Here is a 121,896-nt window from a genome sequence, read left to right as displayed (position 1 = left end):
GAGTTAGCATGTTGTCCTCATGCCTGCGTAGGCTTTCTCTGGGTACCTCGGTTTCCGTCCACATTCCAAAAGCATCCGTGTCAGGTTTGTTCAGTGTAAATTGTCCACGGGTGTGGATGCAAATGTGAATGGTTGCTTGTCCGCATGTGGACTGCGACTGATTGGAGACTGGGTCGGTCAGGGTGTGCGCCGCCCCCTGCCCAAAGTCAAAAGGAAATCAGGATTAATGGATGGAATGTTACTCTTCCACCAAATAGGTGAGGGTTTGTTTTTTTTTGTGTGTGTGTCATCAAGCTGACAATTAAGCACAAAGTGATGCAAACGTCGCTTTTTGGATCCCCATTGACTGCCATGTTCAAAATAATGAAGTCATGAAATAATGAAGAAAAGACACGAGGGAACGTCTGATGCATTTTCCAATAAACTTTTATTTTTTAACAGGAAGTTGGAGGGTGAAGGCGGGAATCATCACAGACAGCTCCGAAGCGCCGAGCGCGCATCCTGAGGGAAGAGACGCAACAAGTGCTTTCCGGTGAAAAGATTTGGATTCGTGCACCTGTCGCCCTCAAGCCAGAATTGTTACGTTGGTTTTTTCAACTAAGAAAAGCGGCAACCTCACCACAAAAAGCGCAGAATGGAGGTGTGCAGAGCAGGTGATCGTCAACTCATTTTTTGACAAAAGCAGCCATGAAAGCGTGACCTTCTGAAAAGAACGCAACTCACAAACGTTGAATTGTTGTGGGTCATTTCATCAGAATTTTGGAACTACAAATGGTCATCAAGCATGACTAGCTGTTGCTCTTCTTTTTTTCCCCTGACATTGCTGTCAAATGTGCTTATATCTCTGTTAAAAATGACGATAGATGGTCATATGTGGGGTGTTTTATGCGCATAAAAGTCCTATTTTTCCATATACTGTGGCAGCATCACACAAAATCCACCCTTTAAAATCACTCAGGCTATCGTTCTTTAGAAAGTAATACAATATTTTTACCCTCAGAGCGATCCGATGTCGTTCGACCCTCGGAATAAAAGCGCTCCAATGGAACAATAAATAGAGAGAAAACACCCAATATTTTGAAATAAATAGTACAGTCTTATATTGTTACCTCCCATCACACACACTCACGGCAAATGTGATTGAAGTCAAACAAGATGGGAGCCATAAATCAATGCGACAGGCCGAGCCTCTTTGGGATGATGAGAGGAAGGCCGCCTTCTCAATATGCAATCAAATAAACAAACGCGCACTTGAAAACGGCTCTCCGTCCGTATGCCCAATCGCAAATAGAAAAGAAGCAGTCACATGACAAGAAAAAGTGTCTCATGCTTCACTCTTACAGATCAGTAGCGCGCGCACACACACACACACGGTCAGCGAAATGACACAACGTGTCGCCGACAGCCCTTGTCCCACTGAGTCAATACGTCAGGATTGGATGTGCTTTTTCAAACACACGAGTTCTGTCAAGGAAACGGCCGACCCGCCGACTCTTGGCGGGAAAGACGGCGACAGAGTGCAAGATAGATAAACGTGCGGTCCCAACAACAACAACAACAACAACAAAAGTCACCGAACCAGTGACCTCGGAATAATCCGAGTTGGGCGACGTGATACATCAACGTCACTGCGGTGTGCTTACTACGTCCTCTTCATCAGACGCTTACCTGACCCCGAACTGGTCGCATCGAGACTCACAATCACACCGGCGGGGCAATTTAGGAGCGTCCAATGAACGTCGCCTGTTTTTGGGAGGCGCGGGGGAGAACTATGCAAACTCCGCACGGGCGGGGCCGGGATTTGAACGCGGGTCCTCGGAACAGTGAGGCCGACGCTCTAAACTGTTCGGTTGCGCCGAGATGAAAAGTAATGCGCATAAATCAGCAAATGAACCTCCCGTGACACGGTGTGAATAATCTCGTTAGAGTTGTCTGGATGTCAGAGAGGTTGTTCCGCCCGCTCCAGTAAAGCATTCAAATCATTGCTTGAGCATTATGTATTTCTCTCTCTCTCTCTCAAAAAAAAAAAAAAAAACAGGGGAAAAAAACCCCACACAACCTGAGTGTCCACTTTGACCCGCAGGCATCCGACGCGTTTGACGCGTGGCTTTAATTGAAAAGGAACCTCCCGCGGGCGTTCCGGCATTTTGAATGGACAGAACGCCTCTCGGCGTTTCGCTCTTTCGGGTGGGAATCGGGGAGCACGCGTTTGGCCCGCAGCTCAACACATTAAGACTGCCAGAAATCACCGCTAACCTTGTGTGCTCCTTGTGCTCTGCGCTGGTGTACAAACGGGCCCGGGGGCTCGTTTGAATCGAAGCTGGCTTTCTTCCTCAAGAATCGATAAAGAAGCACATATATATATATATATATATATATATATTCATATGGTGTAGCGTGGTTTGAACTCGCGTGTCCTCCCAGCACACGGCCAATTTGAGCCGCGGTCGAGCCTGAACCTTACCCGATTGGGTCCAAATCCTGATTCAGAATTTCAAAGTCCAAAATGTCAAGTAACACATTCCACGGCAATTTTGGAATTGGATGTCCACGGCTCAAAATGTTGGTAATAGAGCCCTTAGAAGGAGTTGAGTATGATTTGCCCGACGGTGCTAAAAGAAAGTCCCCTTGGTGCTTCTGCACAGAATCTTTTTGAAAGCCTTCCTAAAGTCTTTGTTGAAGATGGTGTAGATGACCGGGTTGAGGCAGGAGTTGCAGTAACCGATCCAGAAGAAGAACTTAAAAAGCGGGTCGGGTATGGCGCAGGTTTGGGGGCACACTGCCTGGAGCGAGTAGGAGAAGAAGAAGGGGAACCAGCACACCACGAAGACGCCGATGACCACGGCGAGCACGAACGTAAAGCGTTTCTCCCTGTTGACCACGGCTTTGCGCCGAGCCGCCCCGGGGTTGTTGTCGATTTTGGACTTCCTGCCTGGCACCAGCCGCGCCCCCTTTGAAGTGGCGACCACGTTCCTGTAGCGCTCGACGGAACCCGGGGTGCGGGTGCCCCCGCCCGCGGGCGAGCCCGGCATGCTGGCGCTGCCCCGGCCCCCTCCGTTGCTGGCCTCGCTGTCCGTGCTGGAGCTGTCGCCGTTGTTGTTGTCGGATTTGCTTCGTTTTCGCCCCCTGAACTTCTCGCCGCCCCCTTTCGGCTGAGGTGCGGAGGGCGCGTGCAAACTGGCGACTGCCGCAGAAGGAGGAGGTGGGGGCTGCAGATTATTCGGGTTGGGGTCCCGGGAGGGTTCTGGCTGCCCTCCTGACGGGGACGGCGTGATGGCGAGGGTGGGGGGTCTGGCTTTGGACGTTTTCTCGTCCTCTTCCTTACCGTTGGCATGCAATTGCCGCTCGGGCTGACTCGGCGTGGCGGCGCCGACCCCGTCCTTGCGCGGCTCCCCCGGGGGGCACCGCGTTCGCTGCTTGGCGATTTGGTAGATTCTGACGTAGACCAGGATCATGATGAGGCACGGGGCGAAGAAGGAGCCGATGGTGGAGTAGAGGATGTACCAGCGCTCGTCGTTGAGCTCGCACTGAGGCCCCCGCTCGCCGGCGGGGTCGCCCGCCTCGCTCTTGTTGAGGGACAGCAGCGGGGGGAAGGAGATGACGGCGGAGATGAGCCACACGACCACGATGGCGGCTTTGATGCGTCTGGGAGTCCGCTGGCGGCCGTACGTGACCCTGGAGATGGACAGGTAGCGGTCCAGAGAGATAGCGCACAGGTGCACGATGGAGGAGGTGCAAAAGAGCACGTCCAGGGCCAGGTAGATCTCACACCACAGAGACTTGAAGTACCAGTAGCCCAGAAGTTCATTGGCCAGCGAGAAGGGGATAATGAGAGTGGCCACCAAGATGTCCGCCGCCGCCAGCGACACCAGGAAGAGGTTCTGCGGGCCTCGCAGCGAGTGGCTGGTCAGCACGGCGATGATCACCATGATGTTCCCCACGATGGTGAAGACCACCATCAGGGTAATGGCGGTGGCGAAGGCCGCCGTGGCTTCGGGGGAGTACGGCGCCAGCTTGACGACGCTCTGGTTGCAGGGGACCGAGGCGCCGCTCGCATTCCAGTTGCTCAGCTCCAGGGAGCAGCCGCCCTCCGGGACCGCCGCCATGCTCTCTACGGAATAAAAAAAAAAAAAATTGGGAATTCATGTCCGACGGGAACGTGTTGGAAACGCACGCGCTTTTGAGTCGATAGTAACTCGTCTTGCCTCTTCGTTGACTCTACAAACGATTTTTTTTCAATTATTTTCTATGGGGGCGAAGAAATAATACGCACGGAGATACATGCTGTTTATTGGACATTTCCTTTTCTTGATTCCTAAAATTCATCGATGCATGCTTTTCATTCCAATGAAATTAGATTTGCTTTCACCTCCCAAATCTTGAGACGCTCGCTTTCGACTGGACAGCGAATGCTTCTGGCTCTCTGACGCACACATTTAATTGCAATTTGTGATGTTTACCTCTGCTCTTGTCGTCTGCTGCTGCTGTTGTTGTTGTTGTTGTTTTCTCTAAATGTTAGCTCCCTCGCATCCTCCACGACGGGGCTTCCGAATCCATGATAAGCTCACAAAACGCGCGCGGGTCTTGTCGGGTCAGGACATGGAACAGCGCCTTTTAATTAGAAAAGCTCCAGCTCCATAAAACACTGATTTTCTCCTTGGCACATTTGACCGGTTTCTCTCCCACCCCCCCCCCTCACCCCCCCCCCCCCCCCCACACACACACACACCCCTCTCACTTGTCCAGCTCATAAAATACTTCACTCGGTTAATTAAAGGTGTAATGGTTTCTGAGGAAGTCACATTATATTCGTGCGTTGTTGCTCGCAGACACGCCTCAGTGGGGAGCGCAACAATTCACAGAGTCTATAAAGCTCATCATTCACACCGTTTACAATCGTTCATACCGACAAAATCGAAGACCGGAACGACAAGTTTCCAGTTGAGTCCACCAACTTGATTTCTACGAGTGGAGCTTGAAGCTGGAGCTTGAAGACGCGCAATCTTCACCGGTGACATGTCCCGCTACAAAATGGGACGTCAGTCGGTCGCTTGTCGCTCCTCTTATGATTTTTTTTGGTTCCGAGTTGACGAAGCGGCTCCCGTGGCGCGCATCCTCAGCTTCTGAGGCGAAGTGGACCTGAACAGGGTTGCCTCCCTCCCTCCCTCCCTCCCCCCACTTGCGCGTCTTTTTGAGCCGCTGACGTCACCGCGCAGCTGTGGGCGTCACGGGATCCTGACTCGCTCGCTGTCGTCGTTCCATCAAAACGGAACATCTCTCGCGGTGGTGGGCTGCCATTCGACTTCAATTCCGTTCTTTGTTTTCACCTGCCCCTTGTCATAGGCACGAGGCACGGGACCGGACCCAAATGCGGGACTCCCAGGCGAGGGCATGATGTTGAGTGTGGCTTTGCTCAAAACTGAGATCACACACGGGTAAGCGGTCCGAAAAGGCAGAGGCACGAAAAACGCAAGGCGAACGGCAAGGCGGCCATGCCCATGACAGCCCCCTCCAAAAGATGAACAATTGATGCACGAATACATCTGTTGAGTTGGACAAAATGATTCACCTTTGTCAAAATTCATGAACAACAAAAACAAAACAAAACTGGCATTTCAACAGGAAGGGGACGGGGGGGGGGGGGGCTATTATCCACCGAGTAGAAGCAATATAGTAGAAGAGTGATTCTTGGAGATGAATTTCCCTTACCTTGTGATTCTACAAAACAACATGAATATTTCAACTGTTTATTCATCTATCCATCCATCCATTTTCTTAACCGCTTATCCTCACAAGGGTCGTTGGAGTGCTGGAGCCTATTCCAGCTGTCATTGGGCAGGAGGCGGGCGCACCCTGGACGACCGGTCGCCAGACAACCGAAGGCCACATGGAGGCTCATGATCGCACCGATGGGGCAACGGAGAGCGTCCGATCAATGTTGCATGTTTTGGGCGTGTGGGAGGAAAGCGGACTGCCCACCAAAAGAAAACCCACGCAGGCACGGGGAACACATGCAAACTCCACACAGGCGAGGCCGGGATTTGAGCCCCGGTCCTCAGAACGGTGAGGCCAACGCTCTAACCGAGGGGTCGGGAACCTGCGACTCGCGGGCAATATCTGGCTCTTTTGATGTTGCACATGGCTCGCAGAGCCCTCATCACTACATACGCAACAGTGTCATATCCGTCACGTAGGCAACGCAAATGAGCGGAGGCAGTTTGTCCTAGTGGGCTTGCCGTAGTTCACAGTAGCAGTCGACGTGCGCAGGCGCAGAGCAGGTGGCAACAACTCGTGCAAACGATCGCTCAAGGGAAAAAAAAGATGGCGGAGTTGTGCAGTTTTCGGCCTGACTGGACAGACATCCACAGATGGAGGAGGAGGCCAAAGCATACGTGCCTGATCCCGCCAATCAACTTTTTGGACAACTTTTCGCATCAAGACAAGATCATCAAACCAATGGAAGTCATGCTATTGCTGGCAAGAACCGTTCACCATCAAATTGAATTCCGTTCACGATGAACGGATGGAAGTGTCAACGCCTGCGTGAAGCGAAATCTGACGACGTACGAAAGGCGAGAAAGCCATCAGCAAAACCACAAAATCACATTCACGGTAAGAAGTGCTTTTGGCGTCATTGGGTAGCAACGTCGTAGCAATGTCGTTTCAAACAATTCAGAGACTTAATTGTACTCCAAAAGTGTTGGTTCTACGTAAATGCTCAACTACGACTGTATTTAGTTTTTCAAATATTTGAAGTGACATTTTGCCATTTATGGCCGTCTCAGCCTAAAAGGTTCCCGCAGACCTTTTTGCCCCACCGTGCCACCGTAGTTAGTCAGTCGTTGAGAAGTTTTTTTTTTTTTTTACTACTTCCTACTTACGTTCTGTCACGTACTGTGAAGTCCTTATTTGGAGGACTACTTTTTACTTTTATTGAGCCACATCAGTTTTTTTTTTTTATCACTTGAGCAGAATATTTGGCTGCTCTCCCCACCTGTGATTGTATGTCTGTAAATATGATTTCATCCCTTGATGTGAATTTGTCTCCACTGATGACGGTTATTTATCGATGATGCTAATTTGACAGTCGAAGGGCCTTCATCCTGCGCGGCCCCGCAACAAAATGTTTTTTCCACTTCCATGCTTGAGTGTGCAGATGGTGTTTTTTGGGTCATGCTCAGATTTTTGAGATCAAATTGAATTGAATGAAATTCCAAAGATGGCGGCTGGAGTTGGAGCCCGATGGCTCAGCTTTTTGGTTCTTCTTGCTGAGTAATTTTGACGTTCACCAGCCAGTAGTTTTGCCAAATTTGATTCCGTTGCCGCCGTTCCTGCTTCTGCTTCTCTCTTCCCTTTCTTGTGCTGATCCTCACTCCATCCTATCGCAGGCTACTGCAATTCTAGAGCAATTGATTGTTGTTTTCTTTGTTTTCCAAACTGTAATAATATTTACCTTCTCCCTAAGCCTTTTGCCGATGGTTTTGTAACCTCGTTCAGGTCTTACAAATCCTTTTTAGTCTTGTTCGCGGTGATAGAAAGATTGAAATAAAAAAAAAACCCAAAAACAAACAGATTCCTATCACAGATGTTCTTTATACGCGTTACAAATTGAGAATCGGTGTATTGGTAGTTGGTTGATGATGCACCATGCAGGCAATCTGTGGGAGCCACTGGGTTCCCCTCGCATACAGTATATGTACAGTATTTATACTTATCATTGAGTTAAAAGTAGGTAACAAGGCCATATTTATGTTAATAGAAGCAATATGGGGTTGCTCTTCATAAAAGTGGCAAAAGAGTAGATGTTGAAGCCTTGCGACGGGAACAGCCAGCGCAGGTCTTGGGAAAAACTCCTGGTCCCCATTTCGGTTTATCCTCTTGCCGTCCACATTCAGTTTTCACCCTTTTTTTTAATTTTTTTTTATTTTTCAAAACTACAGGATTCCAGCTTCATCGTGCTAATATGCTTATGAAAGCCTTGCATTGAAAAAAAAAACAAACAAACCGCAGTCTTTTCTTTTCTCCTCAACCATTGAAGGCCCATGCACATCTCCAGCCTGTATTTGCGCAGCGTTACTGTACATCCAAGATGACTCATTCATGTGATTTCTCGTGGCTCTTCTGAACAGACATTTTATTGAATTCTTGGGATGTAAAGTCAAGACCTCGCGATGAAAAGAAAGTTTCTTTTATGAGGAGTGAGCTACAGATGGATCTGCTGTCGCCGGGACCGCCTACTCGACGATTTTGTTCCGTTTTACGTGACTTTAGGTTACAACTCTGCAGCATTTGCACGCTTGTCGTTTTGTCAGGGTTAGCACCTTGAAAAAAAAAAAAAAAAAAATCTTCTTTTTCAAGTTTTATTTGTATGTGTTACACGTGTATTTTGTCACAGTGGCTGTTTGCTGAGTGCGATCCAAATTGGTGATCATTATAAGAGATTGTTAACTTGATCGCTTCCTCGACAAAGATGGATATCATTACAATACAAGGTCATTTGATCAAGAAGTGGAAGCTAGCTAGCTCGCATTCATCAAAAGCCAAGAAGTACTGTAGTTCTCAGTTTTCTAAAGGTTGGTGACCCCTTGGACGCTTCAGCTCCTTTCGGGGGTCTTCGATCAGCTCGAAGTCTGGAAAGTGACAAGTTGGACGGGAAGAAATGGAGAACGGCTGCGTTTTATCCACATAACGAGTCGACACCACGAGGATCCCGAATCGCTTGGCGGTATCGTACCAATCGTATGTGCCACGCGTGTGGGAGCCGAAATTCCGGCTGACTTGAAAGGGATCAAATACTCTCTTCGCTCAGTTTGAATTAAAAAAAAAAAAAAAAAAAAATGTTTCTTGAATTGATATTTTGTCTATTACTGTAATAATAATAAAAACAATAAAGTGAGTCTTTTAATTTATTTGTAAATGAGCAAACTTGTCAATTCAGAAGGGAATCACATCTAATTATTATTTCCCCCACTGAAGATGATTACAAAACCATCCAATCATCCGTTTTCTAGACCGCAGATGCTCGTTTGGGTCACGGCTGAGCTGGAGTGGGGTGAAAATCTCTCTCAACCATGTAAAAGAATTTACGAGTGCTCCTTGTGAAAAATTGTACGTAAATAAATAAATGGGATTGACTGACTATGGCCGACGCGGTCTTCAAGAAAGCCAGCATGCGTGTTTTTGGAATTCGGAAACAAGCCGGCATCGCTGCATGCGACCTCCAAAAATAATCCCGCAACTGTGAGTCAGAACTAAGAGCTATTATTCCACCACGCTGCCATTTAAACAAAAGTACTCCCCCCCCCCCCCCGCCCTAGAAATGTATTATGGCCGTGGGGGTGGGGGTGGGGGCAATACTTTATCTTGCCACTGTTTGAAAGGATTATTCGTGCTGTGATAACCTCGCAACGTACTCGCGAAGTCTCTAAAGTGCCCTTTTGACACTTGAAAAAGTGAAAGAGTCAACTTGGAGTTGAATAATGAAACCTCTGAGGGGAGAGTTGTTGTGGACTGTAACATGGCGGGGGGGTCACAAGTGGGACAAGCTCATTTATTTCAGTGTTCAACAATCTGTAAGTAATTGAAGCACGTTAGCGCCAAGCTCACATAAGGCCCTTGTAGCCGTTTTTGTGCTCATGCATTTTCATCGTGACTTGACTTCCGTTTGAATCCGTCCGCATTATGCATCCCCCCCCGATGTAAAAAGGCCTCACGACCCGACCCCCTCGCGGCATCCCTCGTGCTATACTGCTTTTGCAGAGGTCAAGTACCTGATTGCACAGTCTGCCTGCGTCGTGCCCCGAAAATGAAACGGCGCCGGGTTTTGTGCGCTGCTGTTCGGGGGTGGGTAGGTGGCCCCTGTGACACGCGCACGCACGCACGCACGCACGCACTCGGCAACCCACGCAATCAAACACATGGCCTCATGAATGGTCCGTGGGTAGGAGGTCCTGTTTGTTTGGTAATGCGCACATTATTCATTTAATTAAAGAGGAGTCCTCCTGCGGAATTGCAGCTTGCGGGCAGGAAGTAGGCACCATAACCATAACGCTGATACATTTTGCCCCCCCCCCACCCCGTCCGCGCTACACATTCGGAACATAAAGGGAAACAAAATAAAGCTTTTAAGCCCTGGAGTGCTCTCCAATCAAGTAGTGGGTCTGCTTCTCATGGGCGGATTTGCCTGGAGCAGCAAAATGTGTCATGCGCGGTGTCGCCGGCAAACATTGGCGTCCAGGTGGGGAAATTGTTGCCCCCGTCAACCATGCAAGGTGAAGCCGCCTCCTGCGCTCAAGAGTCTGAACGCCGACCCTTATTCGATACTCCATCATAAGAGGGATCCGGTACCAACCGATTACGCGGAAGAATGCAAAATACACAGAAGTAATACTTCTCCGGCGGGGAAACAAGCTGTAACATGACCTAAAATTGATGTATTTTCAGAAAAGACGTCAAGGTCTCAAATTAGATGAGACCTCAATGCCGTCGAGACTTCGTCAGAAATTGAAGGGAGGGCCGGGCAGTCCCCTAATCTGTCATGTGTCGGAACCATAAGTAAGCATTTCATTGTGTTTAGAAAAGACAGTTGTCGTCCAATCATTACAGTAACGTGTTTAGGGCGCCCTTTGGCAAGCTTTTGCTCAAAAAAAAAAAAAAAAAATCTGCGACATTTCGTTACATTTAGCTTCACAAAGTGCTTCAAAATAAAACTGGTCACTTTTATGCACACTTACAACCATGTTTGTCATGCAGACATTAAATGTTTCACCTAAATCATGAATCCATCCATCCATCCATTTTCTCATCTGCTTATCCTCACGAGGGGCCCGGGAGTGCCCGAGTCAAAATCCCAGCTGTCATCGGGCAGGAGGCGGGGCACACCCTCAACTGGTCGCCAGCCAATCGCAGGGCGCACAGAGACAGCCAACAGCACACCGACGGGGCAATTTGGAGTCTCCGATGAATGCAGGCACGTTTTTGGGACGCACCTGCACCTGCGTGGCTTTTCTCCGGGTGGGCACTCCAGATTTCCTCCCACATCCCCAAAACAAGCAACATTCATCGGACACTCGAAATTGCCCCCAAAAGTGTGATTGTGAGTGTAAATGGTTATCTGTCTGTCTCCATGTGCCCTGCGATTGGCTGGCGACCAGTTCAGGGTGTGCCCCGCCTCCTGCCCGATGACAGCTGGGGTAGGCTCCGCCACTCCCTTGACGCTCGTGAGGATAAGCGTCTCAGAAAACGGATGGGTGAATTTGGATCTATGGTGTAGGTGTAACATTTAACTCTAAAGTTGCCAAATATTGTTCTAGATGTTCAGAAAAGTGACTCGAATTTTTAGTTTTGGTCTTTTTTTTTTTTTTTTAACACTGAAGCTAACTGTGACAAAATGTTTGCTATTTTCAGGGCCAGCCGCTTTACAAACGGCTGTGTGCATGCATTAGGGCGTGCAGTGTTCTCTAGGATTTGCGTGGGCGTAGTAATAAACCGCTTGCAGTTGGATTCCATATGATGATGATGATGATGATGATGGCGCGGCTGACGCAGACGACATTAAATGGAGCCTCAAAGAACGGATGTGAGCGGAAGCTTTTTCTGACCAAATGAAGCGCGAAGCCAATTTTCATTTCACGTCATTCTGAAGTGCAGATCATCAACGCGGTTGCCATAAACGTCACTTCTCTTGGTTTTGATTTCAAGTAGGCGCCATATTTCATAAACAGTGCGACGGTGACATCTGCTGGATGACTGCAGAGGACTCTGGAAAAAGTATCACATCGTAAGAGGTCGCTGTTTACCTGTGAAATAATAAATCTGCTCCTCTCCCGTTTTGAACTCGTTATATTTTGCATTCCTCCGGAAATTTAAAAATGTGTCTCGTAAGTGTTCGGAGAGGACATTTTGCTTCGGAATGCCTGAACCCTTTTAGGATTTAGTTGCACCTGATTCAAGATTTCCCAAAGCGGCCCCAGAACACAACAAAACCCGCCGCCCGCTTGTTTCACACAAAGTCCACTACGGCGTTCTTTACGACAAAAATGGTCCAAAAATGAAAACTGAAATAACTTGAAAGTGACCAATATGCTTCACCGTGTATTGCTGAGCAACATTGCCTCAGGGACAATACTCGTGTGACTCTTGGGAATTTCTTTTTTCTTTTTTTAAACAAAACTATTTTTAAGTCGAGAACGAGCAGTCCTTTAAACTTCTGCCATCCACACTGATCCATATTTTTATGTACATTATACAGTAAAAACAAAGAGTGAATGGGTTCACAAAGCTTTTTTTTTTTTTTATTTGACACCCCCCCCCCCACCCCTTAAAAAACAAAAGATCAGCAGGAATTTTTCTCCAAGTATAAAGTTGATTTGCTGACGTGCCAACAAACTCGGCCGTCATCCACAATAGCAATAAATACAAAAGTGTTATTTACATGTTTGCTTTGTGCACAATATTGTGCAGCGACGGCAGCATCGCCGCACGTTCATTTGCGCTAATACCAAAATGTATGAGGCGTGTCTGAAACGTTGTGCGCCTGGCGTCCCAAAAGCACTTCCAAAGACATTGCGTGGCCGCTTCTCCGTGCGCTGAGCATCCCGCAGTTCCCCGGCCTCCCGAATCACTCCGCCCGTGACGCCGGTCCCGGGACTTTGGCGACACGCCTCGCGTCCACGCGATTTTTCTAGTGTCAGCCCCGACACATGACGTCCGTTTCAAACTGCAGCAGCTGCCCCGTGAACGCCAGGTTGGGGGACCAAGTCCGAGGCCTCGTCCAGCCGAACCCGCCGGGCGTGCATCGGGTAGGCCAGGCAGGTGGTGGCCGAGCGGGATGATCCCCGCTTGGCAGTGGACCAGCACTCGGGCCCCCGGGCAGCTTCGCGGCATCTGGGGGTGAAGGCACAGCGGAGTTGCTTTCTTTTTGCTCCGACTGAAATTCTGATGTCATGGAAACGGAAACTAAGGAACGTTGTTTTTTTAAATGACATTTTCCCATCTGTGACTGTCTGTCGCGTGAAGGAAAAATGAAGCAAGAGTTTTTGTTCAGGAAAATGCCGAAATCAATTGCTTGTTTTTATAATAATATTGCATTTGTGTATTTGAAAAAGGTTCTGTTCAATACACCCCTAAAAAAGGTCAAAGGTCCTTTTGTATCCAAATAAGTCATCTCACCCAGAACTATATTTATTTGATGATTCCAATCTTTTCCTCCTTAGTGACAGATTTTAACCGAGAAAGGAGCTCAAAATGCGCTGAAATGTACAAAAGGTGCCATTTCTCATGCTTGGCCAGGAGGTGAGCACCCTTTAACCTTTAACCTCTGATCCTGGAATCAGCCCCTATTTTGAACTACAGCAGGGATTCACAAAGTGTCCTTCCATCCATCCATCCATCCATTTTCTTAGCTGCTTATCCTCACAATCCCAGCTGTCAACCGGCCGCCAGCCAATCGCAGGGCACATCGAGGCAGACAAACCGCTCCACTCGCAATCACATCAACGGCGCAATTTTGAGTGTTAAATTAGTGTCGCGTGTTTTTGGGACGCGCGGGAGGAAAGTGCAGAAAAGCAACGCACCGACGGGGAGAACGTGGCAACTCCGCACAAGGGTGGCCGGGATTTGAACCCCGGCCCTCAGGACTGTGAGGCCAACACTTTCCAGGTGAGCCGCCGATTCACAAAGTAAACTACGTTTTCTCGTAATACTGAATGAAATGCTCAAACTGTGCTAAAAGTTACGGTGTCTGAAATGACTCCACGAGAGTATTGAGTTTTTTTTTTTTTTTTGAAAGCATATTTAGGCGCCATGTTGGAGGCCCCATAGCTCAGTGGTTAGAGCACTGGTTTGAAAACCAGGGGTTGTGGGTTCGTATCCCACTGGGGCCTCCACTCCCTGAGAAGGGTTGCGTCAGGAAGGGCATCCGGCGTAAAAATTGTGCCAAACATCTGAGATGACACGCTGTGGCGACCCCGAAAGGGACAAGCCGAAAGAAACTTCTATTTAGGCGCCACGTTGATGTTGAAACTTCACCCTGCTTGTTTAGCTAAGAGACTCTCTCTGCCCGTTTTGATTTGCGCTCACACTCGTGGTAACCCCCACCGACAAAGGCGATGGCCGCGGAGAAGCGGGCTCGGATGTCCGCGGCCAGGCTGTCCCCCCACGCTGAGGCGCGGGTACCGGAACTCCCCCTCGAAGACGTTGGGGCACGAGGAGGACACGTTGAGCACGGCCGACGTGAGGGTCTCGCCACGGCGCTGCCCAAAAACAGGAAAGGCAACAGTTCTACGGGGCCGTCCCGCAATTCAAAAAGGAAGAAGGCTGACGACTCGCTCGGGTATATTGATCCATTTTGGCCCGATTTGATGTTATTTAACCCGATCGTACGCCGGCGTCTTCCGGCCCGAGCTGACCGGTGGCTCCGATTCCGCTGCGGAGAACTTTTTCCTGAAGCAGAGCTCTGTGTAGGCCTCTGAGAAGCCCTCAAATCCACCTAAAACGGACGTCACAGTCTTACATCTTCCACCGTACGTCATGCGTAGATCACGGTGGGTGAAAATGATTTGTTTTCATGTGCGGGTGTGGAGGGGGCGGGGGCATGAAACTTGAGTTTCTTCTCATCCTTTTCTGTGTAAGGACCCCCAATGCAGGATGTGGGGTTTGTTTTGTTTTGTTTTTTTTTTTTTTTTACCCTCCTAATCCTAAACGTCACCGTGTTTATCAAGAGGCAAATATGTTTCCGGCGTGCAATGAAATTCTTACTCTGCTGGTCAGCATGGAAGTGATAAATACTATATTGAATACGGCCCTCATGTTGGGGGGGGGGGGACCTTTTCAAATTCATTTGCATTGAGTATAATACATTTGCACTTGGTCTTTTAAAAGTAATTGTTTTGTTTTTCCAAACTTTAATTTGATGACAATTTTATTTAACCTTTCCGAATCATATTTAATGGCCTAGTGTGTAGAAGACACAAAGAATTTTCCTCCAGAAGTCGGCGCTGCCCTGGTACGACATACGGAACTTTTACTCTCAACACATTTGATTTGAAAAACTAACTACAGTTTTTTCCCCTCCCCAAACTAAACCATGTTACAGCGATTTAGAATAATGTTCAACACGTCCTTTAGGAATGAAACTTCTGCTCCATTTTTGATGAACCGACTACTACTTTAATTGCGGTCGGTGTCAAAAAGATTGGAGAACCACGAGGCCCCGTCTGTTCTTGTAAACAAAAATGACTAAAAGACGTTCTCACCTTTCAGGAAGCAACTTTGCGCGCGGACTTCGTTTGGCAGGGCCGCGAGCAACATTTGGGCCACGCTGTCCGCCTTGAGGTCTCCGACCGAGCGGCCGCCCTGGTCGACCACGACCACGACCGTCGGCTCCGACCGCAGCCGGCCCAGCAGCGTCTTGTCCGGGATCAGCCAGTCCAGGGCCACCTCGGCGCCCTTGGACCTGCGCCGCAGCGCCGAGTTCCAGTTGACGTTCCGGGACTCGGTGATGTGCCCCAGCGAGAAGTCCGGGAAAGGTCTGCAGTCCAGGACCACGCAGCCGGCGGGGGTGCGCTCCCCGAGGAGGCGAACCAGCTCCGGGATGTTTATTTCTAAAGGCTCGCCGACTGACGTCATGATCGGAAAAGGTAAATAAAAAAACAAACACCTCCCAAATAATCTCAAAGAAAACAAAAATATATGTATATCATGCAGAAAAGGGCCAAATTAGACCGCGAGCTGTCCTTCAAGAAAGTTGAGTCCAGTACTTGTTCCCGTGAGTTGCAGCGACTGACTTGAAAGCGTTTCCACTTGCAACGTAACATAACTTAACAAACGGCAAGCAAGCCCCGCCTTGTTTACCATCCCACGCAGCACCACTTCCGGGCGGAAGTGCCATACATGGGTTTACCCGCCTCTCCTAATATGGACTATGACGTGATGTCATTTGTTTTTTCCATTCCGTATGAGGTTGGGCGGTGGTGACGTGACGCTAGAGACAAAAAAAGTTATTCAATAACCAGATTACGTCCTGCAACAGGCACCGAATTTGTGAAATATTGTTCTGCATTACTCGGGATTTGCAAAACATTTTTTTTTTTTGTCATTAAAATACAAATGACAACTAAGTGCAATACCGTTTCTTGCCTTTTCTTATAAATTTTTCTTTATCTTTGACAACCCACCCAAAACAAAGATCACGTTGGATGAAAATTACATTTGCAAAAATACACAAATTAAGAAAGCAAATAATGAAGTGTTCAACTGTATCCTGCGCACGCGACCCAATTTTATTTATCGGTGCCACGTGGATAAATGCGTACTGCAGTTCACCATGAAAATAATGAATCGGCACCGTGTCAGCACGAGCTCATTGAATTGTAATTAGCCGCGGGGGGGGGGGGGGGGCTATCACAACAAAATGAGGCGTCACAATATGTGATTAACATTTAAATAAAAATAACCACGAATTTGCACGTCAATGTCTGAACTCTTTAATATTTCTATTTGGCTCTCTCTCTCGTTCCATATTAGTCTGCCTCATCATGTATCTGACATTTCCCATCTGTTCCACACAAAAGCATATTTTCCTGCACTGTACTTTTGTCTCGTCTTTTTCCCCAAAGGCCACACACGAGGAGTGACTCCCACCGCCTCCTTGATCTTCCCACTTCCTTCCTGCGTCTCCTTCTCATCTTTTCGCCACGTGCCCCCCCACTGCTTAGGCTGCAATTTCAGGTCACGCAAACGCCGTCACCCGAGAAGCTGAGCGTGCACGCGATGCAACCGCAGCACAAACACACACACACGTGCAAAAAAAAAAAAAAAAAAAAAGGTCCTCCCCCAATCTCAGCAACCCCCAACCGGAAATGAAATGTTTTGCACATCCTGCCGTCCCCGCCTCACGACAAGTCCCCCTCCCGCGTGGACATCTCATCACCTGCTTAGTTCTCCCAATTACCCCGTTCATGGTTTACTGAACCCGGGTGACGAAACTTCCACAGCCCCTGAGCAAAGTGAGCAATCATTCCCAGACGTTAATGGATGGTTGCAATTTCCAACTTAATTACTCACATTTTCATTTCCATTTTTTTCCACCTTTGCGCGAGTGTGCCAAACCATAAACATCCAGGATGAGAAAAAGAGTAAGCATCTTTTAGGGATTTTCAAGTAATTCTACCCGATAATACCACAAAATCTTGCAATTTTGATTATTTTAACAAAAAAAAACAAAAACAACAGCACGTTTTCATTGGCACTTTTTCAAGTAATTCTACATGATAATACCACTAAATCTTGCAATTTTGATTATTTTAACAAACAAAAAAAAAAACAGCACGTTTTTATTGGCACTTTTTCAAGTAATTCTACATGATAATACCACTAAATCTTGCAATTTTGATTATTTTAACAAAAAAAAAACCGACACGTTTTTATTGGCACTTTTTCAAGTAATTCTACATAATACCACTAAATCTTGCAATTTTGATTATTTTAACAAAAAAAAAAAACAACAGCACGTTTTTATTGGCACTTTTTCAAGTAATTCCACATGATAATACCACTAAATCTTGCAATTTTGATTATTTTAACAAAAAAAAAAAATTTTATTCAACACAGCTTCACTCAGTTTTTTCAACGACCAAATAAGGAACAACACAAACTTTTTATTCAGCATGGCATCATTTTAACTTCAACAATAACCTCACCTTGATTTAAAAAAAAAAAAAAGAGAATCTTTCTGTTTATGTGATTGTGTAATTTGTGCATGATGAATCGTTAAAGTTTTGTATCGTGACACTGATGCCATCGGTTGCAGAAATTAAGCCACTTAAAAAAAAAAAAAGGCACATCCAAACTCTGGACCCGGATCCAATTGTGGGCTGCGACATGAAATAACATAACCCCGTAAGCTGTTAAGAAGGGGTGGGGGGCTCCAATTACTATAACGAATACGTTGGAGTTTTTGGGATATGAAAGAAACTACAACTAAAAAAAAAATTGAGAAGTCATTTGTTTCCTCCACTTTCTGCTCTGTATCGAGGTCTGGTTTGTGAATATATATTAATGATTATGATCCTCAAGTCAAGACATGTTGAAATGCAGTTTTTTATCACAGATTGGTAATGTTTTGGTTCGGGCTCCATTCCAGTGGGCCACCCCAAAATCATGAAAAATCCTCCACAACTCGTCCCCTGAAATGAAAAGAGAAAGATGTACCCCCCCAAAACCCCAAGCCCTTTCTAATTGCTTGACGAATTGGTTTGAGAGAATGTTTAATAAAGTCAAAGAATGTTGAAAGAGGCCTCGCCTCACCCCGGTGTGAAATAAAATGTGTGCAATACGTTGTGAGCTTCCAAGATGAATCCAAGAAAATGTTTTTTTTTTTTTTGGAATGTAAATCAATCATTGCAGAATCTTCGCAATTCTGCTTCTCACAAGGGAGACGCGGGATTATTTGCGTGACTGGGGTTGTTGATCTCGTCAGAATGGCTGCAATCCAGATGTTGACCTCATCCCAGATTGGTACCGGGAGCGGCCACGTGACCAGGCCAGCCCTTCGCCTCTGATACGGATGCGGGTTCCCTTTCTGGGAGGCTGAGTTGAGGATTTCACATGCGCGTGCGTGCGTGCGTGCTTTGTTATTGATGTTATTCTCCCCGTGCCTACGTCTGTGGCTTTTCTCCGGGTGGGCACTCCGCTTTGCTCCCACAGCCCCAAAACGTGCAACATTCATTGGACACGTTAAAAATTGCCCCCAGGCGGGATTGTGAATGCGGGCGTTTGTCTCGATGTGCCCTGCGATTGGCTGGCGACCAGTTCAAGGTGTGCCCCGCCTCCTGACCGTTGACAGCTGGGATAGGCTCCGGCACTCCCGTGACACTTGTGAGGATGGATGGATAAATATAATTTTTTGCCACTTTTTGACATTTTTTTTTGGTCCAAATAACCAAACAAACTTTCAAATCTTCATAAAATTCAGCACAGTCGGGAACATATTTGAGAATCAGTATCAGCGTTATTGGGCAAGTGCGTAACGAGACACACAAGGAATTTGTCTCCGGCCCCTTCTCCTTCCACTTCAAACTGTTCAGATCATTCGGACACGAATGCAAGATTATGTCTGAATGATTCAGATTCCCAAAAGTCATTTTGACCGTAAAATTGACAAAATGATCATTTTACGAGGCCTGAGCTTATTAGCTCGTGAGCCAGCACCTCTGGTCGCGACCCGTCGAGATAAACTGCGGCCAGCGGAGCCAAAACGTAACATTTGACACGGCTGGGCGTTGGCGTAACTTGACTGGATGCAAATTGGTAGTTTGGTGGTTCCTTAGCTGCTGGAATAGGATCGATTTCCACTCTTGCCGTCGGGTCCGTTGGAAGTTTTCAGCCCCCCTCAGAAATCGTTTGCTGTGCACGGCATCCGTCAGAAAAAGGTGGACGCGTTGTTTTCTTCCTCCACCCTTCTGCTCTCCCTCTGTGATGTGTTTTTTCGCAGAATCGTCACCCTCCTGCGGGAGAGATCACATGAAATCAAACTCACGTTTAAAAACAAAAATCACCTGTGTAGCTTCTTGTCTTTTGTCGGTCCTTATGAAGGGCACAAGTAACCTTTTCGAAAGGCAGATCCCGTCCTTTGTCCTTACAGACGGCGCCAAAAGTAGTCTCGCTCGTCATTTATCGCGACTTACACGATTACGGCGACGAAGACGAGGCTCCCTGCCAGACTTAGGGCGCTGACTACGGCCATGAGCGTCGCCAGGGCACCCCCGGAGGATTGAAAAAGTGACCCGTCGTCTTCGGGAGCCGGCGCAGGCCGTTTAACGGAAGCTCGGGGCCTCCGGGTTGGCCCTGGAGTGACTGGAAAGGACCATTAAATGCAGCATGAGAAGCACACATTGGAATCGCTATTTATGACCTTTTTTTTTTGGGTTTTTTTTTTTCCCCCAAGAAAACTTTTTCACACGGAGGGATCGAGCGTCCAAAACTTGATTAGATTGTGAAGCTCGGTCAAACACCCACACCCCCACCGACCCTCGAATGGGTGAAAATAATCGACCCCTTCTTTTCTTCAGAATGTTTTCGCTTTTACTTTTAGTCGAGTATTACAGTACACGTGATACTGCACAAGCTTTTTGTGTGCAGCGCTCTCGTATTTGATTCCTCCCACTGCTCGCGCACCCGCGACCGGTGCGCCGTTGTTTTTTTCCCCCCGCCGCGTACGGAGCCACGGCGACGAGTGACGTTTGTGTCCGGCTTGCGGGGCTCCGAGAAGCTCGTCTGCGTTTGCCAACGTTGATGCCGCGGCAGAACGCGAGGGCCGGAAATACGGATGACGTTTCTATTTCATTGTCTGCGAAAAAAAAGGAGCCGCTGATAAATGCGATGTTCGACTTTACCGGTGAGCGGGAATGCAACTCGGTAGAACACGGCGCCATCTTGGCCCTCCAGCGAGCACCGATACACGCCCTGATCGCTCACGTGGAGCTGGTTTAACACCAACGACGAGTCCTCCATCACGACCACGTTTCGAAAGTCACTCTCATTGAGCTGGGCGCACAAAAAAAAAGGGCGAGACGTGAGGAAAGCCAAGACACGTACAGTCATATACAATAAATTGAACGCTACTATTAAGTTTAAGGGCGGAAAGCCTCTGCCTCACAGTTTTGAGGACCCGGGTTCAATTCCAGCCCTCCCTGTGTGGAATTTGCATGTTCTCCGGGTGGGCTCTCTGCTTTCCTCCCACATCCCAAAAACGCGCAACATTATTTGGACACTCTAAATTGCCCCCAAAAGTGTGACTGTGAGTGCGACTGTTGTCCGTCTCGTTGTGCCCTGCAAATGGCTGGCAACCAATTGAGGGCGTAGCCCGCCTCCTGCCCGTTGACAGCTGGGATAGGCTCCAGCAGTCCCCGTCACCCTTGTGAGGATAAGCGGCAAAGATAACGGATGGATTGAAATTGAATTTGAGGAAAATGACCAAAAAAAAAAAAAAAAAAAAATGGAAAATTGCACGGGAAAAAAAACTGCAGATGCGGTACTTATGAGCGAAGACGAGAGGTTGTGAATATTTGAGGCTGGAAAGGCGGACCTTTGCGTCTCCGCTCACTGCAGGGGCCCAAGTGTAGTGGTACTCCGGGCTCCCGAGCAGAAGTGAATGCCAGGGTCGGAAGCAGTCCAGCACCGCCTGCCCGCCCTCTTCGGCCCTCATCGGGTGCTCTGCAGAAAGGGGAGCATAAAGAGAGGGATGCTCTCGGATGAACGTTTTCATAGAAGCCGGTAAAGGGTCCGCACTGGAGCACATACCACCGCAGTCCACTTTGCCGGACGGAGACGGGCAGCTGTACATCCTGTACTTGCACGACGTGCAATCCATGACGCGTCTTTTCAGGAGCCCTGAGAGCCATACCGTACGCAAAGATGAATTCTCTGCAAGGTTTGCTCTCGCAAGGAGAAAAATCCAACTCACCGCACTGGTTGGGACACAATCCTGAGGGGAAGACAAAACCAAATCCGTGGCCATGGCATTTAGAAGATGACGCGCATTCACTCGTGTTGAAGCGGCTTACTTTCACCGATGAACTTATCCAAGTGCTTTCCCAACATCCTGTCGCCGTCGTTCATGACACGGATCAATTTTGTGTGAGGAGGTCCTCGGGGTTGAATCAGATAGCTCAGTGTCAAAAATCAGAAATACATTGTTTATGTATGCAGCGGAACCGCTAGAAACAACATCCATCCCAGGATTCTGGCTGCCCTCCAGAAATAATCTGCTCCAGGTTCAAACTGTCGCCATCTTGAATATTAGCAGTATGGGAAAATGTGTAATTGTAGCACTTTATTGCAAACGCCTAAAAATATGTTCAAGACAGGGAATGCAGCTTTTTTTTTTTTCCCCCACGTTATTTTATTTGTTAAAGAAAAATACCGTGCCCGACTAAGCGCAAATTATTAGACTGACGAGGTGTCAATCATTTGTCGTGCACTCGTGCCAGCGTCGCTTGAGCTTCAGGAGCTTTGTTGAAACAATTTCGGAACAGCGGGGGTCGGGATTGCCGAAGTCAGGCTCCATTCAAATGGCGCAAGCAATTAGGAAATTTCCCCTTTAACTACTGTTCTCATGAAAACATTAAAATTGCCTCGTCGGTGTGATTGTGAGTCTCGATGTACCCTGCGATTGGCTGGCGACCAGTTCAGGGTGTACCCTGCCCGTTGACAGCCGGGATAGGCTCCAGCACTTCTACGACCCTTGTGAGGATAAGCGGCTATGAAAATGGATAGATAGATGGATGGATGGATGGATGGCTTGCTCAGCTATTATCGTCCCCCGCCCCCAAAAAGGCCCAAAAAAGATCGGGAATGATGGAAAAGCTAATGAGGAGGGTGCCGAGTTTCACAACACACAAGAATTGATAGATTTGTTCTCAGTTTTCATCACTCTAAATTTGTTAGTAATATGTGAAGGTAACAAACGATGTGGGTGCAAATCACAAGTAGGCTTGTGTGGGGGGAAAAAAAAAAAAAAAAAAAAAAAGAAATTGGCCATATTCCGACTTAGTATGGTGGTTCCACGTGACAGCAACAAGATACGCAGCCAACTAATCTATGAAAAATGTAATTTCACATCATAAGCCAAACCTCGATGTTTCCAGAAAGTGGGAGGAAGCTGAAGGAAATTCTTTTTCACCGTACGGGCCCACGCACGACGGCGTTCCTTTGGGAAATTCATATTTCCGGAAACCGTTGTTGGAATATGAAAGTGAACCCCGTCGGCGCGTTTCGAAGTTCGACTGAAAATGATCACGCACGGACGGGAACAAATGGCGTAGAAAAGCGCTCGTGAGAGTTCTCACCGGTATTTGCTTTCATGGAGCGCTCAAATTCACTCAGGTACTCAGTTTTGACTCTGTACAGCGTGGTTGGGTCTAAAGCAACGAAGACACAGGCCGTTAAGCACCACGGAATCCGATTTACCGGCAGCAACCGAAATAAAACAGTTCACGGGAAGACGTCATTCTTACCTATGACGCCCTTCCGTTCCTGACTCGTTTTCTTGTACCGATTATAAGATTCCTGAATGATCAATTTCAAGTTGATCTGTACTTCCATCGAAGGAGAGGACAGCGAAAAGTCTTCATTCGTGTTAACAATCTTGCGGTCACACTGCAGACAGGCCTCGGTCACCGCGGCGCCGCGCAGCATCAGCACCAGCGTCGTCAGCGCCAGCGTCGTCAGCGCCAGCATCCCGCCTACGTGCGAGGACGAGCAAGAACGGTTGTCAGTCGGAATGAAGGCACCTAGATACAGTATTTATTCTTTTTCACAGATTTGACAATGGGATTTTGGGACCTTGGGTCACAAAGTGAAATTTGCGTCAAAAGCAAAGGATGGGGGGACTCGGGTCATGATTTGCTTTCACGGGGCCACGTAGCATTATGGGGGGGGGGCTTGATCTGGCCCCCGACGCCACTCCAGGACTGAATTGCGTAGACCAGTGGCGAGGCTCGCCTCTTTTTTTGGGGTGGGCTCAAGTCCGCCCAAAGCTATCCTCAGCCCACTTTGTCCTCAAACGACCCCCGCCCCCCGCCCCAGCAGTGCGCAAGTTCGACGCCACCCGGTGTCCGGCCATGCCCGTGCCCCACATTTGGACGTGCCAACCTATCAAAAAGCTCGATGCCAATCATAGCGGAGTCAACCTTGTAAAGTGAATTTTCATTGAATAATAAATCATAGTCAAAGTACTATAGATGTAATACGGGTGCTGTCTCACCTGGAGGTCGAAACACGGTGACCGACGTGTGCCAAACGACAAAGCAAAGCAGGAATAATTCAAGGCTGGGATTTCCGCCCTTCCGGAATGGTGCAAAAAGCTGGCATTTTAGCCGCCTTTCTTTGATATTGTGACATTCTTGTCTTTCGTAGCTTTCTTCAGGCGACGATGACTTTGATCACTGCCGACGTGTTGTCATAAATGCGTGTCACTGTTTGATGAGGTTGTAGCGCCGGAGAAAAGGAACAGAACTTGCTTTATTGTTCGACATCAAAACACTACTCGCATAACGGCGGGAACTCTGTTAACCTTTTACTCCGGAAGCGCAACAACAAAAACAGTCCGTGCGGAACCCCGCACCCCAACTCGAGGTCCCGCGGGTGAATTCTATACGACGGCGGCGCAGTGGACGACCGGTTAGCGCTTCTGCCTCACAGTTCTGAGGACTGTGGTTCAAATGGTCTCCCTCTGCCTGGTTGAGTTTTCTCCGGGTACTGCGCTTTCTTTCCTCCCACATCTCCAAAAACGTGCACGGTCGGTTGGGTGAATACAGTACTGGACTCGAAATTGCCCATCGGTGTGAATGTGCTTGTGAATGGTCGATTGTTTCTGTGCGCTCCACGATTGGCTGGCCAACACTTCAGGGTCAAAAAGACCAAAAGAAGCCCAAAAGTCAACTGGGATAGACTCCTTTCGGGCCAGCTGACCCTACTGAGGATAAGCTGCACAGAAAATGGATGGACGGTTTCTATACGACACCCACTGAGAAAAAAATAACCAAATAAAAATAACAATAAAACCCTTCCCTGCTTACAAAAGTCTACTTGAGTTAAAGGTCAAATGTACAAAGTGTGAACTGTACTTCAGTACGGTAGACAAAATGAATGTTCCTGAACATTTCCTTCCATTGCCTGATCCGCTTATCCTCACAAGGGTCACGGGAGCGCCGAAGCTTGTCTTGGCGGGGCACAGCCTAAACTGGTTGCCGGCCAATCGGAGGGCACAAAGAAACAAACAACTAATTGCGCTCACAATCTGCACCTACGGGCAATTTAGAGTCTCCAATGAATGCCTGTTTTTGGAATGGCGGAGGAAACCCACGCAGGCACTGGGAGAACATGCAAAAGTCCACAACGGGATTTGAACCCTGGTCCTCAGAGAGACAACCCTGTTCAGCTGCGCTTGAGTGCCATATATATATTTAATACATCCATCCATTTCCTTTGCTGCTTATCCTCACGATGCAAAGGAGGATAATAGGAAAACGGTCGGACACTAAAAATAAAAAGATTCTCGCAGCTGCCGCAGATATTTGTAGCCTTTTTACAATATAAACATTGCTCCACAGAAGAAAACTGATCCATCCATCCATTTTCTTCACCGCTTATCCTCACGAGGGGCGCGGGGATCGCTGGAGCCTATCCCAGGTGTCAACGGGCAGGAGGCGGGTGGGGTACACCCTGAACCGGTTGCCAGCCAATCGCAGGGCCCATTGAGACCTCGGGGCAATTTAGAGTGTCCAAATCTCAAATTTCACAGTTTGGAGCGGTGCAGAAATGGACTGCATGATACAACATTTTAAATAAAGACGGATCAGCCGACATGCAGATTTATTGATCAACTATGAGAAACATATTTCCTCGGAAAAAAAGTGCATCCAAATATGTATTTTTTGATGCACCGTATTTAAAAAAAACATATATATATCTCATTTATTTCATTTGAACACAGTATTTTTATTTGAAGACAGTCGTTCGGAAATGACCCTCGGAACTCCACTTCCCAAAATGCCGTCACGTGTGATTGACGCGCATTTCGACGAATCAGCGTTGTAGACGTCATCGGTCGCTGCGGCGTTGCACCTGCGCAGCTCTCGGCGGGTGGGCTTCCTTCGAGAGACGATCGCACCAGGTAGGCGACTCCTCCTTTTTCTTTGACCTTTTCATCACAATTTCACGAAATGTCACGAGTAACGTATCTTCGTGGGCGGGCGGCACAACTAACTTTTCACTGCTACCCTTCCGGCGCGAAAGGAAATTCGTAAGCTGTGGCGTCGTAGATTTGATGTTACATCCGGGCCCATTAAAAAAAAAGAAAAAAAAAAGTCTTGTGAAAGACGAGTCGAGCGTTTGCCAAGCAAACCGCTCGATTTCGCCTCGAACAACAGATGTTACGTAACTACGACGACGTTCACCGGTCACGTGTGCGTTTAAAGTCGCAATTCGTCTTCCGCTTTTCGCCAAAAGACTGCAGGGCGTCCTCGGCTTACGACGTCGCTCCTTCCCAAGGGCAGCGACGTAACGTGAATTTTACGTAAAGCGGAACGCGCCGGAGTCAATCACGACGCAGTAGTTGAGTTGTGATTGCATAAATATGTGTATGGGAAAAACAAACAAAAAAAAATCTAAATCTAGCCATAAATGTATAACAGTCAAATGAAACGTGTCGGAAATGAGCGTTAATCACTCGGCAGAGAAATGTACATTTTTAGCACTGAGCTAACCCTAACCCAGGTAAGATATTTTTTCCTTTTAGCATCATAACACTACGTCATTCCCGCATATATGAAAGTTTCGTTTCATCATTTTAAGCTGTCAATTCTGATTAGGTGACGAATTTCCACGTTGAGCAGCTGAGCCACGGCAAAAGAGGACTAGGAGGAGTTATCAAAAAGACACAAAGCAACCGCACTTATTTATGAGCAAAGACAACTCATGAACATAAAGCAACATCGCCGCAGTATGTAAACCAGACCCATAATATAGTGAATACTAAAATACCCCCCCAAAAAAAGAAAGACGTGTATACGAAAAGCAAAGCACAGCACAGCATGTGCACGAACAGAAACGGAACTTTGATGCAAACGCATTTGATCCTCTCTCCGTGTCCTCGCGGAGCGATCGTGTTCGCGGGCATCCAGCCAGTTAGCTGGCAAATACATCGCACAGTTTGGCTTTAATATCAACGCATGCGGCTCGCTTCTCTCTCGTTCCAATTCAAACCGCGGCGGTGATGTCTGTGAGCGCCGTAAACGCTTTAAAAAAATGAAGGAAGGAAGCCAGCTCGGGGCGTTACCAAAAGAGCGCAGGAATACTTTGCTGTTATTTTGTAATATGACTGCAGTGCGGCTACTCCGATTTTTGTGTATGTTTCTGTACTAAAGGTCGGAGCAATTCAAAATGGAGGCGTTAACAAGGACGGGAAGGTAAAGCGTCCGTCCAGCGTTCTTCTTCCATTTGCACAATTGCTGCTCCATTTCAAACTGGCTTTTCTTTTCAGCTCCTCGCTCGAATAAACCTCAGCATGTACCAGATTGTGCCGCTCGCCCCCGGGGAGCAGCACCTGTCCGAGGGCTCGGGGGGCTCCCCGCTGAAAAAACGAGGAACGCAGGAAGCCCGCCCCACGGTCATTGCGAGCTTTCTGGGCTGCGTGTTGGTTCTGGCCGCCGTGGTGGCCTGGTGCTACTACTCGGCGTCCCTGCGCAAAGCGCAGCTCGTGAAGACGGAACTGCTGGACCTCAACAGAGACGGCTTCGTCATCCGGAATCAGGCCGGCGCCATTCTCTTCACCATGACTTTCAGGTGGGCTTCTCTTGCTTTGTCTTTGTTGACTGTCAGTCATCAGCAAAGGTTCAAAACAGCTTGCTTTGGCCCACTCTGCCTGCGGAACGAGACCTTGTGCTGGGAGACGTCTTAGCGCTTTTGTTTGTGGACAACGACTTCCAAATTCCGCATCGGGGGAAGCTATCCACGTCAAAACTGGAGAATCCATCTTCAAACACCAAAGGAGCTGTGAGGCGTCATTTATCGTCTCTTAATAACATTGTCCTAAACACTCCCTCCATTTTGTTTTGTTCCATGGGAAGAGTGGAATAACAATAACAGTTATGATGCGTAAACAAACCAAGATTTCATTAGATTGAGTAAAAAAAGAAAATACAAATAAAATAATTGTAAAATAGCTGATTTAATATTTAACTATTTTGAATGCAATTGTAAGCGAGCAACTTTTCATTCAGAAACAAATGTCAAGTCTGTGTCCATTTATTCTGATTACTATTTAACCAGCCAAGCTATTCTTATTTCATGAGTCACGAATACGCAAGCATTTAATTAACCCCCGAAATTGGCTAAGCGACTTTCACAAATATTTGTTCACGATGTCAATCCACGGCAGGGCAAATGAAATAATGGAGAAGGTCGACGTTCCGCCGCCTCATCGTGGCCGGAGCGGTGACGATGCTCCGCTCGCACGTGGTTCGCTTGATCTTAAGCGAAGAAGGGTTAGAGTCTCCTGTCGAAATGCACTGCCATCGTGTTTTGGTAGTCAAATAATTTCAAACAGCCTAATATTAATACTATTATGATTATTATATTAGTGTTATCGTGAGGAATTCAGATGAATTTCTAGACGCGCTGGCCTCCACGTTGCCAAATTCCACTTGGCCTACGCTGGGGATGGTGGAGGCCACTGGCACACCGCATTTAAAGGGAATGAGAGGAGTCGCTTTGATTGGCGGCGACTGAAGGGGGCTGTAAACAACCCCACAGCGGCGCAACCGCCCACTCAGGTCCGCCACGCAAGATTTATGGTTCCCAAAAATACAGCCTGTACTCTCCAATGCAAAAGTGAAATGTGGATGAAACTGCCCGAGATAATCATCATCATTGAATTGGTTCACGGTGGTTAATATCTGGCAGCCATCAAGGCAGAATTGAGTCGACTATGGTGAGCGAGACTCTATGAATGACATCATCAATGATGAGACGACCACGTTGAAGGCCTTCCTTGTTTGTAGCTTGCTGCAACGGGGACTCGCGCGTGTTTTTCAAGACGATTTATCAATGCTCTCAAATTTGTCGACGTCTAAATTCCCCAAAAAGCAATCTTGTCATTGTTTTGCGGAACAACTTTTATGCTCCGGTGTCAACTGGAGCATTAAAAGACTCCAATGGAAAAAGCATCGCGATCCTATGCAACAGAGATTCACATGACATCCAAATGTATCGCTTGAACAAAAGCCGCCTTTGTGTGTGTCTGAAATATGTCAGCTCCTGGATAATGCTAACTGGAGTGAACAAATGATCGGCGCCTGAGGGGAGGACACAGCTCGCCGACGTCCAAATTGACAGACGGAAATGGTGCATAAGGCACGCATGCATGCAGCTACAGTTATTGTCTTCAAACTATTCATCCACCTATCGTATTGTATTTTGTTTGATTATCGTTTACTTGATGAATTGTGAAACAGAGGAGACGCAATATAATATCAGCCGGATCAGGCAGCTGCACGCATCTCTATCGGCGTTCCAAAAAAATTATTCAGAGTGTTTCTCTTGGCATTAAAATGGTTTAGGAATCCAGATTTTCAGGTCACAGAGACAGACAAGCGACAAATCGCATTTACACCCAGGGGCCATTGTTCATTTCATATTTCCTTCCCGTCGATAACATTTGGTGCTTAACCACTTCTGTAGGTCGGCCACGTTAGATTTGGACTCGTGCTCCCACGAGGACAATATTCTCAGCTGCACTCAGTCGGATGCTGGCAAGATCAACTTTTTTATCCACGCGCTTCGACTGAAGGACACGGTGACGTGTTACCGCGTGCGCTGGGAGCCCCTCCAAGATAAACGCACGGTGGAGCACGCCATGGCCTGTAACGGATCTCACTGGTACGGAGGGGCGGAGTCGGCCACCCAGCGCTGGCCCATCGGCATCGAGGGCGAGCGCGAACCGCGGCCTTTCATCACCAGCGACGTCTACTCGGACCGCAACGCTTTCGGGGGGATTCTAGAACGCTACTGGCTCTCGTCCAAGGCGGTGGCCATCAAGATTAGTGATTCTGTGCCGTTTCATCTGGGCTGGTCCGAGAAGGGCGAGGTGCTTCGCTTCCAGGCGCGATACCAGGATTCTCCCTTCAGACCCCCCGAGGGGCAACTGGACCCGCCGGAACTCAGCTACAGAGTGTGCGTTGGCTCCGATGTCACCTCCATTCATAAATACATGGTAAACATGCACATCATCCAATTTTACTGTTGTCTGTCAACTTGTTTTTCTATAATTGCGATTAAGAGGTGCCAAACGTATGGCCCGCCACTCCTGTTCATTCATTTTTTTCCAAAGAAGCTTGATCGGAATGATCACGCTTTTGGGTTTTTGGTTTGGCAGGTGCGTCGCTATTTCCCAAAGCCCGTCAAGGTTCCTTCTGTGGAAGTGTTCAAGCACCCGGTGTGGTCCACTCGGGCTCTGTTCAAGACGTCCGTCACCCAAGAGAAGTTGCTGCAGTTTGCCTGGAACATCACCAAGCACGGCTTCGCCTGCTCCCACCTGGAGCTGGACGACCGCTACACGGCCGACTACGGCGAATTTGACTTCGATCCCCAGAAGTTCCCCAATGCCAGCGGCATGTTCGACGCACTCGGCGAGGCCGGTTTTCAAGTGACACTTTGGACTCACCCGTTCATCAACTATGACTCCATCAACTTTGGCGTTGGCGTGCAGAATGGACTGTTTGTGCGCGATCCCGGCGGTGAGCTGCCTGCTCTCGTCCGCTGGTGGAACGGTATCGGCGGAATCTTGGACTTCACCAACCCGGACGCCCGCGACTGGTATTTGGACCAACTGATCAAACTCAAAGCACACTACGGCGTGACCTCCTTTAGGTTTGACGCGGGGGAGGCGAGCTATCTCCCGCGGCAGTTTAGCACCGTCATCCCGCTGACGGACCCGTCCACCTTCACCCGACGCTACACGGAGATGGCCATGCCGTTCAGCGAGCGGGCCGAGCTGAGGGTGGGCTACCAGAGCCAGAACATCTCCTGTTTCTACAGGATCATAGACAGGGACTCCGTCTGGGGTTACGAGCTCGGCCTCAAGTCCATCATCCCCGCGGTTCTGACCATCGGCATCCTGGGTTACCAGTTTGTCCTGCCTGATATGATCGGAGGGAACGCGTACCCTGACCACGTGACGGGTATGGATCGCCATAACTTACGGCCCGTTGACGTTACCGGAATAATTCTGAAAATGACGCCTTCTGCTGAAAGGGCTGCTAATTGCGTAAAGACGGCACAAAATGCCACGAAAGCTGTTCAAATAAACCCATCAACTCTATGGTCATAAACCCAGTTTCCATAATCGGCTGCCGATAGTTAATTATTTAACACGCAAACCACCAAGTGATGAAGCTCATCACCTGAACGACGACGTGCTAACAAATATGTGCGCAAAGGGTATGAAGTCATTATATTTACTTTTTGCTATTCAAACGCTTTAATAAATAGGTAATCCGGGCAAATAAATGGAAAAAAAAAAAAAAAAAAAAAAAGCAAAGTCGACCACATGAGAGTGAAGGAGGAAGACGTTCCGTTTTACTTTTGAGTGTGCATGAGGTGCATTCAAGGACGGCGAAAAGAATACGACATCTAAAACGTAGGTGGGGGGGGGGGGGGGGATATCAATGAATTAACACCAAAACTTCACCACACGCCACTTGGCCCGGGCACAAACGCGGGGACCTCCAACAGCCTAAATTTTCGGTGAATATGAAACGATAAGAGTCCAAAACGAAATCTGCGACCACGCGAACTGCGATGGGATTGGTGGCTCCACCTTGTTTTGTTTTCCATTTTGCAACCTTTAATATTGAACCATCTGATGCGTTTGTTTTACCTGAGGAGGTCCAGACAACGGGAATGACCTGCCCGACAGAGAGCTCTACATCAGATGGCTGGAGCTGTCTGCATTCATGCCTGCTATGCAGTTTTCCATACCGCCATGGTACTATGATCATGAAGTGAGTGGAATAAGACTTTACTTCCTAATTCCTTGTTGTAGTTTATTTTTCTATATTTCTAGATTTAGCTGTCTAAATGCCCCTACATAGTGATTTTATTATTATTTGTTATTTATTACCATCACGTAGTAGTAGTAGTAGTAAGTGTATTTATTTACGCTGCTGTATAAGAAAACGGATGTCAAAACTTCAAAGAGGCGCCTGTAAGTTTGCCAACTTATCGTGTGACCAAGATGGCGCCTAGTGGCGTGGTAGCTTCGGAATGGCGCTCCCTCGTATTGTCCATGTTTTTTTGGTCGTCTTTGGACTCAAGTACGCAAGAGAAGACTTGCTAACCGTCAGGAAGTCTTCCCCGGACTCTTTTTCAACAACCCTTTTCTCCGAGTTACTCGCCAGAGCAGCGACAGCAACAATGTCTACGGGGGGGGCCGCCAGCCTGAATTCAAGCTCAGCTCAGCTCGGCATACACCGATGATCAGCTCGCTTTTAGAGTCGCTGTTCTTGAACTGTAAGCCATCTTACTCGCCGCGCCGGTTGTCTTTCATCCTTGTCAGGGTCTCCGTTGCGTCTCAAGCTAGCATGAACACAGAATCGCTAACGTTCGCCCAACAAGTCAAACCTTCTTCTCGATTTTCACAAAACTGAACCCATTTTTTTATGACCTGCACTTTGTTGCAACTGCTGTTTGTAAAAGTGCTGTATGAAAAAAATAATTGCTCACCCGAAGCGCCGAATCACGTGACCTGCTTTTAGTGAGCTATTTCCTGTTTGAGATTTTTGTTTCCCTTGTGTCCGGCGCAGGTGGTGGCCATAGCGCAAAAGTTCACAAAGCTCCACGAGACGCTAGTAGCCCCCAGAGTCCTGGAGTTGGCCCACGAGGTGCTCAACACGGGAGATCCCATCATCCGGCCCCTCTGGTGGATCGCCAACGACGACGAGGTCGCTTATAAGGTTGACTCCCAGTTCTTGATTGGGGATGACTTGATGGTCGCGCCCGTGTTAGAAGCAGGCAAGCAAGAAAGGGACATCTACTTGCCGGCGGGAAGGTGGAGAAGCTACAAGGGCCAACATTATGTTCAGGGCCCCAAGTACCTGACCGACTACCCTGTCGACCTGGACGAGATCGCCTACTTTACGTGGGTCCACTGAGCTCATTGGTGCATTACGACCCCCCCCACGTGGGTCCACTGAGCTCATTGGTGCATTACGACCCCCCACCCCCCCCCACCCCCGGTTCTAGATTGCCATGAACACGCATGCCAAATACAAGTACCTGTTTTTCTATCTAAAGGGAACGTGACTGCGCTGTCTGGACAATGATACTTTTTGCCATGTGTTGATATGTACGGTGTGAACAGATTTGTCAAAAGTCCTGGCAACATTACTTCCAAGTTCCCGATGCAGCGGTGCGGGTCGAGATCACTTGAGACTTGACTTGCTGGCGGAAGTAAACTCGGCTCACTTCACAACGAGCAGCAGATAGGGAATATTTCTTCATCAAAGAAGTTTCAAGCCTTTGAATGACACTCCCTCACACTTGAGGTTTACTGTCAGACTAACTAACCAGAAAAAGATTATAATTTGCATTCAAGTCGACCACATAATTATGCCACACACTGAGCGACGTCGCCCAAGCCGCCTGAACGGTCGCGCGGTTGGGCAACTTTTTATTTGTTTCCGATCAGTCTGGTTTGGGCGTGATTTCGAATTTGAATTGCAGTTGCACCATATAGCAACCAGCCAATCAAAATGCGCATACTATAAGCTGCTTCTTAGAAATGGTTGTGTCACCTCCAAACCATATGAATACAATAAGATATGAAATATTATATTTGACTTTTTTTTTTTTTAATGTGCTTGTGGAAGAAAAAGTCGAGCTTTTTACAAGCGTGAAATTGACCACGCTGGGCACGTTCAAATGAACGGGACCGAGCGCGTCTCTCTCATCCACACCCTCATTTTTATTCATGCTCATATTTTCTCTTTAGCAACCCACTTCTTCCTTCACTATCTTTTATGGTTTGATAAATGTAGTCACGTACAATATCCTGTGTGCAGCATCAAACGCTCATGGAGGACTTGTTTTTATTCAATCATTCCGTGTGCAGGAAAGTTTGTTGTCTTAATGCGAAGTAATGCAAAATAACATAGATGGAATAATGCATACGGTGGAGCAACATGTGAACAGATGATCATAGATCATACTGTGCTATTTTTCTTACTATTGTTGTTGTTACTTGGGAGGCTGGAACAGATTGCTGGCATTTCCTTTCATTTATATACGGAAGGATGATTTGGGATACCGTGGGGCTCGGTGGCGTGACTGGTTAGTGCGTTGGCCTCACGGTTCTGAGGACCGGGGTTCAACTCACGATCCCGCCTGTGCTTGATTTGCATGTTCTCCCCGTGCCCGCGTGGCTTTTTCCCCGGCTTTCCGGTTTCCTCCCGTGCAACGTTCATTGCACATTCTCAATTGATTGTGAGTGCGACTGTTGTGTGTCGCCATGTGCCTTGCGATTGGCTGGCAACCAGTTGAGGGCGTGCCCCACCCGCCTCCTGCCCGATGACAGCTGGGATGGGCTCCGGCGCTCGCGCGACCCTCGTGAGGATAAGCGGCACCGAAGACCGTCGTGTTTTGAGGTACGAGCGTGGTGATCCAATGAGCTCAACTTGTATCTTAAGGCACCGCTGCACAAATATTGCCATTTCGAGATTTAAAAAAAAAAAAAAAAAGAGATGCGATGCAGTTTCTCTTTTTGTATTAGTTGGTTGGCTTGCGGTTATCCATCTTCCTTTGAATCGCAGTCCCAAAGTTTTCAGTGGGGTTTAAGTCTGAGGACTGGGCCGGTTATAAAAGTCCTTTTCAAAGCCGAAGGAAGAAAGTTTTTGTTTGTGTCTTGATTCATCCTTGGTCGTGACTTATTTGCCTTATTCCTCGCCATCTGCCACTAAATTTCACAATAAGTGTGAAATGCTGACTTGGAATGGAATTTTACAGCTACTGGAACGGAACGGAATGGTTGTTCTATGTCTTTCGTGTGATTTAAATGAATGATTCTGAACCTTGACTGAGCCAAAGCACAAATTTTGGCACACCACCCCCAAAAAAGTTTTCTAGATAAACGAAGAAAGAGAGATTATTTGTTGTCAATAAATAACATTTTAAGCAAAGGAGAGCTCTCACGCCACACTGATTTCGATGCTAACCTGGCCCGCCCCTGCTGGCGGATCCCGGCCAAAGACCTGCCAGCCTAATTTTCTCCACCCACTTGTGAGCAATCTCCAGTTGCGTCCTTCCCGCAGTCGCCGTCTCCTTACGGATGCAAGTTAAGCTAACCGACCTGTGTCTTGATCATCAGTGTGAGCCACTGAACAAGTAATAAGTACACCACTTGACCTAAGCTACTGTTTGACCGCATCATTCCTGGGAGGGAAATTGTTTTGAAGATTGATTTGAGGGAAATATTTTTATGAAGTTTTGAAATGATGGATCAACGGTTGATTTGCATCCGTTTTTCTTTTCAGAATGTTCCATTCCCTACATGTGATCTTATTTATGGATCCGTTATGAACGTACAGCGTATGCACTAGACCAAGGATTCTGAAAGATTTTGGGTTCAGGGAGATTTTTCCAAGGATATCCAAATAACCTGGACACTAAATGCCCTGCATGCCATATGAAATTACAAAAAAAAAAAAAAAAAAAAAAGACACAATGTTGCAAGAACAAATTCATCGTTTTCAGATGACTTGTAAACTTTACAGAAAAAAAGGTGGGATGAAAAATCTCACTACTACGGGGGGAAAGTTGTATTTTTCTGTGATATGTCCTAATTCAGTGTTCCGTTGCTCCATTGCGGATTCCGTGCACTGCAGGTATTTTGTTCACGTTCATAGTGTATAATTCACTATATTGCAGAAAATGAAAAACTCAAAACGCATTACAAGAAATAACGTGTACGGTTTTACTCTGCCTTACTGTATGTTTAAGAGTTTCCAAGGTTGACGAAAGTGTCTATAATAACAGTTTGGTAGAGTTTAGTAGGATTGTGCGCAGAAAAAGTTGACCTCATTTGGACATGTACATCATTTGCGCGGTTTACCACATTTTAATCATGTGCGACCCAAACTTAAGTACTTTTCATTTTACTGCCTGGAAGATTAATATGAGTGTGGGGAGGTTCATACGGGATTAAAATATGTGTATGTATCGGGAAAAAAACGTGGTCGCTACTTGGCAGATTTAGCCGATTGTGGGGGTGGTCTGAAACAGAACCTTTGTGATGACTGTATTATGATATTAGACAAACGGGGTGAAAAAGAGTCATATTTGTAGGAAAAATACTTTTTTCTTTGGTAAAAACAGTATTTAAGATTGATGTGGTGACATTTTTTAATTGGCCCAATGCTATGTTGAGGAGGAAGAATTGGTTCAGTAGGTTAAGGGTTAGTACTAGTAAGTTTTTGTTTGGCAGTACTCGCTGATCGCTATCCTCTGCGAGTAATAACTAATATTATTGCAGCTGGGATGCAACAGTCTTCTGTTTCACCATCAACAGACATTCTGTTTTATCGCCCCCCCCCCCTTGGCCAAGGCACACACCCCAGACTGAGCGGCACGATGCCCATCGAATTTATTAGCGACGCACAAACTATTTACAGTCTCTATATTTGTCATCACTGTATGTTTTTGTGATATACAATACTGCAAAAAAATGACGTCGGTGTTTGAGCAGATAATTACATTTCCGTTTATTTAAGTCGGGACGCAGTTCACCTGACGGTTGGACTCCATTGCAGTTCTCAATACGAGCAGCCGGCGTGAGCACGTTTGGCTTACAGTCACCGAGTCGCGGGCTCAAATCCCGAATTCCTACGTGGAGGTGGGATGGTCTCCCCGGGAACTTCACGATTCCTCCCCATAAGCCGCCATTTAAGGCTTCATTACAAATAGGAATAAGCCCCCGACCCCCCACCCCCCACCCTCCCTCCAGAGGTGTGCAATGGCGTCTTCCTGGTGGGTTCTTTCCCAGCTCCAATTTTATTTCAAGCAAATAAGCAAAAATTCTGGGTCGATGGCTCTGGATGCCCCCCCCCCCCCCCCCAATTAGTCTTGGAACAAGAACGTCAACAAAGTGGTTAAAAAAAAACAAACAAACGCAACACCCCCTGATTTTAAATGAACAATACTTGAAACGTGTTTCTCTGACAGAAGTGTTTGCAAGATTTGAAGTTGATGTGAAAATGTAAACGTGCCAAAAGTTTCAAATGGTCTTGTTTCACCTCTGCCTGTAAGCATTTAGTGCCTGCAGGGGGAAATAAATGTTTGTTGGAAAAGGGAATGAGGAGGCTCGAAAATTCATTTTCCGATGTGCTTGGTCTTCTTTTTGCTTTGTTTTTGTAATCATCTATTCTCCCCTTTGCGCTCTGTAAATACTTGTACTGCGTATAGGAATAAACAATGTATTGCTCAATTGTATTTCTTTTCCACTTGACTTTTATTGGAATCAATCGCGGGACACTTTTTGGGCAACGTGAGGATGAGACACAGAGCGGTTTCCCGCCCAATGTGATGCGGGAAAGGTTTTATTTTTACACTTTCATGCAGCCTTTTGTCACTAAACTGGTGGTACGTTATGAGCGCGGACAACGACAGTCAACCACTTGACCAAATCAAACGCTACCCTGCTCAATTGCCTTACTTGGTGTCATAAAGGTTAGAAAAAATCAATACGGTTCTTTCCAAAAGTATTCACTCCTTTGGATTTGTAACTTCTTTTGTTAGATTTGTAATTGAAATGTGGGTGGCCTTGTAATGAAGGCCATGTTTGGAGCTCGGTGGTTGTTCAATGAAATATATTTTCTTTTATTGGCCATTATTTATTTTGTGTTGTCTGAATGTTCTTTATACAGTATTTGTACAATTATTTTATTACTACCATTTATTTTTAATAGTTATTGTCTTTTTTGTCTCATAGTAAATGAAAATAATCATTAATGAACAAGTGATGGGTAATTATTGGAAAATTCCCAAATCATACTGCGTCTTCAATTTTAGGCATTGGTGATCTCCTGTCACAGGGGTGTCAAACTCATTTTTTTGTCACGGGCCGCACTGTACGTTATGACTGAAATCATCAAAATCTTTAATCGCCTCATCATATTGACACACGAAATTTACGAATATTGGAATCAGAGATCAAAGGTAATGCATTTTCAACCCAATGTTCATTTTCGGTAATACAAACATGCTTATAATATCTCACCATTATCATTTATGATATATGATCAAATGTCATTTTGGTACAGATTTTCACAAGAATCAAGGAAGATGACAAATCCTTTGCAGGGCACATAAAATCACGTGGCGGGTGGGATTTGCCCCCCCCCCCAAGCCCTAAAGTTTGACACCCTTGTTAAATAAAGCCTTATGGCGAAACCGGATGCCAGTACTTCCTTTCAAAATTTAGCGAACATTTGGTATATATTTCCATCTATTCGAAGCGATTTCAGATCATTGTCAGTGAGACAAACCTTTAAATAAGCAAAAAATTAAAAAACCCAAAAAATGGATGGATATCACGACAAGTTGTACTGCAAGACACCTTTTCGTACATTGTGCAGTGGAAATCCTCAACAGGAAGTTTTACTATTATGGCCAACTTGATGCGGAAGTACGTCGTCAACGCGACTGTGAGCTCATCACAGGCGACGTTGTGTTTTGAAAAGTTGCCGGAGCGTTCCTGCAACCTTCTGACAGCGCCGCCCGTCTTCTCCATCCATATTTATGGATTTGTTCAAACTGACAGGCGGTATTTAGGATGCCGAAAGCGCCGAAAAAATCACGTGGCTCTCAGGCGTCAATTAGCAGGTACTTCGGAGCCTTGAGCGGCGGCGCGACTAAAACACCGACGGATTGTAATCCCCACAAAGTCAAGAAGCAGGTGAGGTCACCGTCATGTGCAAAATGTGAGTGATTTTATCCGGCTTGTTTAAGAGTGCCCTTCATGGGTGCTTATTTAATCCGCCACAGTCATGCTACGTAGTCTACATCTGGACCAGGTCAGAATAAGTAACATGAAAATAAAGTCAACTATTGGGTACTGCTGATACAAGGTATTGGTATCAGGTATTTCAAGTCATCTGTTTCTCGTGCAGTCTGCCGATACTAAAAGCTATCCAGCAATATGTAAATTCTATCGCTTCTTGGCTGCAATTCAGTATGACAACAACAGAAGACGTTGCTTCGGAGGGAGCTCCTTGAATGTGATGATTCGACACATTCTACAGTTTTACTCTGTTTTGAAGGACAGTCAGTGCTGAAAAAAGATGCAATAGATACAAATTCACAGTTTTGTCACTGCGTTGTGTACGAGCATTGTTAGGACTTTGCAGAACATTTATTTTTCATCAGGCACCTTGTTGGCCAGCTACTGGGTCGTCACAGTTGTTTTTATTCGTTTGTTGCAATTACTATTGTTTGCATTTACAGGATTATTATGGGATGATTATATTCGGTTAAAGAAATCCTTTTTTTCTCTTCAAAAGACAAGTCAGCAGTCCACCAACTGATACTAAAATGCGCGATATCAGGGTTGTCATTTCCGCTGCAGGTTCCCGTGCACCATCTCGTGGATAAACGTGGAATTGTCTCCGGTAGACACAAAATCTTAAAAAAAAAAAAAAAAAAAAACACCATACACTGTACTGAAAATACAGAAAGACGTTAATTGAGCTCATAGGCAAAATCAGGATTGTGGGATTTCTTCATGTCCAATTTATTTATTTATTTTTTCCCAAAATATTTACATAAAACTTCATATAAAAGTAAATTGTCTTTGCCAGTCGCTGGCATTACACTGCAGCGATTTGACACATTGGCCAATCATGTGCATCAGAAAAAGGACTTTGTTCACAATTATCAGTCGTTATGTTAATTGAAATGTTATTTATCACAGATACTACATGCTAGTGGTATTGGTGGCTACTTGTCATGGTATCACTCTGGGAAAAAAAAGTAATAAAATAAAGAATTTACCTGATGGCCCAACTGTGTTGTCAACCTGTCAGTACCCATCTCCAGTTGAGTCTTTGCTTTGGCCTCCATCCAGAAATGTTCCTCCCGACATCCCGTCACTGAGCGACCTTCCAAACAAGCCAAGCTCTCCCTGCAAGCGGATGATGAAGGCTTTGACACCGCATCCACAGACAGGCCTGCAGGTGACTCGAATGCATCTGTATAAGAGACAATGCTTACTGGAGGCATCATGCTCTCGTTATTATTATTATTAGTAGTAGTAGTATTTTTTTTTTTTTTTTTTACAAGTTCAACCAGTTTCCAGGTGTCTTAACATGCCTGCGATGTCTTGTCTCACATAACCCAAACAGATCAATTGCAGGCTATTCAATGCCCTGAGATTACGTTCACCTGCAAAAACAAGAATATGTTGACGGGCAGGTCCATGAAATGATTTTGTCAAAGTTTGGGAAACAAAGCGAATGGCTGTGCTGGTTTGTGACGATAATCTTTCTTCCGGGCGGCACGGTGGGGCAGCTGGTAAAGCGTCGGCCGCGCAGTTCTGAGGTCCCGGGTTCAATCCCGGACCCGCCTGTGTGGACTTTGCATGTTGTCCCCGTGCCTGCGTGGGTTTCCCCCGAATACTCCGGTTTCCTCCCGCATTTCAAAAACATGCAACATTAATTGGACACTGTAAATTTCCCCTAGGTGTGATTGTGAGTACGGATGTTTGTCTCCATACAATATGCCCCACCCGCCTCCTGCCCGTTGACAGCTGGGATAGGGTCCAGCACTCCCCGCGACCCTCGTGAGGATAAGCGTTGAAGAAAAGGGATGGATAGATGGATAATCTTTCTTCCGTGGAGCAATGTTTATATTGTAAAAAGGCTCTAAATATCTGCAGCGGCTGCGATAATCTTTTTATTTTTAGTGTACTACTGTTTTCCTATCATCCTCCATTGCATAATAGAGAGTTGAGAATGAATGAAAAGGCTTTCTCATCTGTTATTCCACTGCTTTTACTGATGTATGACATTTTTGCCAGTGTTTTGGTGCCGTGACAACACTAAGCGCGAGACTTTTTTTTTTTTTTTCCGTTTTTTTTTTTTTTTTTTTTTTTGTATTCAGAGCAAAAGTTGCAATTGAGCAGAGGACCAGTGGGCCCGTGTCCATCTACCTTGGAGAGGCTGAAAGGCTTCATCTGCACGAATGAGCCCAGTGGCGAGAGCTCTGATATCGTGAACGTTGTCAAGAAGGCGAGCAGCAGTAGCCGTGGATGCCCGACTGGTGTCAAAAGTCAATTCGACGATAATGGCCAGTTGAAAGAGGAAGAAGAAGAGCGTTCAAAGCAGGTACTGAATGGCAGATACCATCAGAAGTCGTGTTCGCGATTGCAGCGGTTTTCATTATTATACAAGTATAAATACATTTTCCTGTTAGAGCAAAGCAAATGTATTTATTTATTTGTTTGTTTGTGCATTTTGAACACAAGGTACCTCAATGTTCTTTACATGATTAAAAACTTTTAAAATGTGGGGGAAAAGGGCCTTGTGCAGACTTTTTGTTTTTGTTTTTTTTTGTGTCCCGTCAACATAATCACTGCATTTTTTTTTTTTTTTTTGTTAGGAGCCGTTCTGCATTTCTCCGTTTGCCAGGCCAGCAGGTGGCAAAAGAAGGGCAACGGAGGTCCCAGAGGCCAGCGCCCCCTGCAGACGCACAAAGAGTGCGTACACTCCCTTGGAGCAGCAGGTCGTCCATCTGAAAGGGCAGCACAAGGACGTCCTGTTGGCTGTGGAGTGCGGATACAAGTATAGGTTTTTTGGGGACGACGCGGAGGTGAGAAGTTGCTCTCAAATAGATTCAAACCAAGCCTGTAAAATCATTTTTGTGCATATCTGTGGGCTGTTAGATTGCAGCGAAGGAGCTGAATATAATCTGTCACCTGGACCACAACTTTATGACGTGCAGCATCCCCGCACACCGACTGTTTGTTCACGTCCGGCGCTTGGTGTCCCACGGCCACAAGGTATCACTGTGGACTACAAAGCATTTGGTATGGAAGGAAGGGAATCTAATTGGGCCTCCGGGGCTCGCTCTGCTCTTGTGGAGTGTACGGATTGACATCGTTAAATTATTCGGGCTAAAGCTTTCTGTTTGTTGTTGCCGACTTGAGCTACAGGTAATGTGCGGCGGCAATAAGAACCAGTTTGGTATATAAAGATGAATTAATTTTAAAAAAAAGACTCTTTTCCCAGTTTTATTTACCTTAGCCATTTAAAAGACGACCGCTGAAAAGCGGCCTGACATCTCACTGTGCTAACTGTTGCTAATGGCTACTACCGTCCATAGCCGTGATCTTCGAAGAAGCCCCCCGCTCGACGGCTCTTCCTACTTGTTGTTGTTTTCGAGATTTTCAGCTTGTCACTCAACAAATTGTTGCTGTTCATTAAAAAGTGCGTATCTACATTCAAATAGAAAATAATAACAAGAAAATACAAGTCATTTAATTGTTGTTCGGATTACAAAAATGTCTCGACTCAATGTGCAAAACATGTACATTGCTCCAAAGGGTTTCTTAAACATTCAAGAAAGTTTTGTGGTGCACCGCGTAGGTGGGCGTCGTCAAGCAGACGGAGACATCCGCCATCAAAGCGTCAGGGGCCACGAAGAATACTTTGTTTACGCGGCAACTCAGCGCTCTGTACACCAAGTCCACGCTGGTGGGAGAGGGTATCCTTTTGAAACAAAATGCGACATTATTTTTGAGGTGCGCTTCACTCTTCTCCGTCAGCGCACGCATATATGAAGTCAAGTCCGGTCAAGGATGACCATTTTCTATTTTCTTTGACTGGAAAAATGTGACGTTCATTCATGTTGGTTTGGCTCGAGCAGCGGTGGGCAAGGGATGGCGCGTTGAAGGGTTAATACCAGCGACTTTGCACTTTCTTTGGCTTTTTCCAACATTTTTTAGCCTCAATAAGAAGAACACGTGAGGAGAGGAACTATTGATACAAGACGTTACATTCAAAGTACTGCAGTAGACTCTAGCACCAGGGTTGACGTATTGAGCCCCCATTCTTCAAATTTCATCATTTTACATGATCAATAATCATGTAAAATTTCTTGCAATCATTTCACATTGCCACCTTGAATTCATAATTAAAATGTATGTATTCTTTTTTTTTTTCAAAATGCTTTACCAATTTTTTTTATGAAAGGATTGGCTCATTTACTGTAATTAAAATAGTTGATTAGTATTAGTAAAACTCAAAAAATGTACATATACCCTGTTTAATTTATTTTTACTGCCGGTAATCATAAAAATAAAAAGTTTTTATTAAAAATAAAAGATTCTTTTCTTTACATGAATCAGAGTCATGTAATCTTTATTTTTTGCATTATTTTAGCCCTTTGTTTTGAAAATTGGTTCATTAAAACGTATATATTTTTCCCATTAAATAATGGGTTAGTTGCTGTATAGCAACTAATACACAGCACAATCCATTTTTTTCCCATTGAATTCAACATTTGGTCAGGCAAATGATAAATGATGTAATTATATTATGATTCAAATGAATCATTTAACGTATGCATATTAATTTTTATAGTTTTGTTTGAAACCTCATGTTAGTTAGTTCTGTTGTTGTTCATGTTTTGATTGCGCCAGCGCATTTCTCCATCATGTCACCGTTGGCCTCAACAATCCAACGAGACGTCAACCCGCTGCGCAGTCCGGGCGACGCCAAGGAGGGCGGAAGTCACGACGCCGTGTCGGAGCCAACCGACAGCGTCCTGTTGTGTGTCAGCGAGAACTGGGACCGCTTGAAGAAGCAGCTGACTGTGGGGGTGGTGGTGAGTTTGAATCCTCATTACTGTCGCCCAACCTGCACCGTCACACTCTCAGTGGAATTTGGAAATGTTCATCTCCGTTAACACTGCCAGTGTCTGGAATCTAACCCGAGGAATTTGCGGCCGCAGGCAGTTCAGCCCAGCACGGGAGAGGTTCAGCTGGATTCTTTCCAGGACGGTCCTTCTCGCTCCGAGCTGGAGAGCCGCGTCTTGAAGATCAACCCTGTGGAGATCCTGGTGCCCTCTAACCTCTCAGCGGAGACCCAGAAACTGTTGCAGAGCATCGCGAATGCCAGGTAGCCACCAGGGGGCAGCATGCTGAGCTTTTCTTGTTTTTTTTTTTTTAAACTGCACCACAACCTGTTGTTCTACACGAGGTTTTTTCTTTTTTTTTTTTTTTTTTTTTTTTTTTACCTTTTTCTGCATCCATCGAACCATTTTCTATCGCACTAGTCCTCATCAGGGGGTTCTGGGGACCAGGTGGGAATATTTTGAAAGACAGACAGAGAGAGAGAGAGAGTACAATAAAAAAGGGCAAAAATACAGTACGAAGAATAAGGTGATTGAGACAACTTGTACTATCAGTTCACTGGTTAGAAACAAAAAGCATGAAAAAATATTGAACAATAATTACAACAAACTACGGGTAAGTGGGACCACGAAGCGTGAACTGCAATATAGCACGGGTTTACTGTATATTTGATCGAAATCACAACGGAAAAGCGTCAAGTCGGAGACGGTGCCCCCAACGGTTAAAGTATTCCGACCACTTGCCAATCATCTCGTACCAAAACGTCAATGTTAGCCGTCATATTACAAAAAGCAAATACGCGCGCCGCCCAGCATTGCGCTGACAGTCGAGCCCGACTCCCTTTTGGGGCTTTCTCTCCGACTCGCTGCATTATGCACAAATGAAAATCAAACGACGGAGTGGGAGGGAGCGAAGTGGATTAGATTAGATAAGGTTGATTGGATAAAGAGAAAGCTGCTGCCGCCGCCGCTGCTTCTGCTTTTTGCCCGTGTCGTCTCTTTCCCGGTGCACATTTGTCACTCTTCACTCTCATTTTTTGTTTTTTTTGGGTAGTTCATTTGTGTGCTCGCAACAGCGCCTGCGTCGTACAAGGAATGCCGCTCAGTTAGAGCATTTTTTTTTTGACAGATAATAATCATTTATTAATGACAAGTACATTTGTGGTTTTTTTTCATTGCCAGCGGCAGACGGAATAAACAAATGCCCTTCTGTTAGGTGTTAGAAGTTTAAAAAAAAAACAAACAAACATGGATCCACCCGTTGGCATTCAAACAACAGGATAGCCGTAAGTCATTTGTTTTTCATGAAACACTCACAAACTATTGGTGAGTGCATTGAGACAATATTACTTCAATAGCCAGACTTTTGAGGACATTTCTTCGGAGGGGGTGTACCGTGACATATTTCTCTCAAAATAGATGCCTTGGGACACATTGAATTGGAGCAGGGACAAGCATACGTATATAAATTTTTTTTAGAATTCATATGAAAAAAACCCCCAAAACAAACGAGTGAACTACTTGGTTGTAAACGGCAGAGATGCTCTAGATGAACTCTCAGATGGTTTTCTGTCGATTTATCCAGCTATTTTCTATACTTCTGATCCTCATTAGGGTTGCGGGGGAGTTGACTTCGGGTGGAAGGCGTGGTACCCGTAACTGGACCGGTCGGCCAGTCAGTCGCGGGGCGCATATCTTCAAACAACGATTCAGAGACTTATCGATGCACTTATGCACAATTTAGAATCAAACGAGTGAACTACTTGCACAATTTAGAATCTTCAGTGAACCCAACCTGCGTGTTTTTGGCATGCAGGAGGGAGCCGTAAAACCGCTCCAAAAGGAAGACCCAGCCTGGGATTCAAATCCACGGCCTCAAAAGTTGCCGTCCGATTCGCTCATCCTGTTAAAATGATGAAAGTATCTCAAAATAACTAAATATACTTTGGTCACTTAATTTTCCCACCGAGTAAAATGGAAGTAAAAATGCCATTAGTTGGTGGCTCAATCTGTCATTTGAAAGGATTAAAAATCATATCAACCTCGGTTCATCTTTTATCGAGTGGCAGGAGAGCCCCGACATCTCCGGGGCCGAGCGGTGGGCGGCGGGCCGCCTGGCAACCGGGCGTGCGAGTCTGCAGAGAGGCAGGTAATGAGCCCCCGGGAGATCGCTTGATAGCTTCGCGGCTGCGCTCGCGAGCCACCTTTCTGACGGGAATACGCTACAAGCCAGGGAAAGAGCTTTTCCATGCGATTTATTCTTTTTTTTTTTTTTTTTTCAAAAAGGTTTTTAAGGCGATAAGCGACTCCTGTGGAAGGTTAGGTGCCAATCGTGGATTGTAGTTGCAATCAAACTAATTTAACATTCAATAAACGTCATTTAAACAGTCATTCATCCAGCCTAGATTTTGATGGATCAATAAATCCATTTTTACAAACACCAAATATGAAGAATTTAGGACGTTTCGTAAAATATAACTAAAAACATAATACAATGATACACGTCTCTTTTTCAACCTATATTCAGTTGGATAATGAATACGATGTTTAATGTTCATACTGATAACTTTAGGTTTTTTTTTTCTCCAAATTGTCACTCATTTTGATTTTGATGAGAATTTGATAACACGAAGACCCCCAAAATAATATTTTGTGTTGTTGAGTGAAAGTGGACAGTCTTTATTGAATGAGTTAAGATCAAAAACGCCCAAAAAGCAAATGCAGACGTCATTCTTCGGAACGGCAGCCATCTGAATTCATTTCTGGGCTTGACATCTTGCTTGGCCATCGTCCATTGCATAGTACTTGTAAAAATAGTGACACCCCCTCGGCCCTGCTCATGCGTGATGTTTGCGAGCACTTACGAATCCAACCTTTCACATGAGAGACCCCCCCCCCCCCAAAAAAAAAAAAAAAAATTATATATATATATATATATATATTTTCTGCGATTTCCTGCGAGCCTCAAACTCTTGAGAGAGTTTCATGTTTGGTAGAAGCCCTGAAGTGCTTCACTGAGCCTGATTGATCGATCGATCGATCGAATCTTATCATATGCTTGAAGTGACTGCTGAAATGATTTATGAGGGTTATGGAACAATAACACCTTTACTGCCAGTTTGACCAGCGGCAGACGTGATCAACACTGGCTCGCGAGTGTGCGTGTGTGCGCGCGTTTATCAGGAAAGAAAACGGGATCCAATGCTACGTGTTTTTGTTGGTTGCCATGGAAACAGCAGATCTGACAAAGCTCGCGAGTCCTTGAAAGCAGCATTGCAGCATAAATGAATGAGATGTGATGAAGCTGCAGATATGCCGCGTGTGTGTGTGTGTGCGCGCGTGTTATCTCCCCCCCCCCCCTTTCAGTTAGGAGGAAAAATGACATATTTACTTTTATTCTTGTCATTTCCTTCCAGCGCGCAGGCCGACGACAAGGTGCGAATGGAGAAGAGGGACAGCGGCCACTTTGAGTTTGCCTCTGCAATGAACACAGTCACTGAATTCTATTGCCACAATCAGGTCGGAGGTGTGTTCATGTGTCTGCTGTTCTTCTGCCTCATTATAACATCTTTTGACCTGTTTTTCAAAAAAACGATATGTAGATTGAGGCAGAAACCAAAAAAAGTCCACCGTAATCCACTTCGGGATGCTTTTCAACCTCCACTTTTTTTCATGTAATTATTATGGTAGGAAGTAATTGAAATCCAAATCACATTTTTCTAGAGTCAAACTGTTGCTCTACAAAACCACAACAAAGTGTAAAAAGAGGTTAACGCCACTGTTATCGTAAAATGAAAGAAATGAAGGGTCGCAGGAGTGCTGGAGCCAATCCCAGCTGTCATCGGGCAGGAGGCGTGGCGCACCCTGGACTGGTCGCCAGCCAATCGCAGGGCACGTGGATACAAACAGCCGCGCTCACAATCACACCTATGGGCAATTTAGAGTGTCCAATTCATGTTGCATGTTTTGGGGATGTGGGAGGAGAGCCGAGTGCCCGCCCGGAGGAAACCCACACAGGCACGGGGAGAACGTGCAAACCCCACACAGGCGGTGCGAGGATTCAAATCTCGGTCGTCAGAACCGTAAGGGCTACACTCTAACCCACAAAATCATTATGGGATTAAAAATATCTCCGGTGCAAATGTGAAAGAATTTGGCTTATCATTATTTGTTCATCTTTTACTTCTCTTGTTCTTGACGACTCCCTTAACCTCACATTATTGTTTGGTGGCGGCTTCACAAAAAATCCAAAGAAAAAGAAAAACCGTTATGGAGGAGAGTGTCTCCGGCGGCTCCTCGCTGAGACGATGCGAGGTCGTTGTTGACATCTTCTTCATCTTATCGGCTGTGCGGTTTTCGGGGATTTTCATTCACTGGCAGCCTCCACAGCTTCCGTGGATATTTGACTTCGAAAGCCGTCAGTGGCAGTGGACGTGTTTGAAGTGGTTCATAGATAAAACTGCGTTTGTGTCGTCCAGGCTGTCGTTCTCTATTTAGTGTGGCGTCATTGGAGACGCCCGTCATCTGCTGTTTGGGTCCTCTCCTCCGGTACCTCCAAGAGTTCAACTTGGAGAGAGTGCTTCGAAGTGAAAGGTATACAATAGATGGACACGTTTTCTTTTCAGCCATCCGCTAGTCGTGCATATTCTGTAGGAACACTCTGGACTCGTTCGAGCTCAGGGGCCATCTATTTCCAAGAGGGCCGGACCGCAAAATCATGACCTTCGTACACCCAGTTATATCGTTCACAACTTCAAAACAAAAACAAAAACTTCATGACATCACCATATCAATCTATTTTTTCTGTGGGATCTTACCCAAGGGACTGTACACCAAGGAGAAAACTGTTCTACGATGGCTTTTTGGTCCCTCTTTGTGTTCAGATTTTGAAAAGAACCCCTGTTCTACCGTGATTTTGCCTTCCAATGTGAACGCTACTAAATCCGAATGTCGTTCGTTGCAGTTTGGCACAGGAAATCTGCATATTGTGCACGTTTTTGGTCTGTTCAGGATGCCAATTTGAACCAGGAACTACCAGTAATGCCATTTAAAGACACGTGAAAGACATTTTACGATCATGTCACAGAACCAAGTTAACGTGTGGGGGAAGAAAAAAGTTCAGTTTGTGTTTAAAAAAAAAAAAAAAAAAGGACTACACGCGAAGCAACCCTCAGACATTGGGCAATGTCGCGGGGTGAATGGATAGTCGGACGATTGAACGATTGTTCTTCCACGCAGCGCCTTCCAACGTCTGGCCAGTGAGGCACAGGGAATGATCCTCGGTGCAGCCACCCTCAGGAACCTGGAAATCCTCAACAATCAGGTGATTATTTCACCGCCGTTGTCGCGACCTAAAGCCCCTGCAAGTGATGTGAATTGGGCGATTTCTTTCCCGGTGCCATCTGCATGTTTGAAGATTATTGATGAATAATGAAAAGTCAGCTGTTTTTCACCATGTCAGGTTTTTGGCTGGAACAGTGGCCGGGGGATTCACTTGCTCCCCACCTCCACAACTCTTATCATTTCAGTCCCAAATATTGCAGAAGGACTTAATTGGACTCTGTTTTGCCAGATACTCAAAATCAAGTGTCTCTACTCAGACGTGGATGGAAAAAAATCAAACCAAAAAAAAAAATGTCATGGTGACATCAGTGGCCTGTAATGTTTTTGGAGGGCTGTCCGTTAAATTTTGGTGGAAATCCAGAAATTGCTCGCTGCGTGGAACAAATGAAAACATTACAGTATACTGATTGGGAAAAAAAAAAAAAAAAAAAAAGAATAAATAATATCAGTGATAAATTTAGCAAATGTAATTAATATCAAGACTCTTAAACGGCATTTGATATAACACAAACCCGGCCGGGACTTAAGTGCTTCAAGCGCAACTGCACGCCGTGAGCTTTTCCACAATTGGACGGCAGTTATTTCTGCTGAGGCGGGACCGAACCTGCGGCCTGGCAGTCGCGGACCTTGTTCCTTGACCACGTGCGTGTTCACTTTGTTCTATGCATGCAAGGACACTGAGTTTAATCTGGATCTGATTCAAATGAATGTAAATGCCACATATTCCTGTCTAATCAGATGAGGTTATAATTTGTTATGCTCGTGTAGGATTAGGATTCCGAAGGATTCGGAACCTCACCTCCTTTTAGCCACGGAGATTTCGATTTTAGTAATTAACTGATTTTACAAATGTTCCCGACCATCAAACGGCGCATCCAAAGTGGATGCACAACAAAATCCTCGCCCTCCCGTCGTCGCAAGGCGGCCTGGGGAGATTTACCGGCTTCTCGCTTCCCAGCAAATTGTTCGGTGACGAGTCGGGCTTGTGTGGGCGGCGGCTCAAAGGTTCTGCACGACTCCTGTGGGGCGGGCGGATGTCAGGCATCCTCTGTGTGTGTGTGTGTGTGTGTGCACCCGCAAAAAAACACACACACACACGGAATAGATTTTGGTCTTAGTTCAAGTCTTGTGTCCTCTTTTTTTTTTTTGTTTCTTTCTCTTGCCAAAGCCGTCACTTTCAATGATTCTCCGCGTGCATCACTTTGCCGTTGTGTCTTGTGTTCAATGACAGACGGATGGGAGTGTGAGGGGCAGTCTGCTGTGGGTCTTGGACCACACGCGCACTCGGTTCGGTAGGAGGCTCATGAGGAAGTGGGTGACCCGTCCTCTCACAGACCCCCAGTGAGTACGCAACCTGCCGAAGCCACAGGTGGCGCTATGACCTGCCACCTTCAGGCTAACTCACAAGTTATGCTAAAAATCTCCCGTGGCATCATTGGAGAGCCCCGTGATATGCGATATGCCCTGAAAAACTGTTTTTTTTCCCCGATTTTCTTTTTTTAATTGCCCTTTAGTGTTTGCCATTTGCACGTTTAACTCCGCGCATGTTGCTTCCAAGTGCAGCTCACAGAGATTCACTTTATTCAAATTCCCAATGTTTAATAATTTGACATTTACCCAACAAGTTTGTTTTTATTTTAATTTGCGATACATATTCTGTACTGCTGTCGTGTGTGCAGTCAGTTCATAAGAGGTAGTTTATCATTTGAATGACTTGACAGTTAACAGTTAAGTTGCAAAGAGTTCTGTTACTACAGCTTTTTTGAAATGTTGAAAAAGACCCTGTAAGCAGATGCAAACAGGACCACCGAGGATTCCAACCCCAACGTCAGAACTGTGAAGCAGATTTGCTCAACACTTACTCCGTTTAGCCAAAAGTCCTAGTAAAAAAAAAAATAAACCAAAGTGAAAATGCAATTTTCTTTATTGTAATGTAAAAAATCTCTACGTGACATTCCCCGGCTAAAAATAATCTCTTCATTTGTGGAAATGCACTGTAAATGTTTTGCCCACTTTGGAGCCCTTCTTCTGAATATCGCTCCTCAATAAAAAGTGAACCAAATGATGACGATTGCAAGGACCCGACTTGCGTACATTGGGCTATTTTCCCCTTTCGGGATTAGCGGTTCGGTAGGTAGGTCGGCAGAACCGAAATGAAACACATTGCTTTCTTGTAATGCGCCGATGCTTTTGCCGTTCCTTCGATTGGAACCGCGCGTGCGTGTTCCTGTCGCGCTCACAACGGGGGGATTAACGATGTGATGGAGCGCGACACGCCGATTATGTCGACAGCTCCTTTGCACAATTTCAATATCGGTACCGTCAATCCCAGATTACGTCCATTAATTCCATGATAATACGCGACGGACGCGCGCCCACACCAAATATGCATTGTGATTATTTGTGGTATCACTTTTATGACTTTGATTTGGATATTCTTCATCCGCTGTTCTTAGTGATACTTGACACGTGATGCAAGTGAATAGTGTCAAATGAGGTTGAATTGGAATCGTAAGCGGAAAAACTGCAGTCTGACGCCCTTTTCTGTTCGGATCTCAAGTTCCATCTTGGAACGGTTGGATGCCGTGCAAGAAGTCCTGGAGTCTGATTCCGTCACATTGAACTCGACAAGATCCCTCCTGGTGCATTTGCCTGATCTGGAGAGAGGAATTTGCAGCATATTCAACAAAAAGGTACCAATCTATCCAAAAAAATGAAGGCACTTTTTGAATATGAGATAGTTTTCAACTTTGGTCAAGTACCGCTTAGCGGTGTGCACCTCTGCCAAGGCTGTGATTGTTGTTTAAAATGGTAGAAATTATGCCTCCGAAACAATATCATTTCAAACTCATTTTACAATATTGCCCATAAAAATAAATGGCTTGGAGAGACCAACAATTTCATTTTTTTTCAACAAACAGCTGGGTAGGAGTCCGAGAAAACATAAGAGACACAAAAACAAAATGCAAATAGATTCATAGATTAATTGAAGGTGAATTCCTGTATGCTCCTCATTCTATAACTTTATTTTTGTAGTATTTTTTTTCCTTTCCAAATACAAGGGAAGAAATTGAGAGACATAATGAGAGACAAGAGAACCTTTTGGCACAGAAAGACTGAGAGAGACCGAAACTGACGCTGGAATGAAGAGACAGAAACGACTGAGGGACGACGAGAGAGAGAGAGAGAGAGAGAGAGAGAGAGAGAGAGAGAGAGAGCGCTTACCTGAAAATATCACACAATCTCGTTTCCCAAATTAAATGTCACAGGGTCTCGGCCACTCGTTTGCGCGGACCATGTTTAAATCCTTCATACGACAAAAACAACAGAAATGTCACACGCGCGCGCACACACACACACACACCTAACGTACGTAATATTCATGCGAGCTAAATGGGAGTGTGTGGAATGGTTTGTACTGTGTCTCTGTCTCTGCTTAATGGCGGGGGTCACACTAACTATTAGGATGCAGCGGCTCCAGCCAGAACCAATGGAGGGAACCTGTAAAACATTCGTGTGTGCGTGTGCGTGATTGATACCCGAAAGCATCGTCGCACCGTGACGCTCATTAAGCCTTAATGACGCAGGAGTCCGCCGTAATCCCACTAATGGGAGTCATCAAATGCAATCGCCAAGATGCCTCCCCGTCAACTGCATCGATAAATCAATACTTTTGACCAGAACTCATCACAAGTTTGGCCTTTGAAGATGCAACATAAAAAAAACATTGCATATCAGGTAGCATTCATATTTGATTAGCTCAGTAATACGCCGGTCGAGCTATTTACACAAGGCGCTTTTGTGTGTCTGTTGTAGAGAAATCGAAAGTCGGAGCACAATTTCTCTGCAAGGCAGCTCTGGTGCAAAATGACAAAGGAATACAAGAAGCGCACTTGTAGAGTGTCGATATTTTGGAGAAAACGTGTATCGAATGTTTGAGACAAAAGTGGGATATTTGGATGTATGGTGAGAAGAAGAGATCGGAATCTCCAAATCGTGCAAATCATTCTCACAGTTTCCTTTGAAAATGGAAAAGTTAACAAGGTGACCCGATGGACACGCAGCCAACGAAGTGGTCCTCCGTCATGCCGCGTAGAAGCTCGATTTTTCTTGTAGTCATCCCAAGAACGTTGTATTGCAAACCCGGAACAGTATACAGTACTCGGGAAAACTGGTCCGGGAAAGGCCAGCACCAGTGAAATGACCCAGACAGGAGCAAATGTTGTCACAGGTGAGCAGCTCCGAGTCGTTATGAAACTCGTGATTTGCAATACTTTTTGTTTCTGCCATTTAACGGAAGATTCCTTTCTTTTCGTCGCCTGCCCTCCTTGTCAAGGTTATTATTTTTTTTTTTTTTACTTTTTGTGTCTCAAGATGGATGTCAAGTTGTTCAATCACACTGCGTGCGCTCAATTCTATTTTAGTCTCCCCAACAATGTGCAAAATGAGCTGCATGGCTGTTTGGGGCGTTTGCTCGATGCAGTTCCAAGTACACACGCTTAGGAGGTCAGCCTTGACATCTGTTTGCATGCACTTGCATCAGGCCCGTCGCGTCGTCCTTTCTTTTTCCTTTGAAGTGTGGCAAATGCCGTATTATTTTTTATTTAAAGGGGAAATTACAGGCGCAAGAATAAAGACACCAGTAGAGGAAGGAAGTGGCACAAACGCCAACTCCAGTGAAGTTGGACATCGTATAAAATGTAAATAAAAAAACAAAATGGAATTATTTGCAAGTCCTTTTCAACATATATTCAATTGAATATGCTTCAAAAAACTACATTTAATATTTATTCAAGATGATGTTTTTGTAAATATTTGCTCATTTTGGATTTGATGCCCACAGTACGTTCCGAAAAAGGTGCCACAGTGGCAACAAAAGTCCTGTTTGCAATAATAGTTTAATTGGAGAGAGGTGGAGAGATCGACTCAATATTGCATGCAAAGGTGCAGCAAAGTTTACCACTTTTTGGGAACAACTGTGTGAGCAAATTGTCAAATTCGAGAACGTTTGGCAACACTAAATTGCAAGAAAATGAAGGATTTGACCACCTGGAGTCTGTAATATGAAAAAAAGTTTCATCGTCTCCGGAGAAATGTCTGGATCTAAGGCGGTGAAGGCTGAAAACCAGCACTGAATCCCTTCAATGAATCGTCACCATCAACGAATACCTTCAATCCCTGCATGAAAATCCAGAGGCGTTGCCATTTAGGCTCAGGAACACTTGAGAAAACTGCCACTGTCACTTGACACCGTTTGTAGCTAAAACTACAAATCCAAATGAAAACTGTGCCATGCAAGGCTAAATCCATATGGCAACAGCACGCAGAAATGCTGCTGGCTTCTCCGGGCCCGAACTGATGCAAAGCGGAAAAGTGTGGAAATCACGGATGTCGTACCTTCTGGCCCAAAGACGAACAGGACCAGCTGGATTCTTATCAGTGCAAAGTTTAAAAGGCCGCATCTATGACGGTGACGTGCACATCCCTGAAGGCTGAACGGCGTACATGCAGGCTAGTGAGCAACGTATGCTTCCGTCCAAGCAACGTCTGCTCCGGGCCGTCTTTGCTTATTTCAAGACGTCCAGCCACGTCTCCCATGAAAATGTCTGGTGGATTGGGAAGCGCAAAACATGCGCATGGGAGACCCCGGACTGTTGAGCAACTCTAGTAGTACATCAAGCAAGAATGGGAACGGACCCCCCCCCCCCCCCCCACAACTCAGCTTCAACATTGGTGTCGTCGTAGTCATTTGAATGTTTGTTGCAAGTCGTTTTTACCATTTTTATTTCTTGTACACAACTTTCCAACTTATTGGGCTTTGTACATACAGTTGAAAATCTTGTGATGGTGTTGAATTAATACGGGATCTTTTGTTGTTTTATGATGTTTCATCTGCTTTTGTTTATACGTTCCCCTGCTCGCGACACAGTTGAAATGCATGGCGGGGCTTAATATACACCAGGGGTCTCAAACTCAATTTACCTGGAGACAGAGTCTGGCGGAGGAACTTGCGCGTCGGCACAATCATCTCAAATGTCTTTTTTTTTTTTTTTTACGTACTGCATATATTTAGTTATTTTTTAACGCAAAAGAAGATCAACGAGGATACTGGTGTAAAAAGGTTTTGCGCACAACTACTATTAATACTCTCCATGGCAACGTTGCAGTTACTTTTACTCATTGAAAAATGTTTCTGTGCTTTCATCAAGCCCGGTCGATGTACACGTCCACCCCCGCCGTGATTTGTAGGTTCGTCAGCCCCTCGCACAGCACTGTAAAAGTGCCATTCATCTAAAACTGGAGGGCCGCACGAACATTAAACTTTCATGATAAAATGGCGGCCCCAAAATATGGTCTCGTCATTTGCGGCCCACCGGTTTGAGACCGCTGATATACACGCTCCGCCTGATACTACTTAATATCAAGCGTGAAACAAATTTTTCACACTAAATGTTTGCGTTGACAGATCAGATTTTCTCGAGTTTGCTAATCCGATTGTCAGCCCGACACCTGTGAAACGTAGAGGTCTAAATGTCTGTTTTTTTTTGTTTGTTTTTTTTTGCACGTTTCTGATTTGAAAATGTGCCGCAGTCCACCACGCAGGAGTTCTACCTCATCATCAGCAGTCTTTGTCGCCTGGCACTGGAACTGCATGCCCTGCTGCCGGCTATTCGAGCCCAGATCCGCTCTGGGCTCATTCGAGGACTCCTGGTGGACACTCCGGACCTGCTGGCCCCGGCCCACGCCTTCCTCGGCGTGCTTAACGAGAAGGCGGCCAAGTAAGTATTGTAGGTGTCATGAAAAAAGCAACAAGAAAAAAAAAAAAAAAAAAAAAAAACATGGAGGAAGGAATAACGTTGAGTATACGTTGAATGTGACGTTACAGGTGTGGGAATAAGACGGAGCTCTTCTCTGATCTGTCTGCCTTCCCAGTACTGCGGGAGCGAAAAGAGCAAATCCAGAAAGTTTTACAAGAGATTCAGGACCACCGTAAAAATGTCCGAATTGTCCTGAAAGCCCCCGCCCTCGACTACACCGCTGTGTCGGGACAGGAAGTATGTACCGATGGAACCCGAGCGGCGAGGGGTCGAACGAAAAACGAAGCGGCATCTTTTTCTCCTCTGCTGACAGTTTCTGATCGAGGTGAAGAACTCGCAGTCCTCCGTTGTTCCTCGCGATTGGGTCAAGATCAGCAGGTGAGCTGCGAAACACAAATGGAAAGGGAGGGAACTACTTTGTTCTCTTGAAAGACTTTTTTGGGAATTCTGACTTAGCTTTTTTGATGTTCCCATCGTCTGGTTTGCATGAAAATTTGTGTTAAAAATGCCTGTCAGGATATTCCTGTTTGAGATGGCTACATTTCTCGTATTTCTTGGAAAAGCTGTGCTCCTAATTGGTGTGAGACATTTCTACTTATCTACTATCGATAACAGCATCTCGGAGACGTTTCTTGGTGATCCCGCACCCATCCAGTCGCGGTGTACACATGCAACAGGAAACTGCAACAAAAAGGCCCAAATGCAGAGTTCTTGGTTTCTTTGCGTTCGATTTTAGCACACATTTGGAACTCGTGGTCCAAGCTGTAGAATATTTCTGCGCCTCTTTGAGAAATTCGTCCAGGCTGGAGCGGGCCAGTATCAACGCGTGCGTAGGCGGTGGCCTGACACAGTGGCAGACTGGTCCCCGTTCACGGTTAATGCCGCCGCGGCTGTCTGACCCCGGTCGATGAAGTGAACTCGGCCACCGGTCGACTCATCGGTCGAACTCCTACTCCATTTGTGATTTCTTTTTCTTTTTTTTTTTTTTTTTCTTCTTTGCAAGAGAGACTGCTTCGTTTCCACGGTGGCGTTCTTTTATTTGACAGCGGATGTGTCGGAACGCGAATCTCACGACGCAAAGTAATCTCCCTCTCCTTCTGCTGCGCAGCACCAAAGCGGTGGGCAGGTATCACTCTCCCTTTCTGGCGGAGCGCTACAAGAAGCTGCTGCGTCTCCGTGAGCAGCTGCTGCTGGACTGCCAGAGGGAGTGGACCACTTTCATGGAGTACGACGTGCACGCACGCAATCACTGCACACCTTCAAGCGCTCAGTCATCTAGTGAGAAAACAAAAATATACATTTCCAGTGATTTACACTTGAAAATCTCTTCCTTGCTCTCTTTGCAGTCAGTTTGGGGAGCACTATCACGCCATGAAAAGGGCTATTAGTCACCTAGCAACCATGGACTGTCTCTTCTCATTGGCTGAGGTCGCCAAACATGGGAACTACTGCAGGTGATGCTCTCATGTAATTGCACTCTGTGTCATTTTTGTGTGCGTCTGAATTGCTTTAGTCTGTATCAATGTTCCCTTTGTGTGTGTGTGTGTGTGCGCGTGTGTGTATAGTGTACATGTTTCCAGTGTCATGTCCTATAGTCTCGGGCAGGCGGTGCGTAGGCGTCTGCATCGGGCTCAGTGGCACGCTCAGCCAGAACGCCAACAGCATGCACGCACAAACCATATCTACGTATTACCCAAATAACAATGACATCATCTGAGGAAAACAAAAAACTTTGCTGCCGTTCCAAGTCAAAGAACAAAAAGATGACAGTACTGCGCAAATAATGACAATGCGTTTTTAATATTGCTGCGTACGTTATGACGGTAAAGTCTCAGTATTCGGACAAAAGCTTTTGAAGATTGTTTCGATATTTCCACAAAAAAAGTTTTGCTCAAATAAATTCATAGCATGACTACAAAAAGTTGCAATGCATTGCCTCTGGCCCACTGTTGTTCTTTTTCCCACTTTCGTTCTCCCTGATGCCTCCTAAATAAATCTCTGATCTCATTCATAAATCCACGCTTTATAGCTGTCAGCGTGTCCTCACCCGCTCCCCCTCATATCCATCAATATTCACTCATATCGCTCCACCAGTATGATCACATCATTATTCAAAATCACGTCCGGCCGCGCCGTGCAAAAGAAAAGAAAGAAACATGTATTTAAGTGGTGTGCAATTGATTGTGTCGGGTTGCTGTTTGCCGCTGACCGGTCTGCGTGTTCTTTTTCTGTCGCAGACCCGAGTTGTGTGACAATACGCGTGAGATTGTGATCAAGGATGGCAGACATCCTGCTATTGACCTGTTAATGGGCGAGCACAGCCAGTACGTGCCCAATAATGCACAACTCCAGGTACGCACGCATAAACACACGGGAACGTGCAAAGGCTTGGACACAAATCTTAAATGAATACACGCAGATGTTTGCATGCTCCCAGTTCTGAAGTAAAAAAAATGCCAACAGCACATATGCATCATAACAAATCTTTTCACACACAGCACACAGCACACAGCACAAAGACACTTGACCGGTCACTATTTGAGTGGGTTCCCGTTGCAACAAGCCAAAGCATCTCGTCCACCCACCTGCTCAGCATCCAAAATTTCTCATGACCGTATATGACTCCCCTCCCGAGCCATCTGTCTTTGTTTCAAGTGCCGTCTTGTCCCTCACTTCAGGCCGATGGAAAAAGAACAATGATCATCACCGGCCCCAACATGGGGGGGAAGAGCTCGTACATCCGCCAAGTGGCCCTGATCTGCGTTATGGCCCAGATAGGCTCCTACGTGCCCAGCTCTGAGGCCCGGCTGAGCGTTCTGGACGGTATTTACACCAGGTAGGACCCACCTCAGTGCAAACATGTTCACGTGCAATCCAAATGAGTAGCGATGATAACGTCGGGTTTGATTCCACGACATTGTCCACGTTGCGAGTCGGCGTTCCCTCCGGGGACGTCGCAAATGGGCAATGATGGACAGTTACCATGACAACATTGAAGGCCCGTTATTTTTCATTTGAGTAATTGCACGCGGCTCGTGTGTCTGACAACCTGAGGAGCAAAAATGGGGAAAAAAAAGAAGACTGTCAGCAAGTATCATTGTTCCGAGTATATATTTAGGCGCGACACTCCAGACTAATCCGCAGTAATCTTCTGGCACGCGACAATACAATACGTCTGTGTTCCGGGAGAGCTTTCTCTTCTATTCAGCTCTACGTGCACTTTCCGCTCCTGACTGTACAACGTCGAATATTTGCTCTGTATTTGTATTATTTGTGGCCTTGCTGGACTGATTGAGTGATTAGACGTAACGGCTTGCAGATGTGTGGAATTGTCTTTTTTTTTTTTTTTTTGAAGCGTCTGCTTCTGAATGAAACCCAGCGTGAGCCAAATCTTTGTCGGCTCTCGTGTGTGTTGTCGGAAAAAAAATACAGTTTGGGGGCGTCTGACTTCATCTTCCAGCAATGAGGTTATGTCGTGTGGTCCTTAGGCCAATGAAGCCACTTTTAAGGCTTCATCGGCCCCGAAGTGTCTTTTAGTGACAGAAAGCAATAAAAAGCCACCCCCAAAGTATATTGCCGATTGATACATATTGCAACATTGCGCTTTGAGTTGGCTTTGGGTCACATTGAGACAGATGTACGTGCAGTCGGTAAACGCACACAGTTTAACACGAGACTTCCTTTAAGACCTTAACCCAAAGTACCCTTTTGACTCCCGGTTGGCATCTTCTGTTTTGGTGTTTCATGCATACTGAACCAAGATGAGATTTGTGGGCTGGAGAGGGAAACACTCGTTGTGTTCCATATTTTGAAGACTACAGGATGGAAAGTGGGCAAAACTCCCAGGCTAAATGGACTCCGTTCTCTGACACGATCAGGATTTTTGGAGCCGATCAACGATGAAAAAAAAAAAAAAAAAAAAAAACCCCACAACTGATCACTGATGTGAACGTAAGATGGAGCAATGAATCTATTTACATGACCTGTTCATTGTTCAACTATTTATGCCAGTGAGGCATCGTGACAGACAGTAGAAATTAGTTTTTAGTTGTAAGTACATCAGAATCAGGAATTCACCTACTTTTTTTTGTTTGTTGGTGTGCCGTGAGATTTTTCAGTTGTAAAATATATGCCTTGGCTCCCAAAAAGTTGGTCAATATCACGTGTTTACACACAAGCACGAGCGCTAGCGCTGGCTTGCTAGCCGACATAGCGTTTTGTTGTCCGCTTGTATCGTATTAAAAGTACGTGAACAGACGTCAAGCAAGAACGTCCTCCCGTGTCCTGAGCACCGATGACAACCAACACACCCCCATTTTCTTCTTATCATACAGTCGACGGCATCTACTCTTGTTGTTATCCCCACAGTAACGACCGTATCCGCTCGCATTTGAGTTAACTAGATAAAGCCCAATGACGGTAAACAACGGGACGCGGTGTGAAAGAAATTCAAGAGTTTATTGCTGTGCTGTGATGACATAGTGCAATTGTGAAATTAAAAAAAAAAATTGTCTTGTTGTCCGACCCACGCACATAACCTGCCGTCTCTCTCTCTCCCGTGCGGCCGACGTTTTTTTTTTTTCTACAGAATAACTTTATTGGTCCTCAGATATTTACAGTTCTGCGTCAAAAAACTGCAGTACATAAATATTACTAAATAAAAATAAACTAGCTTTTAGATTTATTTATACTGTGCACAATGGCGAATCTGAGTAAATATCTTTCTTGGAGCTGATCAATGACATCGTTGATCAGATCCGTGAACCGGCCGACCAGCAAAAAAATGTCAATTATCGGCCGATCCGATCAGGCTGATGAAATTGGTGTGAGGACAAACGAAAACGAATCTTCCGCATCTCATGTCGGGTGTGTATGTGGCCGCACGAAGTGTACAATCTTTTCCAGATATTGCAGTCAATGTAAATACGGCCTCACACAGTCAACACGTGCGTAAAGACATCATGTTTCATGGGCTGATTCACACGCTGGAGAGAGAATTGTTATTTTTTTTTTGGATGGACATTTGGATGCCGACTGAGTGTGGAAAAAAATGTGATCTACCAGGTACCAGGTGAGCCGCTTATGCATTGTGCTCTTATCGAACACACAGTCGCTGCAATAGCTAGAACGTTTCTCGAAATATGATACTTGCAGTTTTTCAAAAACATTTCAAATGTGTCGAAAGCATGCGGGAGCAGTTGTGAGCTTCACGTCGGAGTCCTGTAACAGAGGCGGTTTGAGTGATTGGGGAGCTTCTGTGTTGTTGTTTCAGTCGAGGGATATGATTAGGGTGGAGGTTAATATTTGATTGATGTCTATTCGAAAAATGTATCCAATAGCTAATTAGCGTCCCCTGATAGAAGAGCGCGGTCCGGTGTTCACCTCCCACGTTGCCTTTCTCAACCTCTCATCTTTCCAATGGAGACAGAGGATGGTTTGTGAGTCCCTGTGCTGCATCTATTAGGTGTAACATTGTCATTTGATTTGGTGAGTTTTCTGCTCGAATAAGTGAAAGGCAGACGGGCAGGGTGGGAAGACACGATAGAACCGGATCGGAACGAGCAGCAGACTTGGTGGCTTTGCTGAGGGTAATGAAATGCTGCGTGGGTGCCTAATGGGCTCCCCTGTCTGAGATGATCCCGGTGATTGATTAGCGATGAGCTTTTAAAGCAAAATTTGACTTCGCCCTCCCTCCCTCCCTCCCACATGATTGTTTTTCCTTTTACTAGTACATATATCCAAATACGTTACTGGGCGTGAATACGTTTGTTTTTCAGCAGCAGACTCCATTCGGCTACCGCAGTGGTCTCCGTGCGTGCGTGTGCATGTGCGTTCTTGTCTGCATTAAGTCCTGAAGTTGCAAAGCACAGTCCCGCATCCCTCCACGGTCGTTATGGAAACAACCGAAAGGAGGAATCATTGTTTTGAAAAGGTCCTGTAGTCAAAACAGCAGAGATGGCCTGTGTGTGTGCCATTGTCACCCTCGCCGCTAAGTGTCGCAGTGATTTGTGGCGCAGCTCTGCCTGCATCCCAAATGGACTCGCACTTTTGACTACTTTTACAGCCAGCCTGTTCTTCCCTGTAGGCGGCACACGTCTGCTCGGGCCTTTCACAGCGTGCGCATTTCTAAAATGGGCCGTCAGGCAGGAAACCGCTCTCGCACCTCGGACTAGAGTCCAAAAAGCCGACAAAAGCGGTGCGAAGCTTCGTAGTAACGCACTGATTACTCGTAGCAGTGAATGCTCTTTCTGGGTCTACGTGCAGTGCTAATGTATATTAATAATGAATCTTTTGTGGGTTTGTTTTGGACCTACTAAGATTCCAATGTTTTACGGAGATCTAAATCGCGTGTTTACGCACTGCGACGATGCACACTGTTGACAGCCGGCGTGAGAGGTGGAGAACGCTGTATTGAAAAGAAGATTTTTGCAGCACCGTTTTCACGAGGAAGTCTTAGCCAAACAGATTTGTGTTCCGGGTGACAGAGGAATTCTGTTGGTCCAATAACTTGTAACTAGTGCAATAAAAGCCATCTTTTCCGTCATTAGTGCTGTTTAAATGCAGTATTGAAAGATGCAAAATTACCCATTGCAATTTCTGTCGTGTTTTACTCATCACCTTGCATTACACTAACTTAATCTATTTGCATATCTTGTTTTTCCCAGAGTGTAAAAAAAAAAAAAAAAAAAATGTGTGGCAATTGAGAATGTTTGATAGAAGCAATTCAACGGCTTCCGCATTTGATGACCCGAGCAATGAAGTTTGGGCCCGTTTTTTCCCTTATTTGATTTGAGTAAATCTTAAAGGTTGACATCTCAAGTGATGTCATCCCTGATTATAGTGCAACTTTTTTGGTTAAGAGCCTCTACCTTGTGGACATTTCTTACTGTATTCGTCATTCTTGCTGTCAGAGAGGCTTAATTGAACAAATATTGTCATGATCAGAGCTTTCGTGGTGTGTTTTGTAACTATTGATTTTAGCCCTCTCTTGTTGCTAAATAATAGAAACTTGATAACAAAAAAGTCTCTGAAAGTGTCAATCAAAACTGGCATGCTCATCTTCAAACTCTTGCATTGCATCTCTAGACTAATGAGGAAATATTTTATTGAGAATCAGAGTCGATCAGCTGAACAGAACAGACCAGAATTTCTCGAGGGGAGGGTGAGAGAAAAAGACAAAGCGCTAACTGTAAACAGAATGAGCAGAGTGAATCATTCTATATCCACAACAAAGAAACATTAAATATGGATGAGACTGCAGTGCTACACCCTGCGAAGGAAGGACAGGACAAGAGAGGACAGGACATGCAAGACAAGGATCGTGAGGCCAAGCCGGCGCTAACCTTTCTTCCTTTGTTAGAATGGGAGCATCGGACAACATCCACAGAGGCCGCAGCACCTTCATGGAGGAGTTAACGGAAGCCTCCGAGATTATTTCCCACGCGACCCAACGTTCCCTGGTCATCTTGGACGAGCTGGGCCGGGGCACCAGTACCCACGACGGCATCGCCATCGCCTATGCTACGCTTGAGCACTTCATCAGAAATGTGAGTTTGTGTGTTTGACGGTCATGTGACCCTTTCTTTGTCTTCTGTTGTGCACATTCATTGATAGTGTGATCTGGAAGCCACTTCAGTTGACCTTCAAGTTAAGGGCCTTCAATTGAATTTTAGTTTATTTGGATTGTGGCTTTGGCCACGCCCCCTTTATTGCTTGTTTTGAAGGAAGCGACACAAAGCAGAGGGGAAACCTCGTCACTCCGGGGTTGATCTATAATGTCAATAACCGTAACGGAAAATGAGGCAAAAGTGGTTGGCTGTGCTCCAGCGAGACTCGTTTTCGTCGAGCCCAAAAAAATCCATACTCGTCAAAACGGCTGTTGGCTAGCTCACTTTTGTGCTTCCGTGTCGCGTTTCCTGCGAGCTCCCATCAGCCCTTGCAGTCATTTACACTGTACACCTTTCTTTTGACAATACGCAGAATATACACGGTTGAAAAAAATGAGGTTTGAAGAAATTGTTGTTCCGTACCCAGAAAGGTTGGACTTGTAACAGTTAACCGCAAGGTCAAAATGGAACAAGTAAAAAAAAAAAAAAAAAAAAAAGTCGGGTAACCCATTCCCTAATTGATGAAGTCATTGATTAATTAGGTGTCTGACATTCTAGTACATGTGCCAAACATACCTTTTGGGATTACGGGCAATTTTTGAAAAAAAAAAAAAAAAAACGTTTTTTTTTTTTCACCCCACAAAAACCTGGCATTTGAAAAGGGGCGTATAGACTTTTGATATTCGCTGTAGCTGGAAAGCGCTTCAAGTACCCGGACAATCTCGGACAATCCTCGAAGAAGATCGATTGGAGCGCAGTGTGCGTTCTTTCGGGATTACGTGGCTTTTCCTCGCCTCGCCTCATTCACAATCCTTTGATTCTGTCGGAACACAAAGTAGCTGTACAAAGTCATTCCGGGGGCTCGTCTCGTGCAATCGTGGGGAGCAGATTTCCAATCAGTCTTCTGGTGAGGTCTGAAAAATCCTCAGCGAACAGGGGGGGGAGCCGGTGCGTGGCCTTGCGTGGTTCTGGTCACCGAGGACTGAAGACGATAGTCCTGTTGTGCGCATAGCGGGAAATGCCATAGACAGGCTAACTAGTAGCGCCGATAGTTGCGCTGTGTCCTCCGTGAACGAATGACGAATATTGAACTGTTTTTTGAGTTACGAGGGTGCTCGGAATTGCAATAAATCATAAACTCCTATCTCAAGGTACCAAAGTATCATGGAAAATTCAGTTTCCTGAAATGCAGGATTGGAATTCGCTTCAAAAAGCAAAACTCACCATACACTACGAGTGAAAAGTTTTGGATACACTTTCTAAGTTTTGAAACTTTTGACGTGTGTAGATTGACCCCAAGCAATAGCGAGTGAAATGATGTTGATGATTTTGTCTTAAAATGAATGAAAACCCTAAATTTACACTTTTAGTGCATTAAAATGTAAGTCACATTGATTTTTGATTTTCAATTAGTTGAGAATTGACCTCAAAAATATGTTGACATTTTGAATAAAGGGAAACCTTTTTTTTGTTTGTTTTTTTAAATGAGCTGGACACGGTCTTGTGCTTGATGTCATATAGCACAAAAAATATGTGGCGGCGCTCTCACCAGTTGTTGAATAACGGCATTGATTTGTTCCAGAGAAGGAAAAAAAAAACCCACGTCAAAAGAAGTCGGGCTTAGCGGCGATCTCCCTCCCCGGTACAAGAAGACCCTTCCTGTCTTTCATGCCCTCGTACTCCCACTCCTCTCCTCCTCCGCCGTGTCCTCTTCCTCCTCACCAGACGTGGCCGACTTGTCCTCTTTTGACTGAGTTGTTATAGAAACACGCCCCCCCCCCCCCCCCCCACCACCCCAGCATTCACCTGCAAGTTGGTTAAGAAAGCGCCGCCACTCGTGGACGAGACAGCCTTGATAATGAAAGCGAAAATGCAGAAAACTTGCAGGGAGCCAACAAGTTGCTGGTGTTCGTGTTGTGTTGTGCACCGGGGGTCGACTTTGGTGTCAAACTCAAGGCCCGCATCATTTTATTTAGCAAATGTGACAAATTGACAAATTGCAAGCATTTTCTTATTATCTTTCGGAACTCCTTTTTACAGTAAGTTGAACAAACTCATCCTTGACTGCTGATTACAGAAGTAGTTATACATTTATTTTTTTTTCCATGTAGGAGTATGCCTATATTCATGAGGAGACGATGAAACATTTATATGGTTTTCACAGTCATAACGAGCCTTTTTGGGAAAGCGTAACTGATTGTGGCCCCGGACATCAACCAGATTAAGATGTCTCAGGGAAAAGGCTTCGCGGTGGCCTCCTGTTCAGCCGTTAGTATCAGCGGGACTCACCAGGGCTTTTCACACCAGCAGCGGGTCCCGCTATTAGCTTCGCACCAGGCGTCGCGCCTCCCGTCACGGACGGACGCGCAACCGACGGCATCGGCTCGCTTTTTGCTCTCTTCAAACGGTTTTCCGGAGTTGACCCGGCGCGGTCGCAAACAGGTCGAAGTGCCGGTGGGAAGAGAGCGGACGGCGACGTTACAGTTGTTTGCTGGCGCTGTACATTCACGGGAGATATGGACTGGGTGGGGCGGACCGCCGATAGGGAAAATCTGTCGATACGTGCCGCTCATAATGATTGCATTGAGGGGAAAAAATCGTGGATAAGCTCCCGTTTTCGGATCCATTTACAAATGTTTTGATTTGCTTGGAAAGCGTTGAATGGCCTGGGCCCCGTCGTACTTTTCTCCATGTTCAGCCCAGCTCAGCTCAGCTCAGCTCAGCCCGACAGCGGCTCCCGCGTGAGTTCCCAGCCGATCTTACACTTTGAGGTTTTTCTGTTGCACGTCCCAAAATGTGGACTCCTTTGCCACCCCACATCAGATAAGCCTCATTTTGTTTCAATATGAATCCTAAATGTTAGCGTGTCTGATACGATGTTTTATGTTGAGCTTACCTACTTTTTGTACTTTTTTAAAAAATGTAAAAATTGTGCCAAACATATATGTGCGTTCATCTGAGATGACACGCTGTGGCGACCCCGAAAGGGACAAGCCGAAAGAAACTTACTTACTTTTTTTTTTTTTTATCGCATCGTACAGCACATTGGGGGGGACTGTGTATTTGTTTAAATTGTGCTGCATAAATCAAAGGGATCGGATTGAATTGGGTAATAAAAGAAATCATAATGGGGGAGGGGGGAGGGGGAAATGACTTTTTTTATTTAGTGTGTACAGCCGAGCGTAAATTTCCCGAGCGGAAACCCTCGAGTCCGCGATGGAGTCTCAAAGTGGCAGCTCTCGGTGTGAAGTGCTGCTGCTGCAAAACAAAACAAATCTGCTGGTCACCTTCCTTTCGACCTGCTATAAGATAACAGTAGTAGCAGGTTAACGACAACGTTTACACCCAATTTTTCGTCTCCATTCTTTGCAACTCACTAACGGGCCTCGGCGAGCGGCTCGTTAGCCGCGAAGTGACGACGACGGCGGCGGCGGCGGCGGAGCGGCGGGGGAAATGTACTTGAGTCTAATTGGATGGAAAAGCCCGACGGACGAGGTGCTGCGTTGACACCTCTCGCCTTTTGCTCGGGAACAAAAAAATCCAAATCCCAAAACCTCTTGGCACGTGCGCAAAGGTGCTCGAATCCCGCGGCTGTCGTTCGGAGAAAGCCTCAGCGCTCTTGTGAACTTGACAAATGATGCGTTCAGTGGACGAGCGGAAGGGGACGATGCAATTTGTGATTTCATTTTTAGGGTCGCGTCAAGCACGTACGCGATGGTCAAGGGTTAGAGACCAGCGTCTTCTGGTTGCCGTGGCCAAAGTGCTCGCATGTTGGCTTTCCCTCATCTCTGAGAATCTTGAATCTCTCTTTGAACCGCCGCCACCGTCAAGTGCCTCAAGATGCTTTTCGTTGTCGGTAGTTCTCCTCACGTCCTGTTTCAAGATGAACCAAAAATGCGCTCTCGGTCGAGGTAATGACGAGACTCTGATTCTCCACGAGCGTACTGCGCTGACTCAAAAGTCCTCGGTCGGACGGGAAGCCATCGCAATGAATCATTGGAGCTCCTGAACTTTCTTCCCAACTAATCGATGACTTCACTAATCGCTCCGACTCTACAATTGACCAGGCCGTCAGTGCACCCTGGGGGGCTCCGCATCTAACGAGCTGCCATTAAGCGTCCGATCAGAACATTATTCAGGCGCAAACTGCTGTCCGTTTGTTTGTATCTTTCAACGTCGGCTGGTGGACAGGAGTGATTTCAAGTCATGCGTGCGTTTGTTGTGGGCGTTCGTTTCTTCCGTTCGTGCGTCTCCCACTGCATGTGTTCCGGCGGGCGCCGGTCCCTCAGCCTCCGCCGGGAGAGCGTGGGCGCAGGCCCGCCGGTCTCGTTCGCAGGGCGACCTTTGTCACGCCGAGCGAGGTCGCGCGATCGTCCCGGAGTCATTCGGGGGAACATTCAGAGAACGTCTTGTTGTCATCCTCCAAATGTATCCTTTTTACTGCTGCTCCAATCCAACTTGAATTGTTTTTCATCTTTGCCATCTGCAATCCGAGCAATTAAGCTCGAAATAAAAATAAGCGGGGTAATTAATTGCATCTGTTGTTGTGAAAAGTCAGCCGGAAGCTGCTTGAGCGAAGCGCCCCGCGTTTCTTCCCCCTGTTTTTGAGAGGATGTCAAATGCATAAGTCCGCCAAGAATGTCGTAATAGCGATCCGCGATCGGCACAAATCCTCTTTGTTCTTCATCATCACAGACAGACTTACATAGTTACATAATTGTTAGCGCGGCTCCCATTTGTCATGTGTATTACATTTTCTAAATCATCCCTCTTGCATTTGGATAAAGACGTAACATTCAGTAACGTAACATAAATAAATGCAGGATGCGTGCAGTTATCTCTCCCAATGTTTCCATACTTTTACCTGCACTTTATATCAACTAAAGTCAAATCAATGAAATTATTAATCAATCGGGGGCTTGGTTACACCCATTGGTGCGCATGAATTGTAATTGTCTTGTCATTTTGGAGACTTCGGGGCTTTCGCTTTTGTGGGGATACTTTTTTTCCTTTTCTTCATGACTTGCAGTACTTGTTGTTTGGGTTTGAAATGTGAGCGAGCCCGGTCCTGGAACCGTTTCTGACGCACTTCAAAGAGCTGATGTTGGATGGGGGGGTGCAGGGGGTCCACACACACACACACACACACTTCCCAAAATCTTTCAGTGCCTGCAGATTTAATGGCCAAAATGTCCTGTCAATCATAAATGAATTGAAATGAATTTTACTGTCATGTGGTAAAATGCGGTCTGCTGCTCAGCGATTGGTTAGATGACAAATCAAATATGAATATCGGAGCATCCTCTTTGACATCTTCATATGTGATGTGCAATACTCTGATCTGAAAATCTTGTATTTTTTTTTTTTTTTGGCCATGGTTTACCAAAGCTGGTGAGTGGGTGGGCAGAGGTTGGTTGGCTCTCTCAGGGCAAGTGAATTATTCTCGCAGTCTCGGAGTTACTTTTGAGGCCTACTTTTTCGACAGCCTTTACGTAACATGCAAAACATTGCGTAAACAATATTATTGACCATTCGGCTGTTATTTAACACACGCAGCTCTTCCCGAACATAGTGTTCATACTGTGATTACATTTAGGAGAAAAAAAAAAGGACCTCATGAGAGATTAATTTTCAAGGAATAGGAATTCGTATTTTTTTGAACCGCTGAAGAAAAGGGTCATTGCATGCATATTAAATGTTGTCACTTTTTTGGAATTCACGCTTTCCTCAACATTTTGACCTTCCGACCAAAGGTCGTTACAAATATTTCTGACTTCTCGAATGAATAAATTGCACTTCATGCTGTACGTAGAGCAGCAAGAATGAAACCGGTACCCGAGAGATTAGGTTGGTGGTTTGAATCCGGGTTCCGGGCTTCCCGTGTGACGTTTGCGTGTTCTCCTTTGTGCTCGTGTGGGTTTTCTTTGGGTACTCTCCTGGTCCCAAGACAAGCATGCGAGCTTTGTAGGTATCGATGCTTGATGGTGTTTGTACTGTCCTGTATGTGCCACGTGACTAACACTCCGCCGTCGCGCTGGCCCCAACGCGTATCCTGGCAAGCGCTGTAGAAAACAAATTGATGTTGTACTTCTGTCCTTCCTGTGCTGCAGGTGAAGTCTTTCACCCTCTTTGTGACTCATTACCCGCCCTTGTGTGATCTGGAGCGGATGTTTCCGCAACATGTGTCCAACTACCACATGTCCTTTCTCCTCAATGACCCCGATGTGTCCGCTGAAACACAAGGTATACGTGAAGATTTTTTTTTTTTTTTTTTTTAAAGCATTTTAGAGCTCGCTTTCGAGCGACGTCGTTTGCGCTAACCTGGGCCACGTCTCAGCAGACGGGGAAGTTCGTCCCGAATTCATCACCTTCCTCTACCAGTTAAGCGAAGGAGCTGCCGAGCGGAGTTACGGCCTCAACGTGGCCCGCTTGGCCGACGTCCCGGAGTCGGTCCTGCGAACGGCGGCTCTCAAGGCCCGGGAGCTCGAGGACGCGGTGGACTCCCGGAGGTGAAGACGCGCACACGATCAGAAACGCAGTTGCTGAAAGCATACGTTCGTTTGCCATCTTCCTGAAAAACAATTAATGATGCATCGGCTAAAGGACATATTTTTGTGCTGATTAAATCATGAGCAATCGTTCAACCCTCACAAAAGGCGGATCTCACCGTGATCCAGACCTCATTTCCACTTCCGTAATTTCCGGCCTATAAGCCTCGACTTTTTTCACACGCTTTCAACCCTGCGGTTTATGCTCTGATGCGGCTAATTTGCGCATTTTTCTCACAGCCGCAAGGGGGCACGAGTGGAAAAGGTAAGAGTGAGACCTGTGGAATATATGTGCCGAGGAAGTGACTTTTACCGGTCCGGCCCTGTTAGCGCTGCGCTAATGTGTTACTGCCACGTCGCGGTGATTTTTACTGGTACGTTTTTTTTTTTTTTTTTTTTTTAACCAGCCCTTTTAGCGTGGCCCTAGCGTTAGCACAGCGGCACTAGCGTTAAACTCTCTGTGTACCGTCTTCGTGTTTCAGTGTGGGCACTTGCAGCTTTTACACGGCTGCGGCCTATTTATGTCCCAAATGGAATTTCCTTTCCAAATGTACTGGGTGAGGCTTATAACCAGGTGCGCTCTGTAGGCCGGGAATTACGGTATCTTCTTTCAATTAATATTTAGCCTTAATATGCTCTTGTTCAGTTAAAGGGACCATTGGCAACTTCGCTCCCTCCCACACACACACAAAAATAAAAACACAATTAAAAAATAGGAAGGTATGACACTCATACATTCACACATTCATCGGCAGTCACATGAACAGCCTCATGCGTGGGTTAGCTTGGGCTTCTGGCTTTGTTGAAACCGTTTTGAGAAATGCCGCCTCTGGAAAACTGTTTTAAAAAAAAAAAAAAAAAAAAAAAGGTGTCCCTCGTTTGCTCGCAACTGAACATAAAATTAGCATATACAGTACTAGCGTCATTGATTGTAAAGAAAAATAAAAGTTCAAAGCAATAAATATCGTGTTGTAGGAACCCTTTTCTACGACCAAGACCACAGCCATGGCAGACGCGAGCTTGTTTACGATGCTAGTGCTAGCATAATATTCTTTATTGAAGCCGGACAGCGTCCTCTGTGACTTTTTGTCCCAAGTCGCCTCTGTGCACATTATTGTGGGCCGTAGCTTTTGTCAGAATGGTGGCAAGTAGGAAAGTGAGGCTGCTTTCAAATCTGGCTCGCAGTTTTAAAATTGCCAAAGTCCGAGCAAAGTTGTAAACAGGCCGCACGGATGAAGGGTGGTTCGCTCGTTTGGGTTTAGCTTGGCTGCAGCTCAGGTAACAGATGGATGGATTTTCTTGATTTCAACCAACTTCTTCAGCTTTCATTTCTGCTACTTAGCGATTCTACAAAAGAGCTGTTTTAAAAATGTGTGTCGAAGACAGAGAGAAGCTCAAGCCGCCTACACGACCCGCGTTGGAAACGCTGACCAAATCATTTGTTGTGGACTGAACCGAACTGAAGCGCTTGGTTCGTCAATAGCTGGGGATCTCACCAAGGTTTTTTTTGCTGCGAGCGCCCCCCTTTCGGAAATGACATTTTAAAAAAACAGTGCTGCATGTAACTTCATAATGAAAAGTGTTTATGGTAGTTCGTGGTAGCTAGGAGACGCTCCCCCTCCCCCCACTTTGAATACCACTGGTTGATTGCAAAAGTTGATTACGTTTAGCTACCTTGTGGGAACATATTTTTTTCTTGAGCGAGGGAAGGGAGGAGGCAAGTGTCTGCTTGGGGAAACGATGACAATATTATCAATTTACAGACAAACGCTTTCATATGAAGTTGTTTTCATATTCAAGGTTAGCTTTATCTGTCAGCTAACCCAGACAGCGGGAGCCTTTTTGGAAACATTCCACAGACCAACACAAACCAAAAACCCCCAAAAAAGTGACCTCGTCAGCGCTTCCGTGGCGTCTGATGTGAGAGCGGCGAGTCTGCGCGTCGTCCGGTTGAGTTCACAGCAGCTCCAGTGACATCCGATGGAGTGTCGACACCCAAATGAAGCTCAGTTCGAGTCTTGCTCACCAATTTTCAACCACAAATTGGATGTCATATCCCTGGAATATCACACGAGAGATTACTCGAGCCTCTCGCGGCCGCTGTGTGCGCACGTTACCGGGGAGAAAGACAGCCTGATGGATTCAAAGCATAATTGCAGTAATTGTTTGTCCCGCTCACAAGAAAAGGAAACATTTTAATCGCACCTTTAAAAAATTGACTTTTTTAACTGCTTGGTTACATATCAGTCCCTCCGTGTAGTGTACAAAGTACAAAAGTGTTTGCATCTTTTCCCCCGCATTCCGCAAGCGCATCCTCGCTGGCAAGATGACCGCAGACAGACAAAAGTAGAAAAGTAAACCTAACCCTACTGCGCTGCTTCAGGAGGCCGCGGTGCTTTGCAATAAATGATGTGCGCACGAAGTTAAATGTCGGAAGTGCGGGGGAAAAAAAAAAATCTCCAAAAAGGTGGGCGTGCCCAAAAAAAAAATGACTTTAATTGATTCCGTAACCACGCTTGGAACTCAAAACGTTTGTAATCAGGAAAATGGAAAATTTCAGTGGATAAAAACATCTGGTGAAAACATTTGAATAGAATCTAATGTTAAGCAATATGTGCTAATCCATGACAATCAAGTCATCGTGGCGCTTTGTTTGTAAGTCGGCCACCAGGGGGCGGTAAAATGCGGTCCAGCGGACACAAACGAAGAAGAATTTCACCACTCTTGTCAGTGGTTCTGTCACCTGCCGGTATATCGTATGTCGTTATTCAGAGAGAATCAAGAATATATCCCTACAGATATTTTCATATTTTCTTGCTACGTGTTGAAGAATGATTTCACAATCAGCCAAAAACGCCAGTTGTGTTGAGTGTTCCGCCACCACGCAGTACTCGCAAGTCAAATCAGAAAAAGGTTTCCTGGATGACGGCTCGCTCGTATGTCAGGGCACCTCCGTGCCGAAAAAATATAAATGACGTCATGAGCGGCTAATTTACCGTTCATCTGATTTAGTTAAAAAAAATGGACTCAATCGAGGTCGGTCCTCCTGCAGGCTGCGGAACAGACGGCCTTCTGGGAGTTCAGCGCCGCAACGGTTCTGCCCGAGTAATCCTCACCATATGAAACGCTGGTACCTCCTCATCAGCGTAATCCTTCCTATATGAAATGTTTGTACTACAGTGATGACACGAGGCCCAGCGAGTGGGATAAAATGACAACCCACGACTTGTCAGCGTATGCGCGACTGGACGTACAGTATCTGTGAATATGTGCGTGTACGTGAGTTTCGTGGCGAGCTGTTGTTTGATGTCTTTTGTGTCTCCAGGAGGAAGAAGGAGAAGTTATTCTTGGGGCTTTGGAGCATTTCGGACAAATCCTCTCTGACCGAGTGGCTGCGATGCAACTCCTGACACTCGTGTGATGCAACAAGAAAGGCGAGATTCAAAATTTTGTTTTTGAAGATCCGCAGTTTGTGCTTTCTGTACTGTTGCAAGTCGTGACCATTTTTAAAAACCTTCCAAGCACATCCCAAGGATAACTTGTGCATTTTCACCTCACTGCAGCTTTGGACTGGCGAGGTGCTTCCCGCAAACGGACTGCGTTTGTACCCTCGACTTTGAACTTTTCTAGCTACGAAGTTTTCCCCCTTTGAGGTCGAGGTACGAGTCGCTACCTTAAGTCTGCGCTGCATCATCAATTGAGTGAACTTTGGCTCAGGGTGACCAAACGTACATCGAATGCTGGCCGTCGACAGAGAGGATTTCAGGATGGGGTTCTTGTCACCATGTTCAGTTCAAAATCTTTGCCGTATGGTGATTTTTTTTTTTTTTTTTGTCAAGAAAAGAATAAATGGAGCAAAAGTGTGGTCACAACTTTGGATGTCTGCCCGCTGGCGTAAACCGTAGCTTACCTCTGTTTGAGTCCCGCAAAGACATTTAATAACTCCTTTATCTTTGTGTTTGGCGCTGATGATCGTGGCTGTGAAGTTATTGTTATTATTATTATTTCTTTCAATCCACTTTAACCCAGGGTGGCAATTTTTTGCCTTATCGAGATAATCCGTGGCTGTTTTTTGCAGACACGAACCGGAACTTTCCGATTGCCAAAAGTTACCGAGTTTCAAAACGGAGAGCACAAAAGGCAAGAAGATGTTTTTGCATAGTACCTGTGAATTGCTCCAATTTACTGTGTGGTTGTTATTCTTTTTCTCCAATCACACTTCATAGTTGCGTGATTGCGCAACACATTCATCGCAATCAAAGGACAGAATGTGGCTTGATTGGGACGAGTTGGTGGGCTTCCCCCCCCCCCCCAAAACAAAAAAAAAAAAAAAACCAATTTGAACTCAGCATTTCTGAGGGGAGGGCATTGCAATATGAAGTTATGATCATCCCTCCCTTTGCTGTTTTGTTATCGCTCAACAGATTGGATGTCATCAAAGAACGAGATGCCGTTGGCCCCTCCGGGATTGCTGAGCAGTACTCGCTTCCTTTGTTGTAGTTATTATTATTATTATTATAATTTTTTTTTTTTTAGCAGTGCGACGGCGTCTCAAAAGATTACAACTGAAATTAAAAAAAAATGTGTTGCTCATTCAAGGTAGGTTCATTTTATTGTTTTTTTTTTTTTAAAGCCCGATAACCGCTTTACTACTCATGCGCAGCCTTTTTGGTGGACTATCGCGAGTGACCCATCTTCGGATATTTTTCAAGAGATGAGCCAATTTCTTGGGCGTGCAGGTCAGGAAAAAAAACCAAAGATAGAAGCGCTGGAAAAGCAGAGAACGCGAGTGAACTCACTTCACAAGGAGCGGCAGTTTGCCAGATAGAGAACAATTATTGAGAAGGATTCTTGACGTAGATGGAGAATTATGTATTTCAAATATCCAAACCACTTTCCCTTCTGCTAGTTTAATGCTAACACATTCCGACCTGACTTTGACATCAAATCAATTCCTAAAATTGCCTTTTACCGCGTGAAGAATGGATCCACAGTCAAGGCTCGCGTGAAACTCCTCCATGCTTTTATCTCAAGTAGACTTGACTATTGTAATGGTTTTCTGACTGGACTCCCCAAAAAGAGCTCAGAACGAAGAAGAGGTCAGAGCATAGAACTCCAATTGTCAAGTCTTTCCACCGGCTCCCAGTCAGCTTTAGAGTGGATTTTAAAGTCTATACATCACAATATGGTGTAAGTCCTGAAAACGTGAAAGAAATGCTTCTGGGATACAAACCCAGTCGGGCTCTGACATGGACTGACTCAGGTCCAATAGCGGAGCGCAGAGTCCACAGCAAACACGGTGAAGCGGCAGTTGGCTACTGTGCTGCCCACAAATGAAAGAAGTGGCCCTCGTGGGTGGCTCGGCCTTCATCGATGTGTGTACACCAGTCGACTAATATTTGTTTGTTCACTAATACCTTCTAGGTTTTAATTACTCGTGCTGGAGTTACTAACATTAACACGGGTTTTACTCACATAGCAACTCACAGGTACGGTCAAAAAGAATACCAGCGCAAAACTCGTCAATCGCACTCGCTCATTTTTCAAGAAGAGGGAGTTTTCCCCACACTCCCCAAAGCTGTTGCAGCACAAAGGGAAACAGATCGACATTCCTGCAAGGCCTTGCAGCTCAATGGAAAAGGTCGCCTCGTGAGGATAAGCAGCTCCGAAAATGGAGAGCCCGACACTTGAATGAATTTCATTTTGCCTCAAAGATTAAAGCACGAAAGTCTCAGTAAAACTGCAAAATCATGATGGAAACATTCTGCAGATCTTTTAGAGGTCTGGTCCCATCACAGTATATGACAAAAAAGTATATATATATATACATAGATACATATATATTTTTTTTTGTATCTGCATATTTTACCTTTACCTATGAATGCCTAATATTTTTAATACGAGTTTGTGGGGGTACTCATAATGTCGAGCAAAATTTCTGGACACTTGGACGTAGTTTTAGAGAACGTTATTCAAATAGTGACGTCAACAACGACGACAGCTGGGATTGGCTCAGGCACCCCCTTGACCCTCGTGAGGATAAGCGGCTCAGAAAACGGATGATCTCGCTTTTCCTCGCTTTTTGGAACGCGACCGAAGTGAGCACCTCGACAACAGGTTCACTTTCCAAAATAAATAATAATAATAATAATAATAATCGAATGTGCAAGAAATGGACGCTCCGCCTCGAAGCGGATCCGACGAGGGAGGGGCCGGAGCTCGCGGGTTACGTTGGCGCGGAAAAGCCGATTAAGCGCTTATCAGTCGAGTTGTGCGGTTCTGCCCTCGTCCGCTCGAGCGCGATGGATTCCTCGTCGGCGTCTCCGGGCTCGAGGAGCTCCGCGGGCGGGCGCTGCGCTTCCCACGGCGGGACGACTTTTACGCACGCCTCGGAGGTTCTGAGCCTCTGAGCTCGCCCCAAACCCGGCGGCGGCGGCGGCGGCGGCAGGGGAAAGTTCGCCCGCGGGTATGGCCGAGCGTTGAACCCCCCCCCCCCCCGCACACACAAAAAAAAAAAAGAAGAAGAAGAAGAAGAAGAGAAAGGCGAATCTGAGGCGCTTGCACGATGCAGAAGAGCGTCCGTTACAACGAGGGCCACGCGCTCTTCCTGTCGGCGGTGGCGCGTAAAGAGGGCACCAAGCGCGGCTACCTGAGCAAGAAGACGGCCGAGAACAGCCGTTGGCACGACAAGTTCTTCGCCCTCTACCAGAATGTCCTCTTCTACTTCGACAGCGAGCAGAGCGCCCGCCCCGCCGGGATTTACCTGTTGGAAGGGTGCACCTGCGAGCGCGCCTCCGCGCCCAAAATGTCCGCCGCCGGGAAGGAAGCGCTGGACAAGCAGGTGGGACATTTGCACGCTTGACGGTTCTGTCCACCATTACACTATATACAAACAAACAAACAAACAAACACCCGCCCGGGCATCTGATGAAAAGATCAAAACTATCGGAGTGAACTCTTAACGCTCAGTCCAATCGTTGCCGGGTTGCCGCGGCTTCAATCGAGCGAGCGAAAAGAACAACAACAACAACAAAAATCTATCCTCCATGTTTACTGATTAAGAAAGCCATTCAAACAAAACAAAAAGTAGGATTGTATACAAACAGCAGCTACAATATTAACCCCCCCCCCCCCCCAAAAAAAAAAAAAAAAAGCTGTGCCAGACACTTTTCCTTTAAAAACATCAATATTTATAAATAAATTGTACCCTCCTCTCACTGGGAGCTTTTTCTAATGTTTTAACGTGTATGACGTAACCAAAATACTCGAAACGTACTGCTGCGGAAGCGAACTGCAGTTTCTAATATTTGACCCCCCCCCCCCACCTCCATCCATGCATTGGAAGTCGAAATATTAGGAACAGCTCTCCCTGTCAGTATTGTGGATGTGAACTTTGTCAAAATGAGACCAGTTGCCAATACTGAGTCCAAATATTCACAAGTACTTTTGATGACCTCATATAAGTCGAAATATGAGAATCATCTCCCTGCAGGATCCAGTAGAGCGTTTGGTACCCTCTTGGCTTATCATTGTTTTTATGTCTGTCATGAGTGTGCCTAATGCTGTGGAAGGCTCGCGTGTCCTCCTGGATGTATAAAGTTGCATTAAAAAAAAAAAAAAAAGAAAACTGGATGGTTGGAAGATCTCTGCAGTATCCTCCGCCCTGCAGGTGATCCTCCTCCTCCTCCAAAGGAGTCAATAGCGCGACGCATCGACTTCCCTCCGCGTGCCGCAGTGTGGCGAGATCCGCTCGCTGGCTTCAACTTTGAATTGTGAAGCGTTTTCCATTTTGTTGCCGCTTCTTTTCCGTCAAGCGCAGAATGACGGCAGGCGACGGTGGCGACAAGTTTTACTTGAGTTTTGGAAAAGAAAAAAAAAAGTCGGCATCCATCTGAATCTCACCATTTGATGATCACATCAACAGTGAAGTCGCACTCGCGATGGACCGAGTGACTAAATGGGGATGTTCCACGAGTTTGAATGAACTTGTGAGGCTTGATGACATCACAAAGCGCTTACTCTCAGGAATATCCGGGAATCTTCTCTTACCGTTCCAATTTGCCGCCTCAGTCACGTTTGAATCCCTCACCGTCATCACCAGAGTAGATATTGCTTTGAAATGCGCATCTTCAGCTTCTGGTCGGATGCGTCGAGCTGCTGTCGGCCGCAGCTCACGCCCGGACGCTCGCACGCAGACTCGCTAATGTCAGACATCACCTCAAAATGCCCCGCCCCTTAAAGGCACATGCCTTTATTTATTTATTTATTTATTTTTTTATTTTTTTTACAGTGGCATTGATGTGTGGGGTATGTTTTTTTTTTTTTTTTAACAATCTCTATCATGGGAATAAACATGAATTCATACTGAATATATGACTCTGTTCAGCAACAATACACAGGATTACAATTACTTTCAACCCAAGTGTGCTACTATGTTACTTACACGGCCGCCGTGGGTCATTGACTTGAGTTTCCGTTGTAGTTTGTGGAAAGATCGCGCAAGTGGTGAAATTGCTCACGGGCGTTGAAATGTGCCGTGGGATCGGCCGGTGGACTTTTATCAGCGTTGTGAAATATACTCGAGAGAGGCGAATACTTTCCATTCTCATCAGTGGGCATGAGTACGGCATGTTGCGTATTGTGGCCCAAATTGTTTGCAGCGGTTTTTGCCGCAACTGCGCCGCCCAAATTGTTTTGGTTTACGTGCCGGAATTCGGGCTGCGGCGCTCGAATCGGATATCCCGGTGATTCATCAAGTAATTGGATTAAAAATTGATTCAAAGCCTGTGAGGTGCAGTTAGAATCATTTTTTTTGTTGTTGTTGCAAAAACAAAACGCATTGATATAACCCGATTGTGTTGCACTTTAGGCATGAGCATTGCTTTTCATTTTTTTGAATTGATGCGACTATTGTAGTACATTGTGCTGGTGCAGCTCGTGTTTTGGCCGCTGATTTGGGTTTTTTTTTTTTGGCGGGGGCGGGGGGGATTAAAAGACAAGTTCTTGCTGTTTTTTTTTTTTTTTTTAACCTACTAACCTGAAGGACATTTCCATTAAATCTGATCAAACAGATCTGCTTTAAATCTTGTGTTGCATAATGTTTTGTGAGGGTTAGCTGTCTCTCTCTCTCTCTCTCTCTCTCTCTCTCTCTCTCTCTCTCTCTCTCTCTCTCTCTCTTTCTCGCTGTCTTTCCCTCTGGCCAGTCTCCCTCTCACACTACAGCTGTGAAACTTAATTAGGGTTATTTTCAATCTGCCCCGAGCTGCATGCCCGCGTTGTGCCGCACGTATTGTACATGCATAGCCATGCACCCAGGAGCGATAATGCAGCTCATTATTGTCTTTTTGTTTTTTATGAGCGTCGGTGATTAGGCAACTTTTCGGGATTGCCCCCTGTACAGTGTGCGCGCGTGAACGTGAAAGAGTGCGGCAAGCTGCAGTATATGACACCCCCACACGAGCCAGAATGCAAGTCCACGCAGCCCGCTGCCTTCCCGGTTGTGCGACGTCCTCTCACAAAGACACAAACCCTTCAAATCATTTGGAGTGCATTCACACTGGTCTGAATGGTTTCCACAGCGACGGCGCCGCTGCTATTCCAACGCCAGTGTGTTACTTGTGTGCGTGTTTGGCATTGTGCACCATCTTCCTGGCGCGACGCGCTGACGACGGATCGCGCGGTTCACCGGATGACGTTTTCTGTGTCGGTCGACGACTCCCAAGCATTTTTTTTTTCATTTCCTTGAAAAAACACGTAGAAGGTGGGGTGACACACCCAGATTGGAATGTCAGAGACGTGGCTGCGAGCTGTGTCAGAAATATTCGACGACCGCTTTCACAGAAGATATATATAACCCAAAATTCACATTTGAACCAGTACGCTACCGATTCCAAATATATATGCAAAAGAAAAAAAAAAAAGACAGGAGAAAAACATCAACGAATGATGGATTCATTGACTTGGACTTGACATTGATCACATCCCAGTCGGCGACAAACAAAAAAAGAAATCGTCCAGCCCCCCCCAAGTGCAGTCGTGTACCCCTCCTGGGATCTCTCAAGTTTTGCGACGCTGTGGACGACTCATCGCACGGGAGCCGTACCGAACGCAATAACGAGGAGAGTTGTGCCTGCAATCTTCACGCAGCAGGTGGTAATGCTGCGGGGCGCCGAGCCTCTGTAGTGCGCGCTGATGTTATTGTTATCGCTGGCATCTGTGATAGCCCCACACGGAAGCGGTGGCAGAACCCGTGGGGTCTTCGTGTCGTGCATTGTCGCGTCCGCCATTAGCATCGGGAAAACATCTGTGCACGGCTAATAAGGCCGCGCAAAGGCAAAACAAACATCGTCGAGCAGATTTTACAGCGTGCGCTATTTCGCCGCCTCTAAGGAAAAACAAATCCTCGATTTGAAATTCACGGTTGCTGGACTGCATGCCTGCAACCGTCCTGGAAATGATGGACAAACGTTGCAAGAGTAAAACCTTTCGAGATGTGGGAAAATGCTTCATTCGACGCGGGGGCTTCATTAGCGCACACGGACAAGGAGCTCCAATACGCCGTCTGACTTTATGTGGTTGCTTAGCGTAGAAGGTGCGGGTGCACGGCGCCGTACTGAGCACCGCTTTGCATTTTGCCAGGCTCAAAATGTTAGCAACAGCTCTCAGATAGAGAGACTGTGGTGAGCCACAAGGGGGAGACATTCCCCAGAAGCGTGGATCATAAAGAGAGAAGCGGGAGATGAAAGGGCCAAAGGGAGTGGTTGGCTGTTTGACTTGAAAATACTTCATCAATGTGGAGAATAAAGTGACATGACTGGTTCCCGTCTGCTCGTCTTATTTACATTTTAGCGTCTTATTTACCTAGTGGGAATGTACGTTATCATTTTATTGCTGGACCTCAAATATGCGGGAGATTTGGTCCACAGGAGGCCACTTTTCCGAAATCAATTCACGACAACACAAATCATGAACACAAAATGGGTTAAAATATACTCATATTGATGTATGACAAGGTTGTAGTCGTAAGAGGAAGGGGGTCAAAGCTCGTTCGGCTCACGCAAAGAATGGAACACGCGTACGCAATACACGTACAGAAAGACTGTCTCCAACCTCCGGTCCATTCTGGTTCCGCTTCGGGCCGACGACGATCCTCGCTCGGCACGTTCGTCCGTATGCGGTTCCGTGAGAACTTTCCGCGAGGGGGAACACGGCGAGGTAGCTTTGAAGATGATCGTAAACTGTGACAAATATTCATTTCCAAAGGGGGCAAATCCTTTTTTTCACACCAACGTACGTCCGCGTGTGTATACAAAAAGAAAGTTGGAATTTGTTGGCCCTGCGGGGGGAGCCCAGTTGCCAGATTGGGAAAATCGACTTGAATTGTTTGCCTCATTGGTGCAACCCTGTTGGCGGTCGACGGGGGCTGTTTTGGAAATGAATCATACTGCGTGTCGCTCAGATGAGAATGGCGTCCAATAGTAGTAGTAGTAGTAGTAGTAGTAGTAGTAGTAGTATTTGTGTGGAAGAACCTCAACGGAACACCCATGAGGATTCATGAACGTTTGATTTTATTCATGCTTTTAGTGCATAAGGCAACACCATCTTTCCTATCGAAATGCTTTGTGGGAAATAACTGTTGAACATGAATTAAGACGTTCCGGTGATTTTTATTGTCGCGGTGCAGACCACCCAGTGACGGTTGGCGATGAAAATCCGGGGCGCCGTCTTCCTTTCGCCTGAGCCTCATCGGTGACGTCGAACTGCATTGCGACGTACGGGAAAAACTACTTTGACGCTCGTATTTTGCAAAACAGTCAACTATGACGCACGCAGTACGTACTGTAATAGAGCATACGGCCGGCGTGGCTTTTAAAGTACCTGCAGCACATCTGTAGCCACGTGTGACTTTCCTCCTCTGTACAAAAACAATTTTCACACTATGGATATATTCATGCATTATGTTATTTCAATATTCTGTGTATTAATTTAGGGGCCCCAAACACAAACCCCCAAAACTCACTCAGTAGCGTTCCTTTTAAAAACAAACAACAACAAAAAAAAAACATTGGTCCCCTTCACCACTTTCACCAATAAATAGATGGATTGAATTAAATATTAGAAAATAATCTCCTTTCTTTTTTTTTATGGAGCCCCAGACGTGACGTAAGGGGGGAAAACAATATTTCACGAGTACAATCAACTACTTTTGTGCTCACAAAAGAATTTGAGAGTGTGCGGGAAGTAGCAACAGCTCCATACTGGGCAGGAGGGTCAACAAATCAAGCGCACCTTCTTTCCGAAGTTGCAGGTCGAGGTGAGGCTGAAGCACGTAAGTGACACGAAGATAAGAAAAAAAAAAAGAAAACCTCGACGTGAAGGTATCGCACGTATCTTGCAGTTTGGCCTGCGTCTTGTGTGGCAAGTCCGTAAAAGTGCGCTCGATTTGATTACCCTCCAGTCCCGTGTGGAGCCACGACTTCTTTGTGCGGACGCAGTCACGACTTCACGCGCATGAACAATAACTTAGTGTGCATCCTGTCACTTTTTCATGCGTACAACTTAATATGTTGTACGCACAAACTACTACTTGTTGCGCACAAACATTTTTTTTTTGTTCACATCATGTCTGGGGATTCCATCATTTTTCTTGGAAGTTGGAGGCTCTCCTTCTCCTCCTTCTCCTTCTCCTTCTCTTTCGTCATTTGCCTTTCTGAGATTTTTCCAAAGTCAAATATTACCGTGGCGTCAAGTTCAAGGTGATGCTAGCACGACACCGATTCATGCGCAAACCGATCTGCTTTGACCGGATCCACAAAAGCACAAAGTACATTTCTCAAACAAAACGGGACAAAGTTAGCAAAGGAGACGGCGCGTTTGCGTCGTTGTTGCGTATTCCGGCAAACAGTTACTACTTCTTCAACATAAACACATCATCATCATCATTATCACACTTGCTCTTTAATCTTGACAAAAAAATTGGTGTTTCCTCCCGAAACTTGGAGCTGCGTCCCAGTTGCTTCCTACTCAATCACTCGGGAATATGACAAGTAGACACCCCCCCCCCCCCCCCCCCGTCATCGTGCAGTACTCGAACGTCTCCCCGGGACTTGGATTGAGGTGAGCGAGCGGGACCTTGAAATACTTCCTCGTCCTTCTTTGTTTCTCCTAGCGTTGCGCCCCCCCACCCCCCCCAGCCCCCCACCCACCCCGTGTCCGTATTTGTCTACATGGAAATTCTTCCGGTACAGCGGAAGCCCCGAGGCGTCAGGACGGATACGTTGGAGCCGACACGACGGGCGGGTGAGCACGTGAGTGATTCGGAAATGACGACTCTGTTGGGAAGACGAGTGTTTATGTGGGAAAAGGCCAGCGCGTGGGAAGGCTCGTTCTCGTATTAAAAATGATATGCCGCTAATGAGATTGAAAATACCGCAAAGTGCTGCCGGCGGCCAACAAATGAGCGTACAAACATTTTGATAAACGTAATGCATCACCTGCACTGTCAATCAGAACTGCGCCGTTGCATTGCTGGGTCTCCTGACCTTGATGAAAGTACGTACTTCTTTGGTACCAATGCGGAGAGGCGCCAGATTGAGATACGCTTGTGAAGCGACGCTTAGAATTAACGATGCACAGTCACAGAAATCATTAACATGATCTCTCACAGTAATTAGCAACAAGATAGGAAAGGTGAACATTAACAATTGACATTTTTAAATGATGGATTCTACCAGTGAGCGATTTTTCCAACCGGCTCACATGATCCTTGGGAGCTGCACCATGTTAGTAACTCCTGCACTAGATTGTGTACCCAATTATGATGATAATAATAATTTATGTGTATAAGTGATGTACATGTTACTGTATGTATGTACATTGGAACAGAAGTTCTTTTGTAGCCTTCTCCTGGCAGATACCAATAAAAATCGGATCCGATTGATGCCTTTTGTAAGCCACAATTTTAATTCCAGGATTTTATTTTTTTTCACTGTGCTAATAATAATAATAAAATCATTTTAAAAATATACCTGTAAATTATGTAAAGTCTGGAAAAATCAGGATTTGGAATTTAGATTTTATTTATGGGAATGTAATTATTCAGGATTATTTAAAAAATATCTATTTTTATTTACATGAGTAAATAATTTTTTCACAAGTTAAGAATTATAATTTATTTAATAAAACTGTTATTATGATCATTATTGCTATGACTTTTTTTTTTTTTTTTTTAGTTTTTTTCCCGACATTTTATAGGGAGATGTCAACTTCCATCTGCCCGTTTTCAATACCACTTATCCTCATCAGGCTCCTGGGTGTACTGGAGCCGAATCCCATCTGACTCTGAGTGTGGACCGGTCGCAAGCTAATGGCAGGGCAGTCGTCAATGTTCCACCGACTTTACAAAATTTTCTTTGCTGTAAACGCAAAGTTTTCTTTCCTTCTTGCTCCCGAACTTGTGAGAATGGATCAAATGAACTCATAACGATGAAGTTGAAAAGACAAAGAGGCCAAAACCCGGGCGGAAGAGTCCGATACGGCGTTGCCACGGAAACCCTCCCCTGTTAGACACAATTGCGAAAGATGTACTAAATATTACGTAAGAGCTCTTTCTTCACTCCATCTCCGGATCCGTCGCCGGCTCTCTCGTCAAAGGCCGTCACGGCCCAGATTAGCGTCGACGCGAGAATGTCCCGACGGCCGGCCGGCCGGCGAATCAAAAGTGACAGGTTCTTTGAAAACAATACAAATAAATAAAGCCAGGATATGAGGAAGGAGATGATGATGATGATGATGATGATGTTTTTTTTTTTTTGTCCCGATAACCTCGGTGACTCCGGCACCGGAGCCTGTCCATCTTGCCGGAGGGCAAATGTGTGCGCCTCCTCTGGACTCGGTGTGCTTCACTGAATCCCCGCTGAGACACAAAGGGATGAAAACGCGAGGGGATGCCGAGTTGGGAGGAGGAGGAGGGGGAGGCAGAGTGGGATGCGAGGTGAAGTGCAAAGGCGAGGCAAGGGAAGGGAAGAGAAGAGAAGAGAAGAGAAGAGAACCACTCCACGGGTCCACTCAGTCTTGTGTGTGTGTGTGTTTTTGCTCGGCCCAGCTAAGAATAGCAGCTCTCGTGCTAACCCGGTGCCCCGGGACGCGGCTATTTGAATAAAAGCTTCCATCACTTCACACAATGCTTGCGCTCTCCTCAAGGTGAGTGCACGTGTGGGTGTGCGTCTTTTCCGACCAGCAACACGAGGGAGAGGCGGCCAGTACGCGTACGGGCTGTCCGGTCTCCGGACAGTTTCAATCATTTATCACAATAAGTAGCGGTCACCGTAGAAGCCCAACTGCTCTTTGTACCGATCGTCATGAATGACTGTTCCAAAATAACAGTCCACCAAGTGTAAAATCCAATTTGATTGTTCAAAAACCGTCTATTGAACCTGTAAGCGAATATGCTAGCTCGTTTCGACTGACGCATTTTAGCTGCTGAAAAGTTTTCCCGTTTAGTTTCAAATGCCTTCCCTTGCAGTACTTTGGCCGTTCAATAAATGTCTCAAGCAAATTTGGGTATTTTTACATTATTTTTTATTTTTTGAGTACTTTTCCCACATGCAAGGGAATAACACTAAGTATTTTTATACATTTTTTTTTTTTTATCACTATAAACCACATATTTTCACAAAATACTGTAGCACGACAGACATACATACAGTACATGCCACAAAAGAAATCTGTCTGCAGGAAGTAGCCTGCTAACTTACTAACCAGCAACTAAACTCACACAACTGTCAGGTATACCTTACAGTTATTATTTTCATATTTTTAAGATGAATTTTTAGTTCTTGTGGAAGCACTGTCGTCATTTTTTTGGTCCCAAAGTTAAAAAACACACACCCGGTATTCATATATTTTTTTCATTTTCTTTAGTCCCGGTGTTTATTATATGCTGACTTATGTTCGACTATCAGGATGTTGCACTTGTTACCCTTATCCTGCAATTGCGCTTGGCTGTCTGTTCTTCTCGTTTCATATCTGTTGATGTCTTCACCCCGTCAGCCTTTCTGGTGCTTTTTTTTTGGGAGGGGGAGGATGAATATCAGCTGCGAGAGCGTGACTAGTGTCCGCGGGGAAAGGCAACGAGTCCACATGTTGGTCGCAGCACGCGCCGATTATCGTTAAAACAGAGGTGAGCATTTTTGGACTGCGGTGTTTTGACGAGCTCTTGTCGCGCCCTCGTTTGCGCCCGCAGCACTACTTCCTCGTGGTGTTCGGCCACGACGGACAGAAGCCGCTGGAGCTGAGGACGGAGGAGGAGGTGGAGTGCGACCGATGGGTGGAGGCCATTCAGCAGGCCAGGTACGCCGTCACACTGCAGCCCAATCTCCAAATGCAGAGTCACATTCATCTCAATCTTTATGGGTTAAAACAAAACAAAACAAAACATGTTCTAATTCAGATGATGAAAGCTGGGAAGTTCGAAATATCCAACATCGTCGCCACGCCTTGAAGGATGACACAAGAGCAATCTGTCAAACGATTACAATACGATTAACACAAATATGCATGAATTTTATATTGCGATATTATATGTTGAGTGTTATCAGATTTCTTAATGTCAGTGAATTCTGAATAGCATCTTTGCATTTTTTGGGGGGTTGAGAGGGGGCAGGGAATGGAGGACCCCCCCGGTGAGATTAGCATGGAATGCGCCACAGCAGCAGTTTTGCAGAGCAGGTCAAGATGTTTTCATGAAGAGAAGAGCAAAGAACAGGACAAAACACGTTTCGGCTATCGATGAAGTTGATGACGCTCTTCTGACTGACCTCAGCAGGAAAAAGCGATTGCTCGTCAAACAGCCACGAATGATGCGCCTCCCGGTGACATTCCACATTCTTTGCAATTTACTCGGGTTGAACGACGTCATTTCAGACTTTTACAGCGTCTACTTCGCCGGACCTTGGCGCTTCGCTCCGCCACTGCGGTGATGCGAGCTAGGCGAGAGTAACGATTGCTTGCGGTCGTGTCGCTCGGCGTGCGGTGGACCTGAATTGCTCGCGACTGTGCCGGGTCACCCCCGATACCAGTGGGGGGCGCTCAAGTTTTTCTGTATCGGAAGAAGGGAAGACTCGTGCTGGACACCCGAGTGCACCGCTGGCCAATTTGGCAACGCCCAAAAACCGAAGCGCTGCCGCGGTCATTGCAACATTTGCACAAGAGAGGACCGTGTTTGCCGCACTATAAAGGCGCACCGAAAAGCCTTTAATTTTCTCAAAGCCGACGGTGCGCCTTATAATCAGGTGCGCCTTATATATGGAAAACCTTTTGAAATAGGCCAGTCATTGGATTATAGTGCGGAGAATACGCCACTACATACTGTCGTCCTCAGACGTTGCACACAAAATTTTAAGTTAGCTTCACATATGGACGGAACAGTGTACACTATTTAGAAACAAATATGCAACTTCATGTTCTTCGAGAGACGTTTGAGCTAGGACTGGCTGACTCCAAAGAAGAAGACTTGTAAGGAAAAAATGGATATCCGCTGTGGGAAGGATAATAGCAGCGAAGAGTTGAGATGCGTCACAGTACGTGAACGGAATTACGGCAAACGCATCAAGGGCGAGTACTTCACAGGGGGGGTCGTGAGTGCTGTGACCCCTCAAGAACGCCTTTCATTACCTCAACAACATTCAACATCCACGTCTGATAAAGTGTAGACCCGATGCTGTTCTGACATTGTTTCAAATTAGAAACCACATGGTGCAAAATTCACTAATCAGAGGAACGGTATTTGGACATTTACAAACGTAGGTAGCTACAATAATTGTGTTTGGAAAAACAAATACTGCACCTGATGTTATGATGTTGCCGTGACGGCAACTGAAATATTGTTGATTTATCTTCAGATTATTTCATATATTTTTGCAGGCGCAACAATGGCTCGATTTAATGGACAAGTACCTTTTTTTTTTTTTTTTTTAACTTAAAATTGTCCAAAATGTGTTTTGTAGTCTCTTAACAAGAAACGTTCTTCGATTTCTTTAGACCTCCGTGAAAAAATGACCCAAAATTTGCAAGACATTTGCAAATCCCGGCATTTAACTTTGGAAAACAATAAACATTTTTTGCCGGTCTTCCGACAAGTTACGATGAGCCAAAAGCAGTAAGTGAATGCACGTTTTTGCATTTTCTGAATTGTCATTTTTAATAATCTGATCCATCAATTATCGACAAATGACTCAATTATTGAAATAATTGCGAGTTGCAGCCAGCCCCGATCGGCACGGTTTCCCATTTTGCTGCTCGGGCTGCCTTGTCTTGGACGTCATTTCTTAAAAGGACAACTTAAAAGCGGTCCCCTTTCAGCTATTCCGACATCATCATCGAGCGGGAGGTGCTGATGCAGAAGTACATCCACCTGGTGCAGATAGTGGAGACGGAGAAGGTGGCGGCCAATCAGCTGCGCACGCAACTGGAGGACCAGGACACCGAGATCGAGAGACTGAAAGCCGAGGTATCTGGCGACGCACCGGCAGACACTTCATTAGGGACACCGCAGATCATTTCTCCTCAAGTGATCAATCAGTCAATACGTACGCGATGGCGTCGTCGCGAATGCTGAGTTTCGCTAAAACCGCCGCTCCTGCTGCTGTTGCTTCGCAGAATTTGGGGCTTACGTTCATTTGTACCCACCAAACAAGTTACTCATATGCCACAAAGTATTACATTTACGTCTGAGCGCAAAAGCTGAATAACGGCAGATGTGAGCAACAGAGATGTGTTTGTCGTTGATAAATAGTCATTTCCAAACAAATCAATTGAAATGGATTCCTTTCCCGCAGCACGCCACACGTGTCTCGACTCTAAATTGTCCATCGGTGTGAATTTGCCTCACTTGGCCCGAACGGAACGCCACTGACTTGTCCAGCTGCCTCATGCAAGCGATGCTCGTCCGATATTCTTGAAAGGTTACGGCATCTTGCGCGTCCTAATGGGATGCGGAGGTGCTGTGTCAACGCGCTGGAAGTTGCGGGCCCCGAAGGGAAGCGGCAGCTCTCGTCTTCATCGCCGCCTCGATGAGAGCGCTTAGAAACAATGGGTCATTATTGTTATCTCGCCACCATCCCGTTGCGCGGTCATCAAAATGCGAAGGAAATACATTTATTTGATTTGATTTTTTGAAGGGAACATCTGCCCGTCTAATGGGCCCTCACATGAAAAAACATCATTTGAGAGCCAGCGTACAGCCGGCGATCCATCTCATTAAAAACACATCTTGCTTGTGTGTGTTTATGAATAATTAAACCAGCTCGCCTCTGTAACGATCAACAGTTGGCAGGCTCCTCTTCGCAGCCATTTGCGTGCTGCCACTGCGAATGTGTCAGCTTTTTAGTGTATCAAGTTCAGTTTCATGCAAAAAGGCTGCAAGGCAAAACAACCAACGTTACACGCAGGAGCAGGCGCTGAGAACAAGGAAAAAAAAAAAGCTTTTAGCAGCGCTGGAGGGGGGGGGGGGGGAATAATTTACAATTACCACACGAAATCTGTTCCTCTCGGTTCTTAGCTAGGTTTTGGATTTCAAATCTGGAAAGATAGGCGGCAATTTTCTTGGCCTCTGCTAGGAAATGTCACGTTTTTAAATGCCACCGACGGAAGGAAGAGGGCTTAAAACACGTCTCCAAAAAGCCTCTGACAAGTTGCTGCCGGACGAGGAGCAATTACTGAGACTGAACGTGATTTCCCTCGCTTTGCTTGGTCCCCAAAAAGAATTCATTCATCATTTTCCAAACGGCTTATCCTCACGAGGGTCACAGGCGTGCTGGAGCCTATCCCGGCTATCTTCGGGCAGTAATCACTCAATCGCAGGGCACGTAGAAACAAAGCTAGTTAATGAATATATATGTATTTGAGAGAGAGAGAGAGAGAGAAAATCTATTAATTATGACCCCCACCCTCCAGTCAGCGCTAGCTGTTGGCCGACCACACTAGAGTCTTTTAAGGATGGAAAAAAAAGTGAGATCAGCCACCACCCAAATCGTCAAAATAAACATTGAAGTGAATAAATACAATGAATAAAACTCAATTAAAAGAATAGATCATAATGACACCAGGTCAAATCCTGTCCCTGGCTTTGATTCACTTCTGATGATGCTTTCAACTGTCCCCCTTGCATTCTCACGCAATGGACTGTTCCGCCTTTGTCTTGTTGTGCTGACTTGATTCGGATCTCCCGTGAGGAAATTTTAATATATTGTCGGGCCACTAATTGAATGGCAAATGCGCACAAAAGTGGACATCTGACTGTTGGGTCAGTGCCTCTCCAGCCAAGAACCTCGCTTCCTGTCCCCGGTTCCAACCACGAGTACGCCGGGGTCCACGGTGTTCTTGTGCGATGTTACTCCTGTTCTACGATTTGTGTTCGCAGATCATCGCGCTTAACAAAACCAAGGAGCGCATGAGGCCTTACCACGTCAACCACGAGACGGAAGATCCGGACATCAAGAAGATCAAGAAGGCGAGCGTTTTCCTTTGACGTGTTCACCGTTGGAGCTGCGCCGAGTTGACGTCTTTGTGCGCTGGGGATTTTTTTCAGGTGCAGAGTTTCATGCGGGGCTGGCTGTGTCGCCGGAAGTGGAAGATCATCGTGCAGGACTACATCTGCTCTCCACACGCCGAGAGCATGCGAAAGAGGAACCAGATTGTCTTCAACATGGTGGAAGCGGAGACAGAGTAGGTCTCGGCGTGCTGGAAAAACCTTCAGCGAATTGAGAAAAAATCGGATTGTGCCGTGTATTTGCAGAGGCCGTGCTTCAATTCATTCCCTTTGCGTAATTCAACAAAGTACTCCCAAAAAGTCGTATGTAGTATTACGTACATGAAAAATTGTGCCTTGACATGCGAGTTCAAGTTGACAAAATGTGTTTTCCAGCGTGCTATCTTAATGATTACGTCCGATGCCAAACGCCAGAGACAGGCTATGCGAACGACAACGATTTAAATGGAAAAAATATGCCGCTGTTCCGAAATGAACGGACGTCGTCGTCTTTAAAACCGCACTGTAAACTGTAAATTCAGACTTCAGTGTGGTACATCCGAGCAGAAACGCGGTGTACAGAACATTGCACAAAGGTGCGCGCGTTGAACGTCTTTCCCTAACAAGCTTGCTTTTGTCCCCGCACCTTGACTGGACGGCAGGTACGTCCACCAGCTGTACATCCTGGTCAACTGCTTCCTCAGACCTCTGAGGATGGCCGCCAGTTCCAAGAAGCCCCCCATCAGCCACGACGACGTCAGCAGCGTATTCCTGAACAGGTGACAGATGATCAAATCTCATCAAACGTGTTCATTATGCAGGCCAAATGTGAGCGCTGTCTTGCGTTACAGTGAGACCATCATGTTCCTGCACGAGATTTTCCACCAAGGTTTGAAGGCCAGGATCGCCAACTGGCCCACTCTGGTGCTGGGTAAGCTGTTCCCTGACCTCACGCACACGCACGCACGCACGCACGCCCACGCATTGTGCTGACTGACAATAGGCGCCAAGGCCAGAAGACGTCGCTGCGTTTTCACCTCTTAAAACAGAAATCCGCTCAGAGGCGACACTCCGCCGCTATGCCAGAGACAAATCGATCAAAAGAAGCCAAGGCCATCGTTGTTGAAACATTTCATGTGATATCCCGCATGTATTGTAGCGTCGCAATTAGGAATTCGATCTATTTTGTCAGTCACGTTGCACGATTAAATCAGAAGCGCACCAAGTTCATTTAAATACGCGAATGCCGTGCCCGAAGTCCAGTAGGGAACTAAGTATTTAGTTGTTTTTTTTTTTTTTTTTTTTAAGAAATCAGAAAATATTGTGATATAGTTAGTTATGTTACCCTCATTTTGTCGTGACTAGGGATTATGTGCACACTATGTATTAAAATAATAATGAATGAGTTTTCTCCGAGTACTTCCTCCCGCTCTCCAAAAAGACACACGTTAGGTTCAATGAATCGCGGATTTTCCACACTTGTTTGTTGGGTTCCGGGTGCCCCGTGACTAACTTGGCTACCCCTCCTCTGACTTGAGGCAACTGGGATAAACTCCAGGTCATCATGTGCTCGTGGAATAGCCATTTTATTGAAAGACCCCGTAAAGCCAATTATAGGGATTTGTTTGTTCATTTGGAAATGCATCATTAAAGTTCTTTTTTTGGGGGGGGGGCAGGGGTAATAAAATGCTAGAAGTTGGCGTACTTCAGATCACCGACAGCACAGTCAACGCATAACTCCAGCGCTTCCGATAATTGCCTGATTTTGCTCAAACGAAATGTTCAAATTCGGCCCGATTACCGGTATGTGTGTACAATTTGGGACTTGATTCCCACGACGATTATGACTCCGCAATATAAGAACATTACGACGGGCAGTTCTAGTAGCTAGCTAAGCCTCCACCGCCAAATTGCGTATTTGGACAGGCCGCCGACGCGGCCGCTTCAGAGCGCCTCGTTGTCGGCCGGGAGTGCGCACGTTTACACGGGTGCAGGATTTTTTTGTGGACCGGGTCTTCAGGCTGTCGTGGCCGCTTTAGAGCGCACAATTGCATGCGCGTCATGGAGAGAAGGTGGTCGAACAAGGCAAAAAAAACTCTCCAATGTGACAGCAAGGCTGCGGACGGGGCTTTAACCCTGCGGTGGCCATTTTAGAGTGCCTCGTTGTCATAATGACGTGGAAACGTTTTAAGCTGTAAGTGGGTGTATTTTTGCAGCTCCAACATACAGTTTTGTGTGGGCATGAGAGGCTCCTTTTTTCCAGCGAGTACAACTGGTCTTTGATTGGCACTTGGCACATGCACTCGACATGGCCTGTCCGCAGAGTTGGATAGCGGAATTAATGTTGCGTGATTTTGAAGCCTCGTCGAATAGACGTGCATTCAAATTTGTCATGTGAGAGGTCAAATTGTAGAGGATGGTTTTAGATGTGTTTCTCCCATGAAAAGGAGCTCAAGTTGCGTATGGGCTGTCTACAGTACATTAGGAAAGTAGCTGCGCGAGTGAGCCTTTTATTGTTCACACATCTGCGCAGGCACCGCGCGTTCAGTTCCCACTTAGTCCCGACGGGGGAGTCAGTGCCGGAACGCTTGCCGGGTCCAGTGACTCACTGGTCCTGAAACAAGTGCTCAACCACTTCAGAAGGGATGTAACTGACACGATAACTTTGGTTCACGCCTACCTGCGCGGTCGGCAAACCTCAGACCGTGAACCCAATACATGAATACGCTCTGATGTACAGTAGTGCCGTAGCGAGGCGGCTTGAGGAATATGCAGAATCGATACTAGTAGATGGAGAGCCGCGGAGCCGATAAACATTGGGAAACTAGTGCAAGAAATCTTTTGATAGCAGACAAAGATCAAATGTGTACTGTTAAGCGGGTGGGACCACGCGAGCCACAATTATGATGGTCTGCGCCGTTTCCAGCCGACCTCTTTGACATCCTGCTGCCCATGCTGAACATCTACCAGGAGTTTGTCAGGAACCACCAGTACAGCCTGCAGGTTCTGGCCAACTGTAAGCAGAACAGGGACTTTGACAAGCTGCTCAAACAGTACGAGTCCAACGCCGCCTGCGAGGGGAGGATGCTGGAGACCTTCCTCACGTACCCCATGTTCCAGGTCGGTCCGGGAAAAAAAAGAAATAAACATTACAAAACATACAAACGTACATATCTTGGCATTTTTCAAATGGAACCACATGCAACATTTGCTGATAGATAGTATTAAGAAGGGAACGCTCTTCATCATGATCTTTCCCCGCGAACATTTCCCTTTGGCACAAGATTCCTCGCTACATCATCACCCTGCATGAGCTGCTGGCCCACACGCCTCACGAGCACGTTGAGCGCAAGAGCCTGGAGTTTGCAAAGTCCAAACTGGAGGAACTGTCCAGGTAAAGGTTCTGTTTTTCCCAAGAAAAACGACGCCGGGCGTATCCGATGTGCTGGCCTTTGTTTTGAACGCTATCCACGTGTGTTTGTGTCTGCGTGGGAAGAGTCATGCACGACGAAGTGAGCGACACTGAGAACATTCGGAAGAATCTGGCCATCGAGCGCATGATCGTGGAGGGTTGCGACATCCTGCTGGACACCAGCCAAACCTTCGTCAGGCAGGGTGAGTCTCCTCCGCTTCAGCCAATTTTCAGTAACTCGGGCAGAAAACGTCATAAATGGATCAAATGCGCACGGTCCGAGTGAAGGTTGGGACTGACTCTTCCTTCCTCTTCCTTCCCTGCGTTGATTTCAAGCAGGTTAACCTCCACACTCCGCTGGAAAGCGTTGGCCTCACAGCTCTGAGGTCCCGGGTTTGATCCCGCACCCGCCTGTGTGGAGTTTGCACGTTCTCCCCGTGCCCGCGTGGCTTTTCTCCGCGTGGGCACTCCGCTTTCCTCCCCAAATCCCCAAAACATGCAGCATTCATTGGACGCTCGAAATTGCCCCGTCAGTGTGATTGTTAGTGCTGCTGGTTGTCTCCGCGTAACCTGCGATTGGACGGCAGCCAGTTCAGGGTGTGCCCCGCCTCCTGCCCAATGACAGCCGGGATTGGCTCCAGGTCTCCTGCGACCCTCGTGAGGATAAGCGGCTCAGGAAATGGATGGGTGACGGATAACCTCCACATGACTCTAATGGCTGCCTTTAGAAATGATCTCTTTTTTTAAAAATGTTATTTTGTTACTTGAGGAGTGGCGGCACAGCGGAGCGACTCCCTCACCGTTCTCAGGACCAGGGTTTGAATCCCAGCCCCTGCCTGTGTGGAGTTTGCACGCTCTCCCCGTGCCCGCGCGGCTTTTCTCCGCGTGGGCACTCCGCTTTGCTCCCACATCCCAAAATTATGCTTGCATTCATCGGAGACTCTAAATCGCCCCTCCGCGTGGTTGTGAGTGGCCGATGACGTCCGGGCTAGGCTCCAGCACTCCCGAGACCCTCGTGAGGATAAGCGTCTCCGAAAGCGAACGGATGGCTTTGCTTGTCTCTTCAGGCTCGCTTATCCAGCTGCCATCGGTCGAGCGAGGCAAGCTCAGCAAGGTGCGTCTTGGCTCGCTCTCCCTGAGGAAGGAAGGGGAGAGGCAGTGCTTCCTGTTCACAAAACACTTCTTGGTGTGCACGCGCAGCTCCGGCGGGAAACTTCACCTCCTCAAGGTGACCTCGCCGTCGCTTTCTTTCCTCGAGTACTTTGAAATGTTTCCTCGCGACGCTTGAGCGCAGTACTTTTCCCGCAGCAAGGCGGCGTCTTGTCCCTCATCGACTGCACCCTGATCGAAGAGCCGGACGCCGGAGATGAAGAGGGTACGTTTACGGTTTGCGGTCTCGCCGTACGAGTGGAGGTTAATTGGCTGTCAGATGATGAGTGAACGCGAATGAGTTCCCTTTTAATATCAGCGGCTCTCCCTTTTAAAGGCCAGGTTAGGATCCCTTGACATTAACAGTCCATTAATTTGATCGCTTGTGAGGATGCAGAAAAACACTTCAGTCAGTATCCAAACTGGAAACTTGACTGATTTTAGCTGCCTAACCGATGGGGGGGGAGGGGGGGTAGTATGCTTACTACTCTTATAGTTTGTGGCGTACTTCAGATCACCGACAGCACAGTCAACGCATAACTCCAGCGCTTCCGATAATTGCCTGATTTTGCTCAAAGGAAATGTTCAAATTCGGCCCGATTACCGGTATGTGTGTACAATTTGAGACTTGATTCCCATATTTTGCATCTTATTAAACGTACAAATACGAGTATGTCTGAACTCCAGCAGTTGTCCAGAAAGCTCAGAGAAAACATTCACAGCAGCTGCAATGAAAAAAAAAAAAAAAAAAAGCACCCTGATCAGCAGTATGTGCTTGTTCGAGGGCTGCAGTATGGATTAGATTTAAAATGGATTATTTGACTGATTGTCTCAAGTCACTGGATGAAAATGATCATTCAACAAAAAATGTGCACGATGTTATTGTTGTCCAACAAGGGTCGCGATCCTCACGTTGCACACTTTACAGTAGTATGTGTAAATATTTGCGTGAGAGTCAGCAAATGAGAGCGCGAAGTTGGCCGTTGCGAGCTCAGTTTAGCGGCCAATCGCTCGCCGTGCTTATTACGTGTTTATTTTGTTAGCGTTGGTTTCAAAAAGCCATTGAGAATGCACCGGCAGCTCCGCCTTTACGTAGCGTATGTAGCTGGCGTACCCGCGCGGTCCATTTATTTAGTAGCCCTGGCGTCCCCCTTCATGCTTCAGCTAAAGCCGGAGGTCAGGTGTTCGGTCAGCTGGACTTCAAGCTGGTGGTAGAGCCGAGCGACTCGTCTTCCTTCACCGTGGTGTTGCTGGCGCCCTCGAGGCAGGAGAAGGCCGCGTGGACCAGCGATATTAGCCAGGTGATGCGCACACACACCCACGCCGAATAACAACAACCTCCAGATAGCGGCGGCGTGTCCCCGCTGGGCTTTGTTGAGGCTCGCCGATGCGTAAACACAGACGTGGGTGCGGCTCCCCGGTGGTGAGTTCAGCTTGGCGCCTTCAAAAACGCGCGCAAGCGCCACGCGGGGATGTCACAATTCATTGGCGTAAGATGAAAAACGTGGTTTCAATTTTTGGGGGTCTTTTCCTTTTCAGTGCATAGATAACATCCGCTGCAATGGCCTGATGACCAGCGTCTTTGAGGAGAGCTCCAAAGTTACCGTGCCTCACATGATCAAGTAAGTGGAGGAGAGTCAGAGGAGGCGGCCATGTCTTCATGCGCATGCTGCAAAAAACATCAAGCACATGTTGGTGTTGAGGTCTCAAGTGTGTTGATTATGATTAGAACACTTTCTTTCTTTATTTTGAGTGATGCTTCCTGTTGTTGATTATTTTGGTTTTGGAAATCTGATCCGGTTGTATATCCATTCTTTCTTTGCAATGCAGTGGAACCTCCAAGGTCAACTGATGCAGGACAATTTTCGTCGTTGCGCAAGATCTTTTTAACAGCATACGCAAGGGATTGAAGTGAAAATATAAATCAATGTAAATCACATATCACGTTCAATGCGGTTAAGTGTAAAATATTTGTATTAAGTCCCTGTAAGAGGAAAATACATTTCTTCTGGATATGACACACAAACAGACACAATGGAAATGTTAAAAAGAACCCTCACCAGATATATAAAATGAAGCTTTAAAATCGTGAAAATTCAACCAATTTTCTCCCCTCTCAGACGCTTTTTCCAATGGATGCTTTGAAAGCGCACCCCATTCAACTATAAAAAGCTAAAAAGAGCGCGACTAGTCCTGGAAAATGGACGCCACCACAGCTAGCATCTTTCCCATGCTTACACAAAAAAACAAATTGAAATATTAAGTATGTGGAAGTATTACAATCAATAAAATACTTGTCATATTTGTGCATAGAAGTATGGATATATTGTAATGTGGAAGGCGCCACGGGCCTCACAGTTCTGAGGACCGGGGTTGAAATCCCAGAAACCCGCCTTTGTGAAGTTTGCATGTTCTCCCCGTGCCCACATCCCAAAAACATGCAACATTCACTGGAGACTCTAAATTGCCCCAAGGTGTGATTGTTTTTTTTTTTTTTTTTTAAAAATGGAATTCATTTGATTTACATTTTTTTTTAAATTAAATAAATGTTTCAAAGTTTATAATTTAATTAAAAAAAAATGATGTCACCTGTGTGAGAATCCAAATAAATAAAACATAATTGTTTTGAAATTGTCATCTGATACATACGGTGTATATATATGAATATATATACAACTCAACTTTGATAAGTTAATCAGGAAAACGTTCTCCCTCGCTGAAGCTTGTAATATTGAACGCAGCTCCTCCAAATGTTGGTGAAATTCTGTCTGCCGCGTATGTTAACTTTCGAGGTTTCACTGTAGAGGATTTGCGAACAAATCCATTTTTTTTTTTTTTTTTTTTAAAATCCAGCTCTCCTCACGCTTGGCAGCAGCGGCAGCGGCAGTCACCCATGCTCGTGTGTTGTGTGTGTTTGTGTGTACCCTTGTGTACCTCGTCAGATCCGATGCGCGTCTCCATAAAGATGATGTTGACATTTGCTTCAGCAAGACCCTCAACTCCTGCAAGGTCCCGCAGATCCGCTACGCCAGCGTGGAGCGCCTGCTGGAGAGGCTGACCGACCTGCGCTTCCTCTCCATCGACTTCCTCAACACCTTCCTGCACACGTACCGGATCTTCACCGCGGCCGGCGTGGTCATGGACAAACTGGCCGACATCTACAAGAAGCCGTTCTCGTCCATTCCCGTCAGGTCACCCGCTGCACACGCGCTTAAACACCCAAATCATTCCGAGCGGAACCGGGTCGGCGAAAACCCAAAGATATTAGGCAGCTTTCGCGAAGGACTCGGGACTCGATCGGACAACATTTACTTTTGAGAGGCTGAAATTCCCAGGACTATTTGAACTCTTTGAAACAGAACAAGTCACTGATTTTATATATATATATATATATATCATGATGAAAATTTATCAATCAATGTGAATAATTGTCAAGTCATCAACATGTAGTCAAATTTGAGACAAGCGGTTGACGATAATCCCCAAGAACATCAAGGTGAATGCATGTTTGTTTTGTTTCCATGGCAACCTGCAGGACTTACCAAAATTGGTAGGGTGAGCCGCGCTCGCTTTTTTCCAAGTCAGCGTAGCATCCGCTTGGTTCTGAGGTGCTGATTTAAAGACGGACCGCCAAGTGATGATGTGTGCTCCCTCCCGTGTCTTTTGTTTGTAAGCACATCCCAAAAGTAGTGCTGCGGCAAGAAAACGCTTCTGTCAAGCTGCAGTTGCCCCCGTCGGACGTCCCCGTTCGATTCCCTTCTCCGGTTTAATTGGCTTTTCAATATACAGCACGTTGTGGTTCACAATTCTTTTGCTTCATTTCAATGCATTTATATTTATTTCAGCACAAAGTAAAGACTTATTTAATGACGTTTAGTTTTAAAGTCAGAACCGCCTTTAAATAGTTGGATTCATATTTTAGCCCCAGTTCCACAAATACGTTTCTTTTTTTTTTTGTAGTACAGTACTCTCAAAATCACTTCATACGCCACCCGTGTATAAAATGACGTGACTGCCGGAGAGTAGAATGATTTCAAAAAATGGAAAAAAATATTGTGACGTCGGCGTTCCAGGTGAGGAAACTGACATGGGAGTCGTGCGGCTTAAACGAGGCGTCGTCGGGGGCTTTCCGTTTCTCTTCTGCGCACGACTGCAACGCTCTCATGCACACGTGGAACACATCGTTGTAGAACGTGCACATGCGTTCGTAGCGTGAGCGGCAGCGTTTCAGCCGTGCGCGAGAGAGGGAAACCCAGAATTGGCCTGCGGGGGTCCCACAAAATTTGTCCGATTGGCAAGTTGAGCTGATTTTTGTGCGTTCGAGCCGCAACCCGGCCACACTTGTCACGCTTTTTTCCACCGCGCCGCCGTCCTCCATTGAACTGACGTTTGCTTGTCCTCCGCGGCCACGGCGTGTCCGCCGCGCTCCGTCCAAACTGCAGGGCGCGCTACCACTCATTTGAGCGTCTGTCCGTCTCATCCGTCTGTCCTGACTACAGTCTGAAGCTCAAGAAGATGGCCGCGGATCAGTCCAAGTAACCAAGCTCCTCTTCTTTGGCTTTGGCCTTCTCGTCAGTCTCCTCCCGACATTCTCTGACTTGTCCTCCTCCTTTTAGTTTTAGAATGTGAAATATCGTCGGTGCAGCATGTTCTGTTCATCCTGGCATCCGCTGTGATTCACTTCTGTCCCCTCTGCCGCCCGCAATAACCTCCTTTCCTTTCCTTTCCTTTCCTTTCCTTTCCTTTCCTTTCCTTTCCTTTCCTTTCCTTTCCTCTCCTCTCCTCTCCTTTCCCCGCATTTAATCTTGCAATGTAATTTCATCTTGTTTTTCTCGATGGCTGTGTTTATCTTTGATTACGGCTGTGCGGAGTGCAATCCTTTTGATTTATTTCCAATATTTTCGGAAGAGAGTCCGGTCCAAAGATAATAGTGGTTGCAAAATTTTTTTTTTTTTTTTTTTTTTGAGGATGTGAAGAAAATCAAAACAAGAAGATGTGGACGAGACAAGGGCAAGGGTTCCACTTCTGAATATTCTGCAGAATATTAAAATGGAAAGCTGAATATGGACAAAAGTATGGAGATACACCTAATATGAATGAATTTAGTTTAAAATATATCAACCGGAATTTAACAAAGCAATGAAAAATGATAAAAAGCTGTAATCGCACTCAAAATGGGATTTGTGAAAACCAAATACCTCATTTGAGTACACGCTAGGCATGTTTTTGTTGCACTGACGCCACTTCAACCTTTTGAAAGGCACGTAAAACACACCTAAAAACAATACAAGCGCACATAAACCCATAATATACCGAGAGAGAGAGCAAGTGCAATGGCGGGGCCGGGATTTGAACCCCCATCGTCAGAACTGTGATGCAGACGCTCTGACCACCGACCGGCGTGCCGCCTAACGCAAAAATATTGTATACAAATATCATAAAAGACAGTAAAAGTACCAAGTGAAAGAAAAATCTGCAATAGAGCGGGATCGCAAAGCACAAATTGTGATATTTCAGCGTTTATTACGTGACGATAAATTGCAAGGACTCGTTGTTCCAGGGCTGGGACTCGTTGTTTCCATGACGCGTGAATCCCGATCGAGACTGGCACACTCTCAAGTGTAACATGATCGAAGCCCCTGAAGACACGCTTGTACGACGTTGATGTACAAACGCAGAACTGGAGTGGACAAGCATTTTTGCTCAAGTCTACCTTTATTTTTTAGTTCTAAATGTTTACCAGGATGTGGAATAATACATTTGAGTTATAGCGTAGTATCCAATATCATTGTAATCATGAGTAAACTAATGCAAGAACTGTTGGTGGACTCATTATAATGTAAATTCTCAGTGGGCAGCATCCCGGCCGCTGTTCCCTCAGCATGAACTGACAAGTCAGGCCGCCTTCAGTGACCTCACAGTGACCTTTCACGAAAGGAGAACAATTCCCAGTAAAGCTCTCTGGCAAAGCATCGTGTTTTCTGCACGATGTCGCCGCAGGGGCCGCGTGTCCCAATACTTTTGTCCATGTTGTTTGGCATAGTTGAAACATCGATTGCGTGCACATTATTTGCTAGCGGTGGAAAAACTGTACGTTCAGATTACGGGAGCCGAAAACAATCATTGCCGCATTGTTCCCGGGTCCACTTGATGACTTCCTGTTCCTCCTGCAGGTCCTTGGAGCTGTTCTTCGCCACCAACCCGAACAACCGAGGCGGCGAGCACGCCAACGAGAAATCTCCTCGCCTCTGCCGCAAGTTCTCCTCTCCCCCTCCTCTCTCCATCTCCTCGCGCACGTCCTCGCCCGTGCACGCCCGGAAGCTCTCCCTACACTCGCCCGTCAGCGGCAGGGCGGGCGGCCTGGACCTCGGCGGTCCTCCCCCCGGCGTGAACCACGTCGCGCCCCAGTCGGCCGCCGGCAGCCCCACGTCGGCCCAGGCCCCGCAGACCCCGACGCCGACCGGCTCCTCGCCCCCCCCCTCCTCCCTCTCCCCCTCCTCCTCCTCCTCCTCCTCCTCCCTCCACCCTTCCTCCGCAAGACCAAGTGCCTCCGATCCCCTCGTCTCCCGACCAGAGTCCGAGCCAGAGCACGGAAGGCGACGACGTGCCCAAGTTTGACCCTTTTTGTGGTAAACTGAGAAGGAGCATACGCAGAGGTCAGCAGTCGTTTCATATTTCTCCTATTCAAGTTTATTACATTTTGAGCTGAAAAGTGCCCGGCACAAGCTTTAGTGTTCACATGAACAGATATGGCGTCTGCCAAATTGCCAGGCAGTTCATTTTGTGTGTTCTGGGACGAGAGTGGACGAATTTATCGCGCGCGTTGTGGTTCAGCAAAGAATTTACAGTCTGAAAATCAGTTGCAAACAAGAAGCGCTGTGCAGAGCAACGATTGCCTTCCTGTGCTGAGGAATTGAAGGATTTTGAATGATCCGAGAACTGACTTGGAACCAGTCACAAGTGGGACTCATGCCATCACGCCGATGGCCAAACTGTGCATCTGGGTCATTTCGGCAAACCGCGACAAGTGCCGGCCTCTCCCAGAGCAATTTTTCGGCAGTGCTGCGCAGGACGTGCAGAAACATTCAATTCTGACACACTCGGAGCCAGTGAGATCAAATAAAAGCTGGCTTGCCTTCCGGTATTTCTGATGATTTTCTTTTCTGTAAGGCAATAATCGGTTTGCTTTTTCCCATTCCGCTTCCGATCCCATCACTCTAACTCAATTTTGCGCCTGCGGCGTTTTCGCACGCGGTGAAATGACACACGAGGCGGTCAAAGGATTTCGTGATCACAGACGTCAGGGTGACAGGCCAGTCAGTCGTTCGGACCCGAGAGTGCTGGTTTCACGGGGACTGGGACGATGGCGAAGCGTTTGCCAGACTATGGATCTTTTCGAAAACTGGAACGGGCTGGTTGGCGCAGACCTTGAGCCAGGATTTTCATTGCTCCTCGACTTATGCCGGAACTGTAGCCAGCCGTCGATTTTTTTTTTCCACGCCGCTTATCCTCAACCTGAACCTGCTCGATCTGCACCAAGGTCAGGCGAGTGACGGCTGCTGGAACTGTATGAACTCAAATCATCCGAAAACGATCTCGAATGAGATTGAGATTAAACAAGGCAACTAAAACAAAACTACACTCAAATGTGAGCAAGATGACACCAAATGTTCTCGGTCAATTTCCAAAAACGATTTTGCAGAGCAGCACAACTTGGGTCCAAACAAAAGAATGCATTAAGTCTTCTTTTTGGCTCTTTCACATTTCTTTCGTTGTTTTCTTTGAATTCATTGGCAGTGCCAAATGCACATGCCATATTTTAGAGACAAAATTCCGGCGGCAGCTGGAGCTGCACACCAAGTCCAGATTGCAGTAGCATTGTCTGGCCTTGGTCTGAGCCAAGGGTCCACTTCCACTCCAGAGTCCACCTTGTCAAGTTTCATAGGCACGTTGATCAAAAAGGAGGAAGGCGGACGCTGTGACGACATCATCTCCTTTCATTTGCGCGCTGAGTCAGCTAAAGAAGACCTTTGAGCCCCACACGCTCTCCGCCTCTGATTGTCGCGGTTCGCGGTCGAGGCGGCGACTGCGTTACGAGCGAGAGTCGGCGTCACCTCTTCCGCCAATTTGCCTCATCGCTACTCTTGACTATTCGTGTGTGTCTGTGAAAGGGTTCCCCAACCTCGAGTGAGACGAGGAAAGAACAAAACAAACAAACAAAAATGTCACCAAAAATATATGACTCAATACGAAAATCACGAGTATTTCTACTCACTTTGTGTGGATGTGAAAAAAGCCATTTTGGACCAGTGTGCAGTAGCTGGAACTGGTAGCCCAAAAAACATTTGGACACATCCAGTTAGTCATCGTTCCTGCGTTGTCGTCCAGCTGTGTTGGAGTCGGTGTCGCTGGAGAAAATCATTCCCGAGTCTCCTCAAGGCAGCGACGCGGGAGAGATGTCGCCGTGTCGCTCGCCGTCCACGCCGCGACACCTCCGCTTCAGGCCGCCGGGAGGTGAGCTTTTACTTGCAAACAAACAAAGAAATGACATCGGAATTCATGTGAATTTGCCATTTCGATGTTAGGGAGCTGCAATGTGTTGGATTTAAAAGTATCTTGGAAAAGGGAATGAAAAGTGCATTTTACTGGTAAAAAAAAAAAAAAATTATTTGAAATCCTTGTGTAAAGAACAGTTCATGACAATGTTGTGGGTTCTCATTTTGTTGGTATTTTCTGAACATTTTCGTTGTTACCTAACTCCCCGCTGTATTGATTTTGCTGTTGTTATTTTTATATGCGGGCGAGTTAGATTTCTGTTTTTCGGGCCGGTGTTTTTGCGCTCATTTCATAATGGGGACCACCCAGGACGACGATAAATCAGTTGAATGTCAAGAAAGCAACCGTGATTCTTGAAATTGGATTGAAGTCAAATGAACTTTCTGTAATTTACAAAATCTCCAACGTAGACTCGTGACTGATGTGATGGGGCTGATGTCCGCAAGGAGCACAGGTCACGCGTGACTAACTGTCGTCTTTTGCTTTCTTTGCCTTTTGTCATCATTTTGCTGTTCCTGCAGTCCAGTCGGGCGAGAACTCCCGCTGCGCAGTTTCTCCTGCCTCAGCTTTTGCCATCGCCACGGCAGCAGCGGGGCACAGCACACCGCCAGGTACACGGGCAAAAACATTTTTCTCTGCTGTGGTTTGTTTGCAGTTGCTATGATATGCAGCGGACCCCTGCTATTCAGGGATTTTATTTTATTTTAGATTCCATTGAATTAAATGTGACTTTATTGTATTAATTATAAGTTGCTTTTTTTTTTTTTAACCCGACCCCACCATAAACGGAAAAAAACAACATGGCAATGGGGTGGGCCGTGAAAAACATACTGAAAATGAAATCCACAGATATTTCAGCGGGTGCTGAACGGCGAGTATGCGATGCGCCACAATACTTGTAAGAATGCGGTCCATTCGTTGTCCTCTGCAAAGATTGAGAATTCCTTTTTGCACTCACAAAAGTAACTCGTACAACTCCATGATGAGGATGATGATGACGTGCGGATGTTGATGAAGATCTTTTCTTTTCTCTCTTGTGCAGTGTTCAACAACTCTGAGAGAACTTGCGATAAAGAGTTCATCATCCGGCGTGCCGCGACCAACAGAGTTCTAAATGTTCTGCGGCACTGGGTCTCCAAGCACTCGCAGGTGTGTGTGCGTGTGTGTGTCGGCCCCAAATGTCGCTTACTTGATAAAAGCTTCGCTACATTTACAGCGACTGCCCGCATCCTCGCACGCATTGTTGCACAATCAATCGGGTCAGCGGTTCCTCTAATGAACAGTGCACCTGTCTTTGTAGACGTGCTCGCCGTTCAGACGCATCGATCCGCTCCGCGGTTTGTCCTCGGTCATATCAAACGCTTTGTTTGGCCTCCTTTTACCGACAATCGCGGTGAAGGAGCTTGTTAGAAGCGTGATTGGTGGGGGGACAAAGACGGGAAAGGCTTCGGGGGGGGGGGGGGGGGGGACGCTCGCTCGCAGGGCCTCGAGAACTCATCACAAGGGGAGATCGGTTGCGGTGAGGAACTTCCAAAAATGAAGAGCGACACTCAATAAATTCAAAATTGATTGAAATGATTTGTCACATCTATTCAGTGAGCTGTGGCGCAACCTCTGCTTTAGGGCGCATAGGCGGCATTTTACCGTCAACTCCGGTTAAATCTTTGGCATGTGAAGTTGCTTCTCATGAAATTTGGCACCCTTTAACATGAAACGGGTGGAATTGTTAAAGCCTCTCCTCAAGATACTGTTAAAAAAAGGGCCTTGGTAGCTAAATAAACACGAAAAAACAATACGCCAAATATTTTCAAATATACATGAGCATAAATAAAATAAATTAAAAAGTTCCACTTGCTAAATAAGTATTAAAGCACTGTATCAGATTTGATCGTTTTTGCGGAAAAGTCACTTTAGGTGTGACGGAGTTTTACTAGATTTTACTTGCAAGACTAATAAAAATGTTGCAAAACTGTTACGACTCATCGGTACGGAGGGAGGACCCAAATCCGGGACTCCGGAGACGCAAAGGTAGTTCGGGAAAAGTGTTTATTCGGTCCAAAGTCGGAGATCAGGCAGACAGTCAAGCGGGGCAGCGCCAATCAGGACGTCGGGCGTAGAGAGCAGGTCCGCGGGTAGGCAGGGGTCGGTACACGGAAGATCGATCAGAGAAGGCAGGAGTATCAAAGACGTCGGGCTTACGAGGTCGGTAGACCAGGGTTGACGATCAAGAGTACGGGAGTGCAGGAACAGGGCATGAGTTGCGACGATCTGGCGAAGACCAGTCGTCCCCTGGGTCCTACACACACCGGGCCCAATCCAGCCAGCATCCTAATCAGTGCGGCAGGCACAGCCAGGGCTGGACCGGCAGGACCATGACAAAAACCGTTGTGGCTGTGCGTATTGCAAATTTTATAGACTAACAATACTGATATTTATTGATGAACACAGGTAAATATAACAGGAGCGTGATTATATATGGAACTGTGAACTTTCACTTCTCAAAATTGAAATCGTTTGAGTTCATCTGTTTCTTCTGCTTTGTGTTTTTGCAACGAGGACTTTGAAATGAACGGGGAATTGAAGATGTCAGTCATCTGCCTCCTGGAGGAAGTCCTCCGGGACCCGGACCTTCTGCCTCAGGAGAGGAAAGCCACTGCCAACATACTTAGGTACACACACACACACACACACACAGCAGGAGAAGTTCAAAGATTCCATATTTAATGAATTGTAAAATGTAGAACATGCTGACAGTGTCAACCACAACGGAGCGTTATTAATTCATGTGTGGATGTGAATGTCAAACAAATAATTATTCCTTGCAAACCTTTCTTGGCGGGTTTGTGTCCCTCAGTGGGCTTTCGCAAGACGAGCAGGATGACGCCCAGCTGAGGATAGAAGACATCTTACAGATGGTAAAAAAAAAAAAAAAAAAACACGCACGCAATGTAAACATGGACGCATGTAATGGTTGGTCACAACATTAGGAACCCCGGCGCCATCCGTTGCGGGTCGTTCGATTGCTCCCCTACCTGAGGGTCACCCTTTCAGTTACTTTGGAGCCAAACCAGTCTTAATTTTGTTTTGAGGGCTGCGTCTTAAATATCGATGCTCACGTGCACAAGTACACGTTTAATTTCCCTGAGGACTCCCCGGGCGCGGCTCAGAGAACATCAGGTCCTTCCTTGGTCGCGCCTCGTCACGTCCTCGAGACCACGATCGTAAAAATTATTTCTTTATCGGTGAAGCCTCGCATGTTCGCGTTTCGCGCTTGTTCATTCCGTGAGTACACGCAGATGTCAAATCATCTTTTCCCTTCGAAATGAAAGGTAATGCCTCCCGCACAAAAACGGAAAATGTATTGTTTCAATAAGAGAAAATGCATGCTACTGAAATGTACTCTATGAAAATATACCGTAACAATATGATTTGGTTGGATGTAAAGAATGGGACTGCTTTTGCCACATTTTTTGCTTCAACTCAGTGAAGATTGTGTGGCTCCTTACTGTGCGTGGGACGAACTGAACTGAACCCGGGCGCTTTCATTCAAACGTATTCGGGACACACAGCGCAGCCACTGACTCGGCTGCAATTTGTTTTCATTTTTTTTTCTATTCAAGTGGAATTAACCCAAAAGTATTGGAACGGCGAGGTTCCTTGCTTGCCGCTAGGTGCTCGTTGACGGACTCTTTACGCAAATGAATGTGCGTGTATGTGCTTGGGCGTTCAGGCAGACTGCCCCAAGGCGGAGTGTTTCGAGTCCCTGCCTGCGATGGAGCTGGCCGAGCAGATCACGCTGCTGGACCACATCGTCTTCAGGAGCATCCCTTACGAGTCGGTGGTCTTCCCGTCGCAGCAACACTGCTCCGCTAGACGTATCGAAGCGCTGAACAACTGGATGCGGCATAACGTTTTAGGCCGCCGATCATTTCGGTGCTTATGTGTGATTGCTTTGTGGTCTCGTCTTCCTCCTTTCAGAGAGTTCCTGGGGCAAGGCTGGATGAAGTTTGACAAGACAGAGCGGACTCCATACATCATGAAAACAAGTCAGCACTTCAACGATGTGGGTGTCGTTCACAACTGTGGTCGAAATGTTTTGTATGATTTATCTTCAGTACCTATTTTTTTTTTTTTTTTTGTATAATTTTTCCCAGATGAGTAACCTGGTGGCCTCGCAGATCATGACCCACACAGACGTGGGCTCCAGGGCCAGCTCCATCGAGAAGTGGGTGGCCGTGGCCGACATCTGCCGCTGCCTCAACAACTACAACGGCGTCCTGGAGATCACGTCGGCGCTCAATCGCAGCGCCATCTACCGCCTGAAAAAGACCTGGGCGAAAATCAGCAAGCAGGTAGACAGACGTGAGCTCAACCGCTGCGTTTTGAAGGGATTATTCAAGAAAATCTTCCTTATAATGTTTGGCATCTGATCCTCTTGCAATTCTAAAGTGGGATACACTCATACAGATTTTCATCTTACTGGAATCTTTTTAAATATGAGAGACTCTCCATAATGAGGAAAATAAACCAGGAAACAATCTTGTCTTTGGTAGTTTTGCAAAGAGAAAGTCAAGAGAAGTTGCAATTGCTTCGTGTCTCCGCGACGACGCCCATGCGGGAGCAAACGTCGAATTAAAGAGAGAAAACGGGAGGGCAATGAGGAAAGTGGGAAGAACCTTATCTTATCTCGTCCTTGAGACCAAAAGGGAGGTTGAAGGCGGGACGTGCACTCATCAATGAAATGAAAAATTGTTTTGAACGCAACTCGTTTTTTTTTTTTTTTTTTTTTTTTTACGTCACTGCATTGTTATCGCGTGTTGACCCAGTGAACGCGTTACATCAAACAATTAAGAAACAAATGACGATTGAAGTAAAGGAACTATTGGATAATGCTGTGAAAGAGTAGATGGACTGTTTTTTTTGTCATTTTGCCATAACACGAGGAAAAGTAATTGTTGTTTTCTTGTGTGGCGTACTCGAGATAAGCACAACGCACACGCCGGCTTTGAACGGGTCAAGTTTCATCCCGGTCACGTCGATTCGTCGGCTAAATCGTCTCAACGCCCAGCACGGCAATTTCTGTCGTAGCAACGAGAACCAGTCGAAAAAGAAATTGAAGATGCCAGGCTAACTGTTAGCTTGTGCGGGAAGTAACTCCTGTACAATTGGGTTGCAAGATCGGAACGAGTTGTGAGATGCAAACACTCAGCACAACCAGGAGCTCCCCCTATTGGTGGATCGTGGAAGGGACCTGACTCTGAACACCCCTCGCGCCGCAGGACAATTGCGCAGGATATTTTTCTTATCGATCGCAGGTGAGGGAAAATGCTGAAATTTGACCCGGTTGTCACTTTGCACAAATGCAGTCGACTCTCAAGAACTGCTTTTCCAAAACTTAACAGTTCCAAACGGTTTAGTTTTTTTGATTTGTTCACTGCCCGTAAATGCATTGAGCACGGAGCATAAATTCACGCCACTTGTTATTCGTAATTCCTTTTGTGCTCATGTTGGCGTTCTGCTGCTTGCGCAGACGAGAGCGCTGATGGACAAACTGCAGAAAACGGTGTCCTCGGAGGGAAGGTTTAAAAATCTGAGGGAGACTTTGAAAAAGTGAGCCTTCTCGACCGCGCCACATTCGAGTCGCACGTCCCGCTGCTGGCCTGGCCTGACCCGACCCGTTTTGCGTCTGTCGCCTCAGCTGCAACCCCCCGTGCGTGCCCTACTTGGGAATGTACCTGACGGACTTGGCCTTCATCGAGGAGGGAACGCCCAACTTCACCGAGGAGGGACTTGTCAACTTCTCCAAGATGAGGATGGTACCGTGGTTTGACTCGGCTGCGGAGGGTCAATTCGTCCATTCGCCTGACCCGACACTACTTCCACTCGTTTCGTTCCAGATTTCACACATCATCCGAGAGATCCGACAGTTCCAGCAGACCCCGTACAGGATAGAACATCAAGTTAAGGTAACGTACGACACATCGTTGACGTCATCGCTGCATTTGGTAGCCGCGCCTCACCTCGCAAGTACTGCATATACAGTAAAAAGCACTATTGGATGAAAACATCCAGATGACGTGACATAAATACGTCATCATCGCCAAAATACGCTCGTCGTGAAATACAATTAATGTGTACAGATCGCTACTAATCACTGCGACTGTTTCGGATTACATTTCAATAAATATGTAGTGCAGCCAAGAAAATTCACTCTTGGGAAGAAATGAATACAATTCCATGGAAGAAATATGACCATTTCGGTTGTAAATTGCCTTTTGGTCAGCAGAGAACGGGAAAATTGTACAAATGACTGTCTATAAAATTCACGATTATTCTTATTCAAGATCAAAATTCATCTGCACTTATGAGACACTTCTTATACTACTTCATTGAGGTAGTATCCCATGTGGGCAAGCTATACCTATTTTTGGGGGCATTAAGCACATAATTAGGCAAGCCTCTTGAAATCGAATCCATTCAAATATATTAATATGGTAAATCCACATTATGTACTGTTCACGGCTCAGGAAAGGGGCCACTATAAGATTACAAGTTCCAATTTATAGTTACAGTTGGAGTAAAACATTTTCTTATGTTAGTCCATGTATAAATTAAATACAATTTCAAATTCCAAATACTAATGGAACCTTCACCTATGGGTATGTGACCACACTCGTCCGTCAAATCATCTTTTCACCACTGAAATGAATGGAAATGCCATTAATCTGATCCCCCTAAAAAAATATTTTTTTGTTTGTTTGTTTGGGTTAAACAGTAAAAATAGCAGTAATATTTCATTGCTGATGAAAGAATGTCCAGTCATGAAAAAGGGAATTGTTACTGAGCAAAATGGCAAATCACACACGCAGTGGCACATCGCGTAAAACGTTCAGTGTCCTTCTTCCGCCTTTCTAATCGAGACATTCTCGGCTTTTCAGTATGCTACCAAAGCAAAATGTATTTGTATAGCGGATTTCATACACAGGTTAACTGAATGTTCTTTTTATGATTAAAAACATTCAAATACAAAGAAATAAAAACATTAGAAAATACAAAGTACAGTTAATTACAATTACACTGGTAATATTAGTTACGTGAAGAATGTGAGTATTGTTATGTTGTGCATCTACATGCGTTGCTCCACCTTTCCTGTTTCCCATTGGAACACCAACAATTGGATGCGATTCATTCATTAGCGCTTCAGCGGCGTTTGTTAGCATGAAGCTAAGTGGACTTTCCTGAAAGGTCCTGCACGTGTAGCCTGTATTCTTCCTCCATCCTTGCGATATCGTTTGGCTTCCATTCCAGGTGACCCAGTACCTCCTGGATAAGACTTTGATCATGGACGAAGACACTCTCTATGACCTCTCGCTGAAGATTGAGCCCAGGCTTCCCGCTTGATGGATAGCGGCCTTTGGGCAAAGCAGAAGCCCGCCAAACTTGGACCCCCTCGGCGAGGTCCACGCTACCATGTGATCTCAAGCAATGGAATGAAGAAGAAGAAGAAGTCCAGGAAAGGTTTTAGGACTGCAAATGGAATGCTGGGAACACTTTGATCGGAGCGGCTGGACCGACGGTCCTCAGGGGCGGCGTGAGAGAAATCGGGTCGAAGGTTTTGAGGAAATGGCGGGCCGTGCCGCCGCCTGCGCTCGCCGTTCCTCAGCGTGGTGCCGCCCGGTGGAAGGAGTGGATCTGTAGAATGTAGCATGTAGAGAGGGCGCGACAGACAGCGAGATACCTGAGCTCACATCTCCGTGTTGTCGTCCGTGTTGTGTTGCGCCTCGTCCTTGTGCAAGAGCCCCCCCCCCCAAAAAAAAAAAAAAAAACAAAAAAAACAAACAAACAAACTCACAATGCTTTCTTTCTCTTGACTTTGCATGATTTCAGCTTGGGGTGTAAATGTCTATATGGCCTCATCTCTGACGTAGCACTAGTCGTCCTCAGTGGGTCGGCTACGGCGTACATGCCTTTTCACCTTCAAATATCATTTGGAACAGGATGGGCCACATCGTAGTTATGCTAGTGGTACGGTTCGATGTACTGTGCTTTCACAATTCGAAAAAAAAAACACACAAATAAATGTTAATTTGGCACGCTCCCGAGAAGTGTTGTGAACCAACCTGGTGGATTTGAATAGTCAACATCAAAATTGTCGAGTATGCAAAATGGTGAAAAATCAATTGGCTGTCTTTGAATTTTTGAAAACATGCCACGCTGAAAAATGTACTCTGGTTTATCTAGCAATGTTCTTGTCTGCACGCAACTACGCTTGAGGCGCAAAAAATACATCCCAGCGGGTCGACGTGGGGCTGTCCACGCTGCGACGAGAGGCGCTAGTCACCAGCTAGCTTGCGAGATTACAGGCTTTCAGGACTCTTTGAGACTCACCCGCTGCATCACATCTTCGCTTGGACGGCGAGCTGTCCTGAAAATTGTGGCTTCAAGGGAAGGTGCAATTTTTGGGTGGATGCAAAGCTAGCTCGCTAACTGCGAGCCGTCATGACAGAAATGGGCCCAATATCCTCGCAACTTGCGAACGTGCCGGAAAACCACTGTTTTAAGCCAAGTCACAAAAAATGCTTTTATACAGCTCCCCCAAGTATGTCAATTGGGACCGTTTTTAGCCACACCCAAAAAAAATTGAAAAAAAAAACAAAACAAAAAACCTACAGTAGCTGCAAAATTCAGAACTACATAGTACAGTCTCTGTACGTTTTCGACAAATATCTCCAAATATGTTCAATAAAATGTTTAGAATCAAATCTAAAAATATTTGAGTTTCCCGCTTTTAAATGAATTAGCTAGCTACCATGCTAATCTATTATTTTTGAAAAGGAAAAAAAGTGGCCTTCTTATTCATCACTCACGTTAATCCACAAGCGAAAAGCAAAAGTCTCTCTCTCGTGTTGTAATGAGCTCTGCCGTCCTGAAGCTTGCGCAGTTGTGCGTTTCGAATACGTGACGGGCTGACAAATAGTGACGTGCGAAAGGCCGGGCCCGGTAGACGTAGCTTCGCCCGCGTGATGCTCCGACGCCATCAACATCCTCAATCATTACGCTGTGAATGTTAATTTGACTCTCGCGTCGCCATCCCTCCTCCGTGCGGCGGGGTCAGGCTCTTGTGTGGCAAGAAATCTGTTTGTTTTAAAGACAAAAAATGAAAAAAAAAAAAAAAAGTTGTTTGAATGTTCAAAAATGTAGCATTTGAATAATCAAAGTTTGTTTTCTGTATTGCTCACGATGAACCTAGTTGTCTTGCATGTACACAACAACTGCATGTTGTGCATGTCTGTGAGTGCCCCCCCCCCCCTTCCGCTTTTCCAGAATATTATGGTCTGCGTGTTTAGTTGTCAAGATGCACACGTTTACGTCCGTGTACCGCTCCAGGTCCCCAACTAGCCTGTTCCGCTTTTTGCACTGCACTTTGCCATTTGGAGTGGCGGTCGTACGTGCTGGCTGAGGGCCAACGGAAAATGTGTTTGTAACGTAAGTCCGAGTTTCAAACCTTTTGCGTGTTTGTCTCTACTGTATCAGTCTGCATTTTTCACTGGCCGGCGCAGGGGAAAATAAATCGACATGCCTTACGTGATGGACTTTTTCAAACGTTCAATGATTTCCTGCAGACTCCGCCAACTTTGAGCTTCCATGAGAAGTACTTCTTTGCTGTCATGTCACCTTTAGGGCAGTTTTCTCATAGCAGATATGTAAACGCAGCTACATTAAAAAGCTTCAACACCCTTCCCAACATGTCGTGCCAAGGCCATCAAAATGTTGAGAACTTCACTTTTTCCCCAAGTAAAAGCTAGTCACGGACGCCCAACCATTTCTACGTGTAGTTGCCCGTACTACTGTCACCCTCCAAAATGTTGGATTACGCAATCATAATTACCAGTATTCTTTTAATAAGATATCCAAATACTAGAAGAATGACAGGAATTTTTTTCGACACACAACAATCCCCAGAGATGGGCCTCTGCAGAAAGTTAAAATCTCCTCACCCTAAAACTAGATCTTTCCTCCACCTTTGTGAAAAATGACATCAGCCGCAAGATGAAATAAGCATAATAATCATTGCTAAAAATGGACAATCAAGGCAGCCCTCCTTAGCATTTTTGGACTTTGAACAACCGTCAAATAAGAAAGGAGGGGAACATTCCCGAGTGGAAAAAATGAATTCCAACAGGCCCGTGGACCGTTGACTTACAAGAGATGGGCCACATTTTTCGAAAATTAGGTTTTAAAAAAAAAAAAAAAAAAATGGTGTGAAAGTCACCTATAACCCAAGAAGACCCACGCAATCGAAAATGAGTGCGTTGAGAATCATAAAACTGAAAATAGGGATTTGTGGTGCACATGAAGGACTCAAGCAATATTCTCACAATTAATATTGGTGGGAAATGCTGGCTGAACAATGACAATAACTCTTGATGTGGATCAAGTCCGACCTGACAAGGGTCAAATTTTGTGAGTCTGGAAGGAAAACCAAAGGAAAGTTCGAGAGACTCTGCGGTCAGCTTCAACAGGTATTCAAAAATTGTTAATTCTTCGTGAAATACGGAGATGCATTTCATCATTTAGTTTGTGTGGTTGTTGCATGTTGTGCGTTTGACCTGCAGGTGGCGCAAGTGATCAGTGAAAAAGGTTGGAGTTGATGAGGCTGAGCTTCTGGGCGCACCTGAATCCGGCAGTTTTCCTTAAACTACTGTATGTTTCTGGCTTTTTTTTATATTTTATTTGTTTTTAATCCTGTCACGCTAAAATGTTTCACTGTCCATTCATATCGGTTTGGGTCTGCTGCGCACTGCAGGTTCAACGGCGCACAGTTTACCGATTCCCGCCTGAATAGTCACATTCTGAGGGGCTCCCTTTTGATTCTTATGTCCTCTTAAGAGTATTTTCTTTTTTTTAAATAAATGTCTCATGTGGAGCTGGAGCGCCTGTTTGTTGCCCTAGCAGAGCCAAAATAAAACTCCCCGGCATGCCCTGGATCCATTCGGCGTCGGCATAGATGGATCACATGTAAATGTTAGATACCGAATTGGTTTTCTGTCAGCAATGTCCCTCTCTTGGAAATGACTGTCTCACAGGACCCGATGTGGGAGACGAACATCAACTCCATCCTCAAAAAAAAAAAAAAAAAAAGCCCTGCAAAGGATGTACTTCTTGCGGCTTCAGAGGAAGCACCGCCTGCCACAAGAACTGCTGAGACAGTTCTACACAGCGGTAATCCAATCAGTACCGTGTACCTCCATCACAGCCACAAAGAAAGGACAAACGGCGACTGCAACGGAACGGATTGTCGGCAACATCCTACATACCCTTGAGGACCTGCCCGCCACTCGAACTAGAACAAGAGCGATCTCTCCACATCCTGGCCAGCGGCTCTTCCGGCTCTTTCCGTCAGGTAGGCGCCAGCGATCGATGCAAATCAAAACCGAGCAAGCATTCCAACAGTTTCTTCACCCTTGCGATTAGGTTATGACATCTTGGAACTGCTAATTCCACTCCAACTTGCTACCAGTCTTCTGCCTTCAGGTCCTGATGGGCCAATCAGTATTAACATTATATACGGTAGCCTGTCGCATGTCTCGTCACTTTAAGCTGCAGACTCTCCTTGAACCTTGAGACCCTTTGCACTGGACACTGGAACTGCTTTAAATGCTGTAAGACGCTGGATTCTTGCAGAACTCAAAGTTCTTATGAGAAAGAAATCTCAGATGTCGTACCAGGGTGGCACCAACTATCGGGGCCAAATTCCTTGCGTGTTGCTACGTACTTGGCCAATAATTCTGATTCTGCACCAAAATATGCAAATGAGCCCATGATTGACATATCAGATGCTCTTGTTACATTTTGAGATTGTTTGAAAATCTGTTTTATTTTTCGTTTTCTGCAAGATGTGCTTTTTTTGGTCGTGACTTTGCTTTACCGCGAGAACTGTTTTGAGCCTCCTAGCAGAATTTGACCAAATTGAAAAATGAACGTCTTTGAAAACTGTGAAAGCATCTATGATATTTTCAATTGTAAAAGGTATGCCTCACAGCTTTGAGGTTCCAAGTTTTTGAATCTCGGCTCGAGCCTTCCTGCTTTCCCTCAATCTAAAAACGTGCACATTAGGTTCGTTGCAGACTCAAATGTGAATTTGGGGGGGGGGGGGGGGCCTGAAATCTTTCCCAAAGTCAGCATCCATCTATCCATAATGTTTCGTCATATTAAGCCACAGGTGTCAAACTCAAGGCCCGGGGGCCAGATCCGGCCAGCGACATCCTTTTATGAACCCTGCAAAAGCAAGTCGTCTGTGCTGATAATGTTGAGAAATGGCAACCATATTTTGTTAGAAATTGAACAGTAGTTGTACAATAGATTTGTCTGCAGATTTCAAAACTGGATTTCCACATCCATTTGTTCTATATTTGTGACAATGTGAGACGACGATGTACACATTTATATGGCTTCACGGTCAGGACGGCCCTCGGAGGGGACGCGTGGCAGTCTCAGATTTAGTCTTGTACATTTTGTCCAATAGAGGGAATTAATGATGGCGGCGGAAAGAAAAGGAAACGGTCAAGAATAAACCCTCAAAGGCGAAGCAGACGTTTTGGTCTCGTATTAGGCATGTAAAAAGATCATCTGACCTAAATAATTAGTCGTGAACAAAACACAGAAGATCAATTTTGACGTATGACCTCACAATGATCTCCTCTTTCCTAAATTGTGATGGCACAACTAAGGCCGACTGCCACATTTCATTACGACAGTGTAGTTGTGAACAATTATGTTATGAGCTTTAAAAATTGGCTACAAATAAATATGTAATTTATTCATTCACGCTGCGGCCTGCTGTCCTCTAATACTTAGAGTACGTCACTGAAATAAACTGGCGCCGTTTCCCAACCCAACTTGAGCCAAGGCAGCCATTTTCTCAATGGAAAATCTCAACAGTAATGCAATGGATACACAAATGGCGAAGCAACACATGTAGATTGATGGCAAAAAATACTAGGGCACATATTCTTTATCCTCTGTGAAGAAAGACTAACATGACTGCAGCCTACTGGGGAGCCGAAGACCGTCTCCCTGTACGGTATATGTGTAAAGACAAATGTGAATAACACAAACATGCTTGTATTAATTTTTACTGAGCAACCATTCATTTATTTGTTCTTTGTTGCTTATTTGGACTGCGCGATGAGCTGACCGCGCAACAGCGAAATCATTTCCTGACTTTGAGCAAGGTGCCGGGCAAATGAGTTGACAACACCGACGGTAGCGCTCGCACAGCACAGGAGGTGTCCGGCCCGCTCCACTAAAATGAGGAATTCGATCCCAGTTGGTGGTTAACCCTGCATCCACCTTGTCCTTCACAAGGCCTTTAATCCAGCGTGAAATGTCCAAAGCATCAACTTGAGTAGCATGATCTGGGCTCATCATAGCAAACGGCAGCCCGGGTTCGTTTTCTTTACACTCAGAAAGGAGAAGCGAGGATTAGACTTTGTACATAAAGGCATCCTGCCATTTCAAACGGCTCTTTTAAGTATTCTCATTCATTATTTGGACACCTTTGAAATCCCGCTTCTCTCTGCCGGCAGCAGATTCCCGATGGAATAATACCACTTTTACCGCAGAAAATGGGTGCACCGGTCAGGAATGATAGAGCAGGAGATTAGGATCTCGTCCCAGGACATGAAAATTGCATGTTATGAGGAGCGATTGCACAGCAACGACGGCGTTTCGAAATTGGGCCGCTCTGACGGCCAAAAACTGCCAATGAGTCAAACTCATCAGAATCTGTGCTCAGATGGCAGAGACCAAGCAAGGCACCGATGTTTATTTAACGCCAGAACGCTTTGGCGCATCATTTAATACCACGGCGATGTTTAAAATGAGGCGGCACAGTGGAGCAGCCGGAAAGCGTCGGCCTCACAGCTCGGAAGAGCCGGGTTCAATCCCGGCGCCGCCTGTGTGGACTTTGCATGTTCTCCCCGTGACTGTGTCGTTTTTCTCCGGGCACTCCGGTTTCCTCCCACATCCCGAGAACATCCAACGTTAATCGGACACTCTAAATTGCCCCGCCGGTGTCTCGAATGTGCCCTGCGATTGGCTGGCGACCAGTTGAGGGTGTAACAAAGATAGTTGGGATAGGCTCTCCAGCACTCCCGCAACTCTTGTGAGGATCGGCGGCTCGTAAAACGGATGGATGGAAATCAAATAGTCTCCAAATACAAAATGCGAATGTACGCTGGTCCTTCCTGCTTGTGCTGTCTTCAACTCTTCCGTGCTCAGTGCTGAAGAAAAAGATAAAAAATTAAAATTGCATCTCCGAGAAGAGAACCGAGCCCCTGTTCCCCCCCCCCCCCCCCCCCCCCCCCCGACGCCTCCCAAAGTGCAATTCATCCTCTAATAATGAAAAGTGAAAATTGCAGCACGCGGAGCGCAAACGACATCCGGCGGGTAATTGAATCATCACCCTTGAGCGGGTTCGAGACGCCTCCCCCGTAAGGAGAAGATCAAAGGGTTAGCGAGCACGTCGGGGGCCATAATCCCATTAAGAGCTGCACATAAATGCGCGCGCTGACGCAGGTCACAAACAAACACTCAACAGTTTTTAAACACGCGCTTTTCTTCGGGGCTCTGAGCAGCCACTCCGAAAGCTATTTGTGTACCTGTGGAACGCATCGGATTAGGGAACGTTCCAAGTAAGACGCTCGTGCTTTTGAGAGCAAAACAAACAATGACTCTCTGCCTCATCTTTCTTTGTCCTAAAATTAGACTTGATGGAGATTATTAGCATTAGTGCGCGTGTGCCGTAAGAAAATCAAATACTGCCGTATGAAGCTTAAAAACACACACAGACAACAAACAGTTTGGATGCAAGTCAACAAATCCCAAATGTTCTCGCAATTAAAACAACAATATGCACTTTTTCAAATCCAAATGAAGGAATTTCGTCATTTGAAAAAAAAAAAAAAAGGCCATTAAAAATCTGTTTTGTCATGCAGTATGTTTTTTTTTTTTTAATTAATATTTTCAAAATGATCAAAGCATTACAAACAAGAGTGACATGTAAGTAAGATGAAGCACAAGTTTAAAAGAATAAGATAATTATCTTGAGCGTTTCACATCAAGTAAAGGTAAGAATCCGGAGTGTAAATTAACTCATTCACTGCCAGCTGTTTTACAGTCTTCTCAGAATCAGAACCAGCTTTATTGGCCAAGCGCGTTACTTTCGGCTGCTCTATCAAGACTTACGGAATGTTGGGTTTCGCGACGGTATAATTACAGTACCAAACAAAACAACTTCATTTCTTCCACAAGAAAAAGTCTTTCAGTTTCTGACCAGAATGTGGAGAAAATGAGGTTTTCGTGAGAACAAACATGTCAAGCAGACACTCTTCTTCTACTTCTTTATGTTCCTTTTGTGACATCTCAAACTATAAAGCAACAACAATAAGACTAGCAAAAATCATTTCTCGACAGATGTACAACTAGGAAACATGCCGTGAGGGAGCCGACCTCGCTTCGTGACTCGAGTTGAACGTCATTGGTTTCTTGCATGACTACTGGGCGTCCCGATTGTACTCCGCTTGAACCCTACATCTAGTATATACTTTATGTTCTGTTTGAGTGTGAGGTGGCTGAACTCGTTGTTGGCAATTCTCTCACTCGTAATCGAGGTTAAAAAAAAAAAAAAAAAAAAATTCCATCACCTGCCTAATCTTTATCTTGTACCCGAACACTGTAAAGCAACGCAAGGCCGCCATCTACAGCGATTTGTTAATCATCATTTAAAAGCGCTGAGTTTCCAAACCTGATTTGTACGCGATTGGGAGTAAACGGTTGAGATTTCAGTTGACCAATATGAACGTCCACGGCAGCGAATGAGTTGAATACCTACTAGTAAAGATAAAATGAAATTTCATTGACGATTTGTGTGACTTATGCCGTTTCATTCCACATTGCACACGTTGTCCACGGCGTTCTCGTGGGCCTCGGGCAGCCGGTCGCGTCGGAGTAGTCTGTAGCGGAAAGACACTCGGTTGACGTAGTTGCCACTGGACACCAGCCTCACCACCGAGTTATCGCAGCCGATCTTCATCTGGGCTGAAGAACCCGACGGAAAAGCACAAACGTGCGCAATGTGAATGACGCCTTCAAAGACCAAAACAACGGTTCTACGACACTGAAGAAATACACAGTCGTCGCAATGTCAGCATACTGTTGATTCAGATTGTATTCATAAGAATACTTCAAATTAGGTCAGTCGTTAAAATCCACACTAGTAGCAATTCATCATCACTCGACGAGCACATTTTTGTACGTGACAGCTGTTGAGATTAATGACTTTGAGCCATTTTTGGGAAAACTCGTGGCAAAGGGACTCATTTGCATTCAACAAATAGGACAAATGCAAACACACGCACTCACTCATTTGACAAGTAGAAAATGCAAAAGCATTTAGCCATAAATCGATGTGACACTTTGAAATAAAGCTTAAAAAGAAGGTCAATTTACATTTTGGGTAAATGGGATGGTAAAACTTGCAGTTTAGCGTTGAAACGGTTGTGAGACCATTCCTGGAAGTCACATTTTGTATCATGAAAGGTACTAGAAATGCACACAAGAGGCTCAAAACTCACCGAGCGAACATTTGCTCTGGTGGGAGCCATTGAAATATGAATTTTGGTGGCGGCAACTTTGGAGTGATATTCACGGCGGAGGATGCTGCCGACTCACCGAGCCCAATGAGAGGAAAACACAGATCGGCGACGGGGAACATGTGCGACGTGTCCACCCCGTTTCCGCCCAGCACTTCTACGTAGTCGCCGGAACCCCGACATCCAGACGACAGCCTCGCCTTTGCAACGGGAAAAAAATAATAGTGTAATAATAACTACCGATGAGGTAAGTGCGCAAGCGTCTGAACGTGACAGAGGTTTTTATCTTTACTGTTGATTTGGATTACAAAAATAGTGGTCGGAAGACTTTTGCACTCGGGCAGTGACCTGTAAGTTCCAGCAGATGGTGCTGTGCTGAAGGGAAAAAAAAAATTTCCATTTAATACAGAGCTCAGATGGAAAGCGTTTGGCCTCACAGTTCTGAGGTCCCGGGTTCAATCCCTGCCTTCCCTGTGTGGAGTTTGCATGCTCTCCCCGTGCCTGTGTGGCTTTTCTCCGGGTAAGCGCTCCGGTTTCCTCCCACATCCCAAAAAAGATGTAACATTAATTGGACCCTCGAAATTGCCCCTTGGTGTGATTGTGAGCGCCACTGTCTCGATGTGCCCTGCATTTGGCTGGCAACCAGTTCAGGGTGTGGCCCGCCTGCCTCCTGGCCGTTGACAGCTGGGAAAGGCCGCAGGACTCTTGCAAGCCTCGTGAGGATAAGCAGCTAAGAAAATGGATGGATACAGAGCTGTGATTTAAATGTCTACTATGTATATGAATTAGTGTGCCTCATAAAAACCTATAACTGGCCAGGTGGCAAATTTTTTTTTTTTTTTTTTTCATTTATTTATTCTAAATTCTCATTGGGCAGTAATCATTGACAAATTAGACAAGTGGCTGTTCTTTCCGTCAAACTATTCCCCACCTTAGGGACAACATTGTAAGGGCCGAGCAAGCACGAAGACGACCCGAACGAAAGCGGACAGCGCGTTCGCTCCAGAGGCGGGTCTGACCTTGGGCCCCAGCTGGTTGCTTTTGGCGTGCCCCAGGCTGAGCTGCGTCAGCTGGATCTCCACCGGGTAGACGACGGAGAAGCTGCAGTTCCTGTGCTGATGCGCCATCACCATGGTGAAGCTGCCCTCCGGGCTCTGAGACATTACGTTACACGCTACGACACACACGTACGAACAGGAGATGCCACAATTTGGACAGGATCGGCGTTATTGTATACCGAGCTGGGTTGGAATGTTGGAGCGCGCTCAGTCGCTAGCAACCTTGCGTCGTAAAAGTCTGGAATGCTTTTTTGTTTGTTTGTTTGTTTGTTTGTTTTTAAGACAATAATGAGTGAAAGTAGTGAGGTTGGATAAACTTGTGTCGGCTTGTTTTGTTGAGCTTGACAGCTGTAATGCGTCCTCCAGAAAGAAGCCACCTGACGTGTGTGATTCATTTCTGAGTTTTGTGAATTTTTTTCTTGGGTTGGTTGGAATGCTCATCTTGGAGAGAGAAGAAAAAAAAAACTGTGAGCCGCCAAAATATGATCATATTCTAAAAAGATAGGTTTCTAGTTAAATAAAAATGCTGTAAAAGTTTGAATTGATTAACAACGAAGTTATGGTTTTACTTTATATAACAAGGTGGAATATTATTTGTTATTATGGCGTGCTACATTTATTTTCTTTTGGAAGAATTTATATTGAAATGTGTTTCTTTTCATTTGTGTAAAAGAAAATAACTACTTTTAACTATCGGCTTGTGACCAGAACAAAGCGGTCAGAGCGTATAACTCCAATTCCAAAGTCTTTACACTGGCTGCCAGT

General features: G+C 46.0%; 7 protein-coding genes and 1 long non-coding RNA gene across 14 annotated transcripts in view; 3 read left to right on the top strand and 5 right to left on the bottom strand.

Moving 5' to 3' along the window:
• Window positions 1-2,612: 2,612 nt before the first annotated feature.
• On the bottom strand, window positions 2,613-4,979 carry adra2b (adrenoceptor alpha 2B). Its single transcript, XM_061817654.1, has 3 exons — window positions 4,907-4,979; window positions 4,461-4,611; window positions 2,613-4,111 (listed from the first exon to the last, which is right to left on the bottom strand). Exon 3 carries the CDS (start codon window positions 4,104-4,106, stop codon window positions 2,613-2,615), a length of 1,494 nt encoding a protein of 497 aa, XP_061673638.1. The 5' UTR covers window positions 4,107-4,111; window positions 4,461-4,611; window positions 4,907-4,979.
• A 7,338-nt stretch (window positions 4,980-12,317) lies between these two features.
• On the bottom strand, window positions 12,318-16,062 carry dusp2 (dual specificity phosphatase 2). The gene is given in 9 exon segments (XM_061817746.1): window positions 12,318-12,755; window positions 12,757-12,830; window positions 12,832-12,861; window positions 12,863-12,885; window positions 14,098-14,155; window positions 14,157-14,245; window positions 14,248-14,296; window positions 14,376-14,488; window positions 15,255-16,062. Coding segments are annotated over 9 exon segments (876 nt in total). The 5' UTR covers window positions 15,628-16,062; the 3' UTR covers window positions 12,318-12,688.
• Window positions 16,063-18,302: 2,240 nt separating this feature from the next.
• Window positions 18,303-24,091, bottom strand: LOC133499578 (izumo sperm-egg fusion protein 1). 2 transcript variants are annotated; one of them, XM_061817744.1, is made up of 10 exons: window positions 23,765-24,091; window positions 23,016-23,243; window positions 22,848-22,919; window positions 21,564-21,647; window positions 21,464-21,484; window positions 21,301-21,390; window positions 21,086-21,213; window positions 20,394-20,544; window positions 19,686-19,854; window positions 19,274-19,505 (listed from the first exon to the last, which is right to left on the bottom strand). In XM_061817744.1, the coding sequence occupies exons 2-10, from the start codon at window positions 23,236-23,238 to the stop codon at window positions 19,421-19,423; spliced, it is 1,023 nt and encodes a 340-aa protein (XP_061673728.1). In that variant the 5' UTR covers window positions 23,239-23,243; window positions 23,765-24,091; the 3' UTR covers window positions 19,274-19,420. The 2 variants fall into 2 exon arrangements, with proteins under 2 accessions (XP_061673729.1, XP_061673728.1); XM_061817745.1 differs by lacking the exon at window positions 23,765-24,091 and having other exon boundaries at window positions 18,303-19,505; window positions 19,688-19,854; window positions 21,564-21,667; window positions 23,016-23,068.
• A 1,471-nt stretch (window positions 24,092-25,562) lies between these two features.
• LOC133499299 (myogenesis-regulating glycosidase-like) lies at window positions 25,563-37,041 on the top strand. Of its 4 annotated transcripts, none has more exons than XM_061817184.1 (7): window positions 25,563-25,675; window positions 26,928-26,969; window positions 27,044-27,345; window positions 29,242-29,773; window positions 29,936-30,740; window positions 31,444-31,562; window positions 32,364-37,041. In XM_061817184.1, the coding sequence occupies exons 3-7, from the start codon at window positions 27,068-27,070 to the stop codon at window positions 32,709-32,711; spliced, it is 2,082 nt and encodes a 693-aa protein (XP_061673168.1). In that variant the 5' UTR covers window positions 25,563-25,675; window positions 26,928-26,969; window positions 27,044-27,067; the 3' UTR covers window positions 32,712-37,041. The 4 variants fall into 4 exon arrangements, with proteins under 4 accessions (XP_061673168.1, XP_061673167.1, XP_061673166.1 ...); XM_061817183.1 differs by lacking the exon at window positions 25,563-25,675 and adding an exon at window positions 25,693-25,804; XM_061817182.1 differs by lacking the exon at window positions 25,563-25,675 and adding an exon at window positions 25,811-26,277 and having other exon boundaries at window positions 31,447-31,562.
• Window positions 37,042-38,243: 1,202 nt separating this feature from the next.
• msh3 (mutS homolog 3 (E. coli)) lies at window positions 38,244-74,254 on the top strand. 2 transcript variants are annotated; one of them, XM_061818059.1, is made up of 25 exons: window positions 38,244-38,506; window positions 39,674-39,782; window positions 40,708-40,931; window positions 41,206-41,415; window positions 41,489-41,605; window positions 42,192-42,309; window positions 43,292-43,431; window positions 43,558-43,724; window positions 46,875-46,984; window positions 47,937-48,051; window positions 48,697-48,781; window positions 50,033-50,142; window positions 51,362-51,494; window positions 55,393-55,580; window positions 55,688-55,856; window positions 55,933-55,997; window positions 56,728-56,844; window positions 56,966-57,073; window positions 57,857-57,971; window positions 58,298-58,455; window positions 62,980-63,166; window positions 69,337-69,469; window positions 69,567-69,735; window positions 73,100-73,208; window positions 73,338-74,254. In XM_061818059.1, exons 1-24 carry the CDS (start codon window positions 38,384-38,386, stop codon window positions 73,182-73,184), a joined length of 3,255 nt encoding a protein of 1,084 aa, XP_061674043.1. In that variant the 5' UTR covers window positions 38,244-38,383; the 3' UTR covers window positions 73,185-73,208; window positions 73,338-74,254. The 2 variants fall into 2 exon arrangements, with proteins under 2 accessions (XP_061674043.1, XP_061674044.1); XM_061818060.1 differs by lacking the exons at window positions 69,337-69,469; window positions 69,567-69,735.
• On the bottom strand, window positions 69,322-72,558 carry LOC133499748 (uncharacterized). Its single transcript, XR_009794724.1, has 3 exons — window positions 71,668-72,558; window positions 69,548-69,797; window positions 69,322-69,457 (listed from the first exon to the last, which is right to left on the bottom strand). It is a non-coding gene; the product is annotated as an uncharacterized LOC133499748 (long non-coding RNA).
• A 1,705-nt stretch (window positions 74,255-75,959) lies between the features above and the next one.
• Window positions 75,960-113,161, top strand: LOC133499785 (ras-specific guanine nucleotide-releasing factor 2-like). Its single transcript, XM_061818116.1, is given in 29 exon segments — window positions 75,960-76,615; window positions 86,018-86,124; window positions 88,135-88,282; window positions 90,194-90,283; window positions 90,362-90,498; window positions 90,964-91,080; window positions 91,153-91,232; window positions 93,228-93,421; window positions 93,586-93,695; window positions 93,798-93,916; window positions 94,781-94,941; window positions 95,022-95,088; window positions 96,027-96,163; window positions 96,402-96,484; window positions 97,805-98,053; window positions 101,036-101,368; window positions 101,370-101,518; window positions 103,251-103,376; window positions 103,940-104,029; window positions 104,461-104,567; window positions 105,975-106,087; window positions 106,273-106,333; window positions 107,149-107,252; window positions 107,397-107,481; window positions 107,573-107,770; window positions 108,949-109,028; window positions 109,117-109,234; window positions 109,316-109,384; window positions 110,727-113,161. Coding segments are annotated over 29 exon segments (3,801 nt in total). The 5' UTR covers window positions 75,960-76,339; the 3' UTR covers window positions 110,820-113,161.
• Window positions 113,162-118,481: 5,320 nt separating this feature from the next.
• The window catches only part of LOC133499790 (corticotropin-releasing factor-binding protein-like), a 6,553-nt gene continuing 3,138 nt past the window's right edge, over window positions 118,482-121,896 (bottom strand). The window contains exons 5-7 of one of the 2 annotated variants that reach the window (XM_061818130.1): window positions 121,093-121,247; window positions 120,153-120,273; window positions 118,482-119,519 (exon numbers count right to left, since the gene is read on the bottom strand). In XM_061818130.1, the coding sequence (XP_061674114.1) occupies window positions 119,365-119,519; window positions 120,153-120,273; window positions 121,093-121,247 (431 nt within the window). In that variant the 3' untranslated portion in view covers window positions 118,482-119,364. Of the gene's footprint in view, window positions 119,520-120,055; window positions 120,274-121,092; window positions 121,248-121,896 lie in introns of those variants that run through there. The other variant, XR_009794744.1, reaches the window with a different exon arrangement.

The sequence above is a fragment of the Syngnathoides biaculeatus genome, chromosome 4, assembly GCF_019802595.1.
Source record: "Syngnathoides biaculeatus isolate LvHL_M chromosome 4, ASM1980259v1, whole genome shotgun sequence".
Classification (NCBI taxonomy): domain Eukaryota; kingdom Metazoa; phylum Chordata; class Actinopteri; order Syngnathiformes; family Syngnathidae; genus Syngnathoides; species Syngnathoides biaculeatus.
This window is presented reverse-complemented; position numbering and strand designations above follow the sequence as displayed.

Coding starts and splice junctions, on each gene's coding strand:
- adra2b (XM_061817654.1), bottom strand. CDS start 4,106: ATGGCGGCGGTCCCGGAGGGCGGCTGCTCCCTGGAGCTGAGCAACTGG.
- msh3 (XM_061818059.1), top strand. CDS start 38,384: ATGCCGAAAGCGCCGAAAAAATCACGTGGCTCTCAGGCGTCAATTAGC. Junction 42,310..43,291: donor GTCCACGCTGGTGGGAGAGG/GTATCCTTTTGA, acceptor CAATCCAACGAG/ACGTCAACCCGCTGCGCAGT. Junction 55,581..55,687: donor CTTAACGAGAAGGCGGCCAA/GTAAGTATTGTA, acceptor GTGACGTTACAG/GTGTGGGAATAAGACGGAGC.
- LOC133499578 (XM_061817744.1), bottom strand. CDS start 23,238: ATGCTGGCGCTGACGACGCTGGCGCTGACGACGCTGGTGCTGATGCTG. Junction 21,648..22,847: donor CTCCATGAAAGCAAATACCG/GTGAGAACTCTC, acceptor TTCAACCCCGAG/GACCTCCTCACACAAAATTG. Junction 21,214..21,300: donor CGGCAAAGTGGACTGCGGTG/GTATGTGCTCCA, acceptor CCCTTTCTGCAG/AGCACCCGATGAGGGCCGAA.
- LOC133499299 (XM_061817181.1), top strand. CDS start 26,242: ATGTACATTTTTAGCACTGAGCTAACCCTAACCCAG. Junction 26,278..26,927: donor CTGAGCTAACCCTAACCCAG/GTAAGATATTTT, acceptor TCTGTACTAAAG/GTCGGAGCAATTCAAAATGG. Junction 26,970..27,043: donor GCGTTAACAAGGACGGGAAG/GTAAAGCGTCCG, acceptor TTTTCTTTTCAG/CTCCTCGCTCGAATAAACCT.